This window comes from Neomonachus schauinslandi, chromosome 2 (genome assembly GCF_002201575.2).
Source record: "Neomonachus schauinslandi chromosome 2, ASM220157v2, whole genome shotgun sequence".
Lineage (NCBI taxonomy): Eukaryota > Metazoa > Chordata > Mammalia > Carnivora > Phocidae > Neomonachus > Neomonachus schauinslandi.
In genome coordinates this window covers 196,543,864-196,687,253 of record NC_058404.1, presented here as the reverse complement: position 1 = coordinate 196,687,253, position 143,390 = coordinate 196,543,864, and the positions used below count along the sequence as shown (strand labels likewise).

At 44.6% G+C, this 143,390-nt stretch overlaps 1 protein-coding gene across 1 annotated transcript; it reads right to left on the bottom strand.

Annotated features, from left to right (window-relative positions):
* Nucleotides 1–26,892: 26,892 nt before the first annotated feature.
* On the bottom strand, nucleotides 26,893–110,142 carry CLNK (cytokine dependent hematopoietic cell linker). The gene is made up of 18 exons (XM_021677661.1): nucleotides 110,039–110,142; nucleotides 104,960–105,031; nucleotides 95,297–95,325; nucleotides 85,902–85,939; nucleotides 81,489–81,633; nucleotides 80,199–80,305; nucleotides 74,633–74,678; nucleotides 63,017–63,042; nucleotides 62,784–62,803; nucleotides 61,669–61,779; nucleotides 54,856–54,883; nucleotides 51,728–51,746; nucleotides 49,815–49,896; nucleotides 47,971–48,011; nucleotides 40,784–40,917; nucleotides 37,449–37,526; nucleotides 33,126–33,281; nucleotides 26,893–27,039 (listed from the first exon to the last, which is right to left on the bottom strand). The coding sequence occupies exons 1-18, from the start codon at nucleotides 110,140–110,142 to the stop codon at nucleotides 26,893–26,895; spliced, it is 1,383 nt and encodes a 460-aa protein (XP_021533336.1).
* Nucleotides 110,143–143,390: the final 33,248 nt, after the last annotated feature.

Below are 143,390 nucleotides of genomic sequence, written 5' to 3'. Positions count from 1 at the left end.
CCGGCTCCCGGGAAGGGGCGTCTACACCGCCGGCCGCAGGCCACCGCCTCCGCCGCCGCCGCCGCGCCCGCTGTAGGTCCCTACTCGGGGGGGCGGAGTCGGGCCGGCGCCGCGCGTGCGCAGTGCGGCGCGGAGGCTCGGCTGCGGCGCGGCCGGCGCCGGTAGTCCCCAAGGCTGCGCCTGCTCCCCCGGGTCTTCGCGCCCCCGGGAGCCCGAGACGCGTCTCGGTCCGGCTGCTGGGCTCCGAGCTCGATCCAGCTCGTCCACACCCACTGCATGCAGTGGCCCTGCTCCGCCTGGGTGCCCGCAAGCTGAGGAGTCTCCTGCAAAAGGGGAACCGATCTCCTTCCATTGTCTCCCGGGAGGACCGTTCGTGAGCGCCCGCTGTGTGCCAGTGCTGGGTGCAAGCCTAGGGCGCAGTAGCTCCCTGCCCGCGTGGAGGTTGAAGTCCAGCAGCGAGTGAGGGAAGGAGCTCAGCTCTTCAGCCTCCAAATTCTTCCTCTTTTGAAAGCGGCAGTGAATGACATGGCCTAGAGTCGGGTTCGAATCCCGACTCTCCCGGACTCTTTTTTTGCATGCTAGCTTCAGGACCTTGGGCGAAGAAGTCCGCTGATCGCTTGACCTCCCTGAGGCTCGGAGTTCCTTGCCTTTACTAAAGGTGGGGAAGACCATACTTGAAGCCCAGAGTCTCATCTATCACGTAGGTGGTTGTTGAGGACCAGGCGAAACAATGATTGTTGGGAGAGTCTGGAGATGGTGTGAGCTCATTTAATGCCAGTGTTTGTTCCTGCTACTTGGACTCCAACACCATTTTCTGGGAACCTCGCTGCACTCCCAACATACGCGCGCTTTTGACCTTCCGGAAAGAAAGTGTACCTAGAATAGGCCCTTCTCTGAGTAGAGAAGGGGGCCAGTCCCAATAATCAGTGACTCAGATGCTGCTCCCTACAAAATTAAAGTGCTCCCTAGGAACGGCAGACTATGGCAGGGAGCAGCGTCACCCGGACGCGCAGTTTCTCCAGGAATAACAGCTGAAAGTTTATTTCAAATCTCCGGAAGGAGCACGGCTAGTTTCCAACACCTTCCTGTTGTAGGCCAGAGGTCAGGGTGCGTGGACATTGGCCAGAAGCAGGGAGGAGATGCAGAGCTGAGGGAAGGTCTTCAACACGGAGAAGTGGAGTTCAGGAAGACAGTGTCAGCCACAGGGCCAGCAGGGAGGCAGAAATGCCCACCACTGAAAGAGCAAGACTGGGCAGAGAGAATGTCAACCCAGGGACCGACCACCAGCAGCAGTTTCTTTCTCCTGCTCTTTGCTGCAAGGCCCGACCTTCATTCCTCATAAGGGAGCCTCCACTTAGTCCTCTATCTCCTATGGCTCAGAAAATCTAGTGGACCTATTCTCAGAAAAACCCATTTATGTACAAAGAGTTCCATCTCCCTCAAAAGTGGGGTGGGCTTGGGAAGGACACTGAGAATCTAAACTGGGCCCTGCCTAGAAATCGCTAGTAGCAGAAGCAGCTAAATCAGGAAAAACTGTTAATTCTAAGTATTGGAGAATCAGAAGTCTAAGCATTAGAGTATTTTTCCTAAAATGTAGCTGAATCGTTGCCTCTCGTAACTTCCACTCATGCATTGCAATTCTGCCCTCTTGAGTCACACGGAATTGATGGAAGAGTACCTCTGGCTTTCCTGGCAATTTTTCTGGAGTTCGATAGAGCCGGTTATAAATCCCAGCTCAGGCACGAAGAAGCTGTGAGCCTGCTCCCTAACCTGTCCGAACCTCAGCTTCTCATGTAAAATTCAGCAAACAATAGGACCTAGCTCACAGGTCAAAACTGTCTACATTAAACAAGAGAAAGCAGGTCAAGGCTTAGTGCAGTCCCCGACAGATTTACATTTCTCAGAAGCCCACATTCAGTCAGATAAAATGCTTTGTGGAGGGTCCGGAAGTGGGGGTGTTTCCAGCTTGGAAAAGGGCCAAGAAGGAATAGAGACCACTCCCACTGAAACCCTTAAAGTTGACATATTGTGCCCTCTTTAAGCAGGGAGAGTTCACCTGGACCTTCAACCAGGGCACATGTCCAACATTTACAGCTGCCCTTGTGTCTTCTTCCCCATCCTGATTAGTTTGCCTAAATCCTTTTTCAGTGTTCCATAGATCGTCTCTGTTATAGGTTGAATTATGTCCCTACAAAAGATATGTTAAAGTCCTAATCCCCAGTGAATGTAAATGCAAATTCACACCTGTGGATGTGACCTTATCTGGAAATAGGGTCTTTGCAGACATAGTTAAAATGAGGACATTAGGTGGGCCCTAATCCAATGTGATTGGTGTCCTTAAAAAAGAAGAAATTCAGAGAGGTGAATGCCATGTGAAGACACAGAGAAACACAGGGAGAAAAGGCCATGCAAAGACAAGGCTAATGTGGGGTTATGTTGCCACAAGCAAAGGAACACCTGGGGCTGTCAGAAACTGGGAAAGGCAAGAATCGCTCCCTATAGCGTTCCCAGGGAGGATGACCCCGCTGACACCTTGATTTTTACACTTCTAGCCTCCAGAACTGTGAGACAATAAATTTCTGTTTGTTACAGCAGCCCTAAGAAACTAATACACGCTGCCAGATATGATTGCCTAATGAATAGGAGAGAGGCGGGAAGACATGTGAACCAAACCAGTCATTGAGTATAAGGGTTGGGAGATGTCCATTCATTTACTTATTCATTCAACAAACATTTACTGAGTACCTATTTAGTGCAGACACAAGCAGGCTAGGTGCTGAGGATAGAGTACTCGAGGAACAAAATCAGGCTCCTTCAGGGAGCATTCTTGTTGTTGGGGGTGGTGGACCTCAGGCAATTAATGGAATATATAATTAATATTAGGGAGGGCTAGAGGTCAGAGAGGAAAAACTGGGTAGTGTGGTGTGGAAGGGAGTGCAAAGCAAGAGAAAGGATGATCAAAAAGGCTCAGTGAAGGGAACTTTGAAGATGAGCTCTAAGCCATGAGTAGGATTCAGCATGGGAAGGTGGAAGAGAGCTTCACACAAAGAGCATGTGCAAAAACCCTGAGATGCACAGAGTTGCACATGTTTGAAGGAGAGAAGGAAGGGCTGCAGCTCTAGATCAACCTGGGCACTTAACACATTGTGATCTTAGGAAGTCATTTATGGCGATTCTGCCAGTGAGGACCCTGTGGCTCGCGGAGGAAGGGACTTGACCTCAGTGTGCCTCAGAAAAGGGCCAGGTCTCTAACAACCAGGTCTGGATCTTTGGGCTAGTTGCGGGAGTGGGGGGGTGGGGGGTGGGGGGAAACGGAGGCGGGCAAAGACATGTAAATCTCAGGCATTTCAAGACTGCGTAAACAGGAGACCCTAGGAAGTGGCTTTTTTTGTTTGTTTGTTAAAAATATTTCAGGAATGTCTAGTAACTTCTTTGAGCTTTTGTTTGCTCACCTGTGAAAGAGGGGGAAAAGGCCTCTTTGTTCAGGTTCCCCAAGGTCGTTTAGGACTACCAAAATACTCAAATTCAGTGCTCCTCCCATTCCTGGAACGCAGGGGGTGGAGGCTGCAGAGTCCGAATCCCAATCCCGTTACTCTTTGGTACGGGCTGTGTGGCCTTAGGCAAGTTACTGCCGGTCTCTGAGATGCTTTTATCGACTCAAAAGGGGGCGGAGGAGCGCGCCTGAGACTAGGCTCGGGTTCCGGACACGCTGTGCCACCTGGCGGCGCTGCGTTTTTCCCCAGCACTGCAGGGAGCACCCGCCCTGCTCAGCCGCCTCTGGAGCCCCGCGGGACCGCGCGGTAGGGCAGCCGGAGCCGGGAGCAGCGCACCGGGCATGCGCGGCCGGTAGAGCCACTCGAGGCAGCCTCTACGCCTCCCCGCGCACCCCCCTCCGTCGCGAGCGCGGGGGCTGTAGTACCGCGGGAGGCCTGTGGCGTCGCTGCGCGGCCGGCCCTGCGGGTTCAGCGCTTGTAGAGCTCTACCCGGCGCGGGCAGTTCTGCGCTCACCTGGTGGCTGGCACAGCAACCTGGGCACCCCCAGCCCGCGGCGCGCCCCCCCCGCCTCCGACTCGCTTCTTCGAGATGTGCTGCTTTGTTTTTGTTTCTCCTAGGCCGCGGGAGCGGCGGGGGCTGGACGCGTCCCGCTGGCGAGACTCCCGGCCCAGCCGCGTGCGCTCTCGCAAGCGGCGTTTGCAAAGTTGGTATTTAACCAAAGGCAGATGCCTACCTGGGGATCCAGAAGAGTGGGGTCAAAGTGGCTCCTGATGATTCACAGCCTCCCACTCTTCACATTTTCTTAGACTGACAAGTAAATGTGTGTCCCCGCCTCTGGGCTGTAAGTTCCACCAGCGCCCGTGTCCGTGTCACGGCTATTTTGTTCATCGCTGACGCGCCAGGGTTAGCGTATGCCAGGCCCGGAGCGGACCCGGCTTCCAGGACCAAGCTGGCCTGAGCCGCCAGCGTCGCTTGCTTGGACCCGGGGTAGCCAAAGCCTGAATAGGACAGGGCCGTCCCTGAAGAGGTTCCCGAGGGAGGTACAAAAGAGAGTGCAAAAAAGGGAGAAGAGCGTTTAGAACGTTCATCGAAATCGGACACAGCTTCGGCATCCCAGCGCGGGATCCGCGGAACAAGGTAGGGGAATTCGGGTGGGGTGTACTCTAACTCGGGTCCCTGGTGGCTCTGGCTGCGTTCTCGCCGCATGCAGTGGACGCCTGTGTGTTGAGAGAGGATGGGGGCGGGGAGAACACCTGGTCCTTCGAGGCAGATAGTTCTAGGCTGCGATGATAGCCTGCCGCCTCACCTCCCCGCTTCTACTCTCATCCATGCTAAAGCATCCAGAGTGCTCCTTCCACAAAGCAGATGGGATGGAGTCACTCCCCAGCTGAAGAGTCCTTGCAGGACCCTCCAGTCCTATACGACCTGACCTCCCACAGCACCCCTTCCTCACTTCTCATTCCTGTGCTTCTCCACGCTGGCTCCCTCTGCAGGGCTGATGCACAGGGCTTCTCTTGTCCCAGGACCCTAGCACGTGTTCCTTCTGTCTGGGACATTTCTCCTCTCAACTCAAAAACCCCCTTCTTAGAGGTCTTTCTAACGGTTTAATCTCCCATAGCCATCACCTCCCCGCACTCTAGCACATCCTTGTGTTTATGTTCTTTATAACAAACTGAAATCATTTATTATTTGTTTACTTGGGTCTTCTCATTCTCCTACACAACGAAATAAGTTATTGGTCTGTCTTGTTCACTTAAGGAGAGGGCCTGGCACTCAACAGACACCTAAGATAATTGAGTGCCTACTATCTTGGTGTGAGTGTCCCGAGCTGAAAGCAGACTTGGAACCCTCAGGTCCGAATATTGACACTTAATTCTTCCTCTACTCGTTCATCTCTAAATTTTCTCATCTGGGAAATGATGGGGATAATAATAGTATCTGAAACTGAGATGAGTTAACTTTGTGGAAGACCGAAAGAGGTGCTCAGCTTGAGAGCCCTAGGTGATTTAGCTATTGCATCAGTTTGGATGGGCTAGGTTACATTGTAGCCATAAACAGCCCCCAAATTTCAGTGGTTTAAAAAGACATAGGTTTATTTTTCATTTATGCCATATGTCCACCATAGATTGCCAAGAACTTGGCTCCTTGACATCAGCCAGGCTGATAAAGCAGCCACCAACTGATGTTGCCGAGGCAAAAAGGAGAGCTTGGCTTAATTCTCACAACTTCCAGTGAGAAGCTCTCAGAAGGAAAGACTAAATTTTCAAGTCTTGCTTGTAGCCAGGTGTGATCATGTCACTGGGTTCTAGTCCATGGGAAGTAAACAGACCTAGAGTATGCATAACATCCAGAAGTGTTCTCAAAGAAGGGGCATGCAATTCTTTGCCCCTTCTTCCCTCTGCTGGCTTAAATAAAGGGGTGAAGAAGTAACAAGTGAGGCTTGCACAGCCACTAGGGATTAGGTAGTGAGTATAACTTGCTGAGGATAGTGGAGCAACAAGGTAGAAGAATGAACCTGGGCCCCTGCTAATCACAGAGCTGCCATACCTGCCGTCTACTGCCGAACCCCTGACTTAATTTTAAAAGGGAAATAAAATGCTGTTTTGGATTTGCTGTCACTCACAGAAAAACCTCATATGAACCAATCCATTGTTTGGGGCAGTAAAGGATGGGAATGGGCAAAGCATGAGCCAACATGATATGAAAAACGAACAGTATGTGTTGGATGATCTACAAAGTCAAATCAACAGAAGCAACAGCTCAGAGTGAGAAGTCTGCAGAAGAAATACAAGTAGTCTTCATCCCAACCCCTTTAAAAGCCCCTAGATAGAAAGTGAGGGCCACTGCATCTCCTGCGGTAAGTAGGAGGCTCTTGCTATTTTTATTGGAATCTCAGAGTGAAGGGTGATGGGTCTTCTCTTCTTTCTTTAAATAGACTTCTTTGAGAGCTCTGTGTGCCTTTCATGGTTCCTGAAGGTTAGATGTGTGTATTCAGAATCAGGTACTCAGCTGGCATGTCATTCTTCCCAGCAGGATGGCGATCAGTTTCAAGATTCCTCAAGTAATTAAAAGTAATAAAAAGAGAAAATTATATCCTGTATCATAATATCCAATTTGGTTTTACATTTATTGAAAATAAAGACCCTTCCTATACTGGGGATGTGTTATTTGCAGACAAGTGCTTGCAAATAACCTGTCTGAAAATCTTCCTTATCATTTATAACTAAAAATGTGAAAATTATAGGTAGCCGGTCATGGATACTGTATTGCCAGTGATGCAGAATGTACATTGCATTGTCATCTATATTTTGAACAAATTTTATTCTCGAACCAAAACATGATACTTGATTTTTAGAACATAATGAACTACTCTCCTTTTAATTCTATAGGATGGATTTCTAGAATTAGAATTGCTGAGTAGAAAGATATCTCTCTCTCTCTCTCTCTCTCATAATCTTTTTTAAAAGAGCTTGACAGGTTAATTTCCTAAACCCTGCAGTAATTTCAGTGCCCATTGTTAGTAACAATTTATAGAACCTCTGCTTGGCTTTGGGTCCCCTCAACCCCCTACTAGGACTGAGTGTAACATTCTTCTGAACTTTTTGCCACCTGTTGTGTGAAAAACATGTTAACTCATTGTTACTTTAATTGGCATTTCCCTGATAATTGTGAAGTTGAGCTCCTTTTCATTTGTCTATGAGCATCAGGATTTCCCCCTTCTATCAAATGGCTATTTTTATCCTTTGATTATTTTTCAACTGGACTATTTTGCCCTTATATTACCAATTTATGGGAGTTACTGAAGTAGCATAATATAAGGATCTTTTATCTGACATACGTGCTTCAAAGACTTTTCCCAGTCTATTCTTTCTGACTTTGCTTATTGTCTTTTTGTCATATTTTGAATACTTACATAGTCAAATGTTTCCTTTTCCTTTTTTTTTTGATTGTCCTGTCTTGCTTAAGAAATCCCCCAGACACACAGTGCCACAAATGCCAAGAGCATACCCATATTTTCATAGATTTTTTCCTAGTTATTGTTACATATATATATTTTTTTATTTTTTTATTTTATTTTTTTTGAGAGAGAGAATGAGATAGAGAGAGAGAGCATGAGAGGGGGGAGGGTCAGAGGGAGAAGCAGAGCAGGGAGCCCGATGCGGGACTCGATCCAGGGACTCCAGGATCATGACCTGAGCCGAAGGCAGTTGCTTAACCAACTGAGCCACCCAGGCGCCCATGTTGCATATATTTTTATCTTTAAAGATTTCATTCTCCTGAAAATTATTTTTTTCTGTAGATAAAAGGAAGAATCTGCCTTTTCCTCCCCGTTTGACAGGCAGTTTTGGATGCAGCAATCTGTATTTAAAGGAACCACCCTTCTCCCGCTGACTTATAATACCACCTTGGCCACTCCTTAGGGTTTCTACTTGTGAATTTCTAGTATGTCTCAATTAGAGTGGCTTTCCGTTAACGAAAAAAAAAATCTGGTAAGGCAAGATTGCCTCCTTAGCCCTTCTCCTCTGTGTATTTTTTCTCTTCATTAGAGTTTTCTTAGGTATCCTTTGACATTTATCCTCCACGTGAGATAATAAGGGTTTTGTTGGTCGTTGTTTGTTTGTTTTCACCTTGTATGCTGGTCCTAAGGGGTACGGAATTGGACTGGTTTGATCAAGCATCCTCTTTGATGACTGGCTTGCCCTTCCCATACGCCCAGAAAGTGACCACTGGGGTACTTGTTTGCTGCGAGGGTCCAGGCGGAGGAAGCTGCTGGGGCTGGGGTGTGTGTGTGGGGGGTGTAGGGTGAAACGCCGCTGGTGTTCTGGTCTCAAATGGGTCCTTTTTACTCTGAAGGGTGCCTCGTAATTCACACAAAAGCCCCGCATTAGCAGCGGGCCTCCGGGGGTGGACCTGCCGGGGAATGGAGGGCCCACCCTAGTTAAAGCTGCGCCCCCCCCACCCCCCATGTGCTCACCTAGTGCTTTGCTATCCCTCAGAAAACAGCTTGTTTGCAGCACCAGGCTGGCGGGGCCTCAGACCCCCTGCATTGAATCCAGCTCCGCCTTTGGCTTTCTGAGCACCTCTCTTCCTGGATCTCCGCACTTTCAAAATAGGTGACCACTTCTCTAGCTGCCTCTCAGCCTGGGACAGCAGTGTTAACTGCTTGTGGGACGGTGGTCTCCTAATTGCCTTCCTTGCTCCTGCCCTCACCGGCCTTCACTGTTCTCTGCTCTGCAGCCAGAGTGATCCTTTCAAACTGAAGTCTTGGGTAGGGTCTGAGTCTGGCCAGAGCGCTCCCACCCCATTCAGAGTCAAAGCTGGTCTCCCCGAGGGCAGCAGGGTTCCACATGATCAGCTCCTGTCGCCTCTCTGACCTCGCTCCGATTACTCTGCCTCTCAGTCATTCGTTCATTCATTCATTCATTCGTTCATCAAATATAGATTGAGTGCTGACTTCTGTGCCACACACTGTTATAGATGCTTGGGACACTCAGTGGACAAACGTGTGTGAGAGAGGAGGGACTAGTCTCTTTGACTGTTCCATGAACTTGGGGACACGTGGGTGCCTCAGACCCGAACACTAGCTGTGTCCCTGCCCGGACTGCCCTTGCCCAGAAATCCACATGCCTTATGTCTTCACCTTCTTCACATTTCTCTTCAAATGTCACCTCCTAGCAAAGCCTTCCCTGACTGCCCTATTTAGGATTGCCATGCATCTGGCACTTACTATCTCCCCTGCCCTATTCATTTCTTTGTGACTCTTAATTTTCTCTAACAGACTTTGAATTTTATAATGTCTAGACTTTATAATTTCTGTCTGTTGTCTCTCTCCCAGCCCTCCGTACAGTGAGAGCTGGAGGAGGGCATGGTTCTCGCCCTACTGTCATTTTATCTGAGTGCCCAGAACAGTGCCTGGCACAGAATGGAACTCCGGAAATATTTTCTGGATAAAAGAAAGGATGAGTGAAAATGAAGAACACTGAGAAGGTTATTGGCCTTTCCGTGCTTCCTTTCCATCTTCTAGAAATGAAGGAGTATAATGGCCACTAACTGATAGGCTCCGTGAAAAGGTCTAATGAAACAATACATTTAGGGGTGCCTGGCTGGTTCAGTCCGTGGAGCATGCGACTCTTGATCTTGGGGTTATGGGTTCGAGCCCTGCGTTGAATGTAGAGATTACTTAAAAATAAAATCTTTAAAAAAATCGCAATACATCGGGGCGTCTGTGTGGCTCAGTCAGTTAAGCAGCCTACTCTTGATTTCAGCTCAGGTCATGATCTCAGTGTGGTGGGCTCTCGAGTCCTGCATCAGGCTCTGAACAAAGCAAGGAGTCTGCTTGGGCTTCTCTCTCCCTCTCCCTTGCCTGCCCCCCCCATAAATAAATAAATCTTAAAAAAAAAACAACCCAAAACCCATACATCTGAAGTGCTTAAAATAGTACTTGGCACACATTAGAGTTCTTGAAATGTAGTTGGGTTTTTTTTTTTTTTAATGTAGTTTATTACTGTTGTTTGTGGTCCCAGTCCCAGTTCCACATCATGTATGTAATGTGCACAGATGCAGCTCAGGATTCATACTTTTTATATCTCGTATGTACCCATGAACAACACATGGTATTGTTTTATGTGCTCTCAAAATTTACTGCTGCAGTATTATGCATGTGTTTTGGAGACCCATTTATGTTGAAATGCATAATCTAGCTCTTTCCTCTTTTTTTAATTTTTTAATTTTTTTTTTAAGATTTTATTTTTATTATTTATTTGACAGAGAGACACAGTCAGAGAGGGAACACAAGCAGGGGGAGTGGGAGAGGGAGAAGCAGGCTCCCTGCAGAACGGGGAGCCCGACGCGGGACTCGATCCCAGGACCCCGGGATCATGACCTGAGCCGAAGGCAGTCGCTTAACCGACTGAGCCACCCAGGCGCCCCTAGCTCTTTCCTCTTAATGGCTGTGTGTTCTGCACCCAGGGAACGTAACATCTCACTGGTACAGGCAATACTAGAGGGAACACCTTGGCGCAGGTTCTTTTTGTGCACATCTCATCCCAAACCTGCAAGAGTTTCCCAAGGAGGTATCAAAAAGGTGGGGTTGCTGGGTTTGCTGGCTGTTCTCCATTTGTCCTCTCCCCTCCATTCTTCATCCTTACTGGACTGCTCCGGCCTGGGATGCTGTTCCCTGGAGACTGCACCGTCCACTGCCTTCCCATTGGGTTTGGCCCCCAGTGGAGGCGCAGGAGACTAGAGGGCAGGAAGGAGGGCTCTGGGTACTTTTCCCTGACCTCCCTCTCTGTTCCAGTGCTTTGTGTCTGGCAGCAGGTCTGTCCTTCCATCTGTCCTTCCTTCCCCTGTTCCAGGTTTGCAACCTGGGTTCTGTGTCCTCTCTTTGTCCAGTGAGCCCTGAGCAAGGTGACAGGTTCCGACCATTACAGGTTTCTGGGTCCGTCACCATCCGCTGTCTCTTTCACCCTGCCTATTCCTCCCTCATAGAGAGCTCTTCATTGGAACATTTGGGATAAACTGTTTTCTACCAGGGCCAGATGGACACATTGGCTTCATAGGACATGCTCATTATTTACTGATTTCTTTATTTGAGAGAGAGCTTGAGTGCTTTAGTGGGGGAGGGGAAGAGGGACAAGCAGACTCCCCCCCCTGAGTGGGGAGCTGGACACGGGGCTCAATCCTAGGACCCTGAGATCATGGCCTGAGTATAAGTCAGACACTTAATTGACTGAGCCACCCAGGCACCCCAGGACATGCTCATTTTTAGAACTTAATTTTTGCTTTAACATACACACCCTACCCCCTAGTTTTGGGAAGTCAAATAGCACAAAAAAGTTCATGATGGAAAACAGAAGTCACTTGCCTTCTTTCCCATCTCCTTTATCTATTTAGGCTCTCCAGAGGCAGCCATATTCAACTGTTTTCATGTCTCTGAGGGCTCAAGATGTGGAACATCTTTTCATATATTTATTGACCATTTTTATATCTTATTTTGTGAAGTGATTTTTCAGGTCTTTTATAACTTGATCTGTAGTTCTTTATATTTTCTAGATATGAAATATATCTCAGATGTATGTAGAATATTTTCTCCCAACCTGGGGCTTGCCTCTGACTTTCCTAATAGTCTCTTTTGAAGAACAGAAAGTTTAAATTTTGATGAAAAGCAACTTATTATTTTTGTGGTGAAATCTAATTTATTGTTTTTTCCTTTATGGTTGTTTGCTTTTGGTGTCATAACAAATTGCCTACCCAAGGTCGAAAGTATACTCTTGTTTTCTTTTAGCAGTTTTATAATTTTAGGTTGTGCATTTGTTTCTATGACCCATTTCTGAATTTTTGTTTTGTTTTATATGGTGTGAAATTGAGTTCATTTTTTTTTGTCCATAGGGTATCTAGTTTTTCCAGCAGCATTTATGGAAAAAACTATCCTTTCTCCACTGAATCACTTTGATGTTTTTGCCAAAAATCAGTTGATGATACCTGTGTGAGACTATTTCTGGATTCTAGACTCAGTTCATTGATGTATTTATTCATCTTCATACAAACTTTGGTCTTCATTTTTCAAGATTATTTTGGCTAGATTTACCTCCTTTGCAATTTCATATAAATTTCATAATCACCTCTTCAAGTTCTACAAAAGTCTGCTAGGATTCTTAGATAAATGTGGAGAGAAGTGACATGTTAACGATACAGTGTTTCATTCAGTTCACGAATATGGCGCTTCTCCATTTATTGAGGTCTCCTTTAACTTTTCTTGGCAATGCTTCTAGCTTTTGGTTGAACGATACTGTACGTTTTTTTCATCCAGTTTATTCCTAAGTATATTAATGATATTCAAAATGGAATTGAAAATTGTTTTCCAATTGATAATTTCTAAGATACAGAAATATGATTATTTTTTGTATATTAACTTTCTATTCTATGACTTACTAGTTTAATCATTTATTTTATAGATTTCTTATGGTCTTTTAAAGTATGTCTTTGAATAAAGACAGTTTTACCTTCTCTTTTCTTATATTTATGCCTTCTATTTGTTATTTTTCTTGCCTTATTGCACTAGCTAGAACCTCTAGCACAATGATGAATCAAACATCTTTGCCTATTTCTGATTTTAGGGTGAACATATTTGTGATAAAACAAGGATCAGATTATCAAAGCAGACTCACCCAAATCAGAGATGTGAAAGCAGTCAAATTACACAGATGAGGCAGGAACAGGTTCAGAACCATCGACAGAGCTCTTCAAGTCCATTATTGTGACATCAGATACGCTCTGTTGCCTTTTATAAATGATGAGTGCAGTTTACATTATTTGCACGTAAGTGAGCCATTTAAGTCATGAATGCATCTCTGTTTTATACTTCCATAGTTATATAACATTTTCCAGGGAGCAATGCTCCATAAATCCATAGGCTTCAGGTTTGTTTATTATAAGCAAGCCTGTCCATCCTTCAGAATGTACTCCATAGGTAATGATTCTCCTGCTAGCAAGTACCATTAGCTTCTTTGCCAAGAGGTTTGCCATTTCATGTTTATGAGGAAATTGAATCAGATCACCTGTCTTCTATCTTTTCCAGGGGCTTTTCCCAGATAACAGGGAAGAATGGATTAAAGATGCCATTTAATTCTTTCCTTTTCAATATTCACTATTTCACCAGTAAGTATCATGTTAGCTGAAGGTTTTTGTAGACCTCCTTAATCAGACTGAGTAAATTTTCTTCTATTCCTAGTTTGCTATAAGTTTTATTATAAATTAATGGTAAATTATTTTCTAATGCTTTCTCTGCATTTGTTGGGATGATCAAATAGTTTTTCTCATTTAGTCTGTTAATGTGGAAAATTACATTGATTTTCAAATGTTAAACCAACATATCATTCTTAGGATAAGTCCTACTTCATCATGAGATACTTACCCTTATATACATGTTGCTGGAGACACACAGAGACACACATACACATTTTGTCAGTTGCTTTTTTATATTTTTTTAAATTGATAAATGCACGTGACATAAAATTTAGCATCTTAACCAGTTTCAAGTCCACAGTGCAATGGTGTTAACTATTTGCACATTCTTGTGCAACAGATGTTTAGAACTTTTTCATCTTGCAAGACTGAAACTTTCTACTCACTAAACATCAACTCCCCATTTCCTCCTCCCCCTCAGCCCTTGGTAACCACATTCTACTTTCCGTTTCCATGAGTTTGACTAGTTTAGGTACCTCATATAAGTGGAATCTCATGCAGTATTTGTGTTTTTATGACTGGCATGTTTCACTTAATGTCCTCAAGGTTCATCCATGTTGTACAGTATGATAGAATTTTCTTCCTTTTTAAAGCTCAGTAATATCTCAGTAATATCACATTGTCTTTATCCATTCATCTGTTGATGGACACTTAGATTGCTTCCACCTCTTGACTATTGTGAATAATGCTGCAATGAACATGGGTGTGCAAATATCTCTTTGAGATGCTATTTTCAGTTCTTCTGGGTACATACCAAGAAGTGGGATTGCTGGATCATATGGTAATTATGTTTTCAATATTTTTGGAGAAACTCCATACTGTTTTTCACAGCAGCTGAACCATTTTACAGTCCCACAAACAGTGCACAGGGTTCCAATTTCTCCATATCCTCTCTGGGACTTGTTTTTTTTTTTTTGCTGTTGTTTGTTGGTTGCTTTTGTTTTTATTTTTTTGATAATGAGCATACTAATGAGTGTGAGGTTTTGATTTGAATCTCCCTGATGAGTAGTGATGTTGAGCGTCTTTTCATGTGCCTCATTTGTATATCTTCTCTGGAGAAATGTCTTTTTAAGTCCTTTACCCATTTTTTAATCAGGTTATTTGTTTGTTGTTGTCTTGAGTTGTAGGGAGTCCATTATATTATCTGGATATTTACCCCTTTTCAGATATATATTGTCTGCAAATATTTTCTCCCCTTCCATAGGTTGCCTATCAGTCTGTTGTTCTTACTTTGCTGCACAGAAGTTAAGTTTAATGTAGTCCCATTTGTCAATTTTTGTTTTCGTTTCCTGTGCTTTTGATGTCATATCCAAGAAATCATTGTCAAATGCAATGTCCTGAAGATTTCCCCCTATATTTCCTTACAGGAGGTTTATAATTTTAGATCTTCTGTTTAGGTCTGTAATCCACTTTGAGTTAATTTTTGTATGTGGTCTAAGTTAGAGTCCATCTTCATCCCTTTTGCAAACACCGTTTGTTGAAGAAACTGTCCTTTCACCAGTGTGTAGCTTTGGCACCGTTGTCAAAGATCGTTTGGTCATAGACGCAAGGCTTTATTTCTGGGCTCTCTGTCTGTTCCACTGGTCTATATATCTGTCTCTATGCCTGTACTTACACCATCTTTTTTTTTTTTTTAAAGATTATTTATTTATTTATTTGAGAGAGAGAATGAGATAGAGAGAGAGCATGAGGGGGGGGGAGGGTCAGAGGGAGAAGCAGGCTCCTCGCTGATCAGGGAGCCCGATGCGGGACTCGATCCAGGGACTCCAGGATCATGACCTGAGCTGAAGGCAGTCGCTTAACCAACTGAGCCACCCAGGCGCCCTGTACTTACACCATCTTAATTACTGTTGCTTTGTAGTATGTTTTGAGATCATGAAGTGTGGGGCTTCCAACTTTATCTTTTTCAAGATTTCTTTGACTATTTTTTATATGAATTTTAGGATGGATTTCTGATTACATTGAATCTGTAGATTCCTTTGGGTAGTATGGACATTTGAACAAATATTAAGTCTTCTAATTCATGAACACAGGATGTCTTTCCATTTATTTGTATCTTCTTTGATTTCTTTTAGCAGTATTTTGTAGTTTTTAATGTACAAGTCTTTCAGCTCCCTGGTTAAGGTTTTTCCTAAGTATTTTATTCTTTTTGATACTATCGTGATTGGGATTGTTTTTAAATTTCCTTTTCAAATGTTTCATTGTTAGTGTATAGAAACACAACTGATTTTTGCATGTTGATTCTGTGAAATCTTTAGAGTTTTCTAGACATTAGATCATGTCATCTGAGAGCAGAGATAATATCCTTCTTCCTTTCTAGTTTGGTTAATGGCTCTGTGTAGAATTTCCAGTACTTTGTTGAACAAGAGTGGGCATCCTTGCCTTGTTTCTGATCTTAGAGGGAAAGCTTTCAGTCTCTTACAATTTTGATATAAGAGTAATTCTGGCCTCATGGATAAGTTTGGAAATGTGCCCAGCTCTTCAATTCTTTGGAAGATTTTGAGGAAGATTGGGATTACTAACTGTAAACTTTAGAAGTTTGGTAGAATTCTCCAGTGAAGACATCTGGTCCTGGACTTTTCTTTGTTGAGAGGTTTTTTTTTTTTTTTTTAAAGATTTTATTTATTTATTTGACAGAGATACAGCAGGAGAGGGAACACAGCAGGGGGAGTGGGAGAGGGAGAAGCAGGCTTCCTGCTGAGCAGGGAGCCCGCTGCGGGGCTTGATCCCAGGACCCTGGGACCATGACCTGAGCTGAAGGTAGACACTTAACGACTGAGCCACCCAGGTGCCCCTGTTGAGAGGTTTTTGATCACTGCTTTAATTTCCTTACTAGCTAGTTCCGTTCAGATTTTGTATTTCTTCATGGTTCGGTCTTCGGAGGTTGTGTATGTTTCTAGGAATTTATCCATTTCTTCTGGGTTATTCAGTTTATTGATATATAATTGTTCATTGTCGTCTCTTACAATCCTTTTTATTTCTGTGGTATCAGTTATAATGTCCCCTCTTTAATTTCTAATTTTAGTTATTTGGAACTTCTCTCTCTCTCTTTTTTTTTGTCTATTTGCTAAGAGTTTGTCAATCTTTTTCAGTGATTTTTTTTCCTTTTGTTTTTCCATTCTTTGTTTATCTCTCCTGTAATCTTTATTATTTTCCTTATTTTAACTTTTTTGCGTATTTTTAAGAAACACTTTTATTTTTAAGAGCAGTTTTAAGTTTACAATAAAATCGAGAGGAAGGTACAGAGATTTCCCACATGTGCAGAGCCTTCCTTGTTCTCAGCACCACCACTAGGAAGGGACATTTGTTACCATCGATGAACTTGCACTGACACAACGTAATCGTTCAAAGTCCATAGTTTACCTGAGGGTTCACTCTAGGTGTTACGCATTCTGTGGGCTTGGAAAAATGTATGACGTTTATCCATTATTGTAATAGCATACGGAATATTTTCACTGCCCTAAAAATTCTCTGTGCTCTGCCTGTTCATCTTTCTTTTCTCCCTACCCCTTAACCACTGTTTTTTTTTTATTAAAGATTTTTATTTATTTATTTGAGAGAGAGAATGAGAGAGAGAGCACATGAGGGGGGGAGGGTCAGAGGGAGAAGCAGACTCCCTGCTGAGCAGGGAGCCCGATGCGGGACTCGATCCCGGGACTCCAGGATCATGACCTGAGCCGAAGGCAGTCGCTTAACCAACTGAGCCACCCAGGTGCCCCCCCTTTTTTTTAAATTAAGATAGTTTGCCTTTTCCAGAATGTCATACAGTTGGAATCATACAGTAGGTTGCCTTTGCAGATTGGCTTCCTTCACTTTGTAATATGCCTTTGAGATTCATCCATGTCTTTTCACAGCTTGGTCGCTCATTTCTTTTTAGCACCAAATAATATTCCATTGTCTGGATGTACCACAGTTCATTTATCAATTTACCTATTGACAGGCATCTTGGTAGCTTCCAAGTTTTTGTAGTAATGAATAAAGCTGCTATAAACATCTGTGTGCAGGTTTTTATGCAGGTATAAGTTTTCATCTCTGTAGGGTAAACACCAAGAAGTGTGATTGCTGGATCATACGGTAAGAGTACGCATCTGCAAAACTGTCTTCCAAAGTGCCTGAACTGTTTTGCATTCCCACCAGCAATATATGAGGAGTTCCCATTGCTCTGTATCCTCGCCAACATTGGGCTTTGCCCTGTTCCAGATTTTGGCCATTCTCATAGGTGTGTAGTGTATCTTGTTTTAATTTGCATTTCTCTGATGATACTTAATGTAAAACATCTTTTCATATGTTTGGTTATCATCTATATATGAAATATTATTTGGGGAAGTGTCCGTTAGTGTCTTTGGCCCATTTTTTAGTTGGGTTTTTTACTTTCTTACTGTTGAGTTTTAAGAGTTCTTTGTATATTTTGGACAGCTGTTCTTTATCAAATGTATATTTTGTAAGTATTTTCTCCCAGTCTGTGGCTTATCTTCTAGTTCTCCTGATAGTGTCTTCTGCTAACTTTTAGTTTCGTTTGTTCTCTTTCCAGTGGTTTTAGATGTAAAGTTAGATTGTTGATTTGAGATCTTTCTCCTTTTTAAATGCAATTGTTTATTGCTGTAAACTTTCCTCTTAGTGCTGCTTCTGCTTCCTCCCATTAGTTTTTGTATGTTGTTTTTTTGCTTTCATTTGTCTCCAGATATTTTCTCAATTTTCTAAATTTCTCCTGTTGCTAAAAACTTACACCAGTAAGATTTACATCTTGCACATATATTTGTTACAGTTAATGAGACAATATTGCTACATTATTACTAACTGAAGTCTGTACCTCATTTGGATTTCTTTAGTTTTTATCTATTGCAATTTTTCTGTCCCCGGATTTCATCTAGGATTCCTTACTGCATTTATTTGACTTGTCTCCTTAGGCTTCTCGAGATGGAACAGTTTCTCAGACTTTCCTTGTTTTTGATGACCTTGGCAGTTTTGGATACTGGACAGGTATTTTGTGGAATGTTCCTCAGTTTGGGTTTGTCTGATATTTTTCTCATGATGAGATTGTGATTATAGGATTTTGAGAGGAAGACCACTGAGGTAAAGGGCCATCCTCATCACATCATATCAAGGGCACCTACAATGAGCACTAGTTACCACTGATAATGTTAAGCTGGATCATCTGTCTCCACTGTAAGGTTAGTCATTTTTCCCTTCTTTCCATATAGTAGTCTTTGGGAGAAAGTCTCTGTGCACAGCCTACACTTAGGGAGTGGGGAGTTATGGTCCTCCTCCCTGACGGTGTAGTATCTACATAAATTATGTGGAATTCTTCTGTGTGTGAATTATTTCCATTGTCTGCCATTTATTTATATCATTGTGGACTCCTCAATATTTATTGTATACCTTTGGTTATAATCCAATACCATGTTATTTATGTTGTTGGCTTCTGTGTCCTTTGACTTACCTCCATCATTGTGCAGTGGATTTTGGATACTTCCTTAATTTCTGGCACGACCAGATGCTCCAGGCTCATCATATGTATTCCCTGTCCCAGCCCCAGAATCAGCCATTTCTCCAGGGAGCCCCACTTCCTTTCGTGGATATTGGTATTAGAAATCAAGTTCTGGCCATTGGGTGTGTGAATTGCCACTGGAGTTTCATTGCTTCTAGTTCCTTAGGGACAGTTATTGAGAGAGAACAGTGTCCTTCCTTCTAGGCCCTCTAAATGGACAGAGCTCGGAAATGTATGTGTTATACCAGGGCTTATGCACATATCTGTAATTATTTCTATGTTTATCCATAGGTAAAGCAAAACATGAATTCATACTGATGTCTCCAACTATAATGCAGTGTCACATGGCTCATTCTGGCCTTAGCCCCCTGCTCATCTGTCATCTTCCATTCTAACAGGGAGAAACTTGGCTCCTACCACCTAGCACCTGTATGCTGATGTGTTCAATCCCACTGTGTACATAGACCTGTACCAGGACGAGAAACGCCTTTATCAGCTGGACTGCAAATGCTGTGTGTGATCCTTTTGTCTTTGGTCTTACAGTCTCCGCTCTGTTCCAGAGTTACTTAGATCAGCATCTTTTCTCCCCACTGATTTGCCAATATTTTGTTAAGGATTTTTGTGTCTATGTTTGTGAGGCATATTGATCTGTAAACTTATTTCTTTATATGGTCTGTGTCGGGCTGATTGGTTTATCTGTTTATTTCTTTATGGGCTGGGTTTGTGCCAGCCTTATAGAAAGGGCTGGGAAGGGGCACCTGGGTGGCTCAATTGTTAAGCATCTAGCTTCAGCTCAGGTCATGATCCCAGGGTCCTGGGATCGAGCCCCGCATCGGGCTCCCTGCTCCGCGGGAAGCCTGCTTCTCCCTCTCCCACTCCCCCTGCTTGTGTTCCCTCTCTCGCTGTGTCTTTCTGTCAATTAAATAAATAAAATCTTAAAAAGAAAGAAATGTGTTGCTAAATTTCCATATATTTGGAGATTTTGCTAGACAGCTTATTCATTTCTAATTTAATTCTTTGAGGGGGGTGAGCTCAGAAAATATACTATATTTTTCCAGTCCTTTGAAATTTATTTAGACTTGTTTTAGGTCCCAGAGATGGTCCTTCCTGGTGAATGTTCTTTGTAGACTAGAAAATAATGGGTACTCTATATTTGTTTTGTGAAATAGTCTGTAAATGATAATAAGGTCTAGTTGGTTGATGATGTTCTTAAAATTTTGTAGCTTTATTAATATTTGCTCACTTAATCAGTTTCTGAGAGGTATGTATTAAAATTTCCCACAATCATTGTGGTTTTGCTTATTTCTTCCTTTTAGTGTTCTCAGTTTTTACTTCTGAATATTTCTTTCCATAGCATTCTATTCACATTTCATGGATTCAGGTTTTTATCTCTCTGGTCTTATTCATAATTTCTTTTTGTGGTTTTCTTCAGCATCCCACTTCATATCTTTCCCTTGATGTCCCCCCCCCCTCTTTTTCTGGTTTGTAGATTTTGTCTAATGTCTTTCCCATTAGAAGCTCTTCTCCAAGGTCTTGACTGTTTATACTTAAGAGTGAGGCACGGAAATGCTAGTTGGGACTTGTTTGCACACTTGAGGGGCCTCAGTGTAGCATGGTGGAGCAGGGGTCTGGCTCTTTGTTGGGGACCAGCACACCCTACTGTTGGTAGCAGAATTACTCCGCTCTCTGATTTAGGGCTGTGGTTCTATCTGCTCCTCCTGGGAACCAAGTGTTTAAGAGGGGTTGTGGTTCTGGGGCGCCTGGGTGTCTCCGGCGGTTGAGCATCAACTCTTGATTTCAGCTCAGGCCATGATCTCAGGGTCCTGGGATTGAGGCCCCGGTCTGGCTCTGTGCTCAACGGGGAGTCTGCTTGAAATTCTCTCTCTCCCTCTCCCTCTCCCTCTGCCCCTCCCCCTGCTCTCTCTTCTCTCAAATAAATAAATCTTAGAAAAAAAGAGGGGTTGTGGTTTTTAACATTGGGAATGAAACTTTAACTTAAACCCTGTTTTTTGGGACAGCATACACTTCCCATTTTCAGCAGGATCTTACATCCTAAGTCCAAATATTTTCTGGAAGTGTACTCTCTGGACGGTCACGAGGGTGAGGGAGTCTGGCTGTGTAAGCTGCTGATTCCCAGGGGAGGGGTGTTGATTATAACTGATTCTTATAATGGCCGTCAGTGGATCCCCTTTTGCCCCAGACCCTTTACCAGTATGTAAGGGTAACTAATGACTCCAATTTCTGAGGCTTTCCAGATTTTTGTAAGGGGAACCAGCTTGTTTCTTGTTGAATTTTCCTCCCAGCTGGCTTACATTTTAGCTTTTTCTATTTTTTAACTCACTTACTATTTGTCCTTTTAATTTCCCTCACCCCGAATTTTGTTGATGTCTCTCTTCTCCTGCCCTATCTTCTTCTACTCCCTTTATCACATATTCTCGACTTTTCAATTCCTCTGTTGTCATTATACTGGAGTTTCCAGAGAGATCAAGGTTAAGTTCATATTTAGCCATGTTTTAATTGGAATTCTTATTGCAGTAGGTCATGCATTTTATATTTTACTATTTTTAAATTGCTTTCCATGGTGTTGTACTGATTCACATTCCAGCTGGTAGTTGAAAATTTTTACTTCTTTAGATCCTCAGCAGCTTTGGATATTTTCTGAAATCTTTAATTTTGACCAATCTGTTGGGTGCAAAGTGCTACGTAATTGTTATTTTAATTAACGTTTCTCCGGCTACTATTGTGGAAGTAGCTGTCAGATGATCATGAAGCCCGGGCATGCTGGGGGAGGCTCCTGGGTAACTAACTCCCTTTGGCTTCACCAAGCCCGTCGGTGAGCACGGAGGAAGGGTCTAGCTTTCATTTGCCCATTTTGTTTCCATCCGTGGGCAGAGAGGAAGCCCACTTGCCATTCTCATGGGGGTTGCCTACTCTTTAAGCCTCTGGTCTCTCTTTAAACATTCTCGCTAAGCTCTCCCTCATGTGGGTCCATTGTCCAGCTGTGGGGATGGGGACCAGAGGAGCCACGTTTCCATCTCCTGCTCTGCTCCATTAGGCTCCATGTCGTTTGTCTTTGAGGATAACTCCATTCCATGACAGTGGCTCTTGACATCCTATGTCAGTTCCATCATTGTCCAGTTATGAGAGCAGGGCTGGACACCTTGCAGGGCTAAGAGGTTTCTTTTTGTGTGTGAATTGCTTGTTTATGTTCTTTGCTCATACTTCTATGAAGTTGTTTAAATGCCTTTGGACTTCATCTAACTTTTGGAAACATTTTAAACTTTGGTGTAATGAATCTTTCAGTCTTTCTTTCCCTTTATAATTCGTGTTTCTTTTTTCTTCTTTTTTTAATTTAATTTAATTTAATTATGTTATGTTAGTCACCATACAATACATCATTAGTTTTTGATGTAGTGATCCAAGATTCATTATTCTGTGTTGCATGATTTTAATTGCATGCGTATCTTGCTTGCCAGACGCTTAACTCTCAATCACAAGGATTAGGTCTTTTCATCTTTATTCCCCAAATCTAGCATGGGCTAATGCTCATATGTTAAAAATTTTTCCAGAAATTTTGTCATAAGTTTATCCTAACTATGATTTCAGAAGGACTTTAAGGACAAAATACAAAATTCGTGTTTCCATGTGGTTTAGGAACTCTTTTCCTATTCCCAAATCATAGAAATTATTAGAAGAAAACATAAGATTCAACTTAAAGTTTTCTTTTCACTTTTAGCTATTGGATCCGTGGTGAATTTATTTTTGCATATGATTTGACGTAGGGACATAACTGTATGTCTTTTCCATATGGCGAGCCAGTTTCCCCAGAACCACTTGACTAATCATCTGTCCTTTCCCACGGATGCCACTTCTCTTGTGTTCACATACCCATTCACTAGGGAGTCATTGCTTGACTGGTGACAAGAATGGCTGAGAATAGAGCCCAAAGATAAGAGCGTTCAGAAATAGACTGACAAAATATTTGTACCTCTAAAGCTTGGATTCTAGGGGTATGCTTCAACTCTTTGCTTGACCATCTCCCCTGGGCAGGTCTCCCTCACTGCATCCTCCCCACACAACCATTTCTGCCTACCAATGCAATGGTGGCACAAGGGAGAGAATTAGCATATCTATTATTCTGTGTTGCATGATTTTAATTGCATGTGTATCTTGCTTGCCAGACGCTTAACCCTCAGTCACAAGGATTAGGTCTTTTCATCTTTATTCCCCAAATCTAGCATGGGCTAATGCTCGTATGTCAAAAATTTTTCCAGAAATTTTGTCATAAGTTTATCCTAACTATGATTTCAGAAGGACTTTAAGGCTAATAGGGCATGAAATGAACAAAATTAAACTATATTTTGGGGGCGCCTGGGTGGCTCAGTTGGTTAAGCGACTGCCTTCGGCTCAGGTCATGATCCTGGAGTCCCGGGATCGAGTCCCGCATCGGGCTCCATGCTCGGCAGGGAGTCTGCTTCTCCCTCTGACCCTCCCCCCTCTCATGTGCTCTCTGTCTCTCTCATTCTCTCTGTCTCAAATAAATAAATAAAATCTTAAAAAAAAAATTAAACTATATTTTGAATTCCTTTCTTTAGTACTCAGTTACAGAGATATTATGACATTCAATTACATATTTGATTTCATTTTTTTAGCACAGCTATAAATCATGAATGTTCAAAAGAAAGTGAATGTTAGAACAAATATTAGTATACAAAAAATGGATGCACAAATATGCTAGTCTTCTATGATACAGACCATCTTAAACAAATGTGTTTATGTGTACATACACATGGGCTAAATTTGATAATGGGATAAAATTTGGTTCCTCTCTGGTCATTAGCACAGAAAATTTAACTGATTTCAGCTACATTGTGTCAAACACCCCCACGCACCCACATCCTCTCCCCCACACAGGTACCCAAGTGAGGGAATTTTCCATTAGGTAAATTTGGAAACATTTAAAATTTTCTGGTACAGAGCTTTTAAAAACCATCTCAAATAAGCTTCATCAAAATGCCTAATATTGACCTCACTGACAAGCACTCAGTGATAAAAGAGATTATCTTATTTATTGGGTACTTTTTCATTGTCTGTTTCTCCCACTTAATTTATCACTGTAATTCCAGCATCCTCAAGAGTGCCTAGCAATGAATGCATATGCATACAGAAGCAAGTGCTCATAGCAAGGTATTATATTAAAGATGAGGAAGATATAAATTGATCCAGAATGATAGTTATTTAGTCAACAAGAAATGTCTCGAATGCATAGATGCTATAATCAGATAAAGCTAAGATTTCACTATTCTGGCAGCTAGGGATCAAGTGACATTTTTACAGTGAAAATGAAATACTAGTTGAAGAGGGATTAAGCCCCTTTGGAATTTGGGCAAGCCAAACCCAAATCACTGAACTTTTTCAATTACAGATCCAATAAGCAACTAGACACTGAATAGAATGGTGTCTGCAGACGTTGGTTCAGCCATGACCATGTCACCATAAGATTTGGGCCAAGGAGACACAGTGTCCTCAATCATACAGTGGGTTCAGAAGACCTGTCCTGCCTTTTTACAGAACTGTTGTGAGAATCAAGTACAATTATGTATATGTATATATATTGTACAATTGTTGTACAATCAAGTACAGTTATGTATATGTATATCCTTATTCTTCAGTGATATTTGTAAGCAGTATGTCCTTATTATAATCAACACTGAAAACAAGAGTCTCCGTGGCAGGCATGGTGGTGGGCCACTTGGCTCTCCCTTGAAAGAGGAACTTGCTGATGAGTGGGTTATCTGACAGCCTTACTCTGCAGCAGCTTCTGGATCTCCCCCAGCATCTGAAGGTTGTGTTTTCCCTGGGAGGCCTCTGGGAATGACTTACATGGTGTTGTGTGTACGAAGACCTAGTCATTTCTGCCTCACATGGGACTCTATTCTCTATGAGCAGTCTTTGCTCTGGATCATACCAGCGAGCTGGCCAGGACTCTCCCAGAGCTGCATCTCAGCTGGATGGTTTTCTTACCCCCATCTCCCTCCTCTCTCTCTCTCCTCTCATAGGGAACCATGTCACAGCCCGAAGGCTCTCCCTGCCTAGTCTTATTGCTTCCCTTCACCCCTTATCTTTCTCAGGCATTACCTATAACAAATGTTTACACTTCTAACTCCTGTCTTGGCATCTGAGTTCCAGAAGACCCAGCTAACATGGTCCCTCAAACCCTAATCGTCTAAAAAACAACCCCGTCAATATTTTGAATTGTATCTTTCTTTACAGAGATTTTCATTATGGATAAGCATGGTGGGCTTTTTATTTTAAGATGGTTGATTTCTGCCTCCTTTTCCTCTTCCCATCATATCAGGCATTTATGAATAAAACATTTTGAAAAACAAGCCTCAGAAATGCTAGCCACCAGCTGATGCTCATCGTTTTAACAACGCTAGTGCTTGAGGAGACTCAGACATTCCTTGAGCACACGGTGTTGAATAGTGCGAACAAGTGAATCAGAGGTCCCAGGCATCTCCCAATAGCTTTGTAGAGGGAGGCTCAGATTCTTCCTTCGCTAGAGCTGCGGCCTCTGCAGTCTTTTTCCACGCCAGCCTGGGTCTGCCCAAGTCCAGCTGAGAGTGACCAGCAACCACACTGCCTTCAGCTCTGAGCAGTACACCCCTTAGTAGCCAAGCCGCAGTTTAGACACGCTCGCCTCTTGGTCCCTATGTTGGCCCATGCAGGTGCACTGGAAGGGAGGCTAGGTGGGGTATCTGGAGCTCTCACTGACAAAGAGCTTCTTCATCAAAGGCTCCTGACCTGACTTAGAGGCATAATTTCCCACGGACCTTGGGAAAGCTGAGCCTGGACGGTTGTCCGGTTGGTAGGTAGACTCTCAGAGCTCCTCTCAGAGCACTCCTTGGCTGCTATTTTAGATGAGATAATCCTGAGCAAGGTTCCCATAGTCATCTCTTCCCTTCTAATTCTATTTTGATTTTACTTCTGCCTTAAAGCTACTCTTGCATAAATATTCCATAAATTTCATGAATAGGCTTTGTTAACATTTGAAGTCATTTTGTAGATTGATTTCAACCAGAACTCACTCTCTCTTTTTTAAACTTACTCCACTAAAGAGTTTATTTATTTATATATTTCAGTGCAGGTAAATCTATTTTCAAATGGTGTCTCTCTCTTTAATTCAGCTTTTCAACCTGATGGTAAAATTCCACAGGGAAATGTACCTGGGAAGGTGTGCTTGGACAGAGCCAGGCAAAATGCCTAAAGATGGGGGCTCCCTTCTTACATTGAGTGAGACCAGTAACCTCTTTGAACCTCTTATTCCTCGTTTGTATTGTAAAATAGTAATAAAATAATACCCTCTTAGCTTTAGGAGGGGGCAGTATCAGGAGGCGTGCAATGTTCCTTCAAAGTAGCACTAATCTGAGGACACTTCTCTTCCTTTGAAGGGAAGTCCATAATTGGAATTAAAAAAAAAAAGTTACTTTCACTCAGACTTAGGCTTACTCCCTTACTACGAATCTGCTAATTCCGTTTGTCTTAAAGCCACTCCAAACAGAGTGCTGGAGACTGGGCCCGTGGCCCTTTCACCCCTGGAGTAAAAGCGTTTCTGATTTCTGTCTTACAGGTGATATTTGCAAACACTCTCCTTTTCTGCTACATTCCTTCTCTACAGTTGAGTTTCCAGGATTACAAATAGATAGAACTTACATTCACCAACGTCTTCAGCATAAGGAATCTCAAAAACGTTGTACCTTCACAGGTCCTACCACTTCTGAAATAAAGGCAGGACCAGGTCCTAAGAAGAGCATAGATTCAGGAGTCTCACGTAGATTTGTGCCGTGCTAGCTGCAAACATGTAAGCAAAGCTTCTCCTCACCTTTATTTCTCACCTGGAAGCATGGCGACCACGTTTATGGTTTTCTCTTTCGAAGATATTTTTTAAAAGCTCGCTTTTATTTTTGCTTCTTATCAATATTTCTTCTGTGGTTTGAACTTTCAAAACCGAGATCGATTTTCCAATTCCCATTATAGAATGTTTTCCTTTTCTCCGAAGTCAAAGAAGTGATCCCTCGAAGCCACAGAAAAATCGTCTTTGAAATAAATGAAAAGTGGGTAGAGGTCTTGGATCCAGTGAACTGCAGAGAAAACAAAACTCCCTACTACCAAGGTGAGAAGCACCTGCTAAGGGGGAGGGGCTGAGTCAGGTAGCATTGCTCCCTGTGGATTCCGGTTTTGTCTTTCCCGTCAATTAGTACGATGGGGAAATACTTGTAGTGTTCAATGATGTCTTCCACTGAATTAAACTTCTGAAACACAGAAAAAGAAAGTTAATGAAAATTTAAATATCTTTTGTGGCAGTGGGTTAAAGCACAGAATAAGATGCTTCATTTTCCTTAGGGAAGAAGTTAACTCACTTAACATTTTTTTTTTTTTTTTGAATTGTGAAGGTGTGTCAGAAAGTGATTTTAAAAAAAGAAAGTGGAAAGCCAGCTCTTGAAGGATGAGTGATAAAAATATTAAGTTAACATGGGAGAGTAAGGTGGTTGGGGAGACCAAAAGTGAGCAGGTCAGGGCTCGACCTTCACTGAGTGAATTGGTGGGAAGGCCTGCAGTGAGCTCCCCTCCCGGAAACCCGTGTGTTCCAGGGAGTCCTGGGGTAATCAGAAGGAACAGAGCTGGCCACAAGGTGCTGGCAGTTCTTAGCCAATGTCACTTCCTTCCCTGGGTTTCTTGTGAAATAATGAGGTGACAGCAGATCTTTACTTTTATGTTTCTGGATATGCACAGATGAAGGGCCGTGGCGATTGAATGGACGGTGAGATTATTTCAAGTTTGGGGAATCAGGACATGCTTTGCTGAAGATGCAGACTCAAAATGAGCTATACCTTCTGGGTGATTCTAGATAAAGGGACAAGAGGGTTTAAGGATTCTAAAAGCATGAACAAAGGCAGGTGTTGAGGACACAAGGGTCCAGACGGTGATTCTGATGAGCTGAGTTTGGATGTGTCCTCAAAGGAAATCCTGGAGGGTGAGTAGGAAGAGTTCACTCAGCTTGCCTTGCACACCTTAAGACAATGTTGATCCTCCTCGGCCTCAGCCCTGGGAGGTGAGCAGGGCAGGGGGAATGGCCTTCATGGAAGAGCAATGGAAACTGCAGCTCACAGACATGGCCTGACCTGCTTGGAGGTCACACAGCCAGGGGGCCACAACCAGGAATGCAACCTGGTTTTTCTGGACAGGAGTCCTCTGCTCTTGCCCTTCTACAGTGCCTACGGCTTGTCACCCTGGGTTCCAACAGACTAGGAGAGAGGACACAGTCTGAAGGGAGGGAGCCCTGGCAGGGAAGCCTTTGATGCTGCTCTAGTGTGATTCCTCCCTCTGCCCAGTGCGTCCCAGCACAGACGTATTTGCAGGCCTTCAGGATATCCAACAGGGAATGGAATTGTCATGGTGCCTGTCCTCGTGCAGATTACATTCTGGTTGGGACAGACGGAAAATAACTTCCTATACAAGGAGGTAATTTCATTTAGGGATAACGTGCTCTGAAATTAATTAACTTGGAACTCAAGAACATCACCAGGCTACCCACGGACCTTCCCTTGGGGCTGCATGTGGCTACTGGGAGGGAACTCCTTTTCCTTGGGGGAGCACTGAGTTGAAAAGCTAGAGACCTGTAACCGCCATGGTGGAGGGTATGAAGACAAAGAGGCCACTGGAGGAGGGTGTGAAGACAAAGAGGCACCACACTGGGGGAAAGACTCCAGGAAAGAGTCAGGGAATGACTAATCTCCTGACATGGACCAGTCCCTGGATCCACTCCATTCCTGCCCATCCTGAAGACTGAGTCCACAAGCTTCCCCATCGTTCCCACCGTACGTGAAGGGCTTTTGGGGACCAAGTGCCTGAGTTCCGAACTAGGCTGTCCCACTCACTAGCTGTGTGACCTCGGGCAGGTTTCTCACACTCTCTGTTTCAGTTTCTCTATTTATGAACATGATGGTAAGTAATATCAGGACCCACCTCTGAGGGCCCTTGTGAGGATTAATTGAATTGACACATATTCAGCATTTAGAAGACAGCTTGTTATACAATGAGTGCTCAATAAATAAATGTCTCATTACCATGACCTCATCCCTTTTGGCTTTGCCAAGAACAAAGAGCAATGAAATCACTGGAGAAGTTTATAGATGATCATTGTACACCTTCAGGAAGGCTTTTTTTTTTTTGTATTTCATTTCCAGTTATAAACTAGGAACAGAGTTTTCTTTCTCTTTTTCGATATTTGACAAAACTAAAAGTAATGAAAAGAAACTTCTCACGTGGAACTCTTCTGCAAAATTGGCTAACCCATGTGGCACAGAGGAAAGCCTCTTTGGTGATCTTCACCTTCAGAAGGAAAATGCATGGTTCCTCTTCTCATTCCTGTTATCTTCAGGGTGGTCTTGAAATAATGGGTTCAATATTAACTGTTTTAATAACCTACTCTGTGGATGCCATTTTACAGGAAATTGTAATCTTAATAAGTGGTAGGAAGCAAGCGAGGCAGGAGCGATAAATCATTACTGTCATTTCTGATTATGCCCTTCTAGTGATAGGCCCACAAATGATAAATAATTACCCTAAGGAGACTTTTAAAAAATATTATGATGAAGCTCTTATTTTCATATTAAATGATTTTTCCAGGAGGGCAGCGAATGTCATCCGAATATTAGATCTTAAAATTTCTTTAAACCTTTTGTGTTTGCCCTACATACCAATGGTAGGCAATGACTTACTTGCCAGAAGGGTAAAGAAATCTGTTTGGGTGCATGCATAGGAGTGAAAGAAGAAAAGAGAGAAGCGGGCAGGGGAAATGAGAAGCTGTGAGCTCGTGGGTTTATTTTTTGTCTCTGCTTACTAGTCTTTAACGTTTATCAAGTAAATGTTTATCATAATTTTCAGTCACTTATCATAACCATTTGCAGGACAAGGAAAGGTCTGATGATGGAAATTGCTCCTTTCTATGAGCTTTCACAGAAACGTTGACACATGTGGTTTCTGAACTCGGACGCAGGTTAATGCCTGGCAGCAGGTGAATCTCTGCGGGTTACTAATGGCAGGTGCTTCTCGTGCCAGGGCTGGTGTTCTAGCAGCTGCTAAGTATTTCCAGTCTCACCCCTGCTTAGGTGCATGCATCCATAGGCACAGATGAGCAGGGTAGTCCCTGGACGGCAGGGATTCTGTGTCCTCAGAATGGAGCATGAAGTCTAACATAGTGTAGGCATAAAATGAATGCTTGACCAATAACTTGGCCAAAGACATTTCTGATGTTTGAAGCCACCGAGTTTGTGGTGCTTTGTTATAGGCCCCAGGGAATGAAGACACTGGGTCTTTCCTAAATCTGAATTCAGACATGAGTTTCTAGCCACGTGGCTAAAAGGATGACCCAAATACCTAAAAACGCAGCAAAACGGACCTTCCCAGGCTTATTCTTGGCAGACGTGGGTGGGTTTGCTCGCCTTCTGTGCTTGGGGAGGTGTTGGCGTGCTCGCCTTCCGGGGGCCTCATCCAGGCATCCCCTGCCACCCCCATGTCCTGGAGTAGCTGCCCCTCACTTGTGCCTGGGTGCACAAACTCAGTGCAGAGGCTCTCGGGAATCGTTTCCGGTGGAAACCCATCCTCACTAAGCACCTGCCTCTGTGTGTCTGAGCCTCTATGACTGTATTTACATCACCTCATCTGATAGGTGTCTCTGTGTTGGATGTGTGGTTAAATTCTCAAGTTTGCAAGGCAGCCAAAAAGCCCCACAAAATCAAAATCATCCTTGACAACTCTGTGTCTCATTACCTTTCTCCTGCAGGGTCAAACTAAGACGCTATTTCTTTATTTAAGCCCCAGGTGAAGTAGCTGGTGCTGGCTTGCACTCAGCAGAGCCTTACTGTATCAAATTCTCTCTCCCTTTTGTAAAGCTGGGAGCATCTTCCCTAGCCAAGCAGGTGCTCGCATGCCTGGTGAGGGGCAGGAGGGAGCTGAGAGCAAGCTACACTGTCCCACCCGCGCACCAGCGCCTGGCGCGTAAGGCAGGAAAATATACAGATGTAAAGTGTAATTTCTCACCCAGTGTCTGGTGCATTGTAAGCTTCACGAAAGTGTTAACTCTCTTTCACCCCCATTCTGGACGGTTTTCAAGCAGGCTGGTGATTATTTGCATTTGGTCACGATGTTATCCGAGACCATATGAGTATTTTTGCAGAATGAAAAATGAAGCCCAGCCTTGCTCTGTACCTGATGTTACTGGGGTCCTGTTACCTAACATTTGTGTCTCAGTGTCACTGTTAGTTGGAAATGTTGGTGACACCGATGCTGCAGGGTTGCTAGGAAGGATGAAATCGATCAAGTTAATTAGTAATTGTTAACTGTGCAGGATAGGTCCTGTGCACAGCAAACATGCAGGTGTTAAATAGGAAAAAGGAGACTTGCTTGGGGGGGATAAAGCATGGGAGGAGAAAACTCCGGAATATCCAGAAAGGGTTTTCTTAAAATAGGCATTTGAATCCTTAAGGGGTCCTTGGTGACGATAATTAGAGCAGCTCACCTGGAAGCTGATGGTCTAATCTGGGCTGTCACAGATGGTTAGAGCTTCCCTCCTGAGGCGGGGAACTGGCTGACAATCTGATTAAACGCTATTGGGATGTCATCGCAGAGTAAGAGTCGCTGTCTCCTCTTTTATGAGAAGACCAAAGTGTGGCATGCAGGGGGGAAAAGCTGTGATCTCTTTAGGGCTGTGTCCTTGCTGGTAAAAGGGGCTCAGTAATGCATCCTTCCCTGAGGTTTTTTGAGGTCCAGGTAAGGGAGCAAATGACACAGCATTTCGCAGAAGCTCCGTGTGTCAGGGTGCATGATTTCCACTTGCTGTGTATCCTGAGCATTTAGAAGTCATATACAGCTTTTTTTAAGAACATGAGCTGGAAGAAGCTAGAAAGGATAGAGGGGGACTGAGATGGAACTGTACCCGTTATTACAGTGACTCGGGAATAAGAATGAAAATATAATAACTCATATTTAACATGGGCTTGCTAAGTCTCAGGCTGGCTCGGAGTGCGTTATGTTTGTTACGTCACTAATCCTCATCACAAAAAGGAAAATTGGCTACTTCCCTCTAGCTTTGCTATCATCCTCTCTTGGTATGGCTGCATTTAGCGGATTTATGTATTAATCTATGTATCCACTCATGCTCTCATTTATGCCCAGACTTTCCCAGGCTCTCGCAAAGGCTGGTGCCGACCACACCTCTCCAGCCATGAGTGATTCTCCGAAAGTGCTCGGGGTCAGACACTGGGTTTAAGTTGGAGTCTCCACGCAGCAGCTGTTGGGATTCTCACATACGCACGTACCCGATGCGCTTTGGCGGCCCTGGCCATGTTCTTCATTGTAATCTCTACTGAAGAACATTGAGGTCTGGAGATGCTAAATGAGAATTACTGAATTAGAGAAGTCCAGACAAGAAAAGAACATTACATTTGAAGAAATTAAAGCCCAGAGATGTTAAGTGACTGACCTGAGCTCACATACTTAGTAAATGGTGATGCGGAACTTAACGCTTACCCTTCCCTTCCAACCCGCCTTCCTACTTTCCTTTCAAGAAGAGTTGAAGGAGTAGCTTCTCCTCACGCTCTCACTTTCTACTCGTGTGTCTCTAGCCATTTACATAACTTTCTGAGCCTCAGTTTCCCTATATCTAAGGTTGGAGCAATTGTTATGTGAAGGAGTCATTGAGGGTTCATGTGAGGTGATGCAGAGAGACCAGGCCTACCATAAGCACATTCAGTGAAAATCAGTCTCCTTCCTCCTTTGTCTTTATGCAGTTCATGAATGCCTTAATTGATGGATTCTCTCACCTAGCTGCCTATCAGCAGGTCTGTACTGAGGATGGGCATACTCAACATGGCACTGAATGCTGTGCTTGAGCTCACATTCAATTTGGAGACACAAACTTAAGGGTTCCTAATGCCAGCAGGTGTGGTGAGGAATGCCTGCCGTGGGAGTTTGGCGTGGGGGCAGGGAAGGAATGTGGTGTTAACACTAACTGGGGCTTCAGGGGAGACCTCCTGGGAGGCAGAACTTCGATGTGTCCCGCAGAATGACTTTCCTTTAATGGGCAGAGCCGCGTGGAGGGTGCACGGGATGGTCAGGATTGGCTGGGGCTCATGAGCTGAAGCGTGAGGTGGGCAGGGATGCTTGTAGAAGGGGCTGGAAGGGAATTTGTCTCCACCTCCAGGGCGGCGCTCTTTTCTCCTCCCCCAGCAGTCATGGGGATATGACAGATAACTTGGCGAGCATTCCCCTCCGCCCCCGCAACGTCTCCCCTTGTTGTCTTTGGTCTGGAAAAGGGAAGCTGTCAGGTTATACCCACCTCATCTCCCCTCAGTCCTGTCCCCAGGGCAAACTGCTGATTCTTCTCCAGGAAACGGATTTTCACATTGTAGACTTTGTTCCCATAAAACACCACCAGCACGTAGGGTTCTGCCCTGGATTTCATGGAACAGTCTCGGACCAAGAAAGTGCCGTCCTGAAGTAGAAGGAAGAATGGTCATCTCTCAGGCATGCCAGCATCCCAACCCTGCCGACATGGGTCGCAGTGACACTTGTGCGTGCCACGTTCCCACATGGCTTGCTCTTTGGCACACCAGTTCTTCGTGCAGTTTAATTCAGTGAGTATTTGAGGGTCAGCATTTGTAAGGGCCCTCGTTAATTTCCGAAGAGTGTACCAGTCAGATCAGGACACCCCCTTCTTCCACATCTTCCACCATCCCCCACTGGCCTCAATGTCATGCCTACAACGACAGCATGATGTTCGTGGATAAATGCTCCAGCCTGTCTTGGGGTTTTGTTTCCCTCCTGTCTCCAGCCAAGCCACTATTTCCCACCGTCTTGCTTCTGGGCTCTCAGGTTTCACACAGGCAACCTCATCTGCGGGGAGTGGCCCTCCACCTCCCCTCCTGGGGGTGCTACCTTCACCTGCCCATGTTCCCATATATCCTATTCTGCCTGGTGCTCGGGTGTTATTCTAGAGACAGTGGGAGCCACTGCAGGCTTTAGCAGGAGAGGCTTTTAGCATAATACACGGAGACTCTGAGTGGGGAGATGTTAATATAGGGCTAGGGTCCCCCCAAAAAACATGGGGCTTCAGTCATTGATAGCAGCATGAGCAGACATGGGGGGGGAGGGGCTAACATAGCCTCCGGTGAGGGGAAGGCAGGTGCAGGGGAAGAAGGAGGAGACAGAAGAGGGATTAAGAAGGAAACCCAGAAGCGTCAGTGTGACGGGAGCCAAGGGAGGAGATGGAGGGTTTCAACAGTGTCAGATGGCTTGAGGGCTGTGAAGAGGCCGACTGCAGGCATCAGGCCCACCCTGGGGAATAGCTCGCTGGAGGTCTGGTCATAAACGGCCAGGAAATGGAGCGATACTCCTGGATTCTCCTAAATAGAAACACACCTGCAAGGATGGTTGTGTGGCTACATTGTGTCTTTTATATGATGAAAAATACTGAAAAATCTGTAACTGTAATTGCATAGATTCTTGTATAGATGGTTATAAATGATCTATTAGAATAGATCTAATTAGATGTGTGCAGGACTTACTATTTTTTATAGATCGATATTATATATAATAATTTATAATTAATTGTTACATATAATTATCTCCATATAGACTATATTTTATATCTATATATCTATATAACTATTATACATAACTAATATTTACAGTTATAGATAATAATGGTTATAATACAATAATACTATAAATATATTAAGTTTATAAATAATACTAAGAAACTGTAGTGACGTGATAATTCTGGTAGCTAAGGTTTATTGAGACTTGCTCTCAAGACGCTAAGCATTTTAGAGGCACCTGGGTGGCTCACTTGGTTAAGCGTTTGCCTTTGGCTCAGGTCATGATCTCAGGGTCCTGGGATCGAACCCCTCATTAGGCTCCCTGCTGAATGGGGAGTCTGCTTCCCCCCTTCCCTCCCTCCTGCTTGTGCTCTCTATCTCAAATAAATACAATCTTTAAAAAAAGATGCTAAGCATTTTACACACATTATTTCATGTGATGTTTACATAAAATTTGAGAAATTATTTTATCCCCATTTTACAGGTAAGGGAAGTAGGGTCTGATTGCTTAAGTGAATCCACTAACGCAACACAGCTAGTTAGTAGATTACCTGAAAGTCAAGCCCAAGTTCTTGCCCTTTAAATATATCAGCCTCTGAGTACATAAAGTGGGATTGAGGAATTTTCTGGAACTTGTTCTACCTGAAACATTTAGCCGTAATTGAAGCCTTAAGATTCAAGCACAGAACATTGCCCGAGATCAGAAAGGGAGAGGACGCCAAGACACGGAACCAATTTTTGGATTTATCATCTTAACCTCTGCAATGAGTTTGTCATCACGAATCTGGGCGATCCTACAATTTAAATGAAATTATATTTCCTTAATTGGAAACATGTTTTGACAAAACTGAGACAAACAGAATAGGAAAAGATGAAGTCATGCCACTGAGATGCTGTTTTCTCAGTGCTTTTGTGGGAGGAGACAGAAACAGGCACAGAGAGCGGTGGCAAAAGGAGCCTTGACTGAGTGCCCAAATGTTGCTGGAAGGACGTTATGGGATAGATACATTGCTCTAGAATTCTAGCACCATCCCCACAGCGGCTCCGCGAAGCAGGTCTGCTAAGAGTAATTTCTGTGTTAGCAAACGGGCTCAGAGAGTGCAGTGGCTCATTGGCTACTGATTAACCAGGAGTAGGAGGCAAGGTTGGAGCTGGTACCGTGCTCCCCCATCTACGCGGAGAGGTCAGCTCGGGTGGGATTCCCTGGGGAGGGGGCAGGAAGGGTCCTGTCAGCAAGGCATCAGCTAGCCACCTACGGCTCCCCGCTGGAATGTAAAGAACTGTGATGGCTACTAGAGGCAGTTGTGGTTTTGTAAAAAGAGCCCTGATTTTGAATATATGTTCTGCCACTTTTTCCACTTTTTCCTCTTGATGACCTAGACATTGATTTAGCCTCAGGTTCCTCATCTAGAGAATCAGATCGTTCCATTGACTTCTAATATGTTCAAGATACTTTGTTAGCAACTGTATTAATTTCCTACTGCTGCTGGAACAAACCACCATGAACTTCGTGGACTAAAATGCAGATTTATTCTCCTGTGGTTCTGGAGACTGAGTTCTGATATGGGTTTGACTGGGCTAAAATCAGGGGGTCACAGGGCTGCGTTCCTTCTGGAGGCCCTTGGGAAGAATGCATTTCCTTGCCTTTTTTTGGCTTCTAGAGGCCGCCAGCAGTCCTTGACTTATGGCCCCCATGTCTGACTGACATTCCTGCCTTCCTCTTATAAGGATTCTTGTGATTACATTGAATCCACTCAGATAATACAAGATACTGTCCCCATGTCAAGATTCTTAATTTAATCACATATGCAAAGCCCTTTTTCCAAGTAAGGTGGTATATTTACAAGGTCTGGGGATTAGGATGTGGGTTTCTTGTCAGGGGGCATTATTCAATTTACCCTAGAAACTTACATATAATTTATCTTATTTAATTTCACAATATCAATTCTGAGAGCTACATATTATTAAAATTTATTGGGGACCTACCATTTATCTACCCATTTACTAATTAACTCACTCATCCATTTTTGTATCTCTTCATTCAACAATAAACATTGCACTGGTTAGTTGAGGAGCGGTTTTGATGCTCCAACAGTCTTGAGAACCTTTCTACCACTTCTGAGAGATTTCTCACAGCCTAGTAGAGCTCTCTGCTCATAGTAGAATAGTTATTTAATAACTATTTGCTATTTGTTACGGTGGTTCTAGTAGTCATTTGATCTGATCCCAAGTATTTCACTTCTTTTCTCCTTTTGGTCATATGGTAGGTTTGTCCTTCCCCACCCCCTTGGGAGTTAGGCCTGGCCATGTGAATCACTTTGGCCAATGAAGTGTGAGCAGAGATGAGTGTTACTTTTGAGAGCATGTGGTAAGAGCCAGTGTGTGACTGGAGGTGAGCACACACGGAGACGCGGTCTCCACCAGCAGCCAAACCTTTCTAGCCCATGGAGCTCAAGCAAGAAAGTTTTGCTATGCTAAGCAACTGAGATCTTGGGGTAGTTACTACAGAAACCTATCATACCCTGACTATGACAGCATTCATGATCCCTGCACCTTTCCTGAAGACAGGAGACATGAAGACCTGCCTGTACTGTGGGCAGACCTTTAGTAATGAGATGACCTTGGAAGAAAGCAGAAGGAAGGCATCTTCCATGGTGACCTCCTTTCAGACCTCAGCTTCCACATCTGATCTCCAAAATAGTTCCTTAGGGTTGATTTTACTGTTTTCATTTAATCAATAAAGAAACCTAAACTTAAAGATATATTTTTAATTCAATTAACCATCATTAGTTTCAGATGTAGGGTTCAGTAATTCATCAGTTGCATATAATACCCAGTGCTCATCACGACACATGCCCTCCTTAAAGATATTTTGGAAAGAGCAAGTCACATGATTCATAGTGACACAGCCAAGTCCCCCTTTTAATGACTACCTCCTGAGCATTGAGAGTTACAGGCTGGTGCGTCAAAGCACACTGCTAGGTAAGTGCCGGGGGACCTACGGGCAGAAAACCGTAAGACAGCTGCAGACAGGGTGAGATGGGCCCTCTAGAAGTCTTTACCTTGTTCTCCTTCCTTAATGCCTCTTCTACTGCCTTGCGGCTGTGTTCTCCGATGTACCAGTCATTCTGCTGAACATCCTGCGGTGCAGGTAAGTGATGAATATTTTAGGGTCAAAAAGAAGTACTAACTTTAATCAATTAATTAATGAAAGTGTGCTTTTGTTCTACTAGGGGTCACACCACAGTTTGATTTATAGCAAATACGCAGTATAAAAATTCCATCCCTGGATCTGGAAATGGACACAGGAAAAGCAACTGCAGCTTAGGGATTATAGGAAACTGGCATGACAGAGTCCATCTGTCATTGAAAGTAACCAGAAATTTCACTCCCATCTGTTGAGAAAGGCCCTTTGGCACCACGCTCAAAATGGGTAATAAACCTTCTATCTACCAGTGCTTTCTGAATCTGCACCCGCTGAAGCTAAGGTGGGAGGTGTATTGTTTGTGAAGCCAGTGTGGCCCTAGTCCTTGCAAAACCAGCAGGGGAGGAAGAGGTGCAGATCAAGAGCATCTTTATAGCTCTTGCGTGAAGTTGCATGTGGTGGAACTGGGATTCGAACCCTGGTCTGTCTGGCTTTCTCCCTGATACTCTGTTATACCAATTGATTTATTTTGATGACAAAATCCACCATAACAGAAGAAAGGGCAGTCAGGGAGATGTACCATGAATCTACAATTCCTTTACTGGATTCCAAGGATGATAACATTAAACAATCCCTTGCATGAGTCCAACCTCTCCAAGGCCATTCTTCATTCATTATCCAGTCCACCCCCATAATAATCCTGTGAGGTTGGCATGTCAGGACAGTGCAGGCTCAGGGAGTCAGCATCTGTCACGTGACTGGCAAGAGCTAGGTATGGGACAGCAGGTCTTTGTTCTCTCCATCTGAGTCTCTGGTCTTCCCAGCACATACCTGATCCTTCTAGCAATGGGTACACCACCAAGCATATGTGAGTGCCATTGGGAGAGGCATGAGCTAGCGCCAGCCTAAGTCTGCAACGTCACTGGCTGCAGTCTGAGGACGTGGGTCCGGCCAGCCAGATGTGCTTGCTGTTTTCTGGACATGCATAGCTTCAGGGCTTGGCATGAGCTAGCCCTGCTGCCTAGAAACCCCCTCACACCTCACCCTGTCCTTCCGCCTGGCTCTGCTACTATCTTCCATCCAGTTGGGGATCAAAGTCATCTCTTATTTAACACCCCCTTTGGAATAAATTCCTCTACCTAGTCCATAACCCCTTGGGAAGGTCCAGAGACAGGACCAGCTCTGCTCTCTTCCTGCAAAGCCATGGAACAGGCTCCAGAAACAAAGGGGCCTTAGAGCCCTATCCCCCTCAGAAGTGGGAGCTCTCAGAGCTCAGAGTGATCTGCTGCTTCTGGAGGGTCTCTCAGATAGTCTAGGGGCTTGGCCGGGCTCAGTCATGGTGCATTTCAGCTATTCTGACTTTATTTACTTGTTCAAACTGGAAGACGCTTAGAGATTTTATAGTCCTGTGTTTCTCCAGGTGTGGTCATGAGTGCCGGCAGGTGAGTTTAGGTGGCACTCAGATACAGCATTAAATAACTCTGGATTACTTGGGGGAGAAATAGCTCCCTTTCAGTTCTCTGTCTAGCCCTTTGAATAATTCAAGAGGAATGTTTCATTTTTGTTCTAGTATGTTCCTAATAACTCTCTGGCATTTTTAATCTCTTCTGTAATCCTTATGCTGAAAGCCATTAGTGAATGGTGGGATCTTGCTACAGTTTAATGGCCTTGTTTTGTTTGAGCTTAAGCAACTTAAAAATGTGGTAAAATAGACACAACATAAGATTTACCATTTAAGCCATTTTAAGTGTATAATGCAGTGGCGTTGAGTACATTTTCATGGTTTTGCAACCATCAGCACTGTCCATCTCCAACACTTTGTCATCATCCCAAACTGAAATTATATATATAAAATCCCTGCATGAGCATTTGGATTGTTTGCACATCTTGGCCTTATTGTGAGAAATGCTGCTGTGAACATGGGTGTACAAATACCTGTCTGAGTCCCTGCCTTCAATTCTTTGGGGCATATATGCTCAGAAGTGGATTGTTGCAATTAGTTTTAAGGTTACTTCCTATCTATGGCATGTAATGCTGGCTTTCTCTTTAGAACAGTGGTACAAAGTGAAAAAAAAAGAGTCAAAGAATATTAATAAGTAAACATTGTTATTGATAGTACATGGGTAGGTCACAGATCATAAGGTGCGCTGAAATTGTTGACATCAGGGAACTCCTGATCTAGTGCAAGCTTCTCCCATACCTGTGAGGGATCCAGGCTCTGGGAGGGGCGTGATTTTGGAGAGACACCTGGTTAGAACTCAGGGATTTCTGTGCTCATGAAGAAGACAGAGGGAAAGGAATCCAGGTACACAAAAAGGAACAATAACAGAAGTATGTGCAAAAGTTTCCCAAAGTCTAACTTAAGAGTATGTGACCTCTTTTAGAATTAAGGTAGAAATTAATATAAGGACAGCAAAAGACTTTTAGGATACTGCAGGGATTGTAGGACTGGACCAGAGATATCTTATATGCTCTGCCTCTACTTAAAACGCTTTGCAAGCTCCACAGCAGGACCCCACGCATATGAGGATATGGAATGGAGACCCAGAAGAAGCATATTCCTCTGTGCCTTATAGTGAAAGACTTTAATAAGCAATGTTATAAGGTAATGGAGGGAAGGGCATCGAAACTACAAAGAAAGTTTTGACACGCACCCTCCCCCATAGTAAATGTAAGTGCAACATGATCCAAGAAGATCATAGGGATGGTGAATATTTTAGAAAGAGATCAGGAAATAGATGAAGGACAAACAAGAGTACGTCTGTTATCCATTAGCATCTCTCCCTGCTCTATGTCTCTTCTGGGGCAGAGACCATATCCTCTAGCATGTTTTGTGGCATATAATAAGTGCTCAATAAATAGCTGTTGGACTGTTCAAATGAAATGAGTATGTGATAGGTGGATCTTTTATTGACAAAAGAATTGCAATATATAAATCCTTGTTAGTCCTGAAAGATTATTGAACAGCTAGTGAATATAAAACACAGGCCTTGATATCTCTATTTTTTTGATTAATTAATGCCACTTGGAGAATCTGAGAATATGCAAATTAAAGACTGGTAAAAGACTGGTAAAAGACCTATACAAGATGTAGCAAAACACTGTGAAGTATATTAAAAACCAGTAATATATAGCCAGGAGGGGAAAAAACAAAGCCAATCATGATGATCTCCTTCTAAGCATTGTTCAATAAAGCTCTCTGTCGATGCTAAGTTCATCCAGAGAGACACTGAAGAGAAGCATTTGTTTTACCTTTGCATCAGACCTCGTAGGGAAAGGTTTTCTCCAGCTTGTGTTTTTATAGTGAAGCAAATTTTCCTGAGGGCTGCAGCGGGCTGGAGACTGACATCTCTGAGGAGGATGAAACTGCATGCTTTCTTTATGATCTGGGGAAAAGGAAATTCACATATAAATATGATTTTGTTACTGTTTCAGATTACCTCCCTCCAGCAAGGAGCTGGAACTCATCACTCCTTCCTGTGTCTGGGGCAACCTTCTTGGTCTACACTACTGTGCTCTCATTCTGGACAGCAATCTCCTCTGGATTGTTCTCTTGCTTCAGCTTTTGCCCCTTTCTCTCTAGGGCATCTGGAGTAATCTTAACAAAATGTAATTCTGACTTTGTTATTCCACCTGGTAAAAATCCTTCCATGATTTCCTTTACACCTGAAAGAAAATCCAAATGTTTTACTTCTGTCAATAAGGCCTGGAATAATTTTATCTATCTATCCATCCATCCATCCATCCATCCCACATCGTCTACTCTGTTCTGGTCATAATGAACTCTGTTCAGTTTCTTAAACAAGCCAAGCCTGTTCTCAACTCAGAACACCCTACTTTTTTAACTTGAAAGAATTACTTTTTGTTTTAATGGAGTATCACTTCTTTTAACCTAAAAGAATGACTAACAGATAAATTATGGCTATTCAGACTTGGGCAGTTGGCAGATATTTATTAAAAATGAACCAAGTAAGCCTGTCACTTTATGGAAAACAACTGGCAGTATTTGTTGCCAGTTATAAAATTAGGTTTTTCTAGTGCAAACTAGAATTTGGAAAAATTTTTATCTACCACCGTTACATAACAACACACTTTTCTGATGAGACTGGTGGTGTTATTTGCAAATGTAATTAAAAAAATATTATAAAATGTGTTAACATTGGAAAGATCTGCTCAGGTCTGTCAATAATATTCCAAGTGACCAATGCATGAAATTACAAAATCATGCCTGGTTAGAAGATTCTTTAAAAGAACAAGATAGACCAATGGACTTAAAGTAACAGAATACAGAAAGTTCATTGAAAGGGTTTAGTGTTCACATGGAACCTAAACTTTAAGATACTACCACTTGTCAAGTTTTTACATGGTGTTTTCTCTTTATATTCAATGAAAATAGCATTTTTCCACTGCATGCCATTCTCATAAATACTAATAAAGGATGATATCAAGGCCACAAGGAAGGAGTGAAGTGTTAAGAGAAATACTAAGCAAAGATATTTGTAAATATGATAGTAATTTTAAGCAAGGATTAACTGTATAAAAATCATAAAGCCTTGAGAGTATGAAAACAATATCAAAGTAGAATACTGAACAGTAATAATATAACATGGAAGAAAGGTGATTAGTATAAAGCCAGAATTATAAGCTATAGAGTCTTAATTCAGTCTAAAAATATAACTAAAATTATAGTCCTAGTTAGTAGCTGAGTAAGAACTTTGAAAGAGTGGGATACTTGTGACAGTATGCTTTGAAACACAATACTGATAGCAAATATTTACATGCTAGTTACTGTAGCATTTAGGTTTTATGTTTTTATTCTGCTGCTTGTCATAAAAAAGTTGAATTCTTCTCTAAGTTTACTAAGAAGAACAGAGTACTCCTGAAACATTTTACATTCTAATTAATGGTTCCAAGGATTGTGGGTTTTAATGTGGAGCCTAAGAATGTTTGTTATAGGGAATTACGTGTACGAAAACGTTTGTTGAAAAATGTTTGTTTGCTTGAAGTTTAAATCACATTCATCATAGTAAGTTAATTTCACCCACCAATTTATGACCTTAAAAATAGGAATTATGCTAAAGACATCTCTGATTTTCAAATTTTATAAGTAAAGGAGCTCAATTTTCAAATAGTGCAGAATCCATACCATCAGAATTAGGGCATTCTGAGTTTCTTCTATTGCTTGGGAAGAGGATATGAACCTCAGATTCTTAAAATTCAAGCATGCTTTTATTTAAAATGTTAAAGGTCATGAATGGGTGAATAGAATTGGATTGTATAACTTCCAAGGGGGAGGAAGAAAGGGGAGTTAGGAGATGAACCCACTATCTGGCAGGAAAAGAAATAGTCCAAAAAAGTAGGGCAAATAAGAGTCACAGAGTAATATAAAAACTGATCTAAAATATTAGTAATCACAATAAATGTCAAAAGTTTAAGCTAAGCATTGAAAAATTAGGTGCAGACTAGTTTAAAAGTTCCAGTTATGTGCAAGTATAATGACACCTAAATGTAATGACAAAGTGGTCACTAATGGGAGGATGGAGACTATATACTAGGCAAATCCTAACCAAAAAGCTAAAAGAGCTCTTGTAGTATTTCCAAAAATACTTTAAAAACTTTATTTTAAATTATAGTGGAGCGGTACATAGAGACTTATTACGGAAATGGCCATCGCTATCTTTTCAACATGGATCGAAGCTGTAAGAGTGTACTTGAGAAAAGAAAATAACCATTATCAGCATTGTCTATCACTTGGTTCGTGTAGTTTGCATAATAGTGTTCAGTGATTATGAATTTTTCATTATATTGTGGCAACTGATTTATTATATTTCAACTCTGAGTGCCTTGCTTGAATATTTCAAGAGTCTGACTTGAAAAAGAGCATTTGGGAACAGCTATATGCATTTGTAGTCTATGCAGAGAATGAGTTAGATAGAACAAAACAACAAACAGAGCAACTTTGCTGTGCTGTTTTCCTCTGAAGGCCCTTTGGATCTTTGTTTAATGAGTGAATGAAATTCTGAGCATATAATCTACTACAAATATTTAACTGATTTTGTTCTAGAATAATGGCAGCTGATCTTTGGAAATTATATATATATATTACATATTATAGTATTAAATATATATTATATATTATATATACACACACATTTATATGTATATACATATATAAATATATATATACACACACATATATATATATATATATATTTTACATGAAACTGCATTTTAGTTTTATAACCCCATGAAATAGGACTCTCCTACTTGGAGAACAGAGGGCCACATTAATGAAGAGATTGACACAGAGTAAGTAGAAGAACATTGTGGGGAGGACACTGCGTAGGTGGTCAATAAAATTTGAGGCAGGGCAGCCTAATAAAAAAGGCATGGGTTGTAGAATCATACTGATATCAATAATTACTAATATTTCAAAATTCTTCCGTATATAAAGCTGTTAGTGTGGTGTTTGACCTGTACTGATCACTCAAAAAACACCACTGCTTATGTTGTTAATATTATAAGAGAAACACAGTTTTAGACTCTTCTTTTGTAAGTTATATAAAAGCATTTTATTTTAAGCAGGTATCCATAGATATTTATTGGTGAATTTTAATTTACTCTTACACACAATTTAAAAATTAATTTTATAAGAGCCATATCTTTTTTTTATTCTTATGTTAATCCCCATACATTACATCATTAGTTTTAGATGTAGTGTTCCATGATTCATTGTTTGTGCATAACACCCAGTTCTCCATGCAGAATGTGCCCTCCTCAATACCCACCACCAGGCTAACCCATCCTCCCACCCCCCTCCCCTCTAGAACCCTCGGTTTGTTTTTCAGAGTCCATCGTCTCTTGTGGTTCGTCTACCCCTCCGATTTCCCCCGCTTCATTCTTCCCCTCCCGCTACCTTCTTCTTCTTCTTTTTTTTCCTTAACATATATTGCATTATTTGTTTCAGAGGTACAGATCTGAGATTCAACAGTCTTGCACAATTCACAGCGCTTACCAGGGCGCATACCCTCCCCAGTGTCTATCACCCAGTCACCCCATCCCTCCCACCCCACCCCCCACTCCAGCAACCCTCAGTTTGTTTCCTATGATTAAGAATTCCTCATATCAGTGAGGTCATATGATACATGTCTTTCTCTCTTTGACTTATTTCGCTCAACATAATACCCTCCAGTTCCATCCACGTCATTGCAAATGGCAAGATCTCATTCCTTTTAATGGCTGCATAATATTCCATTGTATATATATACCACATCTTCTTTATCCAAAGAGCCATATCTTTTAAAGAATATTTATAAAATGCTGATAGAAAAAGAAAACGTCAGAAAACAAAAATTTAAGACAGAAAAGAACATCGATCATCTACAATCCCAAGCTTAGAGATTAAGGTTATAATTTTGGGGTAGAGCCAAACCTTTCTGGACCATCTTCCAATATATCAAAACAATTTGTTTTTTGGTCCTGATACCCATTTGCTTAGGCTCTGTGATGTGGTGAAACATGCATTGGTTGTAGTCAGTTGACAGCCGCTCCAGACCTTTGGAATTGTCATAGGCAATTAAAACATGGTCTTATCAGAACAACAACAACAACCAAAACCTTTGGAATTTCCTAAGTGAGAAGAGTGATACAGGTACTTTAATATTTATAACAAGCTCCTTGCAACCACACCTGAGTATATTAATGAGGTGGCTTTCCAAAAGTGCCTAAGGATGTTTGACAGGTAAATCAGCCAAGTGCCTGGAGGGTTGGAACTTTTAGTCCCACCCCCTCGACCTAGGGAAGAGGAGAGGGGCTGGAGGTTGAATCAGTCACCAGTGACCAGTGATTTCATCAATCATGCTTATGTAATGAAGCCTCTCCAAAACCCCAAAGGATGGGGTTCAGAGAACTTCTAAGTTGGTGAACCAGAATGCTTCCACACGCCATTATACAGGGCCCCAAACTCCATGAGGACAGAAGCCCCTTTGTTCAGGACCTTGCCCTATGAATCCTTTCCATCTGGCTGTGGCTGAGTTGTATTCTTTTACGATCAAATGCTAATCCAGCAAGAAAAATGTTTCTGTGAGTTCTGTGAGCCACTCTGGCAAATTAATTGAATCTAGGGAGGGGTTTGTTGGAACCTTGGATCTATAGCTGGTTGATCAGAAGCCCAAGTGACATATGCTTGGCATCTGGCGTGGGCTGGTGGGGCACAATCTTGTGGGATTGAACACTTTACCTGTGGGATCTAATGAATTCACGTAGTGTCAGAATAGAGTTGAACTGTAGGTCGCCAAGCTGGTGTCGAGAATTGCCTGGTGGTGTGGACCACCAGTAAGCCTTAGAGAGTCTGCTAGACTGAAAACTGAGTGCTGGGATTGTGTGGTTTTCTATGTATCTAGTTTCTGCCATGCCCTGGTGATCCAGAAATGAATTTTCAGCTAGTAGAATGAACACCTGCTCAGTAAGCTGATGGTGGAGCAAGGCAGGTGTGAAAGCACTGATTAGCTGAAGGGCAGGGCTGTCTCTGTTCTGTATTCTTAGGGCCCAGCCTGATTCTGTATACAACCCATGTACTTTGTGGATGTTTGATGACTGAAAGAGGAATGAATCAGTGGTGTTTGAAGGCTCTGGAAACATTTCCCCTGTCCATTCTAGGCTGCTTCCTTCATCAGCTGTTTCTCGGACACGAGCGGAGAACAGTCTGCAAGAGCTCAGTACAGATGATATACTCCTGGTCCTGGGGTGCTTGGCTGGACTCATGTCTGTGAAGGCCATCCACTTCACTAACACGGCTGTTTCAATCTTGAATTGCTCTTCATTTTTCACTTGTGCATGGTTTCGTCTTTCAAATTAAAACTTTGGAATTCTCTCTATGCGGATTCTGCTTCCCTGAAGCATATTCTCACAACCCTCACTCAGCTCCTAGACTTTCGCCCCTGGATGCTGCAAGTCTTTTTATCTTCATACACCTAGTCTGGCCTCCAGGACTACTGTTTCTGCCATTTGATTCTTAGGGATTGAGCCCATCCCATTAATCACAGCTCCTTTTGACTGCCTTCCTTCAAAAAAGGAAGTCCTCTCTTGGGAAACGCCTTTTTTTTAATTAAAGATTTTATTTATTTGAGAGAGAGAGAGAGAGCACGAGAGAGGGGAGGGTCAGAAGGAGAAGCAGACTCCCCACTGAGCGGGGAGCCAGATGTGGGACTTGATCCTGGGGCTCTGAGCTGAAAGCAGTCGCTTAACCGACTGAGCCACCAAGGCGCCCGTCTTGGGAAACTCTTACTAGCAATGCGGCACACATCATGGGAAATAAGCTTTCCAAATTGGTTTTTCAACCTAAGGTGTAGATAGTGTAGGGCAGAAGAGGAATAAGGACAAGATGGAGGGGAGGCAGAAGACTCTTAGGTCTAATGGGTCAGTTGGGTTGGGAATCTCTGGAGAAGGAAGGATATTTATTAAAATGTGTCAGTTGCCTACTATGTATCGTGTGACTGTGTGTGTGTGTGTGTGTGTGTGTAACCCTGTGAGTTAATATTATTATTTGGATTTTATGGATGGAGGGAGGGTGAGGATCCAAGAATGAACTTGCTCAAGCTGACCCCTATTGCAGGGAAGGAGGCAGCACTGGGACTCAGGTCAGTAGAACCCTCCGTCATTCCACTGTATCCCATGGGGTCTGCTTCCTCCAGCTCTAAGCCCTCTTGAGGCTCAACAGAAAGAGATTGCAGGATTAGACCTGGACACAGAATCTCCATAGCATATGAAGTGAAGAGAGAAATGCAAAAGTACACGATAGATTTGTTTGAACAAAATAATACTAATCAAAACCCACCACCAATAGTAATATAACGCTATATTTATATGTTGCTGTAGACATCTCTGCAGACAGGTATCCTATATTTATCTTTACAGTCAATTAGTAAGAGGAGTCAATTTGATTTTCTTCATTTGACATACTTAAAAAAATCTATTTTACATCCAAAGGATTGGCAAAAACTAAAAGTTTGTCAAGAACAACTACTGGAGATAATGGGGAATGAGTAGGACTCATAAGCTGTTGGTGACAATAACATGTCTGCTTTAGAGGATGCATCTAGTACAATTGAAGAGAGGCATAGACTCCGACCCAGAAATTTCACTCTTAGAGAAGTTACCGTGTTGTGTACATGGGAAGACTTCTACGGTATTGTTCGTAACATCATCATGTTCATAAGAAGAAAACCCTGGAAACCACCTAAGTGATCATATTGAGTTATGGATAAAAATTGGGATATTAACATAATGGAATACTATCTATGAATGAAAACAAGCTAATTACACCTACACGCATCAGCTCAACGGCGTGGAGGCTCACAAAAGCTAAGTCACAGCGCAGGGATGTCATAGTGTGATGGCTTACCTGTTTGTTTTATAATTCTTACATACGGTGCTCTTACCTCTGTTTTGTACACTGTGGTTCCTGGTCATGAATGGCGAACTAAAGGGAATGTTAGAATTGACAGAATGTTGGTATTTCCCATAGTAGGTAAAATTCCACTCAAAGGCAACATCAGTCATGGTGGACTAAGTCCCATTTACAAAGCACTTTATATTTCACTGGTTGTGCTACGAGAATTTCTGTTTTGTAAGGCAATAGGCGGGTGGTTCTTTCTCTCTTTTCTCAAGGCAGGCAAACAGATACGGAACAAATTGACCCATACAAGTTCTTCCCATCATATTTCAGTGAGCACATATCATGATTCTTTGCTTTTGGAAGCCATGAATTCAGACTTGCCTCGTAACTACAGTCACTATAGATAGGTGGCGGGTTGGGGCTAATATTCTATAGAAATTGTTTACCAGTTGAAGGAGAGCGAGCCATAGCAAGCAAGAGGAGCACAGAAATTATTTTGTTCCTTCTTGAAATACGAGCTAAGTGAGAAAACTGGATTATTATAAGGAAATCCATAAGAGAAAAATATAATTATAAAATATATAATAAAAATTATTATTATAAAAATTAATTATAAAAATATAATAAAAGACTTTAAACAACAATACGCAAGCGAGGGAAAGGGAAGTAATGGGGGATGGAGATCATGCCCTTGATGTGCAGGCCTGGCATGGCGGTGAGAGCTGACATTTATTGGGCAATGGCAACAGGCCTGGCTCTGCTCTCAGCGTCTACTGTAGGACGAGCAATGTTGCCCAAGGATGTGGTTTGCTAGTGATGAGGTGGGCAGTCCGATTCTGGTGAATGTCTCCTAACCACTTTTCTGTTCTACCATAGACAAGGTACATTCCCTGTACTTACTGAATAAATAAAAGATAGCATCTTAACTGTGGGCAGGGCACCAGGGAAAGTCAGCATTCATGCATTTTCAGAATCAAGCCATTATTGGCAGCATGGGCTACTGTTTGGGCTTCGAAGTTGGACTTGACTTCAGTAGTAAGGAACTCCACCTCTCTGGGCCTCATTTATTCCCTCTGGGGAGTGGGTCAAAACTATCTCCTAAATTCAGTGTGGCTTTAAGCTGGGGTCTGATGGCTGAAGAGGGGTTTTTCCAAGTAGGGAGAGGGTGGAAAGAGGGAAATATGGGGGGAGGTGGTATAGACAGAGGAAGAGCATGTGCAAATGTCCTGCATTATGTGACAACAGGGATTGAGACAGTGGGAAAGTGGCATGAACTGAGGCTGGAGCCACTGGCCAGCCAGGGGTCATGGGGACCTTAGAAGCACTAATTTTGGAGGCCCTGGATTTTGTTGTAAGGAAGCCACTGCTAATTTATAGTGACCTTGGTCAGTGAATCACTGGTCTGAGCCTCTGCTTCCTCGAATCTTCAGTTGGGACAGCAGTGGTCACAATAAACCCCATCAGGCAAGTGTTAAATCAGATAATGGCATTTTCAACCTCCAACCATCTATAAAGTTTTGTTCAAAATTAGCTGTCAGTTTGTGTGTGGTAACTTACAAGTTACCAACTGAGAATAATTAGAAATAGCCAATTTTTCCCCAAGATTGGTTTGCATCCTTCCAGTTAAACCTGTCTAGTTCATATCCAAGCCTTCAGGTCTCCCAAACTTCTCTAACAAGCAATCACTAGTAAATTACAGGAAGAACAAGGCCATTACCTTCCCTAACAACTGTGACTCACACATTTCCCTTGGGCCTCATCATTGGGCTTCATTATCAAAGACCAAAGACTTCCCATTTCTCAGGAAGCCTTCGTGCGTCATTATCCAGGATGACACCTGGCCTGACCCCCAGGCTGCCGCCCCGCAAGGCATTCCTGTCTCCTTACCTGGCAATGGCAAGAGGAATCTCTGGAGTGCTTTGATTTTGTGACAGGTGAACTGATTCAGGCTTCATCTGGTAATGAGGAACTGCATAGAGGAGTCACATAATTTGGTCAGGTTATAAAAAGAAAATGATTGGGGACCTAATGGAACTTCTGTGATTTCATCTGAGTGATCTCTGATTAGTAGGAGCGGGCTGTTGGTGGTCAGCAGAAACCATAACCTACATATTCTACAACTCTCCTGGCTCCTGTGGGCGGCTTTTCCCTGAGGCTATAAAAACTATTTCGAATCGTGAATATTCAATAGGATCAAGAATACTGAATCTGGAATTCATCACTGAGCTTCCTGAAATACAGAATATCACATCGGAAGGTATTTGGTATTGGAAGGGCTTGGTGTGGAAGTGAACCAAAGATGAATTCTGCATTCAAATGAAAACTTACATAGGAACATAAATAAAACAGTGAAACTTGAGAACTGCTCTGGGCAGGGGGTTGCCCAGTGCTGGCCCATGCGCTCCTGAAGTCTCGCATCTCTTCTGCGACAGGGCTGGAGAGCTCCCAGGATTCTGATGTAGACCAGCCGTGCCTACCTACTTACCAGCAGGCATACATTTTCTCAATTTTCCCCCTTTGATCTTTAAGTTTTGAAAAGATCTGCCAACCATATGAACTGGAGTTATTTAGTAATTACATATGCCATGGATGTGACCACTGTTTATTTCCTTTTCATCATGAATAATCTGCCATCCAAATCACCAAGGGATGTAATCATACTATGATATGAAATGCCATAAAACACTCTCCCAGTTGCCGTCCTTAGAAGTAAAGTTAAGGAAGCGAATCGACATTGACATGTCTTAATTCTGGTTGTTGCTCTGTGCTCTTTCTCTGTCCAAGGTGGGTCACAGACTGGACACCTCTGATTAAAGGGCTGTGATTACTTGCAATGTGATTGGGGTCAATGCCTGGTCCACTAGTCACCCATCCCGTAAAATCATTTGATGTCATCAGCAACCACCCAGAGCCTCTGCCCCTCATGCGCTGAGCAACATGACATCATTGCACTGATAATCCCAGAAGTCCAAGACAACAACATCTGAACTAAAATTTTAGTGAGGATGTTGAGTTTCAGTGTGGAAAAGGGCACAGTTTACTTTAGGTTTTAAAGTTATTTAGAATTGCCAACTGACCCCCACTTCTCCATAAGGGACCCTTGAGAATCTACAAACCCTGGTTAGGCCCACTCAAGCCTAACTCCCTCCGTATAAAGAAGAGCAGACTTGAGACCCACAGAGGCAACACAACGTGGCCAAAACCAAACTGAGTTGGTGGCAGCCTCTGAAAACCTAACCGATGTTGCTTTGTGGGACTATGCGGCCTGTGTTAAGTCTCTGGGTCATGGCTCAGATCCTTGGACTTTGACATAACTCGTCATCATAAGTGAATCAGGTGAATGGTATTTCAAAGGTGGGCATGAACTTGCTGCTGCTTAGCATCTACCAACAATGTGCATACATGCATATGAGTGTGTGCACGATCACATGAGGGTGTATGTGTGTGTGCATGGGTACCATCAAAGCCAGAAAGACCAAGAGCTTCCCTGGAGCAGTGGGCCAAGCACATCTTTCTAAAGTGGCAGGGGCTGACAGCATGCCTCCTTCTTGTCATTGCCTATGGCGGAAGAAAGACCTCCACCTGAGCCTCAATTTTAATCACTTTGTTTCAACCAGAGGGCTCTTGAGTAGACTAGGAGGCCCCAGGCCCACCTGGATCACATCATCATGCACACACGCAGGTGCTCCTATATGCCAGGCCCTGAAACAATCCTTTGTAAAAATGACTAATGCTATAAATCTGGAAGTGGAACTTAACCTAATAGTATCAGTGTATGAAAACAAATGTAAACAGCTTACCTCTCTCTGTTCCAAGGACCTGCATTGAATTAACAACAACAAAAACATAACGTTGAGTGAATCTTGGTGATAGAGAATTTTACATTAAACCATGTTTTTCTTGGAGCAATTGGTTAGTAGAATTTGGACAACATATTTGTTAGTATAGATTTTTTAAAACCCACAAATAATTCTCCAAAAGACTAAGCAAAATCAAAATGTTCTACTCTCTGTGTGAGGCAGCAGGCAAATATACAGTCTGCTGATGGGGCTATAAATTACTTTGACTCTTCTGGAAACAGTTGAACCATAGCTGTCAAGAACCTTAGGATTGCTCCTATCCTCGTCCCAATAATTCCATCGATGAGACTTTTTTTCCTAAGAAAGCACCTGAAATCTGGACCCAGTTCCATGCACAAAGGCGTCCAGTACATCATTACTTATGGTGTCAAACCCTGGAAACAATCTACATGCCCATCTAAGTGAGAAGAGTTAAGTAAATTTTGGTGCTATACTGACTTATTGGAATATTATAAATGCATTGCAAGTATTTATGCAGAGTATGAAATAGGAGTATACTACAAGTATGTCTCAATGTTACATGAAAAGTTCCGGCTACAAACTGGACTTACGATGTTTTTTATAGGCAGGGGTGTGTGTGTGTTGGGGGGGGAGTGTATTGACCCCTGGAGCCCAGGTCTCCTGACTCACCTTGGCTCCACAGACAAGAAACCTTTAGCAACAAATCGCTCAGAGAGGCATTGAACCTCTTGTCTGAAGCTAGCCAACAGGCAAGCCCCTTTGGTTTGAAAACCTCGGTGTCAAAGAGTTGGGTTCTGGGAAAGAGGCCATACATTTCATCATGGACAGCAAATCAGGCAAATCTATAGGCTAAGTAAAAAGGGTAATGAATCCGGGGCTCCTGGGTGGCTCAGTCATTAAGCCTCTGCCTTCAGCTCAGGTCATGATCCCAGGGTCCTGGGATCGAGCCCCGCATCGGGCTCCCTGCTCTGCGGGAAGCCTGCTTCTCCCTCTCCCACTCCCCCTGCTTGTGTTCCCTCTCTCGCTGTGTCTCTCTCTGTCAAATAAATAAAATATTAAAAAAAAAAAAAAGGGTAATGAATCCATCCTAATGAGTGGTTTGAAAGTCTCCCACTGAGTCTTGCCCGGGACTTTGGACCTGGCAGTTCAAAGTGCCCAGTCAGAGGCTCTTGTGGAGACAGCCTTGTCGAAGACAATCTCAGGCTTGTTCAAGGAGTTGGGGGAGCAGAGCTGGAAATAGGGCTAAGAAGCCATCTCTCTGGGAGAGCAGGTGTTTTGTTTAATTGAGATCCAGCCCACTTCGTGCTTAAGGGCTCTGAATTTAAAATGGAATGCAATTAGAAAAGTGGGGTAAAATCTCTTCAGTTTATCTACTTTACTTTTTTGTTGTTGTTAGAAAATAAACATTCAAGTTAAATAGTAATGCCTCCTTCTTTCCTTCTTTGCTCCTCCTCCTTCTCCTCCTTTTTTTTTTTCTATCAAGCTACTTTAGCTCGGAGGTGTCTCTGTGTTTCCTGAGGCAGAGAGTCACAGTGTGGGGAGTGGACCTGGATTTTCAGGGGCTGGCCCTGTGTTCTGCCAACTGTGGGGGCTCTGGAAAGTCTTCTACCCCCCTGAGGCTTCTTTTTCTCTTAGGGTTTTGTGAGAATTAAATGAGACAATGAGTCTCTGACAACTCTAATGTTCTGTGTGAAGTTGAGTTGGGGTGGGCAGCACACCATTGCTGCTGGGAATGGGTTCTGGTTCCCAAGATATAATGTGAGTGAGCACTTCACACCCAAGCATAGTATTTGCCCTATGAGATGGCCTTTTGTGGTGGAGAAATGGCCTTGACTCTGGGCCCAGACAAACAACGGGGAAGTGTCTTGGCCAAAGATAAGGAGGAAGAATGTGTTTTTCCAGTGGGCGGTGTTGTTCTTTAGATGATATCTACTTCTAGAATGCCAGCCAAAGTCACAAAGAAAACAAACTGTCCTGCATGACCCCCGCTGTCTGAGGCTGACCTTGCTACTTCCTTCTTGCTCCTTACTGATTGGAAGGCCTATTGTCCTTGCAGGCTGACCCATGAGTTGTGGACTACACATCATCCAACAACTCCCAGAAGAGGGAGAGCCAGGTGAGGTCCTGATTGGAACCAGGGCTCACTTTCTCATTCAGCAGTTATGTGCTGTCCTCCTTGCCATGATTATCTGATGGATGAGAGGTAGTAAGTGTCTTGCTGAGTGACGAGAAGTGTGACTTTTGATTTTGGCATTCTCGTAAAGCCAAATAAGAAAGGCCAGACAGACAGAACAAAAGAAAGAAAGAAAATAGATTAACCCCTGCCATCTAGATATAAGAGCATAGTTGAAATACTAAGACAAGAACCAAGTCCCTTAGGAAGCCAGTGGGAATGAGGTGAGGCCACTCTGGTTGTTGGACAGTGACTTTTCATCAGTCACAGTGGACCCACCACTTCTTAGGGAACTTGCTCATTGGGGGTTAGGGAGCTGAGTGTGGAGGGGCTCTAAGGCAGCTCCATGATACTTGACTTTCATGCTGTTTATTGAGCTTCTACTGCTCAGCTGGTCATTATGCACCTGCTTTAACTTACTTTAACTTTTTCACAACAACTTTGCAAAGAAGTATATCTATCTCTATTTTATGGCCAAGAAAACAGAAAGAGGGGTGGGGTTGTGTGTATATTCAAACCCAGGTCTGGTGGGTCTGTATCTCAAATTTTTTGTACTGAGCCAGCTTGTCTTTCTTGTGAAGACCAAATGTCAAGGTATAGTACAATTTCCAACATCCTATTTCTGTAAAGCTGAAGGCTGGACGCCATTGGTGGAGGCTTTATGTCTTCCATGGAAACTGGGATGCTCTTCATTGGACCTGTGAACTCCTGAGTATATTCAGGTGGCAAAATAAGACCTTGGTCTAAGATCTGGATCTTGACATGTTTTGCTTTAGTTTTCTCATCTTTAAAGTAGAGATAATAATACAGTTGAGCATAGCTATTATGAAAATTAAGTGTGATAAAGTCTCTGAATCAAATAGTGTCTTGCCCATCACAGACGCTAATGCACAGAAATCCCTTCTTTGTTTCTGAGGACAAAATTTCCACTTACCTCACTTAAGTCCTTTAAGCTTATCTGCCTGTAAGGAAAATAAATACGGTGTTACATAAAATACAGTTCATAATGATCAAGATAAAATCACTCTGAGCCCTTAAAAACCTTTGACTGCATTTTCATTGCCAAATTAACAGCCATGGTCCAGTGTGATTTTCATCACTGCACTATAAAGCAAAAGCCAGGTTATTTTTCTCATAATTTTCTAAGCAACAGAAGAAGTTACGAGGCAATATGAAAGGTGGTGACAGAAAGGACATGAATAAACCAGCTTCTCATTTTCGGAGAATTTCAATAACGTCTTCATTTCTCCTGACATTTGGTTTTCCCTGTTGGGTTTCATTAGCACAGTCAGACCTGCTATTATTAGCTTGATTGCAAAGTTCTTCGTGTTTTGCTTTGAGGAAGCATAAAGAGTCTCACGTGTGAAGTTGTAGGGTACGGCGGGATCCCAGGAAGCCGTGTGTCAGAGGAAGGATGCTTCCATGAAGGGAGACTGAGACAGACCATGGAATGAATGATGGGGTAAGAACTCAACACACAGTGTGCTGATGTGCGCCCTGGGCAGGTCTCAGAAGAGCCAGCAAGCCTTTCGTGGATACTGTCAATTCAATCACTTTGCCCCTCTGAACCTCGTCTTTCTCACCTGTGAAATGGCCACAAGAGCATTCATCTTGGGGGGTTACTGTGAGGATTGCTAGCGATAAGGATGACAATGTGGGGCGCTCAGTGGGCACTGCTGTTGGGATGTGGTCAAAGTCAGATGAAGAGTGATGAAGGCACATTCTGTCTGCCTGGGTCTACCGGAGAGAGACTGGTCCTTGGGAATGTGGGGAGGTTGAGACAGCAACACCAGCCTCAGAAGGTGACTGTTGATCTAGGGTGATGGAGATGAGCCCAGGAGCACACAGCGCTCAGATGCTGCATCCTGCTCTTAGACCACCAAGTAGTAGGGAAATGGACTGAGGGCTGTATTTTGTAACCAGCTCATCAGCCCATCAGAGATGGTACGTCTGCCCCCCTGCCTCCCACTCTTAATGGGGCAAGTGGGAAGATAATGAGATATGATCAGAAGTAATAAAGTTGAACCCCATAGTATTAATTATTTGGGTTAAATTGAGGCTAAATTCTGTTTTTAATGTTTAAGAGACTCTGGCATTTTAGGACTACTGACTGATTGCCATGTGGCTTCAATTTAAAATGTGCAATTGATCGTGACTTTAAGTTACAAGAGTCAAGCTATGTTTGACTCCGTTTATAAAGATTTCAAACTGAGAGAACTTGAATTTTTCTAGATTTATATATTTACCTTATTAGATTTATAAAGATTTATGAAGTTTTGCTCGTTAGGGTTTAAAGTTAGATGTATACAGGTATTTCAAATGTTTAAGGAGGTTTAACTGAGTTTGTAAATAAGTCTTATTGTCTAAGATTCTTTAACCTACCTAGTGTGACAGAGTGTCCTTCTTTTTAGATAAAATTGCTTGATTTGTAAATAAGTAATATACTTGATCGATGGAAATGTGAGGCTTCCGGAAAGCTAGGCTTTGGAAGTGGTAACATTAAAAACTGGATTTTTAAGTGAGAACCCAAGTAATTGTAGGAGTGTTTTCCGTGCATGGCAATGTCTCTGGGCCTGGAAATGCCTATGTTGACAAGACTCCCCAAGTTAGTTGCTCCCTTTATCTATAAAATGAAGGCATCGGGCTTGGGGGGTGGTTGGGGGTGGTTGGGGGGAGACCTGCACAGTCACAAAATGGCAGAGCGGGGTGGGGAACTGCCTGCCCCCCCCCCCCCAGAACCACACCATCTCTTTCATCTCGTGTAAGTTGTCCCATGTTCTGTTTCAGAGATGGCCAATAAACCATGGTCACTGCCCACATGGCACAAATAAGCTTCCTGACATCCTTTCCTGTGCAAAATAGGTGCTCAGTGTGTATTTGAGGATAATCCATTTTACTTGTAAAAATAGCCTTTCTTGAGCCTCCCTTGGATTTCGCTTAGTTTTAAATAAACCGGGTTTGAATCCTTGCTCTGTCATCTGTGAGCTCCCTCATCCTCTGGAAGTGAAGTCCCTTCTCTGAAGCTTGGTTTTCCCACCTGTAAAATGGGTAAGCCCACACAGAAATGAGAGGGTTGATTAAGGTGCTCGTGAAATAATATACGTGAAAGCTATTTGGAAGAAAATAACACCTTCCATCTGCAGAACGCCTTCACAGTCACGCTTTCTTTTAAATGGAACTTTCGTCCTGAGATAATTGTAGGTCTCCTGCTCGTGTAAGAAGGTATACAGAGAGATCCTGTGTGCACCTCACCCAGTTTCCCCCAATGGCAACATCCTGCAAAACTGTAATAATTAAATTCACTCTAAAATCAGTATTTCCCGTAAGTTCCTGTTCCCATGCTCATTTGCGTATCTTCTTGGTAATCCATGCTTCCTCTCTTCAAGGACTCTGGTTTCTCAATATCTCCACCGGTTTTTTTTGTTTTCACTTTCCAAATCATCAGAATGTACATTTTTGTCCCTGAGATTGCTTGAAGTGACGTGGTGCTGGCTTTGCTGGTTGCAAAGGGAAAAACCATAGTTTTGTTGTTTAAATAGCAGGTACCTTCTGTAAATTACATTTTGGCTTAACCCTGAAGCATGGGGTTGGAGTTTGCTGAAGCTGCAGGGAGACGTCGTGGCTCGTGACCTCTCTGCATTTCTGTGTCCCTCTCAGTAAACTGGAGATTGTGATCTTGCTCTCTGCACAATGTGGTTGTGGGACTACATGAGGTAAAGCATCCGAAAGACCCCAGAGTGGACCCATTGTATTTAATCAGAGCTCAGCAGATGTCGTTTCCTCTGATGATTACTCAGGATGCTTTTATTTGGTGCATATGCCATGGTATTGAAAATACAAAGGAGTTATTCCCTTTTTCATCTCTTTCTAATTATGTCAAAGAGAGAGTCTCCATGTGGTGATGACTTTATCCAAATATTGCTCTTGCATTTTAATTGTCTTCCCTTTTAAGAGAGAGGAAATGCCACTGGCTCAAAGTTTGGGTCTGAAACTGTCTGTGTTGTAGTTATGCTAATGATGTTCCCCTTTTAAGTACATTTCCTTACTTTAAAAAATGAGCTGAGCCAAAAATATTAAGTACACGGATATGATAAAAATCGTAACAACGGTACATCAATGGTTGAGAATGCCCAGCGAACATTCCCCTGACTTCAAAGTTCTCTTCTAGCTTTCAGTCGTCAGTGAAGGATTTAAGTGGTATGTTCATGAACTGAAGTGCTTCGATTCAGCAATGGTTTTGTGAAGCCAAGACCTAGCTTTCAAACAGACTGGCTGAGCAGGTGGAGACAAATGGCTGCAGCAATGCGCAGAGCCGCATTCACCATCGGGAGAGCAGAGCCCGTTGTAAAGGGCTGCAGCTGTCGGCTGCCTTCAGTGGCCGCCGTGGATTACCCCATGTGAATCACAGCCTCCCAGATGGAGCGCCGTCCATCCCCAAGCGCCCACGGAGCAGCTGGTAGGAGGGGAGTGGGCACTAGCCTTCCTGCATGGGCTGAAGCAGCTCAGCTCTCCAAAGTCCCTTCTGTTTTCAGAGAAAGTGAACCTAGCCACAGCCTCCTGTGGTTGTGGACAGGCCACATGTGGGTCATCAGTAATGGCCATCTGACTACCAATACGGTGCCCAACTCAAAATGAATTTGGAAGCTCTCCTCCTACAGCAAAACTCTTTCTTATTCATGGTGACCTTCCTGGTGTCTCACACAGGTTTTTGACCCTTTCAACAGTCCTACGCCAGCCCTATAGCTTTGACCAAGTCACCTAACCTCTGTGAATCTTAGTGACCCTATGTGCCCAGTGGGTAGGGAAGTGATTTTTACCAGGCACCTACTACGAACCAGCTGCTGAGCCTTCGAAAACCATACTTTAGAGGGCTGCTGGAAGCATACAGTAAGATGGGATGTCATGACACTCTGGAGGGGTTGATGGTGAAGACACCCAGCCAGGTTCTCGTCACTTCTAAAAGTGATTAAACAAATTTAACTATGGCTGCAGAAACCCAAAAGGATGCAAAATGCAAACATGTAAGGATTCCAACACCATGGTGTTGGCTGCACGATAGGCTGGAGTGATCCAGATTGCAGAGGAACTCATTTGCAGATCAAGGGAGTATTATTTTAGACACTGGAAGCTGGAGCATATGTAGGAACGGCCTAAAGACCATCAAAGCTTTACTGACAGATTCTTGGAACCTGGTTCCCTCTGGGTCCTTAGCTCTGCCTGCACGTCAGATTCACTCAGCGGAGCTTTAAAAAACATGATGGGTTCTTACCTCTCAGAGTGATTAAAGCACATACTGGGGAATAATACTTTTAAAAAAGCTTTCCTAATTATTTTAATGTAAAGCCAGAATGAGAAACATTGCACTAGAATATATAGCCTGTATTTCAAGAGAAAAATGGGGTTATGGGTGCCTAATTCTTTTGGGTACAGATGGGAGATGATGTTCAGGTGTTTTTCTTTCTTTTCTGTGCCGTGACAGATATTCTCCTAGGCACTCTAGAGAAATCCTTACCACTCTGTCACATGGGGACCTTTCTGCTGTCTTCACAAACACGGAAACTCAGAACCGTTTGAGAGCTTTATGAGATGATGTAGCCAGAAGTGACTCAGCTGGGATCCAAACCCAGTTCTGCTGGGTCCCAACACCTGTGCTTTCCAGCATGAAGAAACAGAAGGAAGAGAAGATCCTCTCTTTTTCTCCACACTGAACAACCTCATCAGCTGTGATATTTTATTCATCCTATGTTCTACCTCCTTACTTCTCTGAGTTTTGACCAGTTCTGAACATATTAGACTATTTGGTCAGTAGTGTCAGGGATGATACATTTTACGTTTCCAATTCTGATGACATCACTTTATGGGTTTCATGGTCAATTGTTGGCTGTTGTCCCCTCCCTGTTTCTCTTGATTTGAAACTAGAAATCAAAACTGAGTAAACTTGGTGACTCCCAGTCTGGCTAGGACCCTCTGGAAACGGCAGAAGGAAATACAGATTTATCGAAGGTGTACTATGTGCCAGGCAGACATTGCGCTAGGAACTACGCACACTGAAATGAGTCAGTCCCCCCTTTTGGGGTGGAACAGACAGAACTGTATCCGAATAATTGTACGGGGTGAGGGATGGGCAAGGGTGCCAACAGGAAACGGCGCAAGGTCACAACTATGTGCTGGGCAGGAAGTGTGGAGCGCTTGGCATGATTTATCTTGTGTAATTCTCACATTAGCCCATGAGGTAGGTGGTAGGCATTACTGTTATCCTCACTTTACCGCCCAGAAGGATGAGGGCTGGGTGAAGTTTAGTCATTTGCTCTAAAGCACTTTCTCAAGCTCTGCACTATTGACCTTTGAGGGCTCATTATTCTTTGTCACAGGGTGGTCCCGTACACTGCAGGGTGTTTAGCGGCATCCCTGGCCTTCACCCACCAGATGCCAGGAGAATTCCCACCACCCAGCTCATCACAGCAAATGTGTCTCTGGACACTGCTAATTTCTCCGAGGGCAGAGGCACCTCCAACCCAATCTCCCAGTTCATAAGAAGGAGCACCTAAATTTCAATTGGGGCAGTTGGAATCGACACCTGAGAGCTTGCTTCCCTCCCCACACTGCAAGGCCAGTGGAGAAGCCGGCAGACGAGGAGAAATGGCGCCGGCGAGAGGAGGGGGTTCTGCCTGTCAGAGGTATGTTTGCGCGGGGCTGCCAAGGATGAGCAGATGAAGAGACATTCACCAGAAAAATAAGGGGGAAATGGCCTTTTAGGCTCTTCAGCGTTCCCCAGCAGAACCAGTGATGACTGGGTTTTCCATAGAAGCTCAAAATGTGCCTGATATTTTGAATTTATCTATGAAAAATGCTGACTAACTAATGCCTGGTGCTCCAACCTGCTTATTCAAGCTTTCCATAAGAAAGCGTCATTCATTCCATGCAGGAACAAGAGAGAAATGTTAATCTGTGTTCTGACTTCTAAAATGAGGAAATTCTGGAAATTCAAACTCTCTTGGGGGGAAAAAAGCACCTATTCGCATTTGTTACATTTTGTGATTGTTGTTGGTTGCCAGATGACCCACACGTTTGGGAATGGGACTTTGTCGTCAGCTTAATGACATAGAGTTGGCTTTTTAATTATTTGTCAAAATGGCAATAACGTTTTTGACAAATGGGTTTTCACACGCGGTTGTATTCCCACAGCCGGGGTGGTGAGAAGCCGGGGGGCAGTATTGGTCCACAAATAGCCTGAACCCCCTTTCAGTTTTTACATAAAAAGTCCTGATTCCTTTCTGGCACTTAACATTTCCTTCTGTAACAATTCAGGTCTCAAGTGAGCCTTTGTTTCAATTTTATTACAGAGAAGGTGTAATTTTTTCTTTCTTTCTTTTTTTTTAAACGGTTTTATTTATTTGTCAGAGAGAGCGAGCACAAGCAGGGGGAGCGGCAGGCAGAGGCCGAGGGAGAAGCAGGCTTCCCGCTGAGCAGGGAGCCCAAAGTGGGACCCCGTCCCAGGACCCTGGGATCACGACCTGAGCTGAAGGCAGACGCTTAATGACTGAGCCACCCAGGCGCCCCAAGAAGGTATATTTTCTGTTAAAGAATCAAAGTGCAGTTTTCTAAGAGTCTTTTCCCTCCATGCATCATTGGCTCTTCCCAGCACAGTAGGAAGACTGTTTCCCGAGATGGCTGGTTGTCCTCCTCACCCTCCCGAGCCCACCAACCTCCCTGGGCATCTCACCAGCAACAACACCAAACCTGTCACCTGGGCCCTTTCTGGACGTCGGGGAAGCTGATCCTCTGAGGAAGGGGTGACCGGCGGCTCTCCGGCTGGGGGGGCAAGGGCTGGTACTTCTTTGGAAGAGTGACAGGTGGCCTGTGGGAAGAGTCACAGTGAGAGTCTGAGAAGGTTCGCTGTGCAGGTGGCTCCTCAACCAGCCCTGTCCTCTGTGTCCCCAGCTTTGGGTGGGAAGTCCATTTTGGGGTGCTGGCTCCTTGACAGGGCAGTCTGATCCATTTCAGGTAGCTGCGATTATCCGAATACTGTAGTCATTCTCCTGCTGAGCCTAAAGCTCCCTCCCTGCAACGTGCCCTTTGGTCTGGTTCTGTTTTCCAAAGGGTGGGATGTCATTTTCTGCAGGGCATCATAGATTTCTCAATATGCCACCTATCTGAGATTGAGGAAGACTGGAAGATGTGAGCTCTTTAAATGCCCCCAAAGAATTAGGAACATGTTTGAGAGTCAATGAATGTCTCACTCACCCATTTATTCTCACATTCACTCATTTACAAAGCATATCGGGCACTATTGATGGAGGCTGGAGATGCAGAGAGCAAAGACACAGTCCATGCGCTAGACACTTCCCTCCAGAGTGGCAGAGAGAGAAGCCATGAGACGTTACCAGCAAGGGTGGTTCGCGCTGTGATGGAGGTCCTCTTGGGGCCCCGAGAGGGACAGCAGAGTGCCTCACCAAGAACCTGAGAAGTCAAGGCTGTGACTCTCATGTGTATGTGTAATAGAATAATAGTAATATTTCTACATATACTTGATAGAAAAATCTGTGTGCATATATAAATATAGGCCTATACCTTGTAAGTTCCTGAAGGCGTTTCCTAGGGCCGGTACCGTCTGGGGGCTTTCTGTACTAAACGGAGGGAAGAAACGGGGAAAGGATGGGGAGCAAGGTGCACATCACGGACTGATGAGTGAAGGTACGTGGAGTGGCTGACTTGTTCGACCTTGTTCACTGGCAAGCTCATCTTAGTTTCTCAACTATCAACTGTTCGTGTTTTTCTTTTTTAAATTCTGGAGCTTTTCAAATTCTGGAACTAATCATTTAAGTGCGTAGCAAAATACAATTTCTATTTTAGGTGTCTTACCGAGGAGGTGGTAAAGGAGTCTGCAGAAGGAAAGAGAATCAGAAATTAAATTTATTATTCTCTGAGCAGAAGTAATGCTTAACAATTTTGGGGTTTACAAATAGAAATGACAAATTCCAACCAAACGCCTGGGTTATATTTTTCAAGTGATATCCAAGTCTTTACATGGTCCACATCCCCATGCTTCTAAAATAAAGAGTGGGTACCAAACACATTTTAATGATTTCTCTTACCTTGTTTCCTTTTGTGGGTCTGTCTCCTGAAACATAAGAGGGAGAGCAGTGAGTTTATGGAAAATGTCATCAAGCTAGTTTTACATATGTTTGAATGGAAATCATTCCCATTTGAATAATCTTGATGATAATGTCAATTAAGGTTTGTTGAGATCTTATTGGGTACCCAGGACCTAATTATACTAGTTATGTGATCTCATTCGATCCTGGCCTTTGTTCTGGAAGTGAAGAGTGAGGTATGGGGAAGTTACTCTCCAGTCACCCCGTAAATGGTAGAACGAAGACTTCATTGCATGCGGTATGACTCCCAAGGTCCCCCTCTTAACCACTAACTCTTGATGAGAATTAACATTTTTATATATCTCTATAGTTATCTCATTATTTCAAATTCCTGACACACACCTTCAGTGGACATTTCTGAGCAGAAGAAAATAGCATCACAGTAATGTCCCGCTGGGAGGGTTTTCTAAGACTCCCAAATCCAACTTTTATTTTAGACCAAAGTAAGGACAAACTAGGTAGGACAATTGCTCAAGACCACCCAACCCTAGAAAAACCTGAATGAAGGTCAGGGGGGCTTTTCCTGACTCTCAGGTAGTTTTATTTCCACAATTGGATTCAACTCAAAGACAGTTATTGGGCTGCTACTCTGAGCTAAGCACAGAGCCAGGCGACAGGATACAAAGACAACATGGCCTTCCCCTCAAGGTGCTTATGGTTGTTCGGTTTCCAGGCAAAGGTCTGGGTTCTGGGGACGCAGTGAGGAGGGTGAGACACTGTCCCTGTCGCCGTAGGGTTTATACCTAGGAGCACAGATGTGCATTGAAAACACTATTAAATCTCTGAGAATTTGAGAGAGAAGGTCATGGTATTAAAGAGACACGCAGGACATTTCAGTTAGTCTGGGGTGTCAGAAAAAGCCTCCTTGAGAAAGCAGCGTTCACTGATCTGTAAGAGCGGATGTGGTGCCGTAAATGATGTTTTATATGGCTGTGGGAGGAGCCAATGGGAAAACGTGGCTCCTGTCAGAGGTGACTTCACCTTGGGCTGATTACTGGTCTCCACGCGCTTCGTTTCCTTGTGTGTGAAGCAATGAGGCCGAACGGGCTCAGTGGTTTCTAACTGAGCTCTGAAGGGCGCCCTGGGCTCCCCTGAGGACTCGTAAGGGGCAGGAGGGTTAGGGGACTGGTTTCTGGCTCATTGTTGCATGTCACAGGAGGCTCCATTCCATCTGCTTCCAGATTTCTTTTGGGGAAAAGTCCAGCTGGCCCAGAAAAGCACAACACAACAAACACTTGTCTGGATGATTTCAAGGGCTCTTCCGGGTCTAAAATAATTACTTGAGTGAGCAAAATTACCATTCTCCGTATTTTGTTTTTGGAAAACACTTTTTAAATGGATAGACTAGATTTCTCAGCATACATTCAAACACTAATGGCAAACAGGAATCGTAGATGTTCTTGGCATTGTAAAAACCAAATAGGATCCGGGATGGATTTCAACAACAGTAGCCATCTAGTTAATGTGAGATCTCTGGCTATTTCAACGGTATTTCCAAAGAGCTTAGACCACGTGATGTCCTCTTAAGGCACCAGGTCAGAAAACGTAAGATTAAGTTCGTCTCACTTTGTTGTGCATTGGCTTGACCCGCAGAGCTTCCCAGTGGACTGTCTCGCTGTTCATAATGATGCCTTTCCCTGTGAGGCTAGATGCTGGCTTTCTAAGAGGCCTTTCTTCATAGCTACCACTATATCTATGGGGGACCAATTTAATTTACTGGAAAAAAAATTCAATAAAGAGACTGAGTATCTGGGATTCAGTAGGCACATTCCATTTATAGTTTCAGAGATATCTATCCTGAGCTCAGAAAAGGACATCTCTCTTCCTTTTATTCATTGGCTTGTTATTGCACATGTAGTCTATGTCAGGCCCGGGTTCATTTGTAATATATTTATTGATGCAGGTATTGGGGAATATAATACCCAAACAAAAGTTGCTATTCCCATGTAACTTGTATTTCAGTGGCAGGACGTAGAAAACAAATAAAAGTATACAATGACAATGACAGGTGAGGACAAGTGCTCCCAAGAAAAATGCGACAGAGTGAGGGAGAAAGCAGGGCCATGGAGAGAGCTGGAGCATGAAGAGTTCTCCATCTGTCACGCAAGAGAGATGGGGAATGGGGTGACCATTTTTTAGGCAGATCCCAGAAAGCCTCTCTGGTTAGTTAATGAGAACAGAGACCCAAGGAAAGTGAGGGAATCATGTGACTGTGTGGGCAGGAGTTTCGTGACAGAGGGAAGAACAAGTGCAAAGGCCCTGACGTGAGATGACTAAGAGGGAGGTACCGCTTGAGCAGTGGTTGCAGAGTTAGGGACATCCCCAGATCACCTGCCGTCTTGTAGGCTGTGGGAAGAGCTTTGTTTTAAACACGTTGCATCTTTTGATACACTGTTCATGTGTCCTGTGTCTTCATTATAATATGGCATTTTCTCTGGCATCACTTAGACTTAGTTCCCCACCCCCGCCAATTAAAACAGTTTTGTATATGATATCATTAGCAACAGCAGTGGGGATTTTGGCTGTATCAGATATGTCTGTTAGTAAGCATTTATGCTGTCGAGCTTCACTTGTTTGTTGCTTAGATAATTGAAATCCTACAGACTAGTGGGTAAGAGTGAATTTCAAGAATCCTACAAGCGAGAAAACTGGATCAAATAGGCAAAGTACCATGCCATGCTGTGATAATTCATAAAATCCAACCAGCTTTGCTTTGGAGGGAGAGTGTTTAATAAAGTAATAACAGCTCAGGTATTTGGGATAATGGAAGAAGATGAGATAGGGAGTGGAGTTTCTGGAGTTTGAATCTTGATTCTGCTACTTACTATAGGCAGGATCATAGCAGGTGCTCAATAAATATTTATGAAATAAGCAAATGGATTGAAGGACTGCTGAGTTTTCTCATCTGGAAAAGTGAGAAATGGTTATTCACACTTCACTGGAATTCACGCATGGAATACACGGGTTAATGGACTTCAAGTACGTGGCTTGTTAATGCACGCCCAGTTATTAGCATTATTGTGTGATGAAAAATTAGAGGGGGAATGACAATTTACTCTCTTTGTGAAGTACACACAAATATTCTCAAATGCTAGGAAAACTTTCCGCTCTGTCACATAAGAAGACCCAAATGTTTGTTCTCTGAGGTCCTCCTTCCCTTGAAATTCAATAAAGTGGGTTTCACGAGGAGGAGGCTTGCATGCTCGCCATCTGGTGGCCATCTGGGTAATTAGCACCATCTGCCAACAGCGTGTCCTCATTTGCTCTTCGTTCTGCAACGAGATTGATTTCACTTCCGCTACAACATTTACTGCTGCTTCCGTGGTAATGTGGAGCGGTGAGCACAGCATGGCTGTAGAATCTGATGGATGGGGCTGGACTGTTACCTCCACAACTTATTAGGGAGAAATCACAAAGAGATCGTCAACCTTACAGGGTTCTGTGAAGTTAAAGCAAAGCGTGCTGGGGAAGAAAGTATCACAAGACCTGTTTGTGGTTCTGTCGGAGCAGCTTGTCCAGCGTACACAGCTTGCTGTTAAATTTTAGGAATTTTGCAATGCGGTTGTTAAACACAGCCATTATTAAAACATAAACTGTTTCATGTACACTTCAGTTGTATCAGCGACTGCCGAACTGTCTTCCAAGTGGCTGTGCTGTTCTGCATTCCCACCGGCGATGCATGAGAGTTCCTGTTGCTCCACATCTTCACCAGCATTTGGTGTGGTCCGTCCTCTGGATTTTGGCCATTCTTCGAGGTGTCCAGTGGTATCTCATTATTGCTTTAATTTGTACTTCCCTGTTGACGTAGGATGTGGAACATCTTTCCATAGGCTTATTTGGTGACGTGGCTATTGAGGTCTTTGGCCCCCTTTTTAATTGAACTGTTGGTTTTTTTATTGTTGAGTTTTACGAGCTCTTTGGATATTTTGGACAACAGCCCTTTATCAGATATGTCTTTTGCAGGTACTCTCTACAGGTCTGTGACTTGTCTTCTTATTCTCTCTTTCTTTTTTTTTTTTTTTAAAGATTTTATTTGACAGAGAGAGACAGCGAGAGAGGGAACACAAGCAGGGGGAGTGGGAGAGGGAGAAGCGTGCCTCCCACCGAGCAGGGAGCCCGATGCGGGGCTCGATCCCAGGACCCTGGGATCATGACCTGAGCCAAAGGCAGACGCTCAACGACTGAGCCACCCAGGCGCCCCTTGACATTGTCCTTCCCAGAGCAGAAGTTTGTAGTTCTCAGGAAGCCCAGCTCATCAATGATTTCTTTCATGGATTGTTCCTTTGGTGTTTTGTCTGGAAAGGCATCACCACCCCCAAGGTCATCAAGGTTTTCTACTCTGTTATCTTCTAGGAGTTTTATAGTTTTGATTTTTAATTTAGGTCTCTGATCCATTTTGAGTTAATTTTTGTAAAGGACCTAAGGCCTGTGTTTAGATTAATTTCCTTTTTTTTTTTTAAGAAGAGGATGTCCTGTCGTTCTAGCACCATTTTTTGGAAAGACAATCTTTGCTCCATCGGATTGCCTCTGCTGCCTTATCAGAGATCAGTTGACCAAATGTGGGTTGATTTCTGGGCTCTCCATTCTGCTCCACTGATGTATGTGTCTGTTCTTTAGCCGATACCGCACTGTCCTGATTACTGGGCCTTTATGGTACGTCTGGAAGTAGGATAGTGTCAGCGCTCCAAATTTGTTCTCATACTTTTTTTTCCCCAGAGATCTGTTTTCAGACATTTACCGCTGCTTGTGATCTGGTGTTGGCACCACTACTAATGAGCTGAGTGATTTAATGCAAATTGATTGGCCTCTCTGGGCTTCGGTATCCTCATCTGTGACTTAAACGGGGGGACAGAGATACGTAGGATCCAAGAATGTGTTTCTTGATAGAAGGGACAAGACACAACAGAGTGGCAACAAATGGGATCTCTGAAATCATTCACATGGGGTTCGAATCCCTCCTCTGTCACTTACTGAGTGACAGTGGGCAAATCATGCAAACGCTCTGGGCTTTGGGTTCCACGTCTGCAGAATGCAGATCAAGAAGCATAGTTCCTTGGATGTGGTTAGAATTAAATAAAATAATACTTGTTTTTCACTTAGCTGCCATTTGATTTATGTTAAATATATGCCATACCCTTTATCTATGAAATATGATCATGAAGATCAACACTTCAGAAATGGACCATCAGTGTAACGTTCTGTAATTAGAGAAACAGACTCTGGGCAAAAATGGATAAAACCTGGGCTCAGTTACAGTATTCATCATGTCTAAGAGTTTTATGATATATGGACGTGAACCATCAGGACTGCATGTCCTGATGATTAATTATGAAAGAGCTTCAGAAGCAACTTAGGATCCAAGTGGCTAATGTAGATCTGACAAGCCTCCTTTGAGAAACCTCTCCAAGTCTGTTGAAGCGTTCAGAAATTAATTCCAACGATAAGTTGCTGACACCCTTCTTTGGGTTGGGCAGGGAGAGAGTAAGTTAGGCCAAGCCACGGATTTGAGAGGGACATACCTTCTTTAGCAACTGCTCAAATCGGATCAGAAAGTATAGTCTCAGGAGCGTGTACATCAACATGCACTTGACCATGTACAGCTGCATGCTGGGGTTAGTGATGGATGTGGGATAGAAACATCTTCCCCAAACAGAGCTGGGGAAGGTCTTCTCTGCTGACCTGGGTGTCTCAGGGAATGGAGGGAGGGAGGTCAGGTAGGGCACGCGAAGGACTAAGACGTCAGGGGGTGACTTGGGCAGTGGGGTGGGTGGGTTTGTGTGTCTGGATTCACAAAATGCTAGAGACCATTGTGCTCTACTCTCTTTCTACAGATGGGCTATGAAGGCCCACTGAGGGAATGTCATCTGCCTAGATTTGGAAACAGAGAAAGAGATGGGACCAGAAGCAAGCAACCCAGGCCTCTTGACTTGCTCCTCCACAGGCCCCCACCTAGTGGGGGTGCATGACTGAGGGTCACAGGCTGGTCTCTAGGTGGTCCAGTGACACCTGGAAATGCTGATTGAATACGCTTTTAAAATGGGCTAAATTTTAGACTTAATTGAATAAATATTTACTATGCATCCCCTATGTGTGCAGCCCAGTGCTGTGTGTTTGCTGTAGGGAAAATAATGTTCAATAAATGTGGATCCTTGTGATTGAGGAGGCTAGCTTGTTTTTCATATTCACCTACAAGACTTATTTTGTATGCTGAACACCAGACTGGATAGAGCATGAAATGGTTTTAGCTTAGAGAGAGAGTCAGGAAGATGCTCGAGTGCTGGGAGAAAGACAAGGGCCAGAGGGAGCCCAGAACCCTGCGAGTCTGGTCAGTTCAGTAGGCCTCCGTGGAAGGTCCCCCATGTGTCAATGACGGTGCTGTAGGTTTTCACTGGTTCTCACCTTTCAAACTGGCAGATATTGTAGGATATAGCTGGTATCGCCTCCATTCTAGACAAGTGGAGACTAATGTGGAGAGGTTATGATCCTTGGAGTTTTCTTATTTGCAAAACTGGTGCTGGGTGTGAACCCAGGGCTCCGTGTCCGCAGGTCTCACATTCATGCAACCACACTTGAGCTGCTTCTGAGCATCAGAAATCAAGTTTCACTTCCCGTGAGGTCGTTGTCTCCCATCTCGGTCCAATGTCTCTTGCTCTGTGAAGCCTTCCCTGGAGACACCATTCTCCTCCCAGGCAGAATGAAGTACGCACTTTGTTGAGTTCCCAGAACGCTTTGTGTTGACTGGACCAGATTGTGGGCTCCTCATGGTCTAAGGTCTTATGCTATTCAATGCCTGGAACAAGTAATTTTAAACAAAGTGCCCTGTTACCCGGGAAGTTATCACACAGTGTGCTAACTCCCTTGTTTTTAATTCCTTTATTTGTGGCTACTTTGTATTTCTCTTTCAGAAAGCCGTATTTGTTAAAATGAGCAGTTTTATCAGATGCCCTTCCTTTTCTCTGAGCCTTATTATTTTCTGTGTATGTGATGGGGAGACAAAATGCTTTCCTGTAGTCCCATTACTGAGGGGTTTTTATAAAATTTATAACATTTATAATAAATTTATAACATTAACTTTGAACTGAATATTGTTACCAATTCTTCTGTTGCTTTTGAGTCATGGGTTGTGTCTGAAATAAATTTAAATCTAAAATGATAGGAGAATAATCTTAAATTTATTTCTAATCATCTCTGTGTCTCAAGGCTTGTTATTTTTCTCTAGAATACAATCCAAAGGATGCCAAATTCCATCATTTTTGTGATGTTTTGTGTTGCCATATTCTGCCACTGGGGGACAGTATCGCCCATCAATTCATGTCCAGCACCAAACCTTGCAGAGTTTGGATGCGTGGGATAGCGGAACAGGAGGGGGTGTTTGCAGAATGGATTTTACAGCAAAACATTGGAAAACATTGCCAAAACCCTGGGTTCTGGTCTAGGCTCTGGTCTCTGTGACCTTGAGCGAGCCACTTCTCTTGCTAGATTTCCTTGCATAAAATGAGGGAGTTAAATCAGATTAACTCAAACTCATCTCTAATTCTAATTTTGTTGGCATCCAAATTCCTCTAAAAGCAAACTAGAAGAAAGGCCTTTTGATGGCATTATGTGGAATTCTATTTTGCTTCTTTTCAACCAAGCTCATGTTTCTGGATATACGTGTTCAGTCACCTGTGCATAATTCTCTTTCGTTTCTTGGAAGGTTTATTGTATTTCGTTATAAATTCATTCTTGCATATGGTATGCTTGTCACCTCAAAGAAAATTGGTTCACAGTCTGTGCTTGGTTCACATCTGAGGCGAAGAAAAATTCACTTTAACGTCCTTTATTCTCAGCATTAAGAAGCTAAGCCGCACTATATTTGGACATGATAGCTATCCTTCTCTGAAAAGAAGACAGTTTCTTCTGGATTTGTAGTGAGTGCTAATGGGCTCATCATACACAAGCTATACTACTATATTATATAGAAATACTTTGCCCCCAAATAAACTTTCACCCATTTTTAGAAATGAAAAAAAAAAAATCCAAGCTTCAGGGAAGATAAGGTCTTGAAATCTGACAGTTTCCAGATAATGTCAGAATACGATTGCAAGAAAAATGACATGAAATGTACATTAACATAAATCTATAACTGCTCAACTTGATGAAAAATATCACCATAAAATTCTGTCATTGCTGAACCACCCAATATGTTTTTTTCCATGACATTTTGTGAGGATGCATAAATTATCCGAGAATGTGTTTGCATCAAAAATACAGAATTTTGTAATAAACACATAAATCATTCAAGCATTCTCCAGCAAGATGCCTGATCCTAAAAATGGGGGTATTCATATTAATTTTGACCCTTTGAGCTTCCTTCTCTGTGTGGTTCCTTAGAGCTCTGGGTGGTGATGGAGAACCATCAATTAGGGAAGTGAAGGAAGAGAGGGTGTAAAGAGAATAACTCTTACTGGAGAAGTTTTCCATGCAACCTCGCCCTACTCCCTACAAGCCTCAATTCTGGGAGCTCTGCTTTCACTGATGTCCTGTATGCAGTCTACATGGGGGGCTCCTTTTCAAAAACAGTCGTATTTTTGCAGCCATGGTCCCTGTATACTAGCCTACATTTGCTGCAAAATTGACAGCATTGACATAACTCTGAAAGATATGCCCTTGTTGTGCTTTCTTAGGAATTAGTTTGCTTTTCTATTATGGGCAATTAATATCACATAAAGAAGCATGATCCCCTGTTTGCTTGGACTACCAGAAAGCTGAGGAGGCGAGTCAGTAGTTTAATTTTAATAGAATGTAGTGATGTGTACCCGAGGATCCTGAATTTTATCTTTGCCTTAATGTTATAGTCTACCTAGATTTACACTAGGATTTTATTTTTATTTTCTTCTATTTTACTATGTAAGTTTTTGTTAACTACCCCAATATCTTTGTGAGCTCAGGCAAAGTATAGATAAATATATGCATGGATAGTTGTGATACTGTGATTTATAATAAGAAATATATATTTGGTCCTAATCTCCAGGATTCTGCCACAGAGTTCATAAATCCCTTGGAATTTCCTAAGTGATGAGAACTATAAAGGTGTCTTTTCTTATGTTAAGGAGGTGACATTTGGACTGCACCTGAGGATGGTTGTGGGGGGATGGGGGAGCCCACAGTGTGACTAGAGAGTTGGAACTTTCTGTACCTCCCACACTCACCCCAGGGAGTGGAGAGAAGATTGAGATTGAGTTCACTTGCCAATGCCCAGTGATTTCATCAATTATGCCAATGTAATGAAGCCTCCATAAAAACCAAAAAGGTCAGAGTTTGGAGACCTTTTGGGTCGGAGATAAAGGAAGCAAGGGGGGGCACACCCTTTCCCACATACCTTATCCTGTGCATCTCTTCCGTCTGGCTCTTCCTGACTTATATCCCTTTATTATAAACTGTAATCTAGTGAGTAAAATGTTGCTCTGAGTTCTGTGAGACTCTCTAGCAAATTAGTGGAACCTAAGAAGGGGGGGGGTTCACCTCTAATCTATCGCTGGTCTATCGGAAGCACAGGTGACAATCTGAGTTTTTGACTGCCATCTGAAGTGGGGACAGTCTTGTAGGACTGAGCCCTCAACTTGGAATCTGATGCTGCCTCTGGGTGGATAGTATCAGGATTGGGTTGAGTTGTAGACACAGCTGGTGCCCAAGGACTGCTTGGGGGTGTGGGGAGAAGTGCTCCCCCAACATGCATGTTGGAATGGGGATTAGAAGCGTCTAAATAGGCCAACAGACATGTTGATATGTAGAATAATGGTCAAAGAAGCTTCTGCAATCAAAGAAGTGAAGTTGGATGTCTATGGTGAACTATAAAAAAGGAAGGACTTGTGAGGTCCATTTCTTGTTTGCTCTCATTTCTCAACGAGTGCCTGTGAAGTTTCTAGAATGATGTGCAGCATTTGTGTATCAAACGATTATGGTCTGATCTGGGATTCCTCGGTGCTTCTGGTCCCTTTCTCTGTCAAGAGGTGTGAAAATACTTTGTTTACATAATTCACCTGGTTTCTACGGACTAAAATACATGAGTTCGTGGAGAAGAGCTCTGAATCAAGTGCTGTGTACATTGAAGGTACTGACATTTTAAGGACTAAAGAGGCACTGATTTGGAAGCTCCTGTTTTGGGGGAGTTTTAGGGGTGGTATGGAAGGGAGACAGACGGGTCTGTCAGGCTGTGCAGGACTGAGAGGAGGAAGGACTTGAGAACAGCTAGATTTTCCTGCCTCTGTGAATGCTCCGGAATTGAATAGTCATAAAAACCCTGCCCACTTCACACTTTAAAGAGGAGGAAAGTAAGACCCAGAAAGGTTAGGTGCCTTACTTAAGGTCACACAGCCAGGGAGGGGCAGAACCTGTGTTTTGGCTACTCTGGTTGCTCCTTCCACCATGCTTCCTGTTGTGGGGATATTCTGTGTGCCCCAGGATGCCCCTCCATCCTTTACCATCTCCATCTGCCTCTCCATCCCTGGGGTACCAACCAGCATGGACCACATACTGACTGCCCTGCCCTCTGGTTTCTGGTTGGGTTCAGTCCCTGCAGGAATTCAGAGGCAGGTTGGAAAGGGAAGTTGGTGGGCGTGTGTTCCTTTGGCTTCCCCTCCATGAAGCTCACTGGTGCTGGTGGTGTCCCTCCCCTCAAGGTGGTGTGCTTCTGGTTTTCTGTAACTGTCCCCTCATCCCTTTGGGCTAGGGTTGGTGACAGCACAACTGCTCTTAGCCCCAGTTCCCACATCATCCCTACACTCCACACATCTCAGTAAATGGTTCCTTTGTAAATAAGTTTCCTTAAGTCATCCTAATTTGGGTGCACCCTCTGTCTCCTCCTAGGACCCTGACTGTTACAGCTTCCCATGAAAGAAAATGTGATGTTAATAATATGTTATAGAATATAGCATTAGACCCATAAAGGATGAAGTCGATATGTTTCAAGTACTGGGAAGTGTAAGTCATTGCCATCTTTTCCAGCTGGACATTGTGAGAGAAGATGGAGTATGGGGGAGATGATGAGAGGAGCTATAATGTGTATGATCCAATTAAATTGCTTTGGCTGTCCTCCATTTGTGCTTCCAGCACTCCTGAAATTGATTATTTCCTTTCAGCTTTCTACCTGTATCTTCATCTCTAAATTGAGTTGCTTTGCCTAAAGCTTTAAAAATCTGTTTTCATATGAATTAATCAACGTTTTAAAATTAGATTTCTATCTTGTGATTTTACTGGGGATATGCTTGGAGAAATAACTTAGTTATATATTTAATGCAACCCATATGTTTCAAAGCAATTCCTTTCTGAAATCGCACAGCCATGGAATACGAATTTTCACAATCAATTTCTTCATCAATAAGGTAAGGTGATAAAAAGGCTTACGATGTGGGAGAGCCTTTCCAAAAGTAGTTATTTCATGAAGTATATAGTCCAATAGATCGTCTTGTTTACGATAACCTGTGACCACCAACAAAGATAACCTGTGACCACCAACAAAGTTCTTGGAGGCAAAGAAAATATCCTTGCATTTCAAACTTTGTAACTTGACTTTACCTTTAACATGTTGGCTTCTGGAATCCTTGAAGATGGGTTTGTCCACCTGTGGAAGACAATGTGGCACCATTATCTCTTCAGTTGTGACTATGATACCATCGAATATGTTGCCACTCTGTATGGTTACTCCCCAGGGTCAAGGCATAAGTCCCTGGACTCATCATTCTTAGAGAATCACCATATGTGTGTAGTCGGTAGTCAGTCAATACATGTGAATAAATGCAAATATGCAAATATGTGAACCACCATGACAGCGACCAGTGTAGTGACCTCTGATGGTGTTTGGCGTAAAAATACTTGTGTTTGAGATCCAGTCCTGCCTCTTATTGCCGTGAAACTTTGGGAAGGCATTTGTCATATTATAAGCCTTAAATTTTTAATCCTTTTAATAGGGAAATTAGTCAGTTCAGATCCTTGAGTTATTATGAAGACCAATATACATGGTCAAGGATGTGGGAGTGATCAAGCAGGCAGATGAGAGTGTGGCCATGTGTGGATGCCCGTTTGGGATTTCACCTTCATCACGGGCCGGCTGTGAGAACATGGCAAGTCGCTTAACCTTCTGAGCTTCAGTTTCCTCATTTGTGAAATTAAGGTAACAAAAGTACTGATACGTCAAGAGGATGGGGCGATTACATAAGACACACCATGCAAGGTGCCTAGAACAGAGAATGGCACCAATAAAGCTTAAGAGTTGTTAGCCTTCATTATTAATATTACTAAAGGCATTGGCCAACCATTAAGGGGTCTACAAGGGCTAGGCAAGAGGGTGAAGAAGAAAATGAAGATATCATAATGATGCCCAGGGTTTTTGAAAGCCTTTAAGCCTAGGTCAGCAGTGGGGTCTATGATGGTTAATTTTATGTGTCCACTTGACAGGGCCACAGAATGTCCAGATAACTGGTTAAACATTATTTCTGGGTATGTCTGTGAAGGTGTTTCCAGATGAGACTGGCATTTGAGTCAGTAGCCCAAGTGAGGCAGATTGCCCTCCCCAGTGAGGGTGGGCATCAGTTAATTCATTGGGGCCTGAATAGAATAAAAAAGGCAAAGGAAAGGAGACTTTTGTTTCTGTATGTGAGTGTTGAGCTGCGATAATTGATCTTTTCCTGCCCTAGACTGAAATTTACATCATTTGTTCTCTTGGTTCTCAGACCTTTTGGACTCAGACTAGAACTTAGGGCTAGTCTGTCTAGCTGTCTATTTATCATCTATCTAAGTATCTATCATCTATCATCTATATCATCTAACCCCCATGGTTCTAACCCTGACTAATACAGCTTGTAATGTCACTCTTTATTGGCATCAAGTTGAGGTAGACAAGGTGGATGGGGGGAGGGAGAAGGATCATTGAATCCCCTGTTACTTCTTACCCCGTGATGTTCAATGTCTAGTTCTTTTCCTCTGTGGAACACCGAACCGTAGTATATGCCTGGAATGTGTGTGGCTCTTCTGCTGGTCCATCAGTCTAGCAAGAGTTGAGTGTCCTTTGGATGTTGTTATTGCTATGGCCTCCTTCAGAGCTTCCAGTTCCTTCAGGTTACTCTGTGGAGGCTGGGGTGCTGGATGGGTTTTTCAACATTCTGTTGCACCCTCAGCTTTCAGCCTTCTCTGTGTGCCTGCCTTATGGATGGGGTCTCTCAATGCTTATGCCCACCTCCCACTGCTAGCCTGGTCACAGGTGCAGTAGAGGTTCTCTCTTTCTGTCTTAGGTAGGCCTTGTGTGCTTGGAATCTCAGAGATGGGGCTTCCTCAGCATTCCTGCACTTTTCCCCTTAGGTGGCCAAATTAATTTGGTGTCTTTGGACATTTGGATCCATTTGGCCCTTTTGTGTGTGAGAGCGTCTTTGCCCTGCACCTTCTCCAGCAGTAAGTGCCCTTGGATGGTGTTAGTATAGGATCCCAGGGCTGGGAATATTTTCTGACCCTTTCAAGGGGGCTACTCCCATTTTCGGTCAGATAAATATTTATTCGTGCCTACTGTAAGCCTGTATCAATGCTAGATTATGAGGGAAAAAGAAGAATAAGAGCTTGGATTCTAAAGGGCTCAGACGTGCACACAAGTCTGAGCTCACAACATATTATAACACATTGTAACACAGATTTCTCAACCTCAGCAGCATTAAGAGTTGGGGCTGGATAATTCCTTGTTGTGGGGGCTGCCCTGAGTATTGTAGTAATCTTAGCAGCATGTCCGTCCTCCACCCTTAGACGTCGGTAGTACCACCCCCGGTCCTGACAACCAGCCTGTCTCTGGACATTGCCAACCATCCCCTAGGGGCAAAATGGCCCCTGATGAGGACCACTGATGAGAACCACTGATGACCATGCAATGATATGTCAAAGACTGCTTTGCAATGCTTCCTGCAGAAGGCTTCTCAAAAGCCTCTAGCTGGGCTAAGTGATGCAGCTTCTGTGAAGCATGCTCACCTCTGTCTTAGCACTTTGCATTGCATTGGAACTGCCGGTTTGGGCCACTGCCTCTTCCATTAGACCGTGGGGAGTGGCTCATTTTTCATCCCCATCGTTGAGCACAGTGCTTGGCACATAGCAAGTGCTCAATAAGTGGAAAATGGGCAGAGGCTTAGTGGTTGAGGACAGTTGTAACCAACCTACGGAGTCTAGGTTGGAACTGGCCTCTTGTCAGGATTAGTGAAGATGCCTTTCACAGCTAGTTGAATCTCAACAGAGATTACAGAGAATGCAGAACTAGTAAGAATTAACTCCTGAGAATGAGGCTATAATGAAAAACAGTATCTGCTTCTCATAAAAATGTGATTATTCAAACACTGGTCAAAAGAGTAAAACTGCCTCCTTATCTGAATTGAGGCCAAGTCCTTAATTAATAATCCAACCTCCCCCCACCCTGCCCCCTGGCCAAAATTGTGCTGAGTCTCCCATATCCCCTTTCTCACATGATTTCACTTGACTTGATATGCTGAGATTATAGTTCCACTTGCAAAGTGATCTAGCCGAAGGAAGAAATCTGTATTGTAACAGAAAGCTACAAAGATATTATGAAGGAAATGTAAAGAATTAAGAATGGAGGCTTAAATTCTGGCATAGTTGTTTAAAAAACTCCAACGAGAATTATCTTTAAAAAAATTTTTCTCATAAAGGGATACTTACATGTAAAGGGGAATGAATCGGTGAGTTCTGGGGGAAAGGGAAGCTCAAGTTTTTAGGTGAACATTCTCTGTTCTTTCATAACCAGGACAGAAATTGTATCTTCAGCCACTGGCCCAGTCGCTCTGCAATTCTTAGTGTTTCCTGAACATGCTTTATGCTCCTGAGATGAGTGCCCTAAAGCGCCCTCCTCCCCGTCCCACAAGCCCTGGGGGTGCTGCCCCAGCGGCAGATCTTGCTGACAGTAGCAAATATTCACCTGAGAACTTTGAAGACCAGGCTGAAAAAGGGTTCCAGGTGGACAGAAGTCAGTTGAGCCTGGATCTCTTTTCCTATTAAACAGCTACTCATATTTCAAGATTCAGTTCAAATGATTGAGAGTTTGTTTGTTCATTTTCCTCCATCTAACCAATATCTCCTGAGAGCCTCTTACATAAAGGTACTGTGCTAAGTGCTGGGGCTAAAATGGTCCCTGTTCTCAAGGAGAGGTCCTCTATTGACCGCTTCATGCTAGGCACCGTGCTCTGTACGTATTATCATTAACAGTGATGAGATTTAATAGCTAAGATAATAAAGGCTCAGAGAGGATAAGTAGCTGGCTCAAAGAGCTCATAAAAGTTGGAGCTGTTGGGGCGCCTGGGTGGCTCAGTCAGTTAAGCATCTGCCTTCGGCTCAGGTCATGATCCCAAGGTCCTGGGATCGAGCCCCGCGTCAGGTTCCCTGCTCAGTGGGGAGCCTGCTTCTCCCTCTCCCTCTGCCTGCCACTCTGCCTACTTGTGCTCTCTCTGTCTCTGTCAAATGAATAAATAAAATCTTAAGAAAAAATTGGAGCTGTTAAAATGGGGATTATAATGCTCATCTTGCAAGGGTATTTTAAGGATTAAATGTCATTCATTCATTCCCATCTCTACTCAGGGAAACCTTGCTTGACTACTCTTACCCTGCTTTAATGATTTTTTTTTCAAAGTATTTATCACTTAACATATTTCTATTATTTATTTATTTGTTTGCTTATTTATTTATTTCTAGTCTCTTCCCACCAGTATGTAAGTTTCATGAGCATAGGGCCTTTGTTATTTACCAATGCATGTGGGAGCTTATCACTGTGTCTGGTCCATGGCAGGCACTCAACACATATTTCTTGAATGCATTTGTTGAGTGAATGACTGAAGTTTAGCTTGGTGCCTGTGTAAAGCCGAAGTGTTCAATATTTCATCCCTCATCCTGTTCTCCCAAACTTTCTTGGATGTGTTCTGGGTAAATGACATTGCTTGGTAATATTTGTAGTTTCCTTTGCTTATCAATATTAATAGAAGCCCTCAAGTTAAATAGATAGACAATGTGAACAAATAATGCACAAGGAAGAATGCACTATAAATATTTAAAAGCATGTTCATGCTCACTAATAAATGTGGTACAAATTTAAAAAAAAGGACAGTGAAATCCCTTTAAAAATGTGATTAGTGAAGTAATAGCCAGTTTTGGTGAGAGTCCTGTGAGGCGCACATTCTCATACGGGGCTTCTGGGAGGGTAAATTGAAGCAATTTTTCAGGGAAGAAATTTCACAATATGTACCAAAGCTTTTTAAAATGTTTTCACTCAATGGTTAAGTAAATTAATTAAAAATCCCATAATGGGGTATGATAGAGCTATAAAGATTATGCCATTAATGCTTATTTATCATGTGGGAAATCATTTTATAAGCAGAACTTAGTAAGAAAAGAAAAAAAAAAACAGTATGTGACATCGGGACTCTCTTGCATGAAATATGTCTGCACAGAGAATACGGACACAAAACGTCACATAGCATCATGCCTGGTAAACCCTGAATCTCCAGGGGTGATTCATTTGTATTTCTGCATGAAGGAAATAAAAGCATTAGCAAAAGTGTTATTAAAAATGAAATTCTATATATATGTTTAGCGCATTTGTATTTACAGGATATTTTCATAGGTCTCTTGTAACGTAGTGTTCAAATGGCCTTTCGAAGTAAAGCACGGTAGGGATTTTTAGTCCTGTTTTACAGATGGGGTTACAATGGGGCTCAGAGAGGTTGCTTGACTTACTTCTTACCACCTAGTTACCAGCTGCCAGCACTGGGCCTACAATCTGGGCAAAATGATATGTTATTATCAACCAGATCTGAGCCCAAATTCTGCTTCTGGTAAAGGAAGGCAAGCCTCAGGTGTGATGCTTGTGAAGAGTCCCCACCCTGACTCCTCTCAGAAAACCTTCCCAAATGCTAGTTCTCTTCCCTTCTTGGTGCTCCTTCCCCGGGACCAAGATGTCAGCAGTTATACAAGCCAGTTCCCCTGCCCCTCGCTGAACTCAGCGTGCTCATCACCAGCAAGATGCCTTGGGACTGAGAGGTGGGGAAGCTCTCAGCTGCTAAGAATGGCCCTGCCCATGTTTGGTTCACATGGCCAAATCTGTACTCACTTTTTCCAGCCCCATCTGTGTGTGCCAGGGATGGTGCTCTGTGGGGACAGAGGTCTTGGTGTCTAAGGGATGGGGAGTATCCATCACACCCTTGAAATAGCGTGTATCTGTGAAAAGAGAAAAATTCAGTCTTACCTTATGTGGACTCAGCACATCACAGTTTACAAATATGTGCATATATACCAACTCATTGAATCGTCACGATGTAGGTATGAGGGAAGCAGTTGTACTTTGGACAGATTAGGAGATGAAGCCCGAGGAGGAGGACGTGTATCCCTCCCAGTCTGTATGTGTAAATACCAGAGTCTGGACTTGAGAATCCTTCACTATCTCAGCCTTGGGAACTCTTGCTCATCCTTCAAGCCTTGTGCTGTGTCACGCTCTTGGCAAATCTTTCTAGAGCCCACCCATCAACACCCACCCCTGGTTCTTCTTTCTGTATTACACACCTAATCTTTTTGCACCTGCCACCGGATTGTGACCTTCCTGAGAATGGGGATCACGCTTTGTTTATCTTTGTGTCACTTGATCAGTCCTAACACCGTAACTGCACACAGCGGATACTCAGTAATTGCTTGCTGAGTGAATGAATGAAGGTGTTTCATCATTATTTACAAGGTGATTCTTTCCAAAGAAACTTCTGTAGACTTGTCTCAGTGGGTCAGGTGCTCAGAAATCACAAGTGCTTCCTTCTCTTTTCCCTTACAGCCCTGTTCTGTATCTGCAATTCAGAGAACTTGCTGAGGCTGCCCCGTGTGCCCCAGTTGGAAAGAGGCAGGGTGCGTGTGAAATTATATCTTCCCTACTCTTAAAAAGCTTGGCTTTGCTGCCATGTCCTGGGGCTACATATATGCTGGCTACCTATAAAACAAGTCAGCCAAGTTGAGAATTCTTCCCTTTCATGCTACTCTCCATTATGCAAACTCTGTCTTAAATTTCCCATGCTGCCCACAGCCCTGCCTGTGCACCCTCTGCCATGCTCACCAGTTGTTCCTAGGACTCAGGGAGAGCATCCTGATAGTAACAACCTGTAGTTACAGAGCTCTGACACTGTGCCAAGTCCCCTGGTGAGAACTTGAAAGAACTCTCAGGGGGTAAGTTCTGTTATTATGAACACCATTTTCAGGTAGAGGAAATGAATTTTTTAGGCTTGCTTAAGGCCACACAGCTAGTAAGCCATGGAGGCAGGATTTTAGCCTAGAGTTGTTTAATTCGGAATCTGCAGCTTTCATTGCTGTGCAGTATTGCATCGTGGATGTGCATTCCCAGATTTTAGGCCCCAGACGTTACCTGCGTATTCCGATTCCTTTATAGGCCTGGCTGGTAAAATTTGTATCGATTTCCACGCCTGTACCACGTGAAGCTCAGGGTCTTCGTAGTCGCCATCCCTGTAATCTTTCGTTCCATCCAGAACTGCCGCAGCAAAGTTCCTTTCCTAAGCAGGAGGGAATGGTTGAGTGAGTCAAGGGAAGGTACAGTCATAACAAAAGTGCTAGCTAGGGGAGTGGTATAGATTCTCTTCGCTGGAAACGTTTGAGAATCTGGGACCTGGGCAGTTAAATTCTTGTGGTAGGCAGAATCCTAAAGATGTCCTCAAATATTCCCATTCTTGGTTGTTCGATCAAATAAGAATCTGGGTGCTGCTATGAAGGGACACTGAGGATGTACTTAAGATTACTCATCAGCTGTCCTTAAAATAGGGATATTATCCTGGATCACCTGAGTGGTCCAATGTAATCACATGAGCCTTGCAAAGCAGAAAGGAGATCTATTTGCAGATGATGGGATCTCGTATGTAGAACATTCCAGGGAACCCACTAAAAATTACTAGAACTAATAAACATTTCAGCAGGGTGTCAGGATACGTGGTCAATACACAAATTTCAGTTGTATTTCTATATACCAGTAATGAGCTCCAAGTCTGAACACTGGGGCTGGCAGGATTGGGTATCATTCAGCAAGAGATGTAATCATCATCACAGAAATTCTGGAATCTTCACCTATGTGTTGGGATTTGGATTCAGCATTGTGCCGTGTTTCAGCCCGGATACTAATCTCAGTGGTCTTTCATACAGAAAGATCCCTTGTCTCTCTTAAAGTTTCCGCTAAGACTCCAAATGGCCATGGCTATGAATAACAAGTCCAGTTACAAGAGATTTTCATGCACATCCCCCAGTTTGGCCATCATGATTAAGAACTTACATCTTTCTTTTACAAATATAGAACCTGGGAATGGTGACTTCTGAAAGCCACACAGGCGATAGGTGCCATCGATGGGCAGAACCAGGTCTTCTGCCACATCCACACTAGAATCCAGCACCAGGTATTAAAATTGTTCTGAACCTAAGATGAAGAGCGAAGAGTCTAGGGCATTCCTTGTGTTGCAACATCCATAATTTTGACTTCTAACCAGAGAGTGCAACAGCAAACTGTGTGAGCTGGGCTCAGAGCCTGAGTTTTTAAGCTCCTTTGTTATTCTGCAGAGAGCATTTCACTTCTTCCCAGCCAATCCTAGTCACACTATGGGAATTGGGCAGCCCACTAACTCTTTCTTTGGACTCCCGATTATTTTATAGTCAAAGACTGAAGACTTAAAGTCAAAGTTACTGCATTATAGCCTTAACTATATCTGGTTTTTTGTTCCCATAGTAGATTCTTAATATATGCTTGTTCAATGAAGTACATAAAATAATAGATTTTAACTAGATTTACAGTGTAATGATGAGTATGATTTAAAATTTTTCATTTATACTGTAATTTCTCCGGTTAGAGATCTCTTTATTGGAGGCCACTTCAAATTTATTTTTGAATTAGATGATATACACATGCACTAATACAATCACCCAGAGTTAAGAGTGATGTTGGCAACCAAATTTAAATGAGACAATGCATGTAAAATTTTGAGCAAAATGCCTGATGGTCGGCACTCAATAAATAGTAGCTATAAATATTACTGTGGCAGCTATACTAAAGACAATTGCAGAAATTCAGAGATAAAGCAAGGTCACCGATCCTCCTCTTAAAGCCCTTCTAACGTTTGTTAAGGACTTTATATATGCTAGATGCTTTATGTACTTTATTTTGTTGTATAAACACAACAATCAAGGAGGTGGTTTTATTATAGTGGAGGGACTTGGAATTAGAGGCTTGTGTTTAAATTCCAGCTCTGCATGATTCCAGTTCTCTAGGGTATGTGAGCAAGTTGCTTACCAGCCCCAAGCATCCAGGTGTGTAACTTTTTCCATCATTGCTCTGTCAAAGCCGTTTGGTACAAGTAAAGACACCGTCCGTACTGGGCCTGATTTCCAGGCCAGCAGGAGTGCTGTGGGGACTCACCAGCCTGTCTGGAAGGCCTTTTAGGCTTTCCTTGGGCTCTAAGTAACTCTGCTCATTTGATGCAAGAGTAAGTCGGTGTTCTCCCTGGGACAGCATAAAGGAGGTGGGCTCCCTGAAGACTACAGGTTTGGCTTTCAGTGTGCTGCCCTTGATTCCTATCTGAGCGCTCCTAAAGGAAAGCGAGGCTCAAGTCCTATAAGAACTGAGGGCTTAGGCAAGTTACGAAGTTATAAAATTCTAGGGGCTCAAGTCTAAGAGAACAGGGACCAACGCAGTGACCCAGCGGTAGGAACAGAATAGAAAGGGAGAGCTTGATGACCCAAAGGAAAGAGGTTAGGTCCCTGAACACAGAGTTGGAGTGGGACCATTGGAAATGTTGCATGGATACTGTGCCCCTATCAGCCAGGCATTGTGGCTATGAAACCCTGCCTTCTTGTTCTGGTCTTAGGAGTCAAGCTGGGCTCAGACAGGAGTTCTTGGGTGGGAAACCAGGTAGGATCAGTCTGCTTGGGGGCAGCATGGATTCAGGATGGAGTCACCCACTCCGAGATCTAAACTGTGGGTCCGCTTTATGACCTTGGGGAGGTTACTTAACCCCTCTGACTCACATGCTCAGTCTGTAAATTGGGGATGGTTAAATCTGCTTTATTTGGTTGTAGTCAGAGATTAAATGCTGTCCATAAGGGTTCTACTTTGACACCTGCCCATGACAGGAGCTCAGGACATGGTAGATCCCTTCTCTCTAGTTAATGTACTGAGTTTTGGTAGAGCTGAGTGCCCAGAGCAAAGCAAGCCTGCCAGGAAGGGAACTCCAGGGGTTTTCACAATTAACCTGGCAAAGGGGGAAGGTGGTCAGGCTGTTCTCCATCAGAACTGCGCAAAGAAGTAAGTTCTGACCTGGAGCAACTCCTTTTGGGATTTGACAGATGGATATTTGTTGCAAGAGCATCATTAATGTACTATTATGGCAACTACCAAGACTCCGCAGAGCACAATCTCTTTGGAAAATCTTGGACCTGCTGGAAGAATCTGAGACAGAGCCCATCTTTAGTCTAGTCCCCTTGCTAGACTTTGTGGGGTCAGGACACAGAGGGACACCAGGAGGGACAGCAACCACCACCCCAGGTCTGTAGAGAATCTACACACCAGACACTGAGAATCTTGCCCCCAGGACCAAATATAAATATTTTGGCTTATCTCTTTCCAGATTGAGAAAGAGACAGAATTTTATTTTGAATATAATGAGGTGCATCTATTTATCTAATAATCTATTACCTACCTACTATCAATAGCAGGGATTCTTAATTAAAAACTCAGTATTTTCTGTCCATAAGTCTCCTACTTTATAAAATATTTTGTGATTGATTGATTTGTTGATTGATTGATTATGTGTGTGTGTCCTAGGGGGAGGATCCATAGCTTTAGTTTGATTCTTAAAGAAGTCTTTCAAACAATAAAGAACTAATGATTTTACAGGCAGATTCTCTCTCTCCCTCTCATCTACCTATTCCATATATCATCTATAGACATGCTAGTTAAAACTATTTAAATTATGTACAATTTAACAATAAACTTATAACATTAGGTAGCTGAGTTCATGTTATAAATTACATTTTCTTTACTCATTAAAATTCTTGTCAATACTCTTAATGGCTTCATCATATGAATACATCAATGTTTTTTTCTCTTATTGAATATCTGGAATGATTTCAGTGTTTCTGTTTAACTATATTTTTATAAAATATAAATGAGTATGTTTACATATTAATCCAAATTTCAGATTAGTTTCTTAGTTTAAATTCCCAACCATAGGATTATTGGGCCAAAGAAAGTGGACATTTTTAGGTTGATTGGTTATTATGAAATGGCTTTCCAGAAAGTTAGTTCCAATTTAATATTTCACCATGAGCCTTAGGAAGTGCTTTTCTCGTCACATCCTTGCCAGCACCATGTGGTGACATTTTCATCTTATTTCATCTTCGCAGTGGCCATGTGAGTTAATTTTTATCTGCATTTCATAGCTGAGGAGTTGGAAGGCAGTTTTTTTTTTTTTTGCCTCTCTATTAAATGCCTTATTATCCACTTATTTCTTTCAATTTAATTAAGAAATAATTGAGATACATCACTGTGTATGTTTAAGGCACACAGTGTGATGGTTTGATTTACAATGTATATTGTGGGAAGACAGTTTATACTCAAGAACTGAAATGCAGATTTCTCTGCTAGGAAATCATGCCATTTGGAAAAGTTTGTTGTTGTCGTTGTTGTTGTTGTTGTTTTCTTTAAATTCATCAAGAACCTTGAAAAGAGCCACTCACTTTGTCATGTCAAAGACAGATAAGTAGGGAAAGGAAGCGGCTGACTTACACATTCGAGAAGAGGCTCGTCCATAGCCCGGGACTGGCCTGCCAACAGAAGTAGACAAAACGTTACTGCGAAACATGGAGAAGAGTGGGGGCGCCTAGGGGGTACAGCCGGGTAGTTCACTGACTCTCGGTTTCCACTCAGGTCGTGATCTCAGAGGTCGTGGGATCGAGCCCTTTGTCCAGCCCTGCATTCTGCACAGAGGCTGCTTGGGATTCTCTCTCCCTCTGCCCCCTCTGGCTCATGCTCTCTCTCGCTCTCTAAAATAAATAAATAAATCTTAAAAAAAAAAAAAAAACAACACTTTGAAAAGAGTGGCCCTTGTGTTTCTCTGAAAATTCTGTGCTCATTGCCATTAATTTCTCTTGATGGCCGTTGCCTAAAATGTAGTATGTATGTCCGTACCTCTCCTATCTGCTGTTCTTGCAAAGCAGGGCGATGAGAAAGGAGGCTGGACAATTAAATCCAAACTAGGAAGGCTCACTTCTTCTATGGAGGGTCAGCATCAGGTTAGAAGGACCCCCCTGCCATCCCCCCCCGCCCCAGATGCACCCAGTCATGACTCCGAGGGCGTCTGGGCCCATGGAGAGGTTTGCTTGCCCCTCCCCCACCCTCTGGCCCACACATTGCATTTGCTGTAATCTGCCATACGTCTGTCTCCTGGAACACATTGGAAGTATTTCACGGGCAGGGGGGGATAGGTCTACTCACTCATCTGTCCCCAGCTCCAGGCACAGGGCCCAACATTAAACACATGAATTCTTTTTTTTTTTTTTTTAAGATTTTATTTATTCATTTGAGAGAGACAGAGAAAGAGAGATCAGGAGGGGAGCAGAGGGAGAGAAAGACAAGCAGACTCCATGCTGAGCACAGAGCCCAACATTGGGCTGATCCCAGGACCCAGAGATCAGGACCCCAGCCGAAATCAAGAGTCAGACACTTAACCTACTGAGCCACCCAGTCGCCCCCAAACGAGTTCTTGACAGGTGTTTGTTGAGTAAGTATTATTCATGTGAGTTTTGCCAATGCTTGACTTGGACTTGTTTTATGGAAGATTGCCTGGAGGTTGTCTAGTGCACTCGATCAATGCTCTGCTTTAAACTTTACCCTCAGATGATGCAGAGCCACCATAGAACTGCTCACATGATCTGCAGGGTTTTTTGCTTCCTCTAGACTTAATTTCCTAAATTGCATTATAGTCATGCTGTTAGTCCACACTGAGGAACACCATAAGCAGAAAACGTTCTTATCACATCCTCTTTATTAGCACATATGTGAGAAGTTTCAAGAGGGTCTCAGGAGCTGCATGCTTCTCAATGATTAGTTTGCTTTGATTTAATGGAAAACACCAATTTTATAAGAGATTGCATTTTCCTTCCTCCTTTGGCTGTTAAGAATCTCAGGGCAAATTTCTGGCCTGTGTCCAAGTCACGCAGAAGACCACAGGATGATGTGTATTTCTACATCTTGCTCTGGCTTCATCGTGTTCTTAGACTTTTGCCCCTCCACTCCGAATTCTCTTACCATACCAAAATATGCAGTTAATAGCTGGGGATTTGTGTTAGCATGCCCAAGCCTTGTGTAGAGTGTAATGTGTAAATTAATGAAAGTTTGGCTCAGTGGAAACACAGCTCTCTGGAATTTGCTTAGGACCGGTGCATAGGGAAGTGTTAATTAGCCAAAGCTAATTTCCTTGAGATAACGAGTAGGCAGGAACAGGAGTCTGCCTGCACCTGCCACCAGGTCCCAGCCCATCCCGGTGGTGGGACTTGCAGCTACCACTGTCCTGGGGCACTGATGACACCTTCCTGACCCAACACGATTACACCCCTACCTAGAGCCGTGGTGGGGAAACCCACAGGTTTTCCAGCCTTTCACAGTAACAATCTGTACTCTCTCTTGAATTGAGTTAAATTAATAAGGTCACCCTTAAGGACCAGCTGGCCTGGAAGGAGCAAATGAGCACTGAAATTTTGGGGATCTGCTCTGGCCCACAGGATCTAGGAAAGCAGCTCCGCTGTCTGATTCAGAGTTTGATACAACTTCATTTGAGGAAATTGGCCTCATCGGATGTGGTCATTATACCGACATCACCACAGAGAGCTGTGGGGTCTCTTCCTTCACGAGCTTGCAGCCTGAGACTCTCCTGGATCCCCCAAATATGTTTCCTGCCACTTCTGAGTCTTTGCTTGGGTTTTTTCCACCTGGAGTCCCTACCTCCTCTGTGTTGCTTTCCACAAGGCTCGGTGCCCTTTGAGATCCTCCTGGGGCTTCCCTTTCTGACCATGCTAGGTAACTTTAATGTCACGGAATTGTCAGGACAGTTACTTTCTGTCTCACTCACTGTGACACCTAAATAAAAATAGGCAGCATGTACTCACCCCCCCCCCCCCCCTTTTTTAAAGATTTTATTTATTTAGAGATCACCTGAGCCGGGGCAGGGGCAGAGGGAGAGAGAGAGAATCTCAAACAGACTCTGCACGAAGCATGGAGCCTGACATGGGGCTCGATCTCACGACCCCGAGATCATGACCTGAGCCCAAATCGAGAATCGGATGCTCAACCAACTGGGCCACGCAGGGGCCCCTGTACTTGGCTCTTCTTTAGGGCAGGAGTTGTCTTTATCTGCTGCAGTACGTATGTTACTAACAATGTAGTTTAGAAATGTAATTTTAAAAGCATAGTTTTAAAACTGTAAATCATGCATGTCACTCATGGTCCGTGGAATGCCCCATGGAATCCGGATTCTCTGCCGTGGCCCCCAGCCCCCAGCACAGGCTGGTTCCTGCCCCCTCTCTGATCGCATCTCTTTCTAGTTTCTTCCTCGCCTCTGAAATTAGCTACATCAGCTTCTTTTCAAGTCTCTCCAGTATGCCAAGCTCCTTCCACCACAGAGATCTGCACGCACTGGGCCACAGTCCAGAACATTCTTTCCTCGGCTCTGCCTATGTCTGGGTCCTTTTCATCCATCAGCTCATGTCTTAAATGTCATCTTCCTGGGAGGACCCTCCCTGACCACCAATCTTAGGTAAAAATGAAGGAGCACCTCTCCAGCCCCGGTCCTCACTACTTCAAGCACCTCACACGGCTTTGAGGATGCTGTGAGGATGTGCACCGAGCCCCATTTCCTCAGCTGGCACACATTTCCCAGTGTGCCTTGCACCGGGTGGCCATGGCATGGTGCTCAAGCCACTGGGACAAGGTGGGTGCATGTGCACTACTCCTGGGTGACCCACTTGACCCTCTCCTTCTCTTGACCCTCTCGACGCTCATCTTGCCTCAGTGGCTGGCTAGAGATAAAAGTCCCCGAGGTCTTCAGGGATAATGGGTAAAAGGAGAGTGAATCCCGAATGAGCGTTTGGGGAAAAGACTTCCTTCGATCCACATCGGATTGTGATGTGAACAAGAAATAAATCTTTATTTTATTAAACTACTAACATTTGTAGTTCATGCATTATAGATGTTAGCCCTTCCTGATTAATACACTCTTTTTTGGTTTCCGCATAGCATATAGGAGCAAAGCAAGCCAATAAATATGCTCTGTAGTTACAGACTCTGGTGCCTGCCTCCCCCAAGGCGGTGCTGAGATTTCAGACCCTTGATCACTCCTGTAACCCGGTATATGGCAGGTGCACAGCGAATGCACAGTGTGGAAACACTCCAGCATCGAGAGCCAGCGATAGAAAAGCAAGGAGAACCCGATCTCCTCCCTGGCTGTGTGAGCTTGACACTCCCTCCTGCGGGCCCCAGATCCCCACTGCATAGGGACCCCAAACCCTTCCAGGTCTTTGAGTCTTCCTGGGGCTGAAGGATAGGCTGGCTCCTCCCAGAGAGCCATTTTCTAAAAAGACGAAGGAAGTTTACCCAGCAGCTTTTCACATCATCCTGGAAGAGTTACGCTCATGTGTCTGCGGAGGGTCGTTCATCAGCCACTGACCCCAAACTGCTCCGGAGAACAATGGACTCTTGGATTCCTCTCAAGGAAACAACATCTCTTTACAAAAGACAACATTCCCTGGAAAGTCATTTTTAGAAGGGAAGTGAAGATGAGTATGTGTCGTCTCTGGAGGTTTCCCGATGACCCCAGCCCTTGGCTATCAGCTTGGACACCTCTTCTCAGGACCACAGAAGTATGAAAAAGGCCTCTGGCCAATGGCCATCCAGTTAAGGTCCCCCGACCACTTGCATCTTGGGTGCTTCCAAAAAAAAAAAAAGAGAGAGAGAGGAAAGAAAGCAAAACCGGGCCCCCAGTGCAAAGCAGTTACTTTCTGCACAAGCTTCTGTGGTGACATCTGCTCACACGATGTTGTAGACCGCTGGCTTGGAAGCTCCAGCTCCTTCCCATGGGAGACGGGCCATGCAAGTCAGATAAAGCTAGAGAGAAGCTCAGGCTATCTGCACTCGTAAACACGTCCTTGAACGGAAGCCCCTGGAAGCGCAAGGCTGGTGCGTTTTAGCGCCTTTACTGGGCAGGGGTGCTGGATGCACCCCCAAGGGCTGGCTCCATGGGATGGTCGCCTTCAAAGGCAGTCACTGGCTGAAACAGTTCCCAGCAGGTGCCATCAAGAGAATCTGCTTCTCTGGTGGGAGAAGGGAAGTGAGAGTAGGGAGCCTGCAGCGCTTTAGAAGTTCCTGTTTCTCTGCGAAGTGGAGTCACTGAGCTTTGCAGATGATGGCATTCCCAAACCAGCCAGGTTCCCCAAGCAGATGCAGCTTCTGTGTTCATGGCAGTCACAAGATTTTGGAGGGCGGGGGGCGGGGAGAGGTATGGTGAAGGTGAGCGTGGGCTCCGGCTCCAGAGGCTGCCCCTGGGCTTGCTCATCAACACGTGGTGACAAGGGAGAGGCCAGCGGGTCCCAAGGACCCGTCACTAGGAACTCTGAAGAGGGGACGGCTGTGTGTCTCCCCACGTCCACTTTCCCCGTCCGTCCTGGAAGCCGTGTCCGTCAGCTGCGTACATGGGCAACTAGACCAAGTACTTGCTACACATACCAGTCTTCCTCGCGATCATGTGTGCCCATGACTCTATGTTTTGGTAAATGGAAGAGGCAGAGAATCAACTCACAATTTTCAGGAAACTTTCAAAAGAGCAATTATTGGGCACTGTTGATTTCTTCTTTTTCTTCCCTTTCTCCCTCCTGCTGCCTGGAACACGGCTATCACTCTTTTAGGCAACGGGATTGAGGCCAATACCAGGGAGGAAGCAGCATCTCTGAGGACCTGGGGGAGCAGAGCTGCTAAACAGCCTTGCATGGCTTACCTCCGGACTTGACTTACGTAGAAGAAAATAAACATGTCACATTTAAACCCCCATGATTTCTTTCTGAACATGTCTTTCAGCCTTTACTGTTTTATCTCCTTTCGGAGGTCAGCTTTGGAATTCACCAAAAACGTAGCGGAGCCTCTGATGAAAGGCATGAACGCATATCTCATGGGAGCTGAATGAGAAGTTAGAAGTTCTAGGTTCAAAACCTGGCCCGATTCTGGCCACGTGACCTAAGACAAGCCCGTAAGCCTCAGCTAACTATCAGCTTGTAGAACGAGAAGAGTGGTGTCCGCCCCAAGCAGCAGCTGAGAAGTTTGAAAAAATAACCCCCTGGCTGTGTGTCCCCCCAGTGAACAGCTGTGTTTCGCGTTTCAAGTTCAACTTCATGACCAAATCTTTTCCACTCAGTCCAGATTGTGAGTCCTCTGCTTTCAGATCCATATTAGGAGCTTGTTCATTACTGAGCTCTCATTTTAAAACAAAAGCAATGCCTTTTTCAACATTCAACTCCGTTGACGTGGCTCTGTCCAGTCTCCCCAGTGGTCCGTCAAGCCAGCGCCCCGTCCAGCTGTGAGGCTCAGGGATTCAGTGACAGGGTTGGTTAACAGCTTCAGTTTAAAGATGAAAACACTGCTTGCCCCAGCGTGAACAAGAGCACTGGGGCAGATCTGAGTTCTACGCTGCTGACTTCTTCCCAGGGATCTAGCTTCCCTTGGGCTCAGTTTGCCTAATCTTTTATTTATTTATTTATTTATTTATTTATTTATTTATTTATTTATTTTTAAAGATTTTAGTTATTTATTTGAGAGAGAGAGAATGAGAGAGAGCACATGAGGGGGGGAGGGTCAGAGGGAGAAGCAGACTCCCTGCTGAGCAGGGAGCCCGATGAGGGACTCGATCCCGGGACTCCAGGATCATGACCTGAGCCGAAGGCAGTCGCTCAACCAACTGAGCCACCCAGGCGCCCATCAGTTTGCCTAATCTATAGTGTATTATCAGCACCCGACAGCTAAATTAGAGACGTCTGTAAAATGCCTGGCACAAACTAGGGACTCATTATGTATGTTAGTTTCTTTCCATTTTCTCTCATTCACGGGGCCTAGGTCTCTCTGATGTCATGGGAGAAGGAGTTTTCAAATTCTGGGCTCCAGACCTATGGCCCCGGGTTCTTTTCTCTACTTGTGCTGCTTTCATCAGTGTTTGTCTTTTAGGAACCGCAAGGTTTCTCCTGAAATTCAAATAAAATATTCTGAGACAGTTGTTGTCCCGAGAATTGACAGCAGCTTCTTGGTGGAGACAGTCTTGATAGTTTCCTTTTTATTTATTGTTGCTTCAACCGGTGATTTTCCAAAGACAGTCCTAGCACTACGTGAGCTGGCATTACCTTGGGAAGGGCAAGGACTCGCTGGTCTTGCTACAGACCTGTGAAAGCACAGACCCTGGAGTGGGCTTGAGAATACACATTTGTGACTATAGTGATTCTGATACACATTTTATTTTATTTTATTTTATTTTTTAAATATTTTATTTATTTATTTGACAGAGAGAGACACAGTGAGAGAGGGAACACAAGCAGGGGGAGTGGGAGAGGGAGAAGCAGGCTTCCTGCCGAGCAGGGAGCCCGATGCGGGGCTCGATCCCAGGACCCTGGGACCATGACCTGAGCCAAAGGCAGACGCTCAATGACTGAGCCACCCGGGCACCCCTGACACACATTTTAAAGACAACTCTGAATTCCTGTGTTTACCAATCGTGGACGACTTGGAATCCTGGCTTGTTGCTTAGGAGACCTCGGGGAACACCTTTTCCCAGCAATTCAACCAGCAACCTTTCACACTGTTTCTGTCCACCCATTTTGCCAACATCTTGGGGGGAGAACCAGCCTCTGCCAAATTAATACAAGTATTGCCATGTCTAGAAATAGGCCAGCAGGGGGCATTGGATGCTCACGTATCCCATTCTTGTTGTTCCTCCACCTACTTCTAAAAATCCTTATTAATTTTTCTTTTAAAAGTGGGGGAAACCAACTTTCAAGACTGCTTTCCTTAGGAAAAAACAAAACAAAACAAAACAAAAAACAAAAACAAAACAAGTACCCCTGGACAAAATGAAACTTCTTGTCCATTTAATTGAAACAGCCAATGTATATCTTTATCAAGGTTCTTACTGTGTACGGTACCTTAAGAGCGAAGGACCACTTTCTAAATCGGGCTATCTTCTTTAATTTCCTTCTTTAATCAGTGGAAGGAGAGAAACTCCTGAGTTTATTTTATGGAAAAAACATGGCACTGTTCTCTATAAATCAGCCTCACAGAAGATATTGGTATTAATAGATTGTCCAAGTTTGAATATGTGTCTGTCTTTTCCAGGCCTGGAATATATATATATACATATATATATTGTTTTCAGCATACAAAAATATATGCTACTGTAGAAAATTTATAAGGTACAGATAAGCAAAAAGAAGGGAATAAAAATTACTATAAAGTCCCCATAATAAGACGACCACTAAAAATACTTGATCGTAGCCTGATCACTCACACACATACATGCACACATGGTAGAGCCTATGTAGGTCTGAGCACACTGTTTTCTCGCTTGCTCTGTCATATAATAGCATACTATAACACATCCATGTCGATAAATATGCTTCAATGTCATCTTTTTTAATGGCTATATAGTATTCTCTCCTATGGATGCCCCACCATATTTTCAATTAAGCCCATGGTAAAGAATTGCAAACAACTTAAAAATATCTAGAAATGTTACAAATATTGTGGCAAACAACCTGTTATGTGAATCATGTGTATCTTTAATTATATCAGTTCTGTTCTATTTTAATAGATACTTGCCATGGTTCATAAACATGCATAGGCTGGGGTGGTGTGATTTGCTGTTAATATTTTTGGCAGAATATAGATTCCAGTGCGTACGGGCAGGCCTGGGCAGCTTTATCTCAATCAGCTCTCTTGGGGTTTTGATTTGTTTTTGTTTTTTTCCCCCCTGCTTCTCTCTCTTGAATATTGTTAATGAAATGGAATACCCACCTGTCAGTTTTTCTCTATCTTCAGGAATGTGGAAAGCAGGTGAAGGGAGAGGGGTTTATAACTTGCCAGCCACCGCATCAGATTGGCAATTTCCTTTCCAGGCACCATCCCCTTTGGAAGTGTCTAGAGTACACCCAAGACTCTAAGTGGGTAGTGGGAAGGGATGAGAGGTAGCAAGCCAGTGGAGGGAGGTATATTTGGGATCAAAGACTCCAGTACAGTCTGGAAATACCTACCTTGACAGAATGTAACCTTTGTTAGCAAAGGACTGGGAAGCTTACTAAAAGCATTTTCTGTAAGAGGGATTAGAGCTGGGTGCTTGTTTCTTATTTATATTCATACTTGCAGTTTTGATTTTGCTTTTCTCCACTTCTCATGGCTCTTTGGGACCAGCTTAGTGCTGGCTACATGCTCCAACATGCACCATTATGAACCTTTGAGTTCATTTGCAGATTGCATCACTTCCTATGATTCTATCCCTTCTTTGCACACTTCTTGTCTATTTCTCACTTTATTCTGTCTCTTTGCAGCCATCATTTATGGCCACCAGCTTTCTCGGGACGTTCTATTGGACTTTCCCTGAAATAATGATGCTCCAAGATGAATAGTACATACTTTTACTCAAACTTTAATGGGATTTAGAACTAGGCTCTAAAAAAGATGCAACAGAAACATAAAATTAATCAGTCATCTGCTTAACACATACTTTGGGGGGGAAGCCATTATATAGAGTTCAGTTGAACGAGCCCTACCAAGTGGCCACAACGCTGACATTTAGGCAGACTTTCACCCATTTTACAAATGAAGGAACTCGGGCCTGGAGGGATCTGTGCTTCGTCCCAGGCTTCACAGCTAAAAAGTGGGGAGCCAGGGTTCCCCATCAGCCTACCAGCTTCCAAAGCTTTTGGAAGTCACAGACCAGGCTGCACCCCAGGAGCAGCCAGAGGGAGAGACCGTCAGTGGCTAATGCCAGTTGGAACAGGCTGATAGTTTTATCAAAGGAAAAGCAGAAGAGAATGGAAGGAAGACTAACAGTCCCATGCTGACATTCCCACTGCTCAGGCGATGGAGGGCCCCTGACTTACCTGCGGTGCTGTTGATTTGAGGCCATGACCTAGGGCAGAAAAGAGAACCAAGGTCAGTGTCCATGGCATGTGGGTCACACACCTTCCCCAGAGGAGTGTGCAGCCATCACGTGCATTTCCCAGATCAGCCTACAGAACGATTTCCTCGTGTTCATATTGTTCTAGATCTAAAACAGCGTCTCATTACAGAGAATCCGGAAAATAGAAAAATGCACAGAGAAGAAAACAACTCTGCCCCAGGTAATATTTTGGCAAATCTGCCATACATATGTGCATGTGTTTATGATGGGGTGTATGCATACATCTAAACATATAGCTGCATAAAAATAGCACGAGAATGTATGGGCTGCTGATGTTAAAAATGCACTATATATCTCTAGCTATTATTCAAAGACATGATATTTATTGGCTGTGATTTTTAGAGGGGACATTTAGGTTCTTGCTAGTCTTTATTATTGTGAATAATGTTGCAGGGAGCATCCGTGCTTGCATTTTTCATCTAATCCCCAAATATTTCCATGGAGAGACTCCACCAAGTGCAGTGAAGGGGTCAGGCAATGGGGGTCTTCCAAACCCCTCACTGTAGATCACTCAGGTACCTTCCAGGTCGGTTGGGTCAATTTAGGTGCTAATCCACAGAGCGGGAAGTGACCATCTCGCTGCATCTCACCACCCTTAAATCCATCCTTTAAAATGATTCTACTTGGCACCTGATTCCTTATTTTACCTGTTTTAATTCCCTGATGCCTAGTGAGCCTGAATTATTATTATTATTATTTTCCAAGTGGTTTTAGGCCACTTGGATTTTTTCTTTTCTTTTCTTTTTTTTAAAGATTTTATTTATTTGACAGAGAGAGAGACAGCAAGAGCAGGAACACAAGCAGGGGGAGTGGGAGAGGGAGAAGCAGGCTTCCCGCCGAGCAGGGGGCCCGATGTGGGACTCGATCCCAGGACCCTGGGATCATGACCTGAGCTGAAGGCAGACGCTTAATGACTGAGCCACCCAGGCGCCCCACTTGGATTTTTTCTGTTGTGAGTTGTCTGTATGTGTGTTTGCCCATTTTCTAGTAGGGTCTTTGCCTGGCCAGCACATTCACATTGGACAGGGTGCTTTTGGAAACACTTTTTGATTAGATTTTGGGCAAAGATCGGAAAAGCTCTGGGGTGGTGGAAGGCTCTGGAGGATGCTGCTTCTGCGAGCCAACTTGTTTGTGCCTTTAATAATCCTGGGCCTCACACGGCGCCTGTCCTCCGAGGCTCTCAAAGTACGTCATAGGAGCAATTAATTGAGCATCGCAACACACGCCGGGTGTAAATATTTATGAGGCCTGGCTGGTGGCTGGGACATCAGGCCCCCAACAGTTAAGCTGGGAGCTTTGAGTAACCAGGAGGCCACGGCCCTTGAGTCTGGCTTCCTGCTCACCCTTTGTCCTCTGCCGTTTTAATACTCTGACTGGCCCTGTGGGGTGGTTAACACTGTCCCAAGTTTACAGACGAGGAAATGGGAGGTTCAGAGAGCTCTTCAGCTTGCCCAGTCCCACAGAGAGCGAGGGACCTGACACCAGCCTGTCGGATCCCCCGGTCCTCGCCGCCTCCCCGGCCCTGCCTGCAGGCGGTGGTGAGTCGGGAAGCAGTGTGCAGCTGTGGTCTCAGAGCCCTTGTGGTTCGCTCTTGGCGTCCTTTCAAGCTGCCCGAGATTCTGCAGAAATTAGCAGTAAATCAGCCAGGAAGGAGCAGATCATTTATCTGGGGCCTGAGAGCTCTCTCTTAACACTTTGAACACAGGGCCTCTTCCCTGACATCTTCGTCTTTGATTAAGGCCTCCAAAGACTCCCCAGACCTGTCACTCGTGACATGTGAAATGTAAATATGTTCTTGCGATTGTGAATGGCGACCCTTGCCTGGAGGCAGCGAAGTGTGTAAGCCCGAGCCCAGGGGTGAGGAAGAGGGTGCCCACTCTCCCCGGGGAGCCTAGCAAGAACTTTGGCTTTTAAGCTAGGATTCTGTCCTTCTTCTGACCTTGGCTTCACCTGGCTTTTAGAATCAAAAACCGTTAATGCTAACAAGCTCATCGGAGGCAATGTTGTCCAATTTGTTGTTCCAAGTTTCAGACCCTCAAAGGCAGATGTGGGTCGTCTGACACCTATGAAGATGCAGTCTGTCCCGCACTGAGCGAGGCTCCACTCCGGTGGGCAGGCTTTCCCTGCTTTGCAGGTGCATCTCAAGTTCGGAAGAGTAAGTGACTTGCCTGAAGTGGCCCAGCAAGCGATCGGTGGAGCCAGGAATTGTTCCACTACTCTTATTATTTCCAAGCCTACAGCAGCGACGTAGACCGCCCAGCTCTCTGTGCCTGGGAGCTTCCTCCCGATGGTCGAGGCTGTCTGAAAGTGGCTTATCGGATCCACTCTGCCTCTCGGTGGGGTCCCAAAGCGATGGCGCTCATTCATATGTCATGTCCTCTGGGATTCTGCACCCCAGGGCTCTCTGTGCGTCAGTGCAAGCCAGATGAATTAGCAGAGGAAGCCTCAGCAGAGCCGGGAGCAGCATTGTTACTCCAGCTGAGCCCGGACAGCGGGGAGGGAGGGGAAGAAGGCTGGAACCTGCCTCTGAGGGCCTGGGAAGGAGGGGGCCCCGGAGGGGACCTGGACTCCACAGTTATGTCTGGCTGGAGTGCAGACCAGCAGCTGACAAGGTACCTGAAAAGGCTGTTGTGTTAATGCTCTTTGCAGTCTGACAGCCCAGGGTGATTAGCAAAAGAAGCTGCTAGCAAACTTCATGGAGATCTGATGTGTTCTTTATGCTCAAGCAAGCCCCGTGTGTTCGTTAGCAAGCTGCCTCTTGCCAGGGAACTACAAGGATGCTCCTTGGCTCCTTTGCATCACTGGCATCCATAACACAGCCACATGAGAACGGGCCTCGGCTGGATGGTGGGCTGGCTTGGCAGCCGCCTCTCTGCTCTTCCCACCCCCTGCTCCTTCCACCTCTGGGCCTGAGGGCAGCAGGCCTTCCTCTGCATCTCTGGCTCGTGCAGGCAGGTGTCCACGTCATGGTGGGGGGAGTTCACAGAATATGAAATGAACAAGACTGACCTCCAGCAGTTTGTGGTTTTCAATATTTAAGCCTTATTACAAATAAGGATTTTTAATTTCTGCATTATTTTTAATTTTAATACTTCTTAATAATTTAATAAGCTTAATAAATTTTAATCCTGAACGGGCACTAAATTAAACCCATCCCTCCCTTCCCCCACCTCCTTGCTCCCTGGGAGAACTGGATCTGATTGTGCAGGCAGGGTGCACTTGCGTCTTACTTATCCATGGGAACATAGTTTGGATGGTGTGTTTTTCCTGTCCCATAGAGACAACATTGGGTCTTGTCTCCAGGCTCAAGCTCCTGGAGTGGAGATAATTCTTCATTGCCCCCTGGAGTGTGACATGTGTGGTCCCCTCTGGGTCTCCCCAGGCACCCCACTGCTGGAGAGAATGCACAGCAAGCTCCTTGGGAGATGGTCAGGGTGATTTCACCTGCCAGCCCACTCCCCGTCCCAAACCTCCAAGATTGACTGGTTCGGCTCCACGTCTCCCCTTAAGAAACTGCCTGCTTCTGACATTAAGAGCTAAAATTCTAATTTTTGTCAGACAATTGATAAGAGTTGCTAAACTCATTTTTAAATGCAATCTAGAGAGAAATGAAGGTGACTCTGAAGTTCTAAATTCATTGTCTTCTTCCCTCTGTTTGGATGCCTGCTCTGTGCTGGTTAAGTGTGAGCCTTTTATAAATCATTTCAGCAAATCTCCTGGCAACTCTTGGTGGACAGGAATCTTTGTTTTTTTAAAGATTTTATTTATTTATTTGACTGAGAGAGACACAGCGAGAGAGGGAATACAAGCAGGGGAATGGGAGAGGGAGAAGCAGGCTTCCCACGGAGCAGGGAGCCCGATGCGGGGCTCGATCCCAGGACCCTGGGATCATGACCTGAGCCGAAGGCAGACGCTTAACGACTGAGCCACCCAGGCGCCCCAGTGGACAGGAATCTTTATCTCAACGTTAGGGCTAATTACCAGAACTGGCCCTTTCATTTTGTGGCTGTGTGGACTGAGGCCCAGGTTACCCTGCGAGGGGAGTTGGGGATGCCACGGTTCCCATGCAGCCAGTCTGCAGGTGGGGTGCACCCTCCTTCCCCTCCAGCACTGGAGGGAGGTGCAGGTTTGTATCAGGGAGCTGTGGGAGCTGAGGTCTGGAAAGGCATGGTGTGCTCATGCTCAGAGAATGAGGAACCAGCAGAGGTGAGCTAGAAGGCCTGCATGGTCCTGGAGGCAGGTGGAACTGGGTGAGGCACTAGGTAAAGCCTGCTCAGAGCTGCATCTCAGAAAGTCCATGCCGGTGTGCATAGGATCTCCTGGAGAGGGAAGGACATAGCTTCCTATGGGGCCACCACAGCCCTCCTCTGCTCATGTGGCACTTACCCAACAGAACTCACACTCTCATAAGCAGAACAGAGTACAACTCGATTTCTCAAACTCCCTCCACCAGGCCCCCAGGCCCTAAAAGGGAAACCAGGCACCAAATACAGAACATGCCTGGAACATGGCCTGGACTCACAAATGTGTGGCCAAGTAAGCATGAGTGAGTGCAGGGACGAGGGCATGAATGCAGGGCACAGGTTCACAGGGAAACGGGGATAAGAGGGGCGTCCCAAGAGTAGAGCAGCTTAGAGACCCATGGCCAACCAAGTCTGGGTCTCTACGTGGACCCGCCTGCCCCAGCAAGGCCTGGCAGAGTGTCCACTACGCGGGCGGAACCTGCTCCGCACATGTGCACGCGTCCCACATGGACCCCTCTAGAACAGGCTGTCGTTTTTGTTACAGATCCCAGACTGGAGAACATCTCCCAACACCCACATTACTTTGAAGCAGATGAAACTCACACCAGGGTGGAATCAAGTCAATGCTCATATTTAATTAGTGAAAGAATGGACTCATTCTTTGTTAAAGGAATCCTTGATTAGTTTCAAGAATCCTCCTCTTTTCTATTTTATTTTTACAAAACAAAACACATTTGTGGGGCATGCAGCTCCCCGAAGGGATCCTAGGGAAAACTCTGGAAGTGTGAACGCTTGCACCTCCCAGGACCCTCAGGGCTGGGGGAGCCCCTGTCTACCCCTGCAGGGTCCCCCGGGGGCCTGTGGGCTTCCCCACCTCTGAGCACTGCAGTGCTGCTTGCTCCCCTAACACACTAGGGGAGTCAAAAGGCAGCGTGGAGTTACGAATTTCTTACTCAAATCTCATTGTTAAGCCTTGTGTTTTTTTCTTTCTTCAACTAGATTTTAAGTTCTCGGGGGACAGAACGCATGTCTTGTGACCCTGATCCCTTTCAAATATGGGCTCTCCACGTCCCTGACAAATACTGAAGGAGGAAAATCCCCGTATCTGGCACTGGGATGGGTTACACCGCAGAGGAGCAGGGCGGTGGCATGGTGCCCAGTTTGAATCTAGCGCCCCTCCAGCCGGTGAACGGCTCCCAAGCCCACGGCCTCCACCCTCTCCCCTGCCCTCCCCGACTTGTTCTGTCTTCTCTCTGCGTCTCTGCATCCTTTCCTTCTGCTAAAAGTTCCTTCTACCACCTATTTAAGTATCTAGTATGTGCCAGGCACGGGGCATTGTACAAGCCCACGGCATCCTGGTGGGTCCTTCCAGCCCTTCTTCCTCCCAACCCTTCAGTAATGTTTCCTGAGCATCTACATGGGGAGCTCCTTGTGGGCGAGCCCAGGAAAGGGATGGGGCACCACACTGTAGTCCACATAACCTCCGTGAAAGCATTTGTGGCCCTCTGGAAAGCACTCAGCCGGCCACACCTTTCAGAAAGATACTCCCCTTTCTGCCCATTGAGGAGGGCCAGAAGGAGCAGTATTCCTATGCATCTGTCAGTGCCATGGATGCTCAGGGCCCCTGGAGGCGGGTAGGGTGAAACCTGAGAGGTCAAGAGCAACAGGCAGCAGCCTCCCCCGTCCCCCACTCCCCCCCCCCCAAGTCTGTCTCCTGGGTGAGGGCTGCCTGCTGGGAGGGTCCACCAGGGGGCCTCCTAGCACAGAAACAGGGCTCCTACATCTGAAGGGTAAGGACTGGCTCTCCTGGGCCCTGAGGAATTAAAGCCACCTGTTCCTTGCCCCCCACCTCCCTCCCGGGAATTAACTATTGCTGCAGGTGTTAGTGGCAAAAGGGAACAAATGGACAGTCAGTGAGGTGAAGATTGGGAGCATTGGAGTGTGGGACGTGAGTGACAGTGTTAACCGTAGTGCTGTCGTCAGGAATGGGAAAAGAGACTCCACTCGGAGTGTGAAGGCATGGCTGGGAACCTCGTGGGCAAGCCCTTAGCCTCACCGACCCTTAGTGCCCCCCGGGGGCCTGCGTCTGTTCCTATCAGCGCACATGGCACAGTGTCTTGTGATCTGCAATACCAGTCTTCACTTTCCCCCGACCATAGACTGAGCATCTTGATGGCAAGGGCTGTGTCTTCATCTCTGAATTTCCCTGCCCCCAACTTCCTCCTACCCTCTGGGCCCCCGTCTTGCATCTTCTTCACTCCTTCCCGTTTCCTGGAGGTAGTGGTTAAGCGCAGAGTAAGTGCTGGGCCCAGAGGCCTCCTACTCCAGCTCCGAAGCTTGCACTCTCAGTAACCGTGCTGAAGTGGAGGTTCTCAAACTTGAGTGGGCACCGGAATCACCCAGAGAGCTTGTCTAAACACCAGTGCCCGGGGTCCACACCCGAGCTTCTGATTCCAGAGGTCAGGGCCTGAGAATCTGCATTTCTAAGAAGTTCCCAGGTGGTGCTGATGGATGCTGGTCCAGGGGCCGCTCCAGGACGTGCCACCGTGAGGCGCTGTAAGAATGTGTTTGTTCTTCTCAGGAGCACACTGCACATGCCCCTTCTTCATTGCAGTCTTGACACGAGCAGACTGGAGACTCACAGGAACAGAAAATGAAATCCACACGACCATGCCGACACAGCAGAAAGTTGTGGTCACTTAGAACCCAGGATTGACACTCGACTTCTGGCTAGACTCTGAATCCAAATCCAGCTGTCACCAGGGACTAGCTTGTGACTGACCACAAATGGAACCTCTCTCAGACTCTTTTCTCGTCTATAAAATGGGAATTAGAATAACTACTTCAGAGCAGTATTGTGAGGATTAAATGCCAAAATTCCTTTCGTGGTGGCTGGTGCATGTCAGGCACTTAACTACGGATTTGAGTTTGGACTCGATTGGAAAACATCTATCAGTGTGTTTCCATTTTCTACACATGTGGGGACGCAGCACAGGATAGGAGTGGATATTGGGGATTCAGCCCAGTGAATTCCATGGGGAGTTTTGGGTGCGTTCGTATCCGTAGTGTGGACGTGTCATGGATGTGGATGTGGTCCTGTGTTTTTCTTGGATCATCTCCTGGACCGCATCAGCTGGGTGGGGCCCCAGCACTCAGCATCTGTGCGTGCATCTTGTGTGGCCCGGAGGCGCATGCCTGTTTGAGTGTGTGTGTGGGGGTGGCCGGGGACAGCCCTCTGCGCCTGTTGGGGGAGCTGACCCCTCACCTAACTAAGGGCTGGCGGTATTGAGGGGAGCCGCATCGAGTGCCAGGGCTGTTTTAGATACCAGTAATGATATGGAAAAGTCTAAGGTTTACCATACCACACCCAGCTCATCAGCCTTGGGGAAGTTACTGATCCTGGGCATGCCTTCTTCTCTCCTATAAAAAGGAGACTGGTAAGACCGGAACTGTGGGGATCCAGGGAGACACCGCCTATTAAACTCTTAAAACGGTGCCCAGTGTATGGTCACATGATGGTCACATGACCACTCACTGATCATTAGCCGGTTATTTATTGAGAACCTACTATGTTCCAGGCGTGCTACACGGGTCACCCATTTATTTCCCACACACATGCACTGCTTTACATACAGGGGTCAGTGGGGGACAAGGCAGCCTACTCATTTGCTTTCAAATACCATTTCTAAAGCCTATGAGGCACTGAGATGGGAAATGGGCTTGTCAGAGTGAGGTTGCTCCGTGAGTGAGCGCGTCGGGTGACACTGAGACCCGGTGCCCCGGGCTGGTTCTCTGCGCAGCCCCGCCTGCCCGCAGCATCCTCCTCCTCTCCTCTCCACCAAGTGCTGATAATTGTAATTTGTACGGAGAATGAGTTCATGGGTTTAATAGTTCTTGAAGTAAGACAGTAGACCCAACTATGTAGTGTTCAGACATTTTGATTTGATTTATATATCTCAAATACTAATTTATACTCATATAATACTTTCATTATAAAATACGCAGTGGTACAGAGATTTGTATGCATATGGGATTTTTTTTTAAATTTGGGTTTATAAATGGTTTGGAACAGGTTGCAGAAACATCGTCTGTTGCTCTTTTTAATATATCTTGAGCATGCTATGACACATCCTGAAATAATTTGCTGTGGGAAAAAAGCACTGTTCTTTCTCTCTCTCTTTCTCAAATGTAGCTGTAAATATTACTTTGATGTATGTGATTGCTGCAACCATCTTCATTTGAAGAAAGTCTTCTAACCCTTCCAGCTCCCATCTCTTGCTATTGTCAAGAAATAAGAAAAACTGACTTAAAATGCATTATTCAAATGTATTTAATGTAAACATTGAACAAGTCTGAGAACAGCCACAATTTTTCCTTTGCTTAATGTGGTTTTGACAATATTTCAAATATTCTGTTTTACAGGCATTCATTTACTCTTCTTAGGGAAAATAGTTCTTCAAGTAAATCTTAGGATGCTAAGAAAGCCCCAGGGCCTGGCACATAGTAGGAACTGAATGGGTGTTTGGTGGTTGACCTGAATTGAAGTGTGCTGGGTTGCAAGGTGTGGTATAACATGCTGAGACCCTCGCGGGCCTCTGGGCAGAGAGACTGCTCGGGCAGGGCTCAGTGAGGGAGCTCTGGCGGGGTACAAGGAGACCTGCAACCCCCTCTGGGCATCAGGGTGTTGCCCAGGGTCTGGCTGCTGGGCGATGACAGAGCTGGATTGGGCTTCAGGATTGGGATCTTGTCATTTCACCAAGTTAGTCCCCATTCTGAGCTTTCAGGCTCTGAGCCCCTTGGAGGTAGGACTTTGTCTTTTATCTCTGCATGTTCCCTAGCCTGTGCAAGTCCTAATGTCATGACTGCTTAGTAAATGTTTGCTCAGCTGAAGGACAAAGAGAAGAAACCACATAGGCACATGGCTTCCTCTATTCTCCTTGCTTGTGAGAGCTGGTGGTGGGCTTGTGGCCTGATGGCATCTGTGATCCATCATTTAAGTCATTCACAAGCTGAGAATGGAAGTTTCCGTCTTCGTGGCTGTCTCCTGGGCTGTTTGGACCCCTGGTGGGTGGTGGAAGTAGTCCTCGTCAGAAATGCTGGGGATGCCTTGGGGCTTCTCAACCTTTCCCTGCATTGCATGCGTGCTGGTACTTCAACCCACATGAGTTTCTTTTCCTTCTGAACCTTGGTCTCCATGTGACCTCTAAGACCACTGGCAGCAATAAAATTCTATCACACTAACCTGGTGTGTATGTGTGTGTGTGTGTGTAGTGGTCAGCTGATTTGCCACAGACTCAAAATTTTCACTCCTCTATGAATAAACAAGTAAATATTCTGACCTATTTTTCGGCAGACAGAGGTTCTGGAATTTCAAATCACTGGATCCTTCTTTTGTTGTCCTTCTGTTGCCCCTGGGATGAAAGAAAATAGATTACAGTCAGGAAATAGCAAGAAGCTAGGGGAAAAAAATTAATTAAGTGCATTCATTCATAGAAACAACCACCCAGTCAGATTTAAGTAATGAACATCTCACAAATAATTCCAAATCTCTCTTTGCATTTCCACTGGAGTTAAAAAAAATCTGTGTTTCAAGTAATTTAATTACTTAAAAATATATATATATTTTAATGTAAGAGCTTTCTTTTAGAAGGGGCAGTAGTGTAGGGTGAAGAAGCACCCCAGTCAGGATGAAAATGTGGCCTGCTGTCCCACATCAGCAGGCTCACCGCCGCACCCTCCCTGTCTCTGTGACACTGTTCTGTAAAATGAAGAGCATCATACCTTCACCATGTGGTTGATGGGAGGCTGTCAAAGAAGGACAGTGCCTGTGGACCAAGGAATGTTCTAGATGCTTCCTATGTTAGTCGAATTTGACCCCAGGCTAGCAGACATCATCCAGGGTAGGAAGGCAGATTACTTAGCAATAGCAATTCAGATTCAAATTATATTTATTGGAATTCTATATAATTTAGATACTTTGCTATGGCATTTCTATGAAAAGATTAAATTATTTTAAATTGAGTTAATTTGCTCACACTATCATAAACCATCACTATTATGCATCCCTCGTTCATTTAATTAGCCACATTTAATATACTTCCATTTCTTTTGCAGGTATCCCATGAGCTTTAGCAGAGATTTATTGGTAACAGTTTCGTCCGCAAATGCTCCTCGACAGCTACCTCGTTAGCTCGGCTGACTTCCTTGTCCTCCTGGTTCCCACCATGTGGGGCAAACTTGCTTCTTCTTGGTCCTTGGGCTTTCTCTACCCCCACTCCCGGCCTCTTTCAGATACTGTTTATTGTCTCCCTTCTCTCTCTTCTGCTTCTGAGCTCAGCACAGATGTCAGGTCCTCAGAAGAACCTTCCCCGCCCTCTAAGACTGGCTCCTTCACGGTGTGTGTCTGAGTTGTAATTTTCCTTTTGTCTTAACTCGTAGCTTGTGATCAGGTCTGCTAAACTAGCTCAACGACCATGCCCTCGAGGGCAGAGAGGCGCAGGCTGTGCATCCGTAGGGTAGGGGAGAGCGCCTGGTCTGCAGCGGGCCCTCAGTGGGAATGCCTGTGCACGCAGGAGTCAAGGACCCTGGGAAATGCCTATCAGTGACCGGCTGATTTGGTCCATCTAGGATTTTGTGTGCAGCCCGTAGGCTGGGATGTGATAAATAAGAAAATTCAGTGAGGGGCGCCTCGGTGGCTTAGTTGTTTAAGCATCTAGGCTCAGATCATGATCTCAGAGTCGTGGGATGGAGCCCTGCGTCAGGCTCCACGCTGGGTGTAGAGCCTGCTTAAGATTCTCTCTCCCCTTTTACTTCTCTCTCCCTCTTCATTTGCCCCTCCCCCTGCTCTCTCTCTCTCTCTCTCAAATAAATAAATATTTTTAAAAAATTAGTGTGGGGTGCCTGGGTGGCTCAGTCGGTTAAGCATCCAAGTCTTGGTTTCGGCTCAGGTCATGATCTCAGGGTCCTGGGATCCAGCCCCAGGTTGGGTTTCGTGCTCAGCGGGGAGTCTATTTTAAGGATCTTTCTCCCTCTCCCTCTGCTCCTTCCCCTGCTCATGCTCTCTCTCTCAAATAAATAAATAAATCTTTAAAAATAAAAAAATTAAAATAAAATTAAAATATTTAGTGAGTCATTTGGATATTGTTCATCGTGTAAATTGACACAAAGAAAGATGATGGTGTTATTTTGTTATTTTTCATTTGATTTTTTCATCATTTCATGACTTCGAAAATTATTTAATTATTGTATTATTTCATATATTTCATTATTTTCTGTTTATCTGGGTAAAGCTTGATTCTTGCCTACATCGGCACCCCGACTTCTAAGTTCTTGATGTGGGCATCTCTATCCTGGACCTTTCTGCTTGGTTATTCTCCAGCAGACACAGGCCCTTTCCCAGTGAGTGGCTCTGTTGCTCATATAGTTTCCAAACCAGCAGCCTGGGCACTAACCTCGAGTCTCCTCTTTCCTGCCCCCATCACCAACAACTCCATGCTCTGTTGGCAGATTCCCGGATGTCTCCTCTCTTGCCCCTTCTTCCTTGCTCTATTCCGTCTTCGTTCTGCTCTCTTTATCTGAGGTCTAACCCCCAGCATCAACCCCTTACCTGATTTCCTGGCCTCCTGGGCTCCAATCCACCCACCAAAATGCCACAGGAGTGACCTTTCTTTCTTTTTTTTGACCTTTTCTATTGTGTGTTTTATTTTATTTAAAAAATTTTTTTAATTAACATATGATGTGTTATTTGTTTCAGGGGTACAGGTCTGTGATTCATCAGTCTTACACAATTCACAGCACTTACCATAGTACATAACTTCCCCAATGTCCATCACCCAGCCACTCCATCCCTCCGACCCCCCCCCGCCCAGCAACCCTCAGTTTGTTTCCTGAGTCTCTTATGGTTTGTCTCCCTCTCTGGTTTCATCTTGTTTCATTTTTCCCTCACTTCCCCTATGATCCTCTGTCTTGTTTCTCAAGATCCTCATATCAGTGAGATCATATGATACTTGTCTTTCTCTGATTGACTTATTTCACTTAGCATAATACGCTCTAGTTCCATCCACGCCACTGCAAATGGCAAGATTTCATTTTTTTGATGGCTGCATAATATTCCATTGTATATATATACCACATCTTCTTTATCCATTCATCTGTTGATGGACATCTAGGCTCCTTCCACGGTTTGGCTGTTGTGGACATTGTTGCTATAAACATTGGGGTGCATGTGCTCCTTCGGATCACTACATTTGTATCTTTGGGGTAACTTCTAATTAGCAGGATATTATCAAGTCACCTCCCTGCTTGAAAATCCACACCACTTGCCCCTTCTGGGGGACAAAATCCAAACTCATTCCCATGATAGCCGAGATGCCTGCCTCGGTGGCCTTGAACACAATTTCTGTTGTCTGCGTCTCTGTTCCCTCCCATCCTGTCCCCCCCACCAGGGCCCCACACTGTCCTCTCTCTGGGCCCTACCTTTGCATGCTCCCACATCACTGATTAGATTTTTCTTTGGCCTCCTCTCCATCTGCCAAAAACCTTTCCATTCTTCCAGGTCTAGTTCCAATGCTACTTTCCCGTGAGTTCTGTCCTGCTTCCTTTTTAGGACTTTTGATATGTCTCTGTTTTACTGTTCGTTATTTGTTCATGGATCTGTTCATTCATTAACTCAACGAACAGATATCAGATCTACTCTCTACCAGGCTGGATGCCACGCAGCGGGATGCAGTTGTTAAAGAAGATGAATGGAGTCTGCCTCATGAATCTTACTGCTGTTGGGGAGATAGGCCATAAACAAGTAAACAATCTTTTTTTTTTTTTTTAAATCATAGTGTCTTGTATGTGCCTGTTCATGTGGTCATGTCCCCCTGGACTAGCAGCTTGACAGTATAGCCATATCCTGGGAATTGTTTCTCTCCCAGCACATTGGCTACCTGACCTCAGGAATGTTTGTAAGATATGAATAGGTGCATCAATAAAGAATTGACAAAAGGGCCTGCCCGTTTGGGCTCATCCACAGAAGTGCACTGTGCCCTTCGTGTGCCGAATCCTGTGGGTCTCTCTGCTACCAGGGAAATTCTGATCTGTCCCTGCACAGAGAAGGAGGCCCTCGGTATCATGTCAGAGCATTTGTGTTCTCTGACAGCCCACGTAACGTTTGCCTAAATGGCTTTAACTAGTCCCATTGTAGGAGAATGGGAAAGATTCTGAGAATTTCCTCAACCTCTTTCTAGATACCTTAAGAAACCAACATCCGGAAGCTACCTTTACTTTTCCAGATAATTTGCTTTTGACTTTTTAACTTTAAGAAGAGAGTTGAATTCAAAGTTTTTTTCTATTTGTTGTTGACAGCAACCCTCAGCAGTAGATGGGCAAGTCTCCTTCTCAGCTCCAAGATACAGATGAGGACATAGGGGCCCTGTGAGCAGAGGGAGTTTGGCTAGAGTGACCAGGCTTGTTGCAGGCCAGGGCTCTGACTTCCAGCCAGGTGCATGTCAGATGTGCTTTAGGGGAACCAGGAGCCAGTGATTTCCAGAAGCTCAGAGCCAGGCCCCTCTGAAAACCACTGAGGAACAGAGAGAAAATGGGTCTGAACTCCTCCCACAACGGAGTATGTAAGGAAAATATTAACGAAGCTGGCAAATAAAGAGCCATTTACCTGGATAGTAACTAGTTAAAATCTATTTGCTTTGGAAATGCATGGAAAGAGCAGAGATTAGAAATCAAAGTGGTTCCCTCCCTGTTTCCTGCTCCCTCCCAGTTATTTGGCTTTGAATTTTGTTCGCTAATCTCAAGGAAAACTGAAATGTCCAGCTCCGCGGTTTTACCCCCTACCAGATTTCTCTATTTTAAATCATTCTTTAGGGTTCCAGTTTTTAGAGACACATTTTTTTTTTTAATGTACAATGTTGAAAGAATCATAAAGTTTCAGTCACAGAAAATGTGATTAAGAATGTTAATCATCATGGGTCAATATTATTTGCTTTGCATTAAATTGAGATCTGACCTTAGAAGGTTCAGCGTTCCCAAGTTGGCCATTGCTTCTGTGAACCTGGGAATGACAGTTCTGTTTACTACAGCAGGGTAAGTAGATACTCATCATTTTATAAGGCCTCAAACATTTGGGACCAGCTGTCCTTCCTGTGGGCCGCTCAGCCTGTCCCACCCACATTGTAAAATGAATCACATCAGCAGTTTTAAACTGCTGCTTTATTACTTGTCATTGATCCTACTCAAGTGCCCACCAGGGAAGCAATACAAGTTAATTTATTGCTCAGAGAACTCAGCACATCCTGGAAAAGTAAGAGGTGTCACTGGCTTGTGGGGAAACTGAGGCACAGAGAGCCAGCGGGGGTGAGCCAATTAATTGTTCTTCCAAACAACTCACATCCTGCCGACAAAGAGCAAGAACACATCACCCCACACCATCCAGCCTCTCTTCTTGATTATCCTCCTGGCACTTGAGGTTCAACACTTTCTGGCCATCTTTGATTTTCTTCTCTTCTCTATCTCCCTCCTGCATGGTCAGTTAACAAAAGCCATCTGGTATCCCTTCACAGGTTTGTTTTCTTGTTCCTTCCTTTTTCTGTATACCTTCTGTGATTCCCATTGCTTTTTGAGTAGACCTAACCTACCTGATAGTTTAGAACTGGTGGTCTAGTTCTGTGGTGGAATCAATTTATACCTGCTATAGTGGGTTAAGGGGTGTCTACCAAGAGATATGTGTGTCTGGGACCTGTGAATGGGACTACATTTGGAAAAAGTTTCTTTGAGAATGTAATCCTGCTAAGGATCTTGAGATGAGATCATCCCAGAGTAGGGCGGGCCCTAAAACCAATGACAGAAAGGAGAGAAGAGAACATGGAGGAAGGCTGTGTGAAGACCCACATGAAGATGGGGGCAGAGACCGGAGCCAGGGGGCCATGGAGCCACTCAAGGCTGGAAGAGGTGAGGAAGGATTCTCATCTAGAGTCTTCAGAGGGAGCACAGCCCAGCTGACACCTTGATTTTAGACTTCTGGGCTCCAGAACTGTGGGAGAATAAGCTTATGTTGTTTTAAGCCACCTGCTTATGGTAATTTGTGATGGCAGCCCTAGGAAACTAAACAGGAACATCTAACATGTCCCAAGGACAGAAAGTAAATTAGATCCAAATCCAAATTAAGGCAAAACTATAAATGCAATGATAAAACAAACAAATAACAACAACAAGAAAAACCTATATGATCTAGAAGGAAAAAGAAGGAAGAAACTGGTTAAATCTTTAAGTGAGGAGATAGTCAGGGGCAGCTTCCCCACAATGATGAATGAGGGCCTATTGGTATTTGCCAGACAGATGACAGAGTGAGCTGGGAGGTGGAGAGGAATGTGGGGCAACCTATTTTGAGAGCCAAAAATACCTGCTTCAATCTGTCCTGGTCATTCCCCTCAAATTTCCTCACCGTCTCCTGTACTCCCAGCTACACCCAATATGGTGGGTGCAGTCTGACAGGCACAGAAAGAGCACTACCGTTTCTTCTGCTGTGAAATTACACTTCTCTTCATGAACTTTCAGATCAAGTGCAGCTTTTTCAGGAGCTTCCCATTCTATACATTCACAGGGATCTTGCAGACTCCCGAGAAATCACACAAATTGCTCTTAAGCCATAACTCTCCTTCAGTGGCTTGTGCAGCTGCATTGTTGACTCCAAGATCACGAGTGGTAATAACGTATAATACTATGTAATGATGATAATGACAACTCAAAACTTACATGGGATTTACAGCTTCCTGGCTATTGTTTCACATTTCACACATATTAATCCATGGAATCCTCACAGCACCCTGTGAGACTGGTCCCACTCTATCCTCAGCTCTATTGGATTTCTTCCTCTTGTGTTTAACGCATGCTCTATCTCCTCAGGAATTGATGCATGTTGGGATCCTGAGGAAATAGGCCCTGAAATGGAATCACGCAGGAAGTGCATTAGAGTGAGCTCCTGGAATCAGCCCCCAAGGAAGGAAAGAAAAGGAGCAAGATTGGCAGAGGGAGGATGTGGGCTGTGCTCTGATGCTGTCATGATGGCCCTTCACCATTGTCCCGAGCTGTGGTAGGAGGGCTGGGCTTTTGTGCCCCTGGTGGACCAGTCAGTGGATGTGGGCTGTCCCAGGGAAGGCAAATCCAACCAAGGCAATTCCCAAAGAAGTTTGAGGGGGACCTAGGTGGAGACTCACAAAGTCTAGTACAAAATCACACTGATTCTGACTCTTTAGCAAGTCTGAGTTCTCAAAGCCAAAATGGGCCTTGGCTCTATTTTTCAGTAGGAGAGAACCTATCGACTGCATGTTAGTGGTCATTTTTCTTATCTAGGACCTGATTCTCACTCAGAATGACTAAATATTACCAGAGGTGGACAACCAGTAGCATTGAGAAGGGTAGTTGATAATTAAACCATTTCACCCAGGTCAAAAGTGTGGGTTACTTAATTAGAGAGATACAAAGTCCTAGCATTAAATATTACCTAATTTGTTGGTTTAGGTTGTTTCTTTTTTGTTTTCTGATTTTTCTTTTTTTTTTTTTAAGATTTTATTTATTTATTTTGAGAGAGAGAGAGAATGAGAGAGAGAGCACATGAGAGGGGGAGGGTCAGAGGGAGAAGCAGACTCCCTGCCGAGCAGGGAGCCCGATGTGGGACTTGATCCAGGGACTCCAGGATCATGACCTGAGCCGAAGGCAGTCGCTTAACCAACTGAGCCACCCAGGTGCCCATGTTTTCTGATTTTTCTTTTGAGAACAACCAGCATGTGATTATTATCTCATATAGCTGAGGATACCAACATAGAACTCTCCTTAACTTCAGGAGAGTGAGAAGCATCAGCTAGAAAAAGTGGAGACCTACTGCTGATAGGGACTTTACACGAAGTAAAATTAAGCTGTTCAATAATTTTGGTCTTTTTCCCAGCCATTTGGTTTGGGTGCTTGGGTGTACTGGGTGGTCATCCATGGAGGATCTGGTCTAATTTAAATGCAGCAACTTCTTCCTTGGCAGTGAGTTAATTGCCCAATATTTTCCCAGGTAAATAGAATATTAGATTCCAACATGTCCTTTTTTCTTTTAAGCAGGAAATTCAACTTCATTATCTAATCTAGTACTTCATGGGCATTAGAGGTTATATCACTGGACTTAACTCTAGAATTTTCTTGCTGTATCTGGTGAATGGCTTTGAATGCTCCAGTGAAGTTCTGCAGAGCATATTAAGAGCAGGTCATGTCTGTTCATGTGATATGATCTCTTTAGCTAAGTCAGCTTCTGCCACTCCACCTGCAAGCATAAGACATTTGTTCCTCATGAGGACTTTGAAAATATTGACACCATAACCTACTGTTTTCCCTATATCATCATCAGGTTGGCTGTAGAGCCTTGGAACACTTCCATAGAAATAGCACTGTGTTGTTTTTTTTTCTCAGCCTCTGAGAGATGAACACTATACCTGGGTCTTCAGTGACTGGAGGAGTTGATCTAGAAAGGGTGGTGGCACCAGCTGTTTTATAGGGTCTCCTGGGATCCCAGTTTGAGTCCAGCCCAACCAACATGACCTCATATTCATTTGCACAGTCCTTCAAGAACCATGAACTCCACCATGCTATGTGTTACTCCCACTTTGTACCAGCATCACCATGGACTTTAATTTGTGCATCCATGAGATTTCCTTCTCTTTCACACAATCCACGAGACTTTCTACTCCTTATAAAATCCATGCGATTTTTTTTCTTCCTTATAAATCCACAGAATTGTTTTCTCTCCTACACAATTTATCAGTTCTTCTATGATTATCAGTTCTGTTCTCTTAGTTTCTGTTATCACGCCCTCAGAAGGATGAGAATGCACCTGCTATTTTAGCATCTTTAGAGATGTTACATCACCTTTTGTTTCCATCTTAAAAAATGTGCCATAATGTATTAGTTATCTATTGTTGTGTATCAATACTATCACAAACTTAGCAGCTTTATCAACACATGTTTATTATTTTACAGTTTTGGGGATCAGGAATGTAGGCATGGCTTTGCTGGGTCCTTTGTTTTAGGGTCTTTTTGAGGCTTCAGTCAAGGTATCAGCCAGGGTTGGAAAGCTCCATTGCTCTTAAGTACATGTGATTGCTGGCAGGAGTCAGTTTCTTGTGGCCTGTTGGGCTGAGGGCCTCAGGTCCTTGGTGTCTGTTGGCTGGAGGCTACCCTCAGTTCCTTGCCATGTGGACCTCCCTAACATATCACTTGCCTCATCAAAGTATGCCAACCAAGAAGACAAGAGGAAGTTGCAATCTTAGGTAACATAATCACAGAAATGACAACCCATTTCCTTGAACCACAGGCCTTGTTCACACTTTAGGGGAGGGGATTACACAGGGAGGAACATGAGTACCAGGAGTTAGATAATTGGGGGGGGGGCACATTTTAGTGTCTGTCTGCCACACATATTGTCTACTCAATGTGGAAATATGACTACAGATGACACTTTAGTAACATCTAGAAGGGTTTTTTGTGAGCCTAAAAACCAAATCAGCTCAAATCTTTCTGCAGCTTATTTTATAACTTTCTATGACCTCTGAAAATGTCAGGCCAATTTTTGAAGGTTTTTCAGCTAATTACAGAAAGCTCCAGCCAAGACCAGAATAAACTGGTTCTCCAACTCTTTTGCGCATGAGAGGCCATTGCAATAATTTTTTTTGTAGCGGGATGAGGTGCTTCTATCACCCTTAAAATAGTCACCACATCAGTTGTCACAACTTTTCCAAGTGAGCAATGCCCATTTTGTTTCTTCCACTTGGTCCCTAAGCTGTGTGGGTGGTATGTGCAAACTTCCTTCAAGTGGTATATTCCTGTACACAGTTTTTTCTAAACCTAGGAAATTCTTTCCCTGAGCATCTGGAAAAGCTCTGTTTCTTGGGAACTTGATGTGCCATAGCCTAGATGCTGGATATCATTATGTGTTTCACTGCTGAACCCAGAAAAACTGAAGGGCATGCACAACTTTTCTGCCACACTTTTTAAAAAAATTTTGAACTTGAATATATGTACGTAGGGCCTATACCCTCAAGCTCATGAAGCCCACCATTCATCCTGACTATCTTACACTTTCCTATATGCTGACTAGCCCCTGAAGATTTGAGCTGGTGACCCTTTCCAGAGGAATTTGAGAGGGAAGCCCACTCAGTAATCAGTTGACTGTAAAGAGATGTTTTAATTGCTATCCCTCACGTATTCACACCTTTATAATGGTTAATTTTATGTGTCAACTTGGCTAGGTTATGATGCCCAGTTGTCTGGTCAAACAATAGTCTAGATGTTGTTGAGAAGGTATTCTTAGTTGTGATTAACATTTGTTTACTTATTTATTTATTTATATTTAGATACAGAGAGAGAGAGTACACGCACTACTTGGGGGGGGGAGGGGCAGACGGAGAGGGAAAGAGAGAATCTTAAGACATGGGCTGGATCTCACAATCCTGAGACCATGACCTGAGTCAAAACCAAGAGTTGGGACACTTAACCAATTGAGATACCCAGGTACACCAAATGTGATTAACTTTTAAGTCAGTAGACTTTGAGTAAAGCAGATGAGCTTCCATAGTGTGGGTGGACCTCACCCAAATCAGTTGAAGGCCTTAAGAGCCAAGGCTGAGGTTTTCTGAAGAAGAAGGAATTCTGTCTCAAGACAGCAGCATGGGAACCATGCCTGAGTTTCCAACCTCTGTCCTGCAGAATTTGGATCCAAGATTGCAACACAACTCTTATATGAGTTTCCAGCCTGCTGGACTGCCGTATAGATTTCAGACTTGCCAGCTCCCAAAATTGTGTGGGCCAAGATCTTAAAATAAATCTCTCTCTGTATGTATGTATGTATTCTTTTGGTTCTATTCCCTGGAGAACCCTGACAAATATACTTCTCAAACATTTAGTCATTGGGAACTGCTGCTCAACACAGAGGGAAGAAAGAACATGTAATTAACAGGTAGTAGGTGTCTACCATGTGCCAGGTACTGCTGTAGGTGAGCTAATCTAATCCTCACAACAGACCTTCAGATTAGATGAGGGCAATTCATGTTGTCCTCATTTTACAGATGACGAAACAAAGACTCAGGGCTCCAGTCAATGAACTTCCATAGTTAGACAAATCTTGGTGTAAAACCTGTTCCTTCACTGAATGGACTCCACGTGTAATAGACTCCACTATATGCCACAGCAAGTGTCTGATGAACAGAGGAAAGATATGCACACAGGAGAATTTTTGTCCTGAAGGATCCTTCGAGGGCTCATCAAGGCTTTGAGCTGGTTTCTCCTGAGGAGACCTAGGAGTGGGGCCATGGGAGAAGATCCTCTCTGATTGCCATGGCCCCCACTGTGGGATGTTCTTTTTCCCACTGTGCCCGAGTCACACTGGTTTGAGCAGCCAGTGAGGACACGATGGGAGCCCTTGTCTATGGGACATGGCCTCATCGCCCACCTGGATTGTTGCAGTGAACCTATGCCTAGATAGCCCATCGGAAGCTACATGTGCTGGGAGGCAAACACCACTGATGAGGCATGATTTCAGCCCCTGCTCAGAGGCAAGAATGCAACAAGGTACTCCCTGAGTCTCCGGACACCAGGAGATCACAATCCAAGGACTTTGGAGGCTGTTCCTGCCTTGCCTGACACTACATGTGTAGCAGAAAGTGAGGGAAATGGCCCAGATATAGGACAGACTTACATTCTGAAGCAGTTTCAGCTTTGAGGGAATTGCCCGGAGGGTTCTGTCTGTCTGGTCCAAAGTCTCCTAACTGTTGTGTTTATAGCTACAGTCCTGGACAGTGATTCTGGACCAGCCAGCTGGAGGGGAAGGAGAGTTTGGCTGCATAACTTCAGGGTTAGAGTTAGGGTTTGAGCCCAACTACTTTACTGCCTCATCGTGTTGTCTCACCTACACGACTTAACCACCCTGGGCCCACAATGGTTACATGGTGTAGGCATAAAATCAGGGTAGGACTGGTTGGTGTGTCCATGATGCACCTTCACTAAACGTGTCCTGAGCATTTTCTTGTCTCTGCGTTAAGCAGTGGTGAATCAGAGTCCTGATTCACAAGCAGCTGGAAGTCTAGTGGCAGAATTTTAAAAACCATGTCGTAAGTGGGGTGTGCATATGCACCATGCTGTCCATGGCTTAGCAGGATGACTTGACTCATGGGTCCCGTGCTCACTGAAGCCCCCCTACAAGAGCTCCTTAGTTGATCTCCTTGACATCAACCCTTTTCTCCACAAGGAGCCCCTATAATTTTGTCTTGGCTATCATTTCAACTCTGCAGTTTTGTTTTACAAACCTACATTTCACGCAAACTGAACCTCCTCCTGGGCTGAAATGGAACTCTTTTGAGATTCTCTTTGTTCATGTGGTCTCCTCCACTTGTGATTCATTTCTCTCTCTTCCTCTTCTCCTTCCGCACGTGCACAACTTCAGCATTCCTTGTTCTTCTGGGCGAGCACAGATGCCATCTTTTCCAATCATCTTTTGAAAATGTGTCTAGGAAGAGGCACCTGGGTGGCTCAGTCAGTTAAGCATCTGGCTCTTGGTTTCAGCTCAGGTCATGATCTCATGGGTAGTGAGGTTGAGCCCCATGTAGGGCTCCATGCTCAGTGGGGAGTCAGCTTGAAGATTCTCTCCCTCTGCCGCTCACCCCACTCTTGCGTACACACACTCTCTCTCTCTCTCAAATAAATACATACGTCTTGAAAAAATGTGTTTAGGAAGATGTCCCATGTCCCTCTGTGATTTAGAATGGTTCTTGCTCTCTGCCTTAGTGGATGACAACCATATTTCTTAAGCCTCCACCCCTGTCCTGAACCTAAGCCCTCTCCTCCTGCATCCTCATTGAGAGCTCCTGAGAGGCTCTGTCTCATAGTCATGGGAACAAAGTCCTCTCAGACTTAAATCCTTTACTGAACTGAATTGAAATTGGGAAGTGGACCCTGGTGCATTCCGCAAGTCAAATATTTATTGAGTAACTACTATGTGCTGGGCATTGTATTAGGCCTGAGGGCACAGGTGGACAAGACACAGAAGGTCCTACCCTCATGAAGGTGGCAGCCACATGCATGGGAACCAAGCTGGTGAGCGAGGAGCTCATCCCTCTGCCTTTCTTTTATCCATGGCTTCTTATCTTTGTTTACTCCTGATTTGAATGGCTACATAATTTCAAGAAAGTCCACCTGGTTCTAACCTGATTTTTCTTTTGTTCACAGCTTTGACTACTGACTGCTGGATTTATACCTGGCCAGGAGGTAGCCCCTTTCTGAACCTTCTTCAGGCTCCTGGGATCCACTTGGGCTATCCTCCCTCCTCTAGCTTCCCCTCACTCAGAGAGAGGCTCTGGGTTCTCCGCTGAAATGGACCAGGCTTGGATTTTCAGGGATTGCCACCTGCATGGTCATCGCTGTTGTGCACATCTCCCACCCAAACTCCTGGGTTCTTGTCACCCCCTCCTCACACAGAATAGCAGCAGAGGAAATATTTGTGCATGAGAAGATCAATAGACAGAGACAGGACTCTCTTGAGGGAATTACTCATTTTTGTTTATTAAGGCAGAAAATGGACTTAGAATATTCCAGAAGAGACCAGCTCTGTTTATGGTTTGCACATGCAGAGTGGAGGGTGCTGTCTGAATTTACTCCTTCCTTTTCCAGAGTTTTAGCCTCGAAGGTTTTCAGAGCATGAGGCTGAATGGATAGATAGATATCATCTCCTTAAACCTGCTAATCTTATAAATGGGGGAAGTTGAACCCAGAGAAGTGGAATGGCCTGCTCAAGTTAGCCAGATGCTGACCGCAAACGTTCCGGCTCAACTCCTAGCTCCGCCTGTGGTGCTCAAGGTCCCTTTTATTTGGCCTTTGCTTCCCCAGCGCTTGTCCTTCTAATTAAACCTCTTTGTGTGTCTTGTAAATAATTTCTCTTCATTTTCTTTTTAATCTTCTTGAGGAAATAAAGAAAGACAAAAGAAAGATAATCTAATTTAGAACATAAGAAAGTAATCCTGAATCCTTTATGTCCAGTTTTCAAGAAAACCCACAAAACCTTATTCCCATTTGCTTTTTTTGCTTAAATTTTGATTCAGCAAAAGGAAACAAATGAACCAAGAAAAACCGAAGTCTTGAAGATCAGCTTGTCAAATGCTTTCTCTTTCTCTCTCTTTTTTTCTTCAGTCTTGACTGTCAGGGGACGTAGCTTCTAATAGACCATCAGGTTATGTAATGAGCAAATACAATAACAACAGTGAATTACCCCTTTTATACATCCAAAGATGTATTCACAGTGAAATTTAATTTATAGATGGGCATGCCTGAAAGATTTTGGATGTGGCTAGAAAATGACTTGAAAAAAGCAATACGTGTATTTTTAGAAAATCCCTCAAAACAAATGCTTGATTTGTGCCTGGTTAGTATACACCCGAGGAAAACTCAAGAGTAAAAGGGGACATAGCTGACCTTCTGTGTCTGCAGGGATGCCAGGGAGGGGCCTCCAGCTTACAGGGCAGGAGGGGCTTTTAGAGCATGTGGTCCCTCAAGATAATATGCTTTCCTCCATTTCCCGGCCCAACACGTTCTGACTCCTGAAGGTCCGAAGAACGGAAGGGAAATCAAGACAGGAAAGGGAAATAGGAGGGAAAAGGGAAGATTCTAGAAGATGCCAGCTCCTGGGCTGGGCTCCACCCTCCCTCCTGTGGGAATTTGCAGCACCATTGCCAGCAATGTTTTCCTCCAGTCCCATCCTATCTCGCTTCCCCCTATCCACCTGCCATGTTGTGGCCAGGCCTCTCGCTGTGCTTATGGTCCGTGACCCAGATATGGAACACAGGCCTTCCATGGTCTCCCTGACATTCCCACAGCTAGCTCTCCGTGGCTTCTGCTTTGCATCCTAATGGCCATCATGAGCCATTGGCCTGTCCCTGTGTGGGGCTGGTTGGAGTACGCTGTGAAAATTAAATGAGATAATGCATGCAAAATGCTTGCAACAGGGCTTGGAATGTAATACGTCCTCAATAAATATTTGAGCTGGAAGTCTTTATCAGAATTAATCCGGTAATACTCTTTTAGTGCACATTATGGGCCAAGAATTGCTCTCATGCTTGGGATATGTCAGTGAACAAAGCTAAAATTCCTATCTCCCATAGAACAAGGCACAGAAGGCTCTCTGTCTTGGGGAAAGAGAAGGTAAGCAATCACAACCAGTAGAAAGATGCATGTGGGCAGGTCACAGGGTGGCATTCTCCCACATCGCCTCTCCCAACCCCATCCAGAGTGAATCTCTCCTTAATGCTGGTTTTCCTGGAAACCATTCAAAAAACAAGTGTCTTAGCATTTCACGTTTTTCCCTATTCCATTTTGCATTGTTGTTCTAACCACTTGGCTTCGTCTTCGACGGCCTGCTGGAGATAATCTGTCCCACCTGGAACACAGAGCAAGTTGTGCTTAGGATTCTAGAGGAAGCAGAGAGCCTTGGGGTTCCCGGGGAAACTCTCAGTGGTGACCACCACACTGGCTGGAGAAGAGAGGAAATGCTAGTGGTTCACAGTCAGCCTCTGCCTCACAGTGTGCTTGCTATCTCCAGACCTTATTTCTCCAGCTGTAAGATGTCAGGAATGGAGGAGACCTTCCACATCAGACCCACATGGGGTGGGAGGAGGTGAGGTGGTGGGGGGGGGCTACCAGGGGCTATCGGTGGTGTGCTGGAGTGTATTCACACTATACAGCAGGGCCGATTATTAATCGTGGCAGGAATTTGAGAGCCAGTTGGTAAATGACTTGTTAAAAATTAAATTATATACAATTACAATTAGATAAGTTATAGTAAAAACAAAGGTAATAAATACTCAAAAACACATCCCTTCCTAATTATTTTGCTGCATTTGCTATCACCTGTGGTTTGATGCCATTCACGTCTATTGGATCCGTGCAGTGGAAACGTGTGCATTCTTCCCAATTCTGCGTTTAGTGACCTCAGGTTGGTTTTGACTTTGGCCACTGTGGGAATATTTATACCACAGAACTTGGCACGTGCTGCAAGTCAGGGTTTCCTCACTGCTTTGTTGATAGACTAACTCAAGAAAATGATGGGGAAATGTTAATGAAGCAGGTTTAATTTAAAAGTGTGTCATGTTAGGGGAATGCCTGGGTGGCTGGGTCCATTAAGCGCAGGTCATGATCTCAGGATCCTGGGATCCAGCCCTGAGGGCAGGCTTTGCACTCAGCAGGGAGCCTGCTTGTCCTTCTCCCTCTGTCCCTCCCCCCCACTCATGTTGTCTCTCTTTCTCAAATAAATAAATAAAATCTTAAAAAAAAGGTGTGTCATGTCTATAGCTGGGATATTGTGAATACACCGAAATTGAGGAGATATTCCAGTATTCAAAAACTGTTTTCCAATACAGCAAAGAAGTTGCTCACATCACTGACAAGCCAAGTTCTGGAAGATTTCTTTGTTGTTTCCCTTCTGTTTTACTCATTCACATAAAGGAAGACTTCAGTCAATATTGATGTTAGAACTGTACTCATTTGTCAGTTGCAACCATAGGTTGGTTAGGGATATAAGAGTTCAACAAAAGTCAGTGAAATCATGCTGTGAGAATCAATGGGCACTACAGAAATTTACAATAAAGAGTGCTGTGGGGCGCCTGGGTGGCTCAGTTGGTTAAGCGTCTGCCTTCGGCTCAGGTCATGATCCTGGAGTCCCGGGATCGAGTCCCGCATCGGGCTCCCTGCTCGGCAGGGAGTCTGCTTCTCCCTCTGGCCCTCCCCCCTCTCATGTGCTCTCTCTCAAATAAATAAATAAAATCTTTAAAAAAAAGAAAAAGAAAAAGACACTATTTCCATGTTACAAACTTATAAACCAAGGCTCTTAGAAACCAAGTCGCTGGGGCGCCTGGGTGGCTCAGTTGGTTAAGCGACTGCCTTCGGCTCAGGTCATGATCCTGGAGTCACAGGATCGAGTCCCGCATCGGGCTCCCTGCTCAGCGGGGAGCCTGCTTCTCCCTCTGACCCTCCCCCCCTCATGCTCTCTCTATCTCATTCTCTCTCTCAAATAAATAAATAAAATCTTTAAAAAAAAAAAAGAGTGCTGTGTATTTCATTATTATTTGTGAATTGCATCCTATATATCCTACACATCAGTAACATTTATAGCAAATTGTGTGCATTTATATGCATCCCCCCCCACCCCAACTCAGGAGCTGTTTGTTAAACGTTTACTGAAGTTTACCAGAAGGATAACCGTTTACAGTGTCCCACGGCAGAATGAGCTCAGCTTCGGTGCCAGAAGCAGCACAGCTGTGATTGGACTCTGGGTTTCTGGCCCGGGGCGATGATTAGACTGCTCTGAGCCACATATTTCTTATCTCTAAAGTGTCAACAATAGTAATGTCTTAGTAGGTGTGATGTGAGGCTGGGAGTCCAGTAAAAGTTAATTCTATTCTCCTTTCAAGTATAGGAACACAAAAGGAACAAAATCCCACAGAACTGTCCTGCCTTCCTCCCCTCCTGTCCCAGGTCCCAAAGTGTATGTAAATCAGTGGGCCTCCTTATCCCCTCCCAAATATGCTGGTGACTTCACTACTTGTCTCCCTGTATCCAGGATCAACTCCAGCATCTCTCCTTTGTAGCTGGAGGAGCTATAAGCCTGGGGCAGTTCCAAGTTTAAATATCCCCTTCTCTTTTACCCCCTGGAAAGGAATTCTTTGTCAACAGGATTGATGTGAGCGAAAGAGGAGAGCAGATCCACAACCCCCTCCTGAACTACAACGTGATGAGTGATTATAATGATGGGCTTCTCATCACTGGCGCTGCAAACTGAGGAAGGACAGAGGGTACTCCTCAGTCAAAATTACTTCCCTACTCGCTTCTTTTTCTGTGCTAGGCACTTAGTAGGTACCCAAACTCTCCAGTAAATTAAATTCTAATTAGATAATAGTTAACGTTTGCCCAGAGCATTAGAGATAAAGACTTTAGTGATTTATGAGCCAAGACTACGGTCTGAAACATAGGGCTCGATTTCCCTGTAACCTCTGTCTGCCCTGTACCATACAGAAAAGAGAATGGGAGAGAGAAAAATAACTTTCTTACTCCTCTGAAGGCTCCCTTTGGGTCTGAACCATTCTCATCTCTTCCACTATGTGTGTAACCAGGAAAGAAAGAGCAGCTTTGGTTTTTCTTTTTGCTTGTTTTTTGTTTTTCATCCTGGACTGTAAGGAGGTAGGGAAATTGGGTGAGTAGGGTATGGTCCTTGTGTTAGAATCACTTGGCCTTTTAGTTGTGAAGGGAAGAGCAAATGAGCTTACACAAAAGAATCAAGATTCTGGAGGCATTTTCTTAAAAACGTAAACACCAAGGTACCATATGACCTTGCAATTCCACACTTAGGTATCTACCCAAGAGAAGTGAAGACACAGAGCCACACAAAGACTTCCACAGGGATGATTTTAGCAGTGTTATTCATTAGCATCCAGAACAGAGAACAACCTCATTGTCCACTGGTGGATTCAGTGGGTAGGTGACATGCGGTATTATTCATGCAATGGGATACTATTTAGCAATAAAAAGGAGTGACCTATTACAGATGCCATGACCTGGACAAACTTCAAAAACATGTGAAGTAGAAGAAGCCAGGCCTAGGAGTCCACCTTGTATATGATGGACATACCCAGAAGAGGCAAATCTAGCCCGCAAGAGAGATTAGTGGCTGCCTGGGGCAGAGGGTGGGAGCTGGGGACTGGGAATACAGTGAAAGGGCATGAGAGATCTAACTGAGATGAAGGAAATGTTCTAAAACTGACTTATGGTGAGCGTTACACAACTTGCTAAATTTACTAAAAAAAGAAAATTGAATTGTATACTTGAAATGGGTGACATGTAATGTATGGCTAAGTAAGTTTACTTAGAAGAAGGTTCAGGAGAAAATTACATATTGGCGGCATCCTTTAGCTTTGATCCATCATCAGTGCACGGCCCAGGCTTCGGCGTCCTTGTCCACAGAACAGGCGCGAGGAGCTCTGTGCTCTAGGCCACCACTCACCTGGGCTGAGCTTCCAGAAGGGGTTAGTCCTCTTGGAGCTGTGCCTGCAGGTGGGCCCGCACCTGTGGACCAAGCACTGCAATTCACTGTACCACCACCCAGCTCTCCCCAGAGGTGATTGCCGGAGCCTTTTCATGCTAAATTAGAATCAAGCACACTAATCACCTGTTAGGAAAATAAACTGGCTCTAGTTTTAGGAACTTTGTGTTTTTAAACTGGCCAGACTCCTGAGCTGTTGCCAGCAGACCAGGAATAGACATCAGTAGGAGACAGATGGAGTCTTTGAGACTCTGTTTGGGTAATAAGAATGTGGTCAATACCTTGTTGGAAATAAAATTAAATGTTATGAGCTACCATCCTTCTCAGAGCACCTTGGCTGCTCTCCGTGTGACAATGACCTCACTAACTGGTTGGTAGAATTAGCTTTATTTCTGTAGGAAACACAGGTGTGTATGTGTGTGTGTAGGGGTTTGGGAGTAGACTGTGACCAGGATAGAAAAGAAAGAAAAGGAAATAGAAAAAGGACAGAGGATGTTCAGCATTACAAATGGGTTGGGATAGATTTCCATGACCCTCAAAAAACAAACATCGAAACACAAACAAATAGAAAGGTGTTTAAATGTAGCAGGTGCTCCGTGCTTTACGCATAGAGTCTCAGGGAACCCTCTCAGACTACTGGTGTTCTTATCCCCATTTTGCAGATAAAGAAATGAAGGCTAAGGGGGTTGAATGACGTAAGTGGGAACTATTGGGGGGTTGAGCCCCATAAGTAGGAACCACCAAGCAAACTTATTCCCGTTTGGGCCAAAGCCCAGGATTCTTCCACAACATCCCGTCCTAATAGTCACTCATGGATACTAAATGGTACAAGAAGAGGGCTTGCTAAACAACTAGCCCTGGTTTTCTTCTTACACGAGAATGTGAGAAATCTGTAGCCTGGATACTCCTTCCCCCTTGGTCGTCACACTCGAGTGGGAGATGCTGTGTATTGGGTACAGAACGAGGACTGAGCACGCACCCCATCTTCTTATACCGCCCCCCTCGTCTCAGAACCTTAGAGCTCCCAGCTCCTCATGTGCGAAGGAGAGACTTGAAGTCCAGAAACAGAGAGCCATGTACCCAAGCCCCACAGCCAGGCAGAGCCAAAGATACCTCTGTTCCTGAGATGCACCATTTTACTAGGAGTCTGTGCCTTTCTGGGGGGACCAATTGCTTTATCCTCTTCAGCGAGTTTTTGGTACCTGGAGTGTCTAGGTTAACAGCTCTCATAAAGTCTCCTCACTTAGGCACTGACTTAACTGTCAAAGAATTGTCATTGATTATATCTGGAGCTCCTAGGCTGCTCACCCACACTTCCTCAGCTAGAACTCTTACTTGCATTTCAAAACCGAGATCCCCTTCTGCCTCCTTGAGCGTGTCTTGCCCACCCCACCTGTTAGGTGGCCCGTCGCCTGGTTCTCATGATGCTCTGCGAGTATTGCTCTCATCATGTTGACCATAGTGCACTGTAACTATCGGCTTGCTTGCCTGTCGGTCCCTCAAGACAGTGTAGAAGCATCCTGGGGAGGTCAGAACAGTAACAACACATCTCGAGATAGGGAGATTCTGAGGGCGGGGGCCTATCTTGTGTGGCTTCTAATTCCTAGCCCCAAACACCGCTACTGGCAGATAATTGATATTTATGAAACATTTGTGGAATAAGGAATGGATAAATAAGTCTATAACTAAATGTGAGAAAGCTAAGTGTCACTGGGGCCTCTCCAGTTTAGGGTGAGTCGAAGGCGTAATCCTTGCCAGGGCGAGTTGCTGCCAGAAATGTGCCACGTGTCTGATGTGAACAACATCCAGTAGACCCACAAATGTTAGCCACTGGAATCTCTAGCCCTTGAATTCATTCTATCCTCAGATTCCATAAGCCAATGTCAGATTCACTGTTGTTATTCTGTCCTCTCCAGGAAGATATTAAGAACAAAATGTCAAGAAAAGGATGATGCACGTTTTGAAAAGCAAAGGACAGCTCACTTTCCAGGTGGGGTCTGGGGCCCGTGGCTTCTCCATGAACTTCTTTTGTGTGCAGCAGAAAAAAAAAAAAATTCCCAATGGCAGCCCATTGTCCCATGACTTAACACTGGGGCTCCACAGGTAAGAGATGAACAATTTTAAGGGTAATTGAACACTTCAAAAATTTTCACAGCGGATCAGCACTGAGCCATTTATCCCAGGTATTTCTGTGATTGAGATGCTGAGAAAATGTACACCTTTAAATGGTTCTCCATTCATTCTTTCATCTGGGCAAAACAGGACTTGGGACTTGGTATTTGCAGTCTAGATCATAAAAGCAAGTGGTTTGGGAACAATAGTTGCTTAGAGGCTAGACAAAAAAAAAAAAAAGAAAGAAAGAAAGAAAGAAAGAAAAAAGGTTTTGCTTGGAAATTTGAGTCCTGACATTTTTGGCATTGAAAAGATTTCCAGGAATTGAAAATACTTAAATGTCTGTGAGCGCTACCCCTTTATTTGGAGAATGCCATAGAGATTGTTAGGCACAGAGCCAGCCTGGAACCTAGCTCAACCCAGGAAGTTGAGGCTCGTAGTCACCCAGCTCAAAAGGGCTGATGCTGGAAAGCAAACTTGGGTCACCTGATTGCAAGCCCCTTCTCCAGACATTTATGTTATTTTGTTCATTCTTTGGCTCCTCTTGTCCTCCTCTGAGAGCTCACAATTCACAACAGCTCATGGCTAACTGTAATAGGTGTGAGGGCCATGACCCCATGAAGAGGGACTTCCTATAATCCTCGGTCAAAAAGGTGTGGGGCAAAAAGGGGCCTTCACACTGCAGCAAAGATGTCCCCACCACACTGCCGGTCCTTTATTGAGAAAGAGCATGACTTTGGTATCAAAACCCCTTGTCATGGTTTGGTGGAGGAAGCCTCAGTACAAATGCATAAAAAATCTCTATGTCTCTATGACATTCATCTATTTTAAATGTACAATTCAATGATTTTTATGTCTGTTATACCTTAACAGAGTTGTTAAAATATTATTTAAAAGATAGATACTAAACAAAGATAATGGATTAAAAGATACATACTATATGCAATTCTCATTCTAGAGAATCCAGAATGGATCCTCCTTAACTCAATTAACTTCGGTTTAATGAGCCCCTGACTTAACAAGTCACTGTATGGATTTTAGAGATTAATTCCTGGGTTGGAGAGGGTTAACAGATTATTAGCCCCAAGATCCCGAGGGCACAGAATCAGAAAAGCACCCCCTTACAGAAAGTTCCTTGAATAAAGATTTGCTGTTTTCTCCTTTCAATACGTATTCGTCGAACATCTCATCAGTGCCCCTGGGCAGCATAATACGGTAGTGAGAGCAAGAGGTCCGGGGTCAGATAGCCTGGGTTCAAATTCCAGCCCCGAACCTTGTAGCTGTGTGGACCTAGGAAAGGTCCATGCACATTGCTGAGCCAGTCTGTGCATCAGAGGCAGTACCTACATTTACTTCACTGGATACTTGAAAGGACTAAACCCGATGGCGCCTTCAACTGATTTTGGATATTTCTAAGTGTCAGGCATGTAGTGATACAATACTTACAAACTTGGTGCCCGACCTCTAGTGACTCTGACTTTAGTGTTGGAAATGGCCAAGAGACAAGGAATTCCAACTCAGCACGGAATGCTGCCACGGGGAGCTGCAGCTGCCACCAGAGGGGACCCTGAGCCCAAGTGGGACCCCCAGTCAGGATGTCCAGACTTACAGTGTAACAACGTGGACAGTGAAGAGGGGTAGAAACAGGTTAGATGTCACGCTGAGCAAGACGTGTTTAACCTGAAGCGTGGAGATGTGCATGTCCCAGTGAGTGCCATAGCCCAGCATTTTGGATTGCTTTCGTTCCTCCCCATCCGTAGGTAGAAAAGTAAATAGCATGTACAGTTTAGGTTTATATCATTCAAACAGTTCAGAGTGTTAGACTTGGGAGGGACATCGTTCAATGCTAGGACAGGGAAGCACTAATGTGTAATGCTGGACCCTAATATCAAGACACATTAAATAATAGACTTTGCATTGCAACCTAGTGTCGAGTGGTTTGGTTTAGCCCATTGGATGGTAAACATAGCATCATTCCAGCAGGACTTCTCAGCAACTTTAAAGTGCTAATAAGCAAGAGAGAGGGTTTCTCCTGCTTCCCATATTACGTGGTTAAGAAACAACCCATTTTATTCTTCTGAAGAATCTTGGTGACTGGTGCTCGGAGGAACACACTTTGGGAAATGGTGACTCCATCCAAACTCCTTGTGTGGGCTGGGGGATCTGCCCTATGGAGGGAGAGTGACCAGCCCCATATGTCCAACCCCGCTGGTGGCAAACCCAGGCGGGCCTCAAATCTTCCTTGATTCAACTTTGCTGACTATAGGGCAAAGAGTCTGCACTGTCTTTCTTGGTGGTTTCCAAGAAGAATGAATTGCAGTAGTATTCCTGGGCAGGAGAATGATAACCATCATAATATTGTGAATGTGAACGAGCTTTCATCCCTGAAGCCCCAGGCACACCAAGAACACGGCTCCAAGATGCCTTGACATGAAGGTCTCCTGCAGAGGGAGTTGTAAAACCACCCACGACTTTGAGCAGACCAGTCAACCTGGTATGTCTGACAGGATTTGAGACTTGCTGAAACATTAACCGACGTAATCGAAAGCACAGCTGTCCTCCGCCCTGGAGGGGAGGTGGTCTGTGTTTAAAAGAGGAGGGTGGAGGCAAACACACCAGGCTGACACCACGGTAAGGTAAGGTTATTTGAACAATTTGTGTTTCCTTTTCTCACTGCTTCCACACTAAGCTTGGCTCTTCCGGCTCATTCCCTCTTCCCAATTGATTGTTCCCTTTAGATCTAGTGAGATCGTTTATAAACATTGGAAATGAAGAATGCCAGGCATTTATTGTACTAAGAGTGTGTGTGTGTGAGGGGGTTATGCTTGTGTGACAGAGAGAGGGACAGAGGCAGAGAGACAGAGAGAGAGAAACAGACAGACAGAGAGACAGAGTCAGAGAGAGAGGCACCCAAACCAAGCCTTCTTTCGTTGTGTGACCGGTCAAACTCCCACTGACATAGCTGAGGGCTAATGTGGTTTGGGGGAGGTTTCCTGTCAGGAGGGGAGAAGGGGTCATCTAGGAAAGGAAGCCACACTTGTGACCTGCTCTGTACCAGGCACATTCATTTCAGCTGCTCATTGAACTGACGCTTCATGGGGATCTTTGGGCACTGGATTGATTATTCTCCCATCCAAGCTCTCATCCTTGATTTGTCTGTCCAGTCCAGCTAGCAGGTAGTGGTGCCAGCCTCACGAACAGGTCTTTCTGCCAGAATGCATGTCTTTTCCACTGTGGTTCTCGGGGCCAGCTCTGCCTTGTTCCCTTCCAAGTCTTGGGGAAGTTGCCTCAGAGCCCCAGACCTCAATTTCTACATTCATGAAATGAAGATTTCTCCGAGGGCAATGGTATGATGATGATGATGATTTTTATCTCTAAGAAGAAGAGATTTTGGATAGCAAGTTCCTGCCTCCACCTTTCTGTTTCTCATTCTCTCCTTTTTGCTCTTGTTTCTGCTTCACTGACCAGCATCAGCCCACCTTTAATCCCTCTGATTCTCTTGAGTGGCTTTTAGTTTATTCACATGAAGTTCTTTTTTTCTCCAACAGCTGGAGCATCAGCCCCTTACTCTTCTCCCTCTTCTTGCCTTCTTTTTTTAAATTTGGTTTTTACGTTTTTATTTACATTAACATTTTAATTACAAAAATAATGCATTGGGGCGCCTGGGTGGCTCAGTCGGTTAAGCATCTGCCTTTGGCTCAGGTCATGATCCTGGGGTCCTAGGATCAAGTCCTGCATTGGGCCCCCTGCTGAGCAGTCTGCTTCTCCCACTCCCTCTGCTGCTCCCCCTGCTCGTACTCTCTCTCTCAAATAAATAAATAAAATCTTAAAGAAACAATGCATGGCCGTTGTAGAAAATTGAGAAAATAAATACAAGGAGAAACAAGAAAATAAAAATCATACAATAAGGATCTTGCCATATTCTGGCTTGTAGCACACACACAAGTAAATGTTATTTATTTATTTTTTTGGTAAAAATATGTGCATAATATACCTCCATGAAATCATACCTGATGGCTGCATAACATATCATAATATGGCTCTTATACTGTATTTTAACAATTTCCTGCATTCAAGGTTACAGATTTATACCTTAATGGTATGTCTGGGCTTGAATCCCAGTTCTGCCACTCACGGCTCATGTATTTTTTGAGCAGTCTGCTTGACTTCTGTGCCTCAGTTTCTTTATCTGCATCATAGGGAGAGCTCTGTTCTATGTTTCTTCCAGAGAGCTAGCTCTCACTATTTCTCATTTCTCATCTAAGTCATCCCTAGACTTATCATGGTTTGCAAATATCGATTTGCGAGATTGTTCACTTCTTTTTCCCTCTCTCTGAGTTCATGTTAAGTTTCTAAAAGGCAGGGTCTGTTTCTCAGTTGCTCACAGGATAGGACAACCTATAGTAAGATGCCCAGGACATTGCAGAGTGGAGCAGTGGGTGAACCCCTGAGGGGCAGAGGAGTTTTGGAGGCAGGTGAGGATGGGCCCAGCTCCTAGCTGTTTGGGACAAACTGTGTGGTGTTGGCCCCCGTCTCCTCATTCTTCAGCAGAGACAACAGTGCCTGCCTCCCTCACAGGCTTGCACGAAGGGCCTTCCTCAATAATAGTGGTGATAGCTAGAGCTCACCTGGCCTGGGCTCTAAGCAGGAGAGATGAGCTGGTCTCACCTTCCCAGGACATACAGGCAATCTGACAGCCAAGGCACAGAGCGACAGAGTGTTCATGTGGGAGGCCCCCTGCTGTTTCATGTGTCCAGGAACTGGAAGTGGGCACAGACCCAGCAAGAGGGAGGAGGCTCTGCCATCTCTCAAGGCCATGAGAGGGGACGCTTAGGTCTAGAAAACCTCAATTCAAGGTTCACAGTTAGAGCCAACCTCAGGAAATTTTCCTCTTTATCCATGAGGAGAGCCCTCACCCCCACCCCAAGCCAGTGTCTCACAAGCCCAAGTAGGCTTTAAGGCAACATCTTCCAAACTGTAGAACCGGAAAGGATGAGGAACATGGTGGTGAGTGGGTCAGTGGTCCCCAGCCCTGGCTTGCCCACTGGGAAGGCCTGTATAAACAGACAGTCCCTGTCTATCTCAAGACATCAGAATTAGAGCCTCCATGAGGGAGACCCAGGAACTCAGTTTTCAACGCTTCAGAAATATTTCATAAAACATTTGAAAATAGAAATTCCTGCCCCATCTTCTGATGCTGCCAGCCAACCCCAGTCCATGCAGTGTTTGAGAAGCACAGGACGGGAAGACCTCTGAGGGCCGGGGGTCCTGAATGGAAAAGATGGACAATAATTAAGAGACACACTGGAATAGTCTCACTATGCTCCCACTCCAGGAGTGGGGTTATTTTCTGTGAAAATTCCTCAGCCGTGTGGATGCCGATTAAACATTGTGCATCTGAGTTGGATTTGGTTTGTTTCCTATGCATTTTCCTCCTGTCAGCTGACAGAACAAGCAACAAACTTCCTCTGAACAAGTTTGCTTGATGGTGGACAACTTAGTATGACACATATTTGTCCATCTGGACTCTGTGACTGCCCTGAGAGAGAGGCAGAGAGAGGCCTTCATGGCCCTCATTTATGGAGGACACAATGGAGATCCCAGGGCTCTGGGAGGCTCGAGCTCTCACAGGTAGCCGTGCTGGAGCTGGGATCCATCCTGCGCCTACCTCACCAGCGCTGCTCTTCCTTTCTTCTCACTCTATGCTGAGCCCTGCGCTTCGGGTTGTAGATTCAGGAATTATGGAGATACTCTCACTCTCCAAGTAGACACAGCAGGAGCGGGAAGGTTTATCTTCCTTTCGCCATCACGCCTCATTCCCATTTCCTACCCACACGATCCACAATCTCATAGGCTGGGCTGAGCAGCCCTCCTTCTCATTCATTCTTTAATCTGTCCATCCGATCATTCAATCACAGATCCATACATTTCTTTAGCAATTACAGCAATCACTCATTATTTATGTGGCACCTACTGCAAACCAGGCAGGCACTATCGTCCTATGTATGCCATTGTGGATAGCCCCTTAAACAGGCAAGAGAATGGAGGGTGCACAATTACCTCCAGGCACATTTGCTGAGTGAATGAATAAATGGATGGGCGTGTGAATAAGGGTAATGAAGGTATTACAGAAAGTACAGAGGAGAAGCACAAGCAAAGAGGCTCTTTTCCCTCTACTGTATCTCATCAAATGCCAGAGCTGCTTTAGGGAATCAGCATTTCCCGATCCACCATCACTCCCCATCGTGGCATAATGAAAGCCTTCTCTCCTGGCCTTCCATTCATTTCCCTCCTGCTCCTCCTGGTGTCTGGTCGTCTTGGGGTCAACGTGATGAGGTCAGCTCCTGACCAACCCCGCAGGACATAAGCACTGTCTGAGTGATCCCTGCCCAGAGCACATTGATGGAAACGCATTTCTGAGCTGCATAAGGGAGGCCTCCTCTCTCACAAAGGCTGAGCGCTCGAGCTGCCTTCCATGGGAAGTCATGTAATTGTGTTCTGTGGTAAAACAGAGGCTAGAAACTAGAGGCAGGTGGAGGGCAGACAGACATCCCCACTGCTGCAGGTGCTCAGACAGAGGAACAGGAGATGCAATGGCCAGCCAGAGAGGAACAATCACAATTACAGGGAGATAGAAGCTTTTCAGATCACCATGTTGTCTGACAGTAAGATGAGAACACTTGGTGTATGTCTCTGTTGTTTATGTATCTGTATCTAAATAGATAGATCTATATAGATAGAGCCCATCTATTACTATCTTTCTATCTATCATCTCCCTTTCTCTGTATCTATATCCATCTATTGATTGATTGGTCTATCTATGCGAAATAGGAACTTGGGGTAAAGCCAAAAACAAAACAAAACAAAACAAAACACCCTTCAACATTACATAACTATTTCAACGATCTTTAATTACACGTCTAACCTTAATTCCCTTCAGCCTCATCACCAAGTAACAGGGCAATAGAGAAAAAGAGGGAAAGGAAGCAAAAGAAGAATTAGTTCAATGACAACAACCGGCAATTAGAAAGTTTTTGATCTCCTTTCATTCTTGAAGCTGCTCTGTAATAGAGGGATTATTTCTACTTTTTAGTGAAGCTCAAATAGCCAAAGGATTTTCCCAACTGTCCTTCAGATGTCGCCCAGCTAATGGACAATGGAGTAGGGATACATATATGCCTGCTTCTGAGGCCTTTTTGTTTGAACCCTTAGCTTTTACTGAATTGAGGGCTCACTCAGTGTGTGGGCACCCGATTTGCAGATAGAGTTGAGTTGCAGTATTAGATGTGGTTGAAGGCATGAACAATCCCTGAAGAGGGTGGCCACCTGATGTTTCCTATTGGATGCTTGACAGGCATCTAACGATTAAAACATCCAATATTTAAGTCACATCTTTCAAATGTCCGTCTCTGCAGGCTTCTTTGGTTCTGTAAACGGCACTTTCTCTCACCCCGTTGTGCAGTAGAGGAGTCCAGGAGTCACCTGCTACTATCTGTTACCCGATCTTGGAGATTTTCCCTCCAAAGGACCTCTTGAATCTGTTCACTGCTCTCCAGCTGACCTCCACCACACCCACCTTCACCTTTGCCTGTCCCCCGGTCCATGAAGGGTGCAGATGACATGCCCAGCCCTTATGGGGCCTCTGTGTGAAGGAACACCAAAGAGGAAGATGGGGACTTCTCATTTCGTCCTGGCAATCTGCACAGCACTTCACACATATTGCATCATACAACCTTCATCCAGAATGTCTGACCTTTGTGTGGCTATTTGTGGGTCATCTGCTTCCTCCACCACATTGTCATGCCAGGAAGAGCGGCTCTCCGAGTCTAGTCCAGGGTCCCACGATTGCTTTCCTTGTCTCTTGGTAAGCATTGCTGGTGTGCTTTGGCCACACTTCTCAAACACAACAGACTCACTGTTTGTATTTCAGAATGTTCCTAGTATTAAAAGAGTCAGGCCACATGAACCATGTGACATGTAACATTCTTCCTCACTTTTCACATAAAAAGTCTCCATTTTTATTTCTACCACTTTCAACACTCTTGCCACTTTTGCACTCATCACATATCATGAACTGAATAGTATTTTTAAAATACCTCAAACTTAGGCTCAAAGAAACAAATTTGGCCAGGCCACTCCCAACAGAAATCTGGAACTCCATTTCTAGAATGTTGTCGAGGCCCACACATCCTCAGGTTGAGAGCGAGGTCTGTTCACTATGGTTACCATCCTCACCATCTTTGCTACAGGGTTGGGGTTTTCTCGGGATCTGATGGAAGCCAGCCTTTCCTGAGGACCTACGGATGGGCTGGGTGATATGTGCACCTGTCACCCACACTCTTTCATTTGAGTTTTACTCTCTGTGTGATTGCGGCTTGCAGGCGAGGGACATGAGATGAGCAGCTTGGTGGAGGGTGGTACGCCCAAGCAGGGAGCGTCTGACCCTACAACTGGAGCTCTTTCCTCTGGACCACGATGCCCCCTTGGGTGCTTGCAAGTTCTCTGAAGACCAGGAGTGCTGCCGTCTTCCCACTCTGCGCTTTTATAAGTGCTCCACACCCTTCCCAAAGGCGGGGATGTCACTGGGTTGAGAGATTCATATGCAAGAAGCAGACAGAATCCACCCCCGCGGTGCCGATAGGATGGGCATTTGCAGCGTGAGAGGTGCGAGGCCTTGCTCAGCGATGTCACATACACTATTTCACTTGCTTCCTGTGTCCGCCCTGTGAGGTTGGTGGTAATGGGAGAGGGTAAACAATGTTGGGCGCTCTGTCACATGAAGATGAGAGCTCTGTGTTGGGTTTACATATTCCCATTAGTCTTTAGGACCACCAGTGAGGTTAGAATTAGGACTCCCATCTTATAGACAAGGAAAGTGAGTCACGGGGGGGGGGCAGGGGAATTACTCTTCCACAATCACACAGGTCAGCTGGGTTTAGACCGACAGTTGCGCCCCGCGCCCTGCGCCCTGTCCTGAATCCTTGCGTGGTACTCCCTGACCCTGGGCGGCGCTTGCTTCTGGAAGGTGCCGGAGCTCAGAGAAGGGGGATGGAGGTCACTAGGGTCTGCAGGGAAGGCCTCTGAGAAAAGAGGGGACACTGAGGAGAGACTGAGGGAGGAGGACTGAATATTTGCCCTGCAAAAGTAGCTCCCAGGAAGCTTCGGACCAAGGAGAACACCTGGGCTGTCACTTTGGGAGGCATCTTACAAGTTATCCCCTGTCACAGGCGAGCCCAGAGACCCCGCAGCTTCCCTGCTGGCTTGCTGTGCTTGCTCCGCCCTTTGTAACCTGGGGAATGAAGCTGAAGTTAATTAGTTCTATTTACTGCATTTGCCTGTCATTTCCTCAAGCTTCACGCCTTCCACCTCCCCATGTTTGATCTAAAGGAAGAGAAAATATCTCTGCAGCCTGGATTGTGCTTACTGGGCTTACGCCGCTCTCCGAAAAACTGTGCATTTTTAGCGCTAATTAATTTAAGTACTTCGGTTGCCCTACTGCTTCTCAGAGGCACCTCTGTGTTTCCAGCTTTCCCAATCTGACTTTGGGTTTTTGAAACTCCTGTCACTGTTCAGCCTTCTGAAGATTTTTTGCTTCCTTCCGGTGCAGGGCTCAGGAGAACAATTTGACTTTTCCCTTCAGGTTGATTCAGATTAGTGAAAGTCATTAGGGATGAGGAAAGATCCGAGAACATAACTGCTGAAAGGAATTTTTGTAAAGTGTGCTGCTGGGCTGGGTCGTCTTCAAGGAAGAATAAATTCCTTTTGTGTCTTCAGCTGGTTTGGTTGGGTTATTATTCCCATCTTAAAGATGAAGAAACTGAAAATCTTACAGGTTAAATACCTTGCCCCAAATCACATGGTTAGGAGGTGGCAGAATTGGAGTTGGAATTAATACCTCTCTGGAAAGTCAGGGTTCTTCTAGACCAGGCTGCTCTGGACAGCGTCAGGCATTGGAAGATGCTGCCAGAAGGCACAGTTCACAGAAGGCATCGTCCCTGCTCACAAAGTTGGACAGAGAGGTGTGCAAACCACTGCCTTCCAAACTGGCACCGATCCCATACTCAGATATGTGGCACGTGACCCAGGAGAATGGCAGAGGTGGGGCAGCAATTCTGCTCATGGGCGCCTGGGGAGACTTCTCGGTAGCCATATGGGATGCCTTGGGTCCTCCAAAGCATACATTGAGGGGCGCCTGGGTGGCTCAGTCAGTTAAGCATCTGCCTTCAGGTCAGGTCATGATCTCAGGGTCCTGGGATCGAGCCCCACATCAGGCTCCTTGCTCAGCGGGGAGCCTGCTTCTCCCTCTTCCCGATGCTCCCCCTGATTGTGCTCTCTCTCTCTCTCCCTGACAAATAAATAAATAAAATCTTAAAAAAAAAAACAAACCCACACATTGAAGTCCTAACCCCTGGTAGCTGTGAATATGCCCTTGTTTGGAAATAGGGTCTTTGCAGATATAATGAAGCTTTAAGCTGAGGTCATACTGGGGTAGGGTGGGCCCTAAATCCAATAGGACTGGTGTCTTGATAAGGAGAGAAGAGACACAGAGACAGACACACACACACAGAGGAGAACACTACGTGAAGACACTGACACAGAGGGCAGAAATCCACGAGAGGATGGGGGGCAGAAATGGGAGTAATGCAGTGGCAAGCCAAGGAATGTCAAGAACCATCAGCAACCACCAGAAGTTAAGAGAGAGAGCATGGCCCTTCCGAGGGCCTTGGTTTCAGACTTCTGTCCTACAGAACCAGAAGAGAATAAATTTCTGCTGCCTTAAACCATCCAAATTTGTAGTAATTTGTTACAGCAGCCCTAGGAAATTCATACAAGTGGGTACCACCTGCACGGACCTTGGGGCCTGGGTGGTACTGGGCAGAGGGGAGGAGGTATGGCAGGAGGGGATGACTGCATGCCAGGGAGTGGAGGCAGCTTCCCTATCATGCACTGGGAGTGAGTCTGGAGCCTGGGTAGGCAGGCAAGGGGTTGCAGGTTATGAGGCTGAAGTGCTGGATTGGGACGGTATTTTGAAGGGTGGGCATGATCAGGGTAACCTTGCAGCCGGGGGGAGGGGTGGGTGGGCATGCAACTGTTCTGCACAGTGAGGTGTGAGCAGAAGGGAAGTTGTCATCACCCCCTAGTTCTCTCTCCCCCAGCCTCGGACACCTGGTCCAAGTGGTGAAGCTCAGATGCCGGCTTGCATCCCTGCACGACTGCGTGAAGGGATCTGTCCAGGGGAGCTGCCTGACTCACAGCAAACCGTGTGTGAACGAAACAATAAACCTTCATGCCTGAAGCAACTGATCTTTCTGGGGTTTGTTTGTTACTGTGCCAAACCAGCAATAGGTATTCCAGATGTTTGGAGACAGAATACCAGAATTACACGCATGTCCCACCTCCCCAAAAGACCCCGGGCCATGTGGATCATTCCTCTTTTACTGCGGACTCTTGCTCACAGCTCCTTAAACATATTGAGCACTTACCAATTAACCAGAGAATTATAGCTGGGATGAGCTCAGGGTTATCTAGATGGATCCCTCATCTGACCTAAGCTCCCACGGCAAGCCCGCGGCAGGTCAAGGCAAAGCCCTGGCGTCCTGCATTGAGTGCTCAAGCCCGCCTTGTTCTTCACACTACACCTGTCATCTAGCCTGTGTCCACACCACTAGCCATGGCCATGGGACCACCGATTGCACGAGGACATTCCCTTTCCATACAGATAGCTGCTGCAGTCTCCTGAGGACGTGTAACCTCCCGGGGGGACTTTTACTATCGATGTGGCTTGTCTGTAAGGTGATCCTGTTATAAATTGCAAAAACCCAGATGCTTTTGAGAGAGAAAGGGAACACTGTTCCTAATGGCTCTCAGGAAACAGTGTGAACTTGGACTGTCTTGGGCAAATCGGGACACACTCCCCACCCTGCTCAGAGGTGGTTTTGGTGAAAAACAGCTAATCTGATTGAGGAGTCCAGGACCTAGGGTATGTGACCTGGCATTAATCAGGGGCTCTGTGAATTTGAACAAACTCCGCTTCCCAAGGCTCCAGTCACTTATCTGTAGAGTGGGAAGAATGACAAATCCTCACGACTTGGTGAAAATGTATGTGAAGGTGGTGTATTCACTGTGAAAAGCTATAATGCTTTAATTTATCATCATCATCCTTGATGTTGACATTGGTGTTGTTAATGACTGTCATGCTTTAGTGAATTAAAGCCGGGGTTCTTTACCTGTGCTGCTTGCTGGAATCATCTGGGAAGATTTATCAAATAGAAATAAATAAATGTCTTAGTTTGCTGGGGCTGCTGTAACCGGCAACTGCAGAGTGCATGGCTTAAAGAGCAGAAATTTATTTTCTCACAGTTTCAGAGGCTAGGAGTCTGAGGCCAAGGTGTGGGCAGGATTCTATCCCTGAGGCCTCCCTCCCAGGCTGGTAGATGGCCATCTTCATCTCCCTGTGTTTTCACATGGTTGTCCCTCTGTGCATCTATGTCTCTATTTCCCCTTTTTTATAAGGACACCAGTCATATTAGATCAGGACCCACCCTAATGACCTCATCTTTACCTTCATTAATTCTTTGAAGTCCTTTTCTCCAAATACAGTGCTGTTCTAAGGTGCCGAGGATTAGGACTTTCAGCATACGATTTTGGTGGGGTGGGGATGGGGGCACAATTCAGCTCACAATAGATGCCTTCCCCATCCCCAGAAATGCTGGAGTAGTTCAGGGCCAAAACCCACTGTACTGAAGGAATTTCCAAAATAGTCTTGATATGGTGAGTTGGAGATGTTTCTGGCCAGTGCAAAGCCCTTTCTGGCACTGCTGAGTGAGCCTCCGTGAGATTGATTGAACAACTCTGAGCATCTTACCCAACCAGTCCTCTCCCGCTGGTGATGGGAAATGGTTTAGACAGAATGCCTGAGCACTGACACATTGAATAATATTTTGTCAGTGGCTTTGGCTCATTGTGCAAAGGGCTTTCTCTGCTCAGGCAGTGCCTGACTGACCTCAGGGCTTGCATGTGCTCTGCTGGACTGAGTGGGAGGGGGCTGCCTATGGCTCCCTAACTCACGAGCCAGCTGATGGCATGAGATGCCCACGTGAGGTCTTAGTGGGATCTCCTCTGAGACTCAGTTTCTTTGTCAATAAAATGAGAACAGACTTCCTGCACCATGTAACTCACAAAGTTGTCATGGAGAACACATGAGCCCATAAATTTGTTGCTTCTATTTCTGTACTGCCCAATATAGCAACCATACGCTCATGTGGCTGCTTAATTTACACTTAATTGCAAATGAAAATGAAAACTTCAGTTCCTCAGTTGCCCGAGACCCATTTTAAGTTCTTGACATCCACATGTGTGGCAAATGGCCACCGTATTGGCTAGTCCTGATTTGGGATATTTCCACCACTACGGAAAGTCCTGCTGGACGGCGCCACTCTGGGTACTTTCCAGATCTTCCCTCCTGAAGGACACTATCACCACTTAAGCTCTTCTCCCATGTCACATATGAAGTTGAACAGCCGAGACCCAACTCCAGAACGGTCCAGTTTCTGAAGTCTGGGTTCTGTTTCATTACCCCACACCACCTCCGACCTAAAGCTGAATGGACTATTTTTCTTTAGTCCTTAACGTCAACAACCCGGGAATCTAACTTGCGAGGCAGTGAGGAAGCTTCTGGCTCTCGAATCTCTGCCAGGGGGTTATCCGGGGCGTGGCTGCTGGGCAGGATGCTGGACTAAAATTTTTGTCTCTGTCTCTCTCTGTCACGCACACACAGACACACCCCCCCCCATCCTGTCTCATAATCCTTCCTCTGTTGCTAACTACTGAGCAACCTTAAACTCGCAGCATAAAAATCCCTCACTCCCGCTTGCTTGTAACATAGGATCCCGTTGCCAGGCTGCAGCACCCATACGGACACGTGAGATGCAGGCTGCACGCTTGAGCTGCTACCATGGGTCTCACTCTTCCATCATCACGCGATTGCCCCTCCCAAGCGCTGCAGGCTTCTGCTTTCCTGCCCAACAACTGTCCTCCTCATGACAACCATAAGCAGCAACGTGAAACTGACTTGCAGGCAGATGAAAAGCAGATGCTTGAAACCAGCGGGAAGAGCTCACCTGGGAGCCTGCGCTTCCAACTTCAGAGGCAGAACTTTGCTCCAGCGGGAGGTGAAGCCACAGTCAAGCGGGGCTCATGGCAGCTACCTCTGGAAGCTTGCCCACCCCGCTAACCTCTGAGCCTGTCGGGGCCATCTTTCATGTGAAACGATAATCAAGTATTAGATCGAGTTTTGCTACGGGTGTCTCAAAACTGTAGGGGAATAAGATTGTGCTTTCAAGTCTGATGTGGACCCCTACGTAGAGAGGGATTGGCCCCTTGAGGGACAGCTCAGGGGAGAACCTGGCCACTTTGCTGGGGGGGGGGCTGTGCAGGGAGCTGAGTGGGGTTCTGCAGGCTCCCCGGGACTGAGGACTGGCATGGAGGCACGGGTCGTTTCAGTCCATTGCAAAAGTTATGCTGCTTGGAGCAGAAGACTCAGGGGAGGCAGAGGTAACCAGGTGGTTCCAGAAGACCCAGTCTTAAATCTGGGTCTGCACTAAGAGCCCAGCATGACCTCAGCAGAAAATAAGAGTTTACATGGAGTGGAGGGTCAACTCCAGACACCATTCCCACTTCAGTGGATCCCTGACTGCCCTCAGGATAGAGTCCATACCATACTGAGGCTCTCTGTAGTGGATACTCTGATGTACCCTATCCCCTGGGGGCTCGAGGGATGTATTCCCCCAGCTGCTGGGCAGGCTGCTTCTAGACAACAGTCAGACCTCTTCATCTGAGTGAGGAAGTGGATGAAGGAATGAAAGACAGACGTGCATCCTTCAAATACATCATCCATTAATTTGGCATTCTCAAGAATATGCCTATAGTAACTAACACATGAGACATAAATATTTTTAAGTCAATTTTGGAAAAGAGGGTAAGAGGGTAAAAACAAATAAGCAAATCTAACATATGCAAAGCCCTTTACTATTTTCACCTTACTGTGGAGTATGCGTTCTGACTTCACGCCCAGTACCTCCTGCCAGGTATCTGCCCCATGCAACTGGCCAAGACCTTGCACTTGCCCTCAGGGAGCTGCTGATTGAGATGCAGAGGCAACGTGAGCACAAGCAAAGTGAGGCTGACTGGGTATGGAGAGGACGTCCAGGGAGGCCTGGGAGAATGAAGGACACCATTTTGTAGGAGAGTCATTCGATTTACATCCGGGAGGTGGACTTGCTGGGGAGGACACTCATTCCAGGCAGAGTAAGCTACTGGGCAAGGGCAGGGAGGTAACAATGAGGAGGGAGATGGGCTTTAGAAAGAAAACCCAGGCCTTCTGACTTTGCTAGTGTGAGTCCTGGCACTGCCACCAATGGGACCTGTATGAATTTGCAGAAGCTTGGAATGTTTGAGCTTTGTTTCCCCACCAATTTAACATAAAGGGGAAAAGGAAATTAAAAAAAATGCAAAAAAGAATGACCCACCCCCATCTCACTGGGCTGCACTGTGATTTCATATCTGGGGTGGCCCTGGGACAGTCACCTTCATGAAATCTTGGTCAACTCCCAAGTGGGAATCCATCTATTTGCCCTGATATTCTTACAGAGCTGTAGGGAAGGCTAAGTAAAACCTGAAGGTCACTTAAAATATTAAGTGTTGGGAAGCTGTGAGTCACTATTTAAAACTTTTTATTTTCATGGGTCTCTGTAAGTCCATATTGAAGGATAGCTGGCAGATCTATCTAACACAAAACCCAACTATATGTGCACACACATAGACAGACTCACAGAAATGATGCTTGAAAGCGTCTGGTCCACCTGTCAGATGTAAATGTCCTGGATCTTGGCTATTATGTGATCCTGTCCTCATGGTTCTCTTTGTTGATTGTATTTCTGACTCATGTCACCTGGAGAAGCATGGATCCTCCTGATAGGAGCAGGTATCTCTTCATAGTTTTTTCTCCCTGGGATGGCTGCAGGAGAAGGAACTCCTATGACTTCACAGTCAACGAGATCCCATCTTTAGGTTCCCTTCACCTTTCAGTCAATTGTTCCAGCAATAACCCCACCAACAATTGCCTACTGAACACCTACTTTGTGCTAGGCTCTGTGCTATGTACTGGTAACACAGGTGACCAGAGAGCCATAGTCTTTGCCCTACAGTGCCTGCTGTCCTGAAGCCAGAAAAGAGCCTATCATGGTTGTCTTTAGGGACTGATTTCCTTTCTCTCACCTATCACTACCAGCTCAGAATTCCCTGCTGCCACCAGGATCGGTGCCACAAGTGACCAAAGACAACACACCAGGAAAAGAGACAGTGCCACATGCAGGCGTATGGTCATAGGATGGTCCCAGGGTGGAGGTGTGCACCAGCATCCCCACAACCTCAAACTTCCTCTACTTTCTAATATACCCCTAACAAACATTCAAAATTAGGTCATGACAATCCACGGTAACAACACAATTGTGAACTTTCAGTGTCCCAAAGCAATGTCTAGATGTCCCAGAGAGAAACCCCACCATGACCTCTCTGGGCATCAACCACACACCAGATATCTCACGGTTCCTCAGCTCTTTGATCTCCTATGTTGTTTATAACTCTAGGTCCCTGGATCATGGCACATGGAAATCCCTTTTTCTGTTGTCAACCCCAATGAGCTTGGCTATGTGCAGCAGGCCTGATGCTTGGTTTGTGTGTTGAAGAAACAGCCATCCTACGTTTCTGCCCAGGCATTTTAGAGTGTGACAACCTGCTTGCACCCAGAGTCTGGACATTGAGATAAGCACTTGAATTTAGGATGCCTGCCGCCAATTCCTGCTTTGCTTTTCTCCGGGGGCACTTTTCAAATAACCACATAGAGTTAGCCCTTGAAAAGTTAGTGACCTCTGCCCCAACTGCCTTATAAGTAGTAGTTGTGACCCTGCTCTTTCTCTCCTGCACTCATGACCAGGGACAGAGGACTGCTCCCACCCCTGGTTCATTGAGTCCCTATCCTGAGATCTGTACCTAATAAACCTTGTAACTTTATCTCCTTTGTGTGAGTGTATTGAAACTGCACCTCTAATCAAAATGGCCCTGGGCTTTTCACTTCCCCAAAGTGGGACCTGAGAAGCCAAGGGAACTACCTGCCCACCCTGTGGTGGCTTGTGCCTCCTCAGCCAGCAGGTCATAATCTGCATATTCTTAATTTAGCACATGAGCCCCAGGATATCCAACACAGTTTGGAAGAAGGGACTGGAGAAGGTAAAGTGTTCTGCATAACGTAGAGTGGAATTTGGGTGGCACAGGAGTAGGGAGGCGAGAAGGGTTCATACACGGTGGTGGGAAGAGGGAGGAGCCAGGGGGATGTTGGGAAGCTGAGCACTGGGGGGCGGAGGGGGGCAAGGGTTAGAGCAGCAGGGAAATGTGGCCCCAGGGATGGAAGTCTGTCAATGGTGATCGCCAAATTGTGGGTGGTGGCAAGTATGATGTCTCCATGCCTCTTCACCCCTACATTTCCAGGCTTTGCT

Coding starts and splice junctions, on each gene's coding strand:
- CLNK (XM_021677661.1), bottom strand. CDS start 110,142: ATGCAGGAGGGAGATAGAGAAGAGAAGAAAATCAAAGATGGCCAGAAA. Junction 105,032..110,038: donor GAGAGGCTGGATGGTGTGGG/GTGATGTGTTCT, acceptor CTTTCATCCCAG/GGGCAACAGAAGGACAACAA. Junction 37,527..40,783: donor CTACGAGGTCTGATGCAAAG/GTAAAACAAATG, acceptor CCTGCACCGCAG/GATGTTCAGCAGAATGACTG.